Here is a 139,328-nt window from a genome sequence, read left to right as displayed (position 1 = left end):
GCCCACCGCACCATGTGACAGAAGGCCCCAGGGTGAAGGTGGTCTAGGGGCCAGGCGCCAAAGCAGACCAGCCCAGGATTTGTGTAAGACGCGGCTGGGCCAGGCCCTGCGTCCTAATTGTGACCTCTCCGCGGCCCTGGCGAGTGAGGAGGGCTTGGAGCAGATTCGGTGAGATTTCTCAAAGGAAGACAGATGTTTCCTCCTGCCAAGAGCCGGGGCCGATGCAGGGCTAAGGCCCCCGTGACCTCGAGGACAAACCCCTCAATGTGGTGGCGTGTGGTGAGACTGCAGGCCACCGTGGAGGGGCCACCTCCCGAAGGCTGTGAGCAGGGACGGTCCGGAGCAGGGACTCGGAAGCAGAGGAACAGAACAAGCTCTGAGAAGAAAGGAGAGAAGAGGTATCACTGGTGATTACAGCCCAATTTCTGAGCCGTTTCTGTTTAGTAAGGAGACAGGGGAAAGTACAGTAATTTTCTTCAATGAAAACAGGCAACAGAATTCCCTTTGCCTCCTTCCCCTTGCAATTAAGCCCTTCTCTGCAAATGAAATGATTTGGTTTTCATGGGGACTAATTTAAGCACACTTGGAAGGGCCGCTGAACTTTTTGATTGCAAACACCAGCACATGCAAAACAGAACCCCCAGCATCGATGCCAGGCTGGTGAGGGGGGCCCTGCCACGGAGCCCGGGGCTTCGAAGGGGCGAGGCGGGCTGAGCCCCGGGGTGGGAGTCCAGCTCTGGCCCTAAATCTGTGACGCTCTCCCTTCTCCAGCCTCCATCCCTACATCACAGGTGAGGGAGCAGAACTGGAGCCCGGGGGGGGGGGGGGGGGGGGGGGGGGGGGCAAATGGTCTGACACACCTGGGGATGACAATGAGCTGAGGATGTCACACGCTCTCTGCCACCCCTCCCATCAAGCCCTTTGAATCTGGGCTGGCTCTGTGACTGCTTTGACCAGAGAAAGATGGTCAGAGGGACACTGGCCAGCTGCAGCCCGAGGCCACCCCTGCGGCCCAGAGCCACCACGTAAAGTGGCCCAGCTGCCCTGCCGGAGAGACCTTGTGGGGAACAGATGCCCACCTGCCCCCAGCTGGCACACCAGATGCCTCAGTGAAGCTGCTTTTACCAGTTCCCACCCAGCCTGCCCAAATGGCAGGGTCATGAGTAAGTGCACGGTTGTTGTCCGTATTATTATTATTACCACCTTTTAATTTGAAACAGTTTGAGATCCACAAGAAGATGCAAAAGTAGTACAGAGATTTCTCATGTACCCTTCACCCAGCTCCCCCCAGTGACAATATCCCACAAAACTGTGGCACATTGTCAAAACCAGGAAATTGACCTCGATACAATACTAACTCAGGCATGACTTTATTTAGATTTTACCAGCTCTTTTTTTCAACTTTATTTATTTTGAGAGAGAGAACATGAGCAGGGGAGGGGCATGAGGGGGTGGTGCAGAGAATCCCAAGCAGGCTCTACACTGCCAGGGTGGAGTCCAATGCATGGCTCGAACTCATGAACTGAACTGTGAGATCGTGACCTGAGCTGAAACCAAGGGTTGGATGCCACCCAGGCGCCCCAAGATTTTACCAGCTTTACATGCACTTCTTCTGTGTGTGTGTGTGTGTGTGTGTGTGTATATGTAGTTCTATGGAATTTTGTCACATGAAACCACTAAGTTTTGGGATGGTCTATGACTCATAATGAACAGCTGATCCAGGTATGGACAAAATCCCCCAGAAGTGTGTATCATCACACAGACCCTTGCGTGGAAGTAGAAGAACATTCTACACTAGACTCAGAGAATGAGCGTCCGAGTGGTCTGACGGGAACCCAGGACGGCCCTGAGGGACAGGAGCAGCTAGTCTGCAGAGTAGTCACTAAGACCACTTGCCAGAATTCCTGGCACTAGGAAAGATGAGGCTGCCTTACTCCCTTTGAAATTAGGCACAGCCACGTGACTGGCCTCAACCAATGAAATGCTGAATGGAAGTGACAAGGGGCAAGCGGAGGCAGAAACGTTAAGACCAGCACGCGATCTGTGATCTCTTTTCTTCTGCCCCGGTGTGATGCTGCAGCTGGGGCTGCCGCCTCAGCCTGGGTCCCGGAGCAAGGGTGGCTGGAACCAGAATCCCCAGCTGACCCCCAGTGCAGTAGCGTGAGCAAGACCTCAGTGTAGGTGGGTAGAAGCCGCTGCCAAGAATCGGGGGTGGTTTGTTACTCACATCAGCTACCTGATGCAAGTAACTAGCTTCTGCCACCTTCCCTGAGGGAAGAACAAACAGTTGCATGAGGGGAGCTATAGGAATAGCCTCTGTGTTCCAACATCCAGTGCCTGGAGGCTGGGGAATGGACTAGAAGATTCTGGAAGGTCTGTCTGGGCCCTGGGATCTTGTTCATTCCATTGAGGCAATGTCTGGCAGGCTCTGTAGTGAAGATCTGGATCTTTCCGAGCTGGCTAGCCCTGCTATGCAATTACCGCAAAGAGAAGGCCTGGGGTCCCCTGAAGAGAAGGATCAGAGGAATATCACTCAGTGGGCACACGGGCAAGAAGGAGATCTCACCCCATGCAGTGGTGCTGACTCCACCATCGGCAGCCACAGCCAAGAGGAGAAAGAGCTGCGCCTTCAGGCAACACGCCTTGTGTGTTTAGCAGCAGAGGGAGGGCCACACAGCTGTCCAGGAGAGCCACGGCCCATGCTGGCTGGACCAGCCTGGCCCCAAGCTCGGTGGAAGAGGCCAGTGGGCATGGCCAGGTCAGAGGCTCTTTAAACAGAGGCCAACGGGAGTGAGGACACGTGGGTGTAGCCAGAGCGTCCCATCCCCCACAGGGACACGTGCACAGCAAGCGGCTGCTGAGTGCTAAACCCCCTGTGGGACACAGGTGCCCAGGATCCCCACCAGGATCCAAGTGACTGAGAAGGGCTGACAAATCTCAGCCGGAGGAAAGTGTGTGTGTGCGTGTGTGTGTGTGTGTGTGTGTGTGTGCGTGTGTGTGTGTGCGTACACACACATGCCTGTGCACGCTTGTGCTCCAGCCACCCAACGAGGGGAGGGGGCTTCCTCTGAGATAAACACGCTCCATGTACTTTATCAAATTTGCAGATGCCACACAGCTGGGGGGGATGATGGCAAATACACCAGATGACAGAGCTGGGATCTAAAGAGAAGTTGACAGGCCGGAGCGATGGGGTGGATCTAACGAGATGAAACTTAACAGGGACGAACGTGTTTATTTCGTTTTATTTATCTATTTGTGCCCTGCCTCCATGCGCAGAGGAACGGGGAAGGAACAGTGGCTCACAGGCAGAGGTGAAATTACACTGCACGCAGGACCTCAGACCTGACTGCACAGACCCGGGGTTGGGGAGGGGGTCGGGGGCTGAGCTCCAGGGTGGGCTTGGGGGTCTAGGGATGATGGTCGGTTCTACAGGCAGCAATGTGGGGTTGGTCTGAGGCTGCATCAGTAAAGGTATAGCATCGAGGTTGAGGAGGGTAGCGGGGACTGGGGAGCCAGGGCACCTGAATCTGAAGTCCGGGGTGGTCAGGCTGTCCTGTTGGGCAGCAAAGGCCGGCCTCCCTCCATGCCACCCACCTGTAATCCATCTCTCCTTTCCTCCTCGGGCCAGGGAACCGTTAGGGCAGCCTCACCTTTCAGACATGTGCCACCAAGAGTCAGGCCTGGGCCTCTGAGACATTTGCAGGGGACACATGTGGGTTCTGCCCAGAACCCTCTTCACTCTCCACTCAAAGCTGGCAGGACTGGGCTGGGAGTGTCAGCAGCTTGGCTGAGGCTTGGGAATGAGATGCCTCTCCCCTTGATAGGTACCTCCCAGTTTCTCAGAGGGGTCTCTTACTGGCCTATTCTCTTGACTTTGGCTGGGGACAAGATTCAGCAATAAGATGGTCACTTGCTGCAAACATCATAAGGGTGTGGGGGGTTCTGAGGCCTTGTGAGTATAAGCCTCAGGGAGACAAACCGTAGCTCTGTAGGAGAAAGAAGGTCCTCACTATTTTGAGTCTTGGGCTGCCTCGAAAGGTAATGAGTCCCATGTCCCTGGAGGTATGTAAGCAGAAAAACTGAATAGGCACTCAGCAGAGATGCTGGCGCGTAATGGATGGATGGGACTAGATGAGTTTGAAAGTCTTGCCCTACACTGAGATGCTTTTCGTTAAAGCTTGACCGAGTTTTTCATCCATGGGAATCCTTCTAAATGCTGCTCCGTGGGGTTTCAATAGTAAGACTGAAAAATAGAAGGAGCTTAAGGTGGCAGCCAGGGATGAGGGTGTCTGAGTACGAATGAGGGCACTGTGGCCACAGAAGGTGGCCAGAGGTCATCAAAGGAAGGGAAAGACTCCAAACCCCAGGTAATCAGAGTGTCCTGTGTCCCCACCATGCAACTTCTCACCGTGCAGGGCTGGCCAGAACCCAGGAAGCCTCTCCGTGCCCCCTCTCTGCTCCTTGTCCTTTGAGGGGTAATGAAGTCTGCACCCCCACTCCTGCCCTCAAGCACCGCTGACACCCCACCAGAACCTGGTGGGCCAAGCAGGGCGGGGCCACGGGCCTGCAGAAGGATGCCACCCCCACTGCCACAGGCCCTGCCATCCTGCCAAGGGTCAGTAAGAGACCAGGCCTGGACTGGCCTCCCAAGTGCTGACTACTGGGGTCCTGCCAGCCACCAAGGAGGAGCATCAGGTCCTTGAGCAAAATCTGGTCTGGAGGGAAGAGGAGCAGTAGGAATAGACCCTCCCCTCCACTGTGTCACCACAGACTCACCCATATTGCAGACACGGGCCCCCTATCTCCTCCCCTCCTCTCCTCTCTTTGTGAGAAGATACCTGGGGGATAAGGCTCTTTCCTTACCCCTTAGCTGTCCAGGAGGACTTCCTGGAGGAGGAGTGAATCCACTGCAGGTTCTGGGGAGAAGGTGTAAGCTTATGTGGGGCAGCAGGGCTTCAGGGAAAGGGAAGAACAAGCTGGAGGGGGGAGCCAAGCAGAACGCAGGGATGAGATGGGGATATCCCTAGCTGGCAAGGGCATGGACTCTGGCTTTGAAACCCAGGTTCTGTGAGTACTTAGGCGACACACTTCCTTGGAGCCCGGGCTTCCCATCTATATAACGGGGATGACCCAGGTACCAACCTCACAGGCGTTGAAAGGATTAAATGTCATGTTATACGGCACCTGGTACATAGACAGTACATGGTGATGATAATGATGAAACTGTGTGACTCTAGGGGCCCCTGGTGGCTCCGTCGGTTAAGCATTCAACTCTTGATTTGGGCTCAGGTCATGATCTCCGAGTTCATGGACTTGAGCCCCATGTCGTGCTCCTCGCTGACAGTGCAGAGCCTGCTTGGGATTCTCTCTCTCTCTCTCTCTCTCTCTCTCTCTCCCCCTCTCTCTCTCTGCCCCTCCCCTGCTTGTATATGTGCTCGCTCTCTCCCTCAAAAATAAATAAATGGGCATTTTTTTTTTAAATGTGTGACTCTAGGGGCGCCTGGGTGGCTCAGTTGGTTAGGCGACCGACCTTGGCTCAGGTCATGATCTCACAGTTCGTGAGTTCAAGCGCCACGTCGGGCTCTGTGTTGACAGCTCAGAGCCTGGAGCCTGCTTCGGATTCTGTGTCTCCCCTCTCACTACCCCTCCCCTGCTCATGCTCTGTGTCTGTCTCTCAATAATAAATAAACGTTAAAAAAATTTTTTTAATAAAATGTGTGACTCTAGAGGGTGTGACTATAAACAGTCACCAGTATTCAGACTTCAGCTACTACAAAGAACTTTCCTAAGAAGCAGAGCATCTCTGCCTAGAACAGGCTACTGCATGAGGTGGTGAGCCCCCCGTCCCTGGAAGTATTCAAGCACTGGTGTTCTGGGGAGGGATGCCTGTGCAGGGATGGGTGTGTGTGAAGATGGCCGGCAGGGGTCAGCAATACAGCAGGATGGAAGGGAGGGGTGGTCAGAGCCAACCCCTGCCCCCCCCCCTCCCTGGGCCCAGCTCTGGGGACAGCAGTGACAACTGGATCAGGCTGCCTTGCTTCCAGGCAGACAGGATCCACAGGATCTCGCCCAGGCTGTGGCGTGTCCTGCAAAGTCAGGTCAGAGTCCTGACACCCAGCAGGCTGGGCAGGGGTGATGGGAAAGGAGAACTCTGAGGCTTCCAATGAGGATCCCTGAGGCCAAAAGGCACAGTGCACCTGAGGGGACTCTGGGCAGACTGGAGAGGCCAGAACAGGGTGCTGGCAGCCCAGGATCTGAAGCTCGAGGTACAGGCCTTCAGAAGGGTCATTCGGGTGACCAGAGCTGGGGCCTGCTCGCCAAGCCATCTGTACCCAAGCCTCCTTAGTACTCTGTCTGAGGGCTGAGGCCTTCTTCCCTTCTCTTTTCCACAGTGGGGCTGACAGTGCCTATCACACCCCACCCCCAGTGCTGAGCCCTCCCTCAGCTCCACCGGGGGCCTCCCAGGGCTAGGAGACTGAGGATGAGTAGACAGGGCTGGGGAGGGCCAGGGACTCAGCCATGTCCCCAGACCCTGTCCCAGCTGGTACAACCAGAGATCCCTAAAGACGGTGCTTCTCCCTCTTCCCCCTCCAGGACCAAAGAGTGGGGCCTGTGATTGGGCTGCTTTGGGAGAAAGGCAGTGGAGTGGGGCAAGGAGTGGGCAGGAAGGGGAGAGCCTAATATGTCCCCTGTCCTGGTGCGTAAAGCCCCCAGTTGGCTGTTGGGGGCACCCACCTGGGGCTGAGGGAGGGTGAGGGGTTCATTCCTTCACCTGCCCACTGAGGCCTCCCACTCAGGGAAAGCGGCTGCAGCCTCCACTGAGGCAAGGGGAGCTAGGTCCAGGTAAGAGCTGACATTGCATAACAGTGGTCAACAACACTCGGATGTGGCTGATGTCCTCTGCCCAGCCCCAGATCCACGGAGGAGGTGCAGGTCCCTCCTGGCTCCCAGAGTGCCCCCCACCTCCCTCTGGGGAGGGTGTACCAGGACAGAGCAGGACAGGAGGGAGCCTGGGGCTTCAGGGTGGCTCCAGGGACACAGGGAAGCTTCCCTGACAAAACCAAACCAAAGCCAAAATAAATAAAACCTCTCCTAAGAGAAAAAGGCCTGAAATTCCACCATTAAAGATTCATTCCTTTAGCTTAACACTTTGTCCTTTTTAAAAATGCAAACCTATCAGAGCCTCACCTACAAGTAGGTTTGTCAAAGGAAAGAGAGAATGCCTAGCATCCGTGAGGAGGCCAACGGAGAGCAGCAGTGGGGGTGGGTTTCCCAGGATTTACTTTACTACAAAGCTACAGAGCTTTGGCCCAGGGCCAGCTCTAAAGACACCTACAGGGGAAGGAAGCTGAGTGTCCCGGTGCTGTTCCTGTGTCCAGGGAGTGAGACTGGACAGAAGAGACTCATACCCCTCCAACCAAAGACACCTTTCACACAGGCACACACCCCCACAAGTGTGTAAACATGTGTACCTGCGCACATGGGCAATCATGCCCCCCACCCCCCATCACCACACCTACCCTCCAGGTCCAGGAAAACTCTGGGCCCAGAACACCTGTTGGGGAGGGTAGGGTGGGGTCTCTGCTATCCCTCCCAACACCTCTCCAGGGCGGTCGCCTTGAGCTACATCCCGCCAAGCAGTTGCTTTCTGGTTTAGGGTCAAAGCTTGCAGCCAGTGAGTATTTATGGAGGTTTTGCAAGAAGGTGCTGACATCTGAGAGGCGGAGAGATTAACCCATTAGATTAACCCATTATCAAGGGTGAATTTTTCACATTAACAGGTGCCTCAGAGCTCCTAGGGCATCCCTCCCGCCCTCCCTGAGTGTTCAGCCCGTTCCACCTGGACGAACCCTCCTGCACCAGTTATTTCTTTATAGGCTTCAGCAGGGCAAGGGGAGGGGGGCCACTTTGGCACATTGGGCCAATATACCTGATGCCTCTTCCTTCCCTTCTTTTTTCTTTTTTTTTTTAATGTTTATTTATTTTTGAGACAGAGAGAGACAGAGCATGAATGGGGAGGGTCAGAGAGAGGGAGACACAGAATCTGAAACAGGCTCCAGGCTCTGAGCTGTCAGCACAGAGCCCGACACGGGGCTCGAACTCACGGACCGCGAGATCATGACCTGAGCTGAAGTCGGCCGCTTAACCGACTGAGCCACCCAGGCGCCCCTTCTTTTTTCTTTTTTAATTGTGGGAAAATATCCTCTCCTTTGAAAGTAAGTTTAATTCTTTTTTAAAATTTATTTATTTTGAGAGAGAGAGAGCTAGTGCACACGTGCGTGCGTAAGTGGGGGAGGGGCAGAGAGAGAGAGAGAGAGAGAGAGAGATCATGACCTGAGCCGAAATTAAGTCGGACCCTTAACTGACTGAGGCACCCAGGTGCCCCTAAGTAAGTTTAATTTTTATAAAAATAACACATGGGCATCATTTTTAAAATCAAATGGTGTTTCATGGTTGATACATAGCAGGTGTCCCATGAATGAATGAATGAATGAATGAATGAACGAACGAATGAACAAACAAAAGAGGAACCCCTCTTGATGTTTCTCCAGTTCTTCACAACAGGGGCACCTAGTGAGAGAGGCAAGGAGCATTCACATCTTGCCTAATAGGTAAGGAAACTGAGGCCCAGAGCCGTGGTTAGGGGTGTTAGACAAAATACAGGCAGCCCAGGGACTTGACTGAGGTCACCTGCAGTTTGGGTCTAGACCCAAGCCCACCCCTGCTCTGGACTCTCCAGTCAGCTTGGGGCTGCCCTTCCCGGCAGAGCCCTAGGGCCACCGTGTTACCCCAGCCTGGGAAGGTGAACTGGCTTCTCACATAGCAGGCCTAATTTTATCTGCTTCTTCAGAAGGGCTGGAAAGGGTGCCAGAGGAGGCAAGGTCAGAGGGCCAGAGCTTTGGGGGCAAAGCTGGTCCAGGGCTGCAAGGGACTCCTCCAGCCCCAGAACCTAGGGTCTGGGCCTCCAACCTGGTCTTTCCTAGAAGGGCAGGCACCAGGTAGCCAGCTGGGCCAAAGTAAGACCAGAGGTGAGAGGGGAAGTTTGCAGGGCCTTGTGGGATCCATATGGCCAGGTCCTCACTGCATCTCACCTGGATCACTGCTGTACCCCCAGAATCTCAGTGCCTCCCAGGGGCTTCTCAAGGAGAAGTACACTGAGTTGGGAGCCAGTGCCTCAGTCCTCCCATCCATGAAATGGAAATAATAATGGCACTTCCGTTACTCCATTACTCTGGGTGACTGGAGGGTTAACTAAATTGAGAGAATTAGGGTCTGTCTACAACAGTGCCTGGCACATAACAAGGGCTTCATTTGTATCTGCTGATGTTGCTATTCCAAATATGATTTGAGCCCCTACTCTCACCCCCAGGCCACACAAGCCTCCCCCCTCCCCGCACCCCCTGGGGCTCCCAGGTCCTCCCAGCCCCTCCCCTCGCTGTCTGCAGCCTTCTCCTGGGGCAGGGGAGGGGGAAGGGGGAAGCAGCCTGCAGAGAACAAACTCCCTGACCACCAACACCCCCAGGCCCTGCCTGCGTAGGGATGGCTGCCAGGGGACAGGGTGGGGGCAGACCAAGGATGGATGGCCACTCCAGCCCTGCTTGCCCGACTCAGCAGAAACCAGGGCCGGCAGTAATGGGCTGGCGGCCCCCAGCTGCAACCAACTTCATTTTCTGTCACAATTAAATGATCGCTCGAGTTTGCTCACGCTCACTTATTCAATTACCTTCTTGGCCCTGAAGGACTCACAGAGAAACAGCCATAAATAACCCATATCAGCCAACCCCCCAGGCTATCATCCCTGCACATCACTCACTGGCCCAGGCCGGACTTGTCTGCGAGCCCAGGACCATCGCCATGGGCGTCCCTGTCCCCCAAGTCAATCCTCCCCGGCTCCCATGGCCCACATCCGAAAGTCAATCCCTAGCCCGAGAGCTGGCAGATCTGGGCCCCTCCTGGCAATGCATGCCCACCCGTGTATCTCTGGGGGGCCGCTTCCTCCTGCAGGCCTCTCGTTCTAGGCCTCCGTCATCCATGAAATGACAGAAAATTCTATGTGAGTTGTGAAGTATTACCCTTGTAGGAAGCTGTGGTCCTGGCTTCACAGTCAAAATGTGGGCACGATCAAAGGTGAGACAAGGTGTCCTCTCTACCTGCCTGCACCCCCACCTCCTCTCCAGGCCCCTCCACTCCAGGCTTCCACACATGCCCTGCTCTTCTAGCCGCCATGCCTTTGTGGGTGCTTTTCCCCTTGCTGTTCCCTGCATTCACTTCTCTTCCCTGCGTTCGCTTCTCCACCCTTTACGGTCCAGCTTGGATTCCATCGCCCCTGGGAGGCCTGAAGTCTGCCCCCACGGCAAGCATATTGACCTCTCTCTCCTTATGCTCCCACAACATCCTTTTTTTTTTTTTTTTTAATGTTTTCTTATTTTTGAAAGAGAGAGCGTGAGCAGGGAAGGGGCAGAGAAAGAGGGAGACACAGAATCTGAAACAGGCTCCAGGCTCTGAGCTGTCAGCACAGAGCCCGATGTGGGGCTCGAACCCACGAACTGTGTGATCGTGACCCGAGCCGAAGTCGGACACTTAACACTGAGCCACCCAGGCACCCCACTCCCACAGTATCCTAGGCACTTGTGTGGTACCTACAGGTTCTGCACAGGGGAGACTATCCCAGGATCAAATATTCTGGGCCGCTGTGCCCATAACCATGTCAGGGTACGAATCTCACTTCAGGGTTGGGAAGTGTAGTCACTGTGGTTCCCCTCCCTGAGTCCCATCTGCACAAGGTCTAACCATTTATAATCATAACAGTAGCCAATATCTTGGAGGCCTTGTGTCACACACAGTGCTAATCGGTTTTTACTTGCATTATCTCATTTAAACACTACAATAACCCTAAGAAAATTATCCCGGCTTTGCAGATGGGGAAACGGAGGTTCAGTAAGGTTGAGATGCTTGTCCAAGGTCCCATCACCAGGAAAAGGCTGGGCTGGGACTCAAACCCAGGTGTGTCCACACCCACAGTCCACGGTCTTTGCCTGCCCTCTGCCCGTTCGGCAAGAAGAACTAGCCGTCTCCGGACTTGGGTTCAAGTGTGGCGTGCGACTCTGGGCACCTCTCTGCTGTAGCCTCTCTTTGTCTCTCACCTTCTGTAAAATGAGAAGATTGTAACAGGTGGCCTCTGGGGGACCCTCCAGCACAGATGCTCTGGGATTCCACTTCTTTCTGTGAAGCACGGCTCTGACCAGCCCAGTGGAACCAACAAAGCCGGAATGGGCTGGGGGTTGGGGGGGGGTGAGGCAAGCTCATCCTCCAGGAATGTTCTGGGGAGGGGCCCGGGCACGTTCCCGGAAGCAGGTGGCAGGCCGCTTGTTGTCTGGAGGAGGGCAGTTCTTGAGCCTAGCAATGGTGGCAAAGTTCTGTGGGCACTCACACGCCGGTCAGGGTCCTTCCTCTTATGGCCTTTGATGCCCACCCCCAGGGAGGGCTGCTCAGCTCAACTGCGACTACAGTCGTTTAGGAGCAGAGGAGACACGCACCGCAGTACTGACAGCACTGGGTTCTCCGTGCCACACGTCAGCTCCTTCTCCCGAGAGCTGTCTTGGGAAGGCGTCCTCTCTGAGCCTTGGCCAGATGTGAGCTGGGGAACGCGGCCAGTAACGCCGCGCTGTGGGGAGAGCCAGCCCCAAGCCGGGTTCCCAGCAACACCTCCTCCTTGTCACCTCCCCAGCCCATACCTGGCCCGTGGGCTTGACGGGGAAAGTGGAGGGATCACCCTGTGCTTTCCCCCCTTGGCGTGGGGATGCAGCCTCGCATCGGTGTGTGTCTGTGGGGCTGTCTGGTGAGTCAAAGAGTCGTTAGGAATGGGGGCCCTGAGTTCAAATCCCAGCTCTGCCACTTAATAGCTGTGTGACATGAGGCCTTTCTGAGCCTCTGTTTCTCAGCTGTGAAACAAGAGTAATAGAGGCCCCTCTCTCACAGGGCTGCTGTGAGAATCAAATGAGGTAGAGAGAAAGAGAGAGAGAGAGAGAGAGAGAGAGAGAGAGAGTGTGTGTGTGTGTGTGTGTGTGTAGAACAGGGAGCCACCATATACCTGAATGTTTGCTGTCCCTGCGGGTGGTTCTGGTGGCTCCCTCAGCACCCCCCACTGCCCTGAGCCAGCGCCCTGACCCCCCGCCCCAGCACCTGGCTGGCATCTTGGGTGTTCCTGATGCCACTCCCAGTCCTGGTTGATGACACCCCGCAGCTTCCTAGCCCAGGAGTCCATCTGACTTACAGAGGGTGTCATGCCTGCCCCACCGTGTCCATCTCCTCAGATTCCAGGCTTCCAGGAGGCAGGTGGAGGTCAGTAAGGGGGAAGTGCTGCCATGGCCTGGTCCCTCCTCTCTGAGGGGTCTTAGCTCATCAGCCTTTTGGGAGCCCAACACGAGCCCAGGCAGGCTCTGGGACGGGATCCCAATGCCCAGGCTAGAAGCTGCCAGGTGGGGCCAGGAGCTGAGCGCCGGGTCGGGCCGGGTCGCACTCGATCCTCTGCGAGCGGCCGGCCACTAGCCGTGAGCCCTCCTCCAACTGCAAGGGGCTGGACAGGGGTCTTACTGTGTGTGCTCCATCCTGGGCTTTCCAGGGAATGGGGTGGCAGCTGATGCAGGAGGCAGCTGACCCCCAGAGGGCCCAGGTCGGTGCCATCCAGGGAGGCTCTGGACGACTGGGGGCAGGGGAGAGCAATGTGTCCATCGTGAAGGAAGCCAAGGCGCTCCATCCCTGAGACCTTGTTCCGGGATTCCCTTCGAGGCACCTGTGGCAGGTCCCTCAGTGCCCAAGTCTCTGGGCAGAATCCCGTGCCCCTGTCCGCCCCAGAGCACCCATTGCCAAAGGCCCACTAATGAGGACATACTTGTGCAGCCCAATGCGCTCTGCCATATCAAGGCACTCACACACCCACACATGGCCTGAACACAGCACAGTGAGAACAAGAAGTACCAGTAGAAACAGAAAAGGTGATGAGAGAATGTGAGAGAAAAAAGAAAAACCAGAGACAGAAAAAGCCAGGACAGCGTAGGAAATAACCAACAGGCAGGAAAAGGAGGAGGAAGAAAAGAGTTTGTTGAGAGAATCACAAAACTGAGATGCCTTCCCTCTCTGAGCCTCAACATCCGGTCCTGGAAAATGGGTCTCCTCACAGAGCGGAAGTGGGGGAGGGTTGGGGAGGGGCCAGGGAGCGGAAGAGGAGAAGGAAGGAGAGGGCGGTATGCCAACCTGGGGTGTGGCAAGATGGGCCCAGCACAGGGGAGTAGGGGCTCTTGCTGGAACCCGGGCGGGTCAGCAACAACCGCAGCAGCCACGATGTTGATGCCATGAGAAGGGGGTGATGATATGTCCTGGAAGATGTTGGCTCTAGAGCGGGAAAACTGGGTCATGGGGGCAGTAGAGGGAGAGGGGGAGGGTGACTGGGCCAGGGAGAGCAGGCAGGGCCTCCATGCCCAAGGCCAGGAAGAGGAAAGGCACCCCTGATACCAGCTGTGGTGGCTCATGAGCCCACACACCCCCAGTTGTGAAAGCCAGGGCATCAGGAGGCTTGAGAGGGAAGTCATAGACCCAGAATGAGTTCATTCCTTCATTCATTCATTCACCAAATGGGTACTAGGAAGCTGGCACTGTGCTGCATGCTGGGGACACAGTGTGAAGCAACACGATTCCTGTCACTGCCCTCGTGGGAGGGAAACATGCGGGGAGCAAATAATCACATAAGTAAGAGTGCAACTGTATCTGGGACGAGTGCTTCGAAAGGAAGGTCTTGGGTAGCAGACCATGTCAGAGGGGTCAGGGAGGGCTGCTTGGAGGAGGTGACACTTGAGCTGGCATTTGAAGGGGGAAGAGGAGTTAACCAGGCAGAGAGGTGAAGAAAGGGCATCCTAGGCAGAAGGGACAGCAGGTACAAAGGCCCCGCACAAGGTGTGGCTAGACCACAGAAGGCGAGGGGGCACCCCGCGAGATGGGGCTGGGGAGGTGGACAGGGCTGTGTCCCCCAGGGGTAGGGGCAGGGCTTTGGGCTTTATTCTAAGGACAGGGAGTCACTGAAGTGACAGGACCTGAACTGCCTCAAAGCATCACTCTGGGGAGAATGGATTGTAGGAGCAGGGGTGCAACGAGAAAGGAGGGTACCGTGAGGAACCACCAAAGTCACCATGGGAGATGGCAGGGCAGCGGGCCAGGGTGGTGGCTGTGGAGACACACAAAAGGAGTCCAGTTTGGGACTTGAAATTTTACAGGATGTGGTGATGGATAAACTGCCAGGGAATCCAGCAATGAAGGAGGAGGTCCTAAAAGGTCAGTCGGGTATGGGGGGTGAAGGGAGAGCACCCTGTGGCCTAGAGCCAGCAGGGTGCCTGTGTGCTTATGAGCCCCGGGCATTTCCTGCCTCCAAATGGTGGCATCCAAGAGCTGACCTGGAGTGCTGTGTCCACAGAGGGGCCCCGTGGGTCAGGGCTGATTTCCTAAAGGAGAGGCAGGATCAGGCCCAGAGGGTGGGTGGGGAGTTGTCGTGGGGGCAGAGGTGGTCCCAGACATGGCTGTAGAAGGAGGCTTAGCTGCAAGCATCTTGCAGGCGAAGCTGAGCTTCAGAAAAATGAGCATGAAGAGAATTTGGCCGTAGTCATAAACGGAAATAGAGTGGCTCATTTGATTGCATAACAGAAAGCCCCAAATCACCGGCTCTGTGACCATAGGGCCCTGTGCATTTTGTTTACTGCCATGTGTCTCAGATCACATAGTAGGGGCTCAAGAATGATGTGAAAGAAACGCATGGAAAGGAAGTTGATATGGAACTTTGCTCTTAACAACAACAACAACAACAACAACAACAACAACAACAACAACAGGACAAAACAAGAAAGCAAGTACCGGGACGCAGTCAGACCCTCCCAAGGCCCTGGGTTTGGCCACTCACTGGCCCAATGGCTCAGGTGGGAGGTCCCTTCTCCTCTACCCCCAGGGGCCTACGGGCTCAGCCTTGTGTTGATTCTAGGGTTCCCAGAACAGGGATTTGAGTCCAGTAGGTGGGAATGGGGAGGTGCGGGAGAGCTGGGGGGAAAGGAGGTCATACCCTCTTTCCCAGGGCCAGGTAACCGGAGCCCAGCACATAACTGGGCAGCGTGAGGGACTGAGCGTACAGGAGGCTCGCAGGGCAGCCTGACCATCTGCCTTCCCTGGTGAAATGTGATCTGCTGCCCTGGGGAGCAAGGAGGGGCATGGGATCCACACCCCATTAAACCCAGCCTCAGGGTGCCCAGGAATCCCTGTCATGCCTCCAGGGCGCTGCCCTGTCTGGGTATGGGGGAGGACTCAGGATGGGGATAGGAAAGGAGGTTGGCCGCAGGAAGGGCAGCAGAGGGCAGCCCCCAAGCTTGCTATGGCCTTCCCCTGACACTCTGTCCTGTGCTGCTAACCCATCTGTCCAGCAGCTCCTGCACGCCAGGCCCCAGGATGGGCGCACAGCACACCGCTGGAATTGTGACAGAGGGTCCTCTGGGACAGGGGCCAGGAGACCAGCGTTCTAGTCCCGCCTCCTCTCCCATTTTGGCACCTTATCAAAGCCTGTGGCTCACCCGCTCCGTGCGTGAGCAGAGATTGAGGAGATTGAAAAGTCATCGTGGCTCAGCGCTGCAGCAACAAATCTGGGAGAACCCTGTTAGAACCAGGAGACAGGTGAGGGTGCCCGGAGGGAGGCAAGGACCTGGGGGATGTTGCCTGGAGTCAGAGAGAGGCTGGACCAGACCAAGGGGCAAGCTGGGCCTGAGGGGTCTGAGCAGAGCCCCCGGCTGGAGAGGAGGCCAAGCCCATGGCTGTGGCTGAGCCTCGGGGGCTGAGTGCCCACACTTGGAGAAGCCCGGGCAGGGCCAGCCTAAGGTCCTGGGCCAGTGGGGCACCCAGTGCCCCAGACAACGGCAGCCAGAAATCTGGGGTATGAGTCGCCTGAAGGGCAGACTTCAGATCTTCCTAATACTTGGTCCAGAGTCACTCAGACATGAGGCCTGACGCTTAACGAGCCCCTGTCCTTTACCCACACCCCATCTCTCCCCATCCACATGTCACCAGACCTTGTCAAACCTGCCTCAACATCTCACGAACTTACCATTCCCTTCCACTCCACTGCCTCTTCTCCCCACCACGCTGGACTCACCCGGAAGGCAGTATCTGGCAGCCTCATAACCTGTCTGCCCATCTTTGATCCACTCCTCCTCAAATAAGAATGGATGTGCTCAAAACACAAACCTGAGCCTGGCCCTTTCTGATACAAAGCCCTTCTGTTTCTCCTGAGAAGCTCAGATTAGAAGCCTGTGAGACCCACCTCCCTCACTGCAGACTCACCTGTCATCACTCCCCACCTCTCTCATGCTCCAGTGCTCTGAGTGCCTCCACCTCCCTGACTACCCTCTTCCCTGATGCCTCTGGGCCTTTGCACATGCTCTCCCTTAGCTAGAGTGCTCTTCCCACCACCCTCTCCCCACCCCAACCTGGATGACCCCATTTGTCCTTCGGGTCTCTGATGGCTACTTCCTCCAGGATGCCTTCCTTGCTCCCCCCAAGGCTGGGTGAGGGGCCCCCCTAAGCTCCATGTTCTCCCACCAAATGCATTGGGATTGCCCTTCACCCTGCTGAACACCCCTTCCTCCACCCCCACTGTAATCCCCTGTCAAGAGTCATGGTCTGGCAGGTTCCTGGGTCAGCCTAGCGGAGCATCCGGAACAGAAGGGCCTCCAAAGCTACTCGACTGACTGTCTTCAAGTTGATTGAGTGTTGATGAGCTGACTGTCTTCCTACATGACTTTCCCTCTCACTGGAGGCCACAGCATGGGACAAACTGGCAGTGGGGAACAGGGTGGAGGAACGGAGAAGAAAGGAAGGGAGAACACGATCCCCTAGCCTAGCCTTACCTCCAGGAGTGAAAAAACAGCCAGGGTCCTTACGCAATTGGCCCTTGATGCACAGGGCCTGCCATCCAGGCAGCGGAGCAAAACACTTCTCTCTCAGACTTCTCCTCTTCTTCCTCCTCTTCATCCCCCCTCCCTCCTAGGCCCTCAGGCCCTGCTCAGAGCAGCCATACACCAGCTGACAGCTGGGCATGCCAGCCCCCGCCAGCCCTTCCCGAGGGTCAGGTGACCTCCCTTCCCCAGGGCCACTGGGCAGACCTGAGTCTAGGCAGACCTCTCCACCAGCGCTAGAGTGGACAGTGAGTTCTCTGTGCTGGACACTGGGAAGGGCCTTTTCTTTGCCCAGGGCCTGCAGTCAGGCAGGCACTGAAAAAAGAGACTATTTTCCACTGGATCTTCCCTTCCAGACACTCCCTGCTGCCCTTCCAGGAAGGAGGCCCTGGTGAGTGCTGCCTCAGGGGTAGGGCAGGGAGGGCCTGGTTGATGGGGCCTCAGGGTCCATGCAGGACAGGGCAGCCCCCTACATCCCGACAAGGCTCTACCCAGTGGAGGTGCCAGTCTGTCTGTGTGTGTCTGTACATCTGTGCGTACCTGTGTATATGGAGGGGGTGCTGGGTCGGTTCAGGGACATGGAAATTCTGTCGTTTGCTCTTCTCCCATCTCTGTGCCCTTCCCCTAGAGTAATTCCAACCCTTCCTAGGGTGTCCAGAAGTCTCTAACCTTGGCTCCTGCATGAAGGCTGGGAGGGTTCTGGTGCGCTGGGACTGTAGAGGAAGCTGTGTGGCAGGTACAGGGGTTGGAGCCAATGATTCCCACCGTTTAACCCTTAACAGCGGCAGCTGTCCCAGGAGAAGTTGGCAATGCCCCCTGGGCTCCCAGAACGGTGTGTCCTGTCCCAGCAGCCCCACCCTTCCGCAGGGTGGGGGCGGTGCTCGAGGCTGGGATGATGTCAGGGCCTGTGGGCAGTAGCCCGTGGCCTGGGTACGGGGTGCCCCCGTGGAGTGTCGGTAGACCACCGGCACCACCAGGGGCCCCCCTGCCCTGGGTCCTCGTGGCCCTCCAGTAAACCTGAGACCTGAACCTGTCTGGGCCTGTCACAGTCCTCAGGATCTCTGGGGACCTAAAAACATCCACGCTAGGTTCCTTCTCCAAAGATTCTGATCCCATGGGGCAGGACCCAGGCTTCTCCAGTTTTTAAAAGCTACCAACTTATGTCTAAACCTTTTTTACTATGAAAAACTTTAAGCCTACAGGAAAAAGTTGAGGACATGATATCATGAATGCTTGCATATCCTACACCAGGTTTTTCACGGTTGTTTGACCTTGGCCGTAATTGCTTCATCGACTACTCTAAGGCCAAGGTATTTGAAGTCGTTTATGGACATCACCACAATCCCCTCAAAGTACTTCAGTAAGTTCTTACACAACCCCAATGCCATTATCCCATTAACAAAATTAACAACTCGCAAAGAACGTCCACATCTAGTTCATATTCAAATTTCCCCAATGCCCCCCTAGATGTTTCATATTGCTTTGTTTACACCAGGATCTAATCAAGGTATACGGGGTCACTATGTCTTCTAAGTCCTTTTCAATCTGAAAGCGGCTCCGCCAACCACCTCCCGCCACTCTCCACCCCACCCCCACCCCCAACCCACCTTGCTGACTTGAAGGGCCGGTTGTCCCACAGGAGGGTGAGAATATGGCTGGGTCAGAGAGCTCTCAGTGCAGAAAGGGAAACTGAGGCCCAGAGAGAAAGGGACAGGGAATCTGAGGCAGAACCAGGTCTCCTGGTCCCCTCCTGTGCTGTGCTCCCCCAGAACTCCCTCAGATCTCCTTATCAGAGATCTGAAAAACTCCTCCTCTGCAAAGGGCCTGTGGCCCCTTGGGAGCCTCCCAGTGCTCTGTCCCAGGGCATCCTGGGGACGGCAGGCCAGGCTGAGCTATCCCATGGCTCCCCACCCCCCCCACCCCACCCCCCACCCCCCCCACCCCCGCTTTCTCCTGCTGGGAGGAGGGCACCTGAATAAATCCTTGCCGTATGGTTGCTATCTTGTTCACCAGCAGCCACAGGGAACCGCAATCAACTTTACGAGCATTGGGTTGTTCAGGGGAGTAAGATGAGAGGCCGGGAGGAGCTCCAGGAATGGGAGACGCGGGGGCTCACTGAGTGCTGGTTACTCTTCCTCATCGAGCAGGACCGGCGCACCTGTAGCTGCAGGGGGAGTGGGGTCCAGCTGCCCCAGGGAGGGACTGGTTGAGCGGAGAGGCCGAGGACCACATTCCCCTCAACTCAAAGGTGCCCTCCAGCTCCTGTGCCCTGTCCCTCTTTGGCAAGCCCTGTGCCTGGCCTCACCCTGTGAATGGAGCCAGGCACGCCACTCCTCAGAACATGCCTCACCAAGGGCGGGAAGCTCCCCCCACTCCTCCGGCCAGATACCCCTTAGAAAAAGTGGGGTGCAGTGAGAGGAGGAGGGAATGTGGAGGGGCATTGGCCTTGGTGCCAACTTCTGAATTCTTGAGAAACCGGCCCTGGGTAAGGCAGGCCCTTCAGCCACCGTTCTGGGCTCTGTGAGGACAGGCCTAGCAAACCCAGGTCCGGGATGTGTCCCCCCCTCGGGGGCCGGGGCTGGCTGGCTGTGGAGTGTGGGCTGCAGTGACTCCCTCGCTGGGCGATTCTGGCATGCCTGCTGCTGCCCTCTGCTGGGGAGATGCCAGCTTGCGTTCTCCCTCAACAGGCTCGCTCACCAGAGTTGGCCAGTCCCACTCTGTGGGGACCACACACTCACACACGCGCACTCACATATTCGGCCGCACGCTCACACGTTTGCTCCACCCATTATCGCATTTTGACCTTAAAAGGCCGTTTCTTCTTGCAGCCACAAAGTTGCCATGCTAACCACTGACAAAACCTTCTATCTCTGGCTCAAAGGCCTCTTATGTAAGGCAGGTGGCTGCTGATCGTAGTACTTAAGAGAAAGGTGGGGAGAGGCGGCAAAGGGGGCCAGAGGTTGGGAAATGTGCAGGTCTGGGTGGTGAGCAGTATCCAAGATCCTGGACGCAGCTTCAAGGGGGTGAGGTCCTGAGGGGGTGCAGGGAGTTGGAAGATGCTGTGCAGCCATTACCAGCCAGGCGCAAGGTGGCCGAGGCCCTGTGGTGCTGTCACGAGGTCAAGATGTGTCAGGAGTTGGGGAGGGAGAAGCCTCCCAGCCTCTGCCTCTCCCAGAGCAGGCCTTCCAGGGGCACTTGGATTCTTGAGTCATCTTTGGCCCATGCGTCTCCCGCCCTGACAGCAAGCTCGGAACATTGCTGCTGCTGCTGCTGCTAAGGACATTTGTCAGTGGCTGAAGGGCTTCTAAACTAATAATCGCTGTATTAAAATCGCATTTGGTCCTCAAACTGGAGGAACATTGGGAGATTTTAAATGTTAAGAGAAAAGGAAAGAGAGAGAAAAAAAATCTTCTCTCAAAGGATGAAATCAGCCCCGAAATAAGTCTGTGTGACTGGGGAATATGAAGCATTGCTCTGTGGTTCTGGGTGTCAAGCCTTCCCTGGGGAACAGAGGCTCTGCAAAGCCACATACTTCAGCCACGGCTGGGAAGGTGACGTGTGAAGTCCCCCAGTGTTCGGTATTGATCCCATCGGGTGGGGGACCACGCAGACGGGGGGCACACACCATCCTACAGCCCTTGAGTCATTTTTAGAATGGATTTTAAAACACGACTTTTTTTTCCCCAGAAAATAATCTTGTGCTTTCCCGGCTTGGATGGCCCCGGATGATACACAACCCTCTGCCACATGAGAAACTCCAAAATCCTCCTGCCCATTACGACCTAAGCAGTTTTAAACGGTTTTCGGGTCCTCTCATCTCTAATAGATTAAAAAAATGCTCCCTTGGGCATCGCAAAGACATTGAATGGTACTTGTACCAAACCTCTGGCTCCGAGAGACCCGTGAAATGTACGGCAGAGCTTCAGAGGCGAGAGGGCACCCATAAACCATGCTGGTTTTGAGTCCGCAGCCTGACACATCTCATGTCTGCTTTTGACACAAGCTGTTTCGTAATTATCTCCTACCCTGAATGCTTCCCCCATCAGACTTATGGGGATGCGGTCTGGAAGGCTTCCACACCTCACGGTCTCAAGCAGCCCCCTCCTCCCTGGCCTGAGCAGGAGCCAGATGGGCACCTCCGGTGCGTGTGGCCAGGCCCTCTCTGTGCCCCCTCTAGGCCAGTGACTAGAGCAGTTCGGAGGGCATTGAGCAGGCCAGGCTTACCGCCACTCAGAGCCCTTCCTCTGTCTCCTGGCTGGTCCTGGCTCTTCCCTATTGCTCCCTGCACATCCCCTCCCTGAGACTTACCACCACTCAGAGCCCCTCCTCAACCTCCCCCACCGCCCAGCCGGCATCTCTCCCCGTCTCAGACCCCATCCTGGACCCGTGACGCCACCCCTCCTCAGCCGACAGCAGTATCCCTCCTAACCTTTTCAACCAGGGCTCCATCTCAACATAATTTGTTCCCTACGAGTCCCCCTGCGATACTCATTATACTTTTAGTATCCGTTGATTGAGAAAATGGATGCTGATAAAAACTACTAGGAACTCAGTAATGCCTTTAAATGAATTTGTATTTTGGTAATCACCAAAGTGTTTATATACATTTGAGAAGTTATCGTGCTCCAAGGGTATTACTGTTCCAGCCGGAAGACGATGCTGGATGGTGGTGTGGCTTGGGGAAGGTCTAGACTGGCCCACAGGAGGCCCACAGGAGGGGGCCTTCACCCTCAGCACTGCGAATCCACACCGCTGAGCGCCCCGTCGGACCCCGTCCACCAGCAGCACACTGCCCAGCCGGGTGCAAGCTCCTGGAAGGCCCCCATTTCTGGCCACTAAGGCACACAGTGTGGAGAGGGCCTCGGACAGGACCCTGACCCTCAGGCCTTTAGAACTGACAGGCCCCCTATGGCTGAATCCCACCTAGAGTACTCACTAGCTCTGGGCTGTGAGGAAGCTCTTTAACGTCTCAGACCCTCAGTTTCTCCACCTGAAAATGACTCTCTTCAGAAACAGAGATGGGGATGATAAAGCCAGTGATTCGCAGGAGTAGCTACCATCATGTAGGATATATTTGTGCAGTGAAGTATCTGAGGGCCCAATTCAAGTGAGGTCGCTTTCCATTTCCAGGCTCCATGCTGGGGACTGGACCGTGAGTTGGTCCATTAGTCAGGATGCACCAGGCTGTGTTGTATAACAAACTACCCCCAAATCTCAGGGGCCTACTAGAGCACAGATGTATTTCTCTATTAGGCTGCGTATCCAACATGCAGAGTCACTCAGAGTGACCGTGCTTCCGAGATGACCGGGGCCACCGTGGAACTGCTTACCGCTCCCACCAGAAATGACGTATGTCACTCCCGATCCCGTTGTGTTGGTGGAGGCAAATCACGTGGCTGTACTTACCTCCAAAGGGCAAGGGAAGTGCAATCATCCCACATTCCCACAGGAAAGACCGGACTCTTTGTGAACAGCGTTGACAATGACCGCAGTCAGCCAGCTTGTTTCCAGGTATAAGGAACTGACAGGCTTTCATGAGATATAGTTCAGGACTAATTTAGTCCAAGTTTGCACTGGTACAAGTTTGATTTGTGGTTTCGCCTGCCATCTTCCTCTAAAATGGCAGTGGTAAGCTTGAAAAGAGGCCTATCTTCTGTAATTTTTAACGAACTTGGGTTTCGCATGTAGGTAGAGATTACACACACAGACTCTCAGGAAATAAAACGTGCCAACTGGTAGTGATGAGCCATGAGGCACTCATCCACCTCAGCTTGATGGTGGCCTCTGTCACTGTCCCTGGCATCACTTGTATTGTCATCTGTCTCCATTCTGGAAGCCAAATACAACTGCAGGCCCTGCTGTCCATGACCCTCCCCCCCCCCCCCCCCCCCCCCGCCAGCCCAGGGAGTGTCCTGCAACCCTACAGCAGGCTGACTCAGGACCCTTGGGGCTGCACTCACACAGGCATTTAACAACCAGCTGGATGGGGGGCCCATCAGAGAATTTAGCCCTTGAGTCTCCTGGAGTGAGCCCAGAGCTATTTCATTCAGGACATAACCCAGCGACAGGGGAGGAGGACACAGGGACCTGGGGCCATTTGTCCACCACTCCAGGGGGAGGGGGCTTTAAGCTGAGCTCTTCTGGCTGGGGGCATCTGACCCTCTTCCCTCCCTCGGTCTCTCCTCCTCCTCCCTCCCCAAGGAACACGAGGGCAGGATGCTGGGTGAGGCGGGCAGCTGTGGGCCTCTGGGGGCAGGCGTGGGCTGGAGAGAGCGACACTTGTCTCCCTTTGACGCACTAGAGAGAGCCCAGCGTTCTCAGCAAGTGTGTCAGAGGGCTGTAAGGTCCTGTCTCAGGCGGCGCCTCACCTGCCTTCCCAGCACCCAAGCTGAGTCAGTCCCGAGAACAACCCACGCAGTGACAAGCCTCGAGTGGTGGAGACGCTTGGGGAGAGGACTCCACAAAGGAATGCTGTGCATTTTGTCATCTGAGCATCGTGACAAGGCTATGGCAGTGGGCGGGAAACCAAGACTCAGACGAATGTTACCGGTTCGTCCTAGGGGCCTCAGCAAGCTAGTGGGAATGCCTGGTACAGATGTGGGCTCTGGACTCCTTGCCCAGTGCTCTGAGGAAACAGAACAGGGCCCAGAGGCACTGATCGAAGGCCAAGGCCCACGCCAATGACAGACATGCCTGCATGTGGCAAAAGGAAGGTCTGGGTTGAGAAAGATCTGTCAGCTTGAATTACTTATCCGGGACTTTTGAGGGAGGATGGGGAAGAACGGAGGTCTTCCCTCGCTCATTCCCACAGAGCAGGAGGCTGCACGCAAAGACAGTGACACCCTGAGTTTCCTTGGGAATGGAAGGTCAGCATCAGTGTCAAGGGGAAGCCACGGTGTGCCTCCCTGAGCAGCACAAAGCCCACCTGCCCAGCTCAGGCAGGTGCTTTGGTGTGAATGCCACTGCCCTACAGCCTCCCTCTGCCCCTTCGCACCAACCTGTGTCAGAACCCCAGATCATACTGTACTATGCTATCACCTCCTCTATACCCTAAGGAGACCCTCGAGAGGAAGGATCTCCATCGCCCTGTTGAGTCTAGATTTTTTTTAACTTTTTTTTTTTTTTAAGTAATCTCTATGCCTTACATGGGGCTCAAACTCATGACCCCAAGATCAAGAGTCACATGCTCTACCAACTGAGCCAGCCGGGTGCCCCAAGTCTAGATTTTTTTTTTTAAGTACAAGCTGACTACCCATCAGACTCCCCATCACTATGACCCACCCTAAGTTTGCACTGCTGTGCCATGGGTTGCCTCGGAGACCCAGGGTCTTCCTGGCTCGCTCTGCGCTCTCTGAGAAAGTTCAGCCAGGGCTCCTGAGAACATCTGGGAATGCCAGTGCTTCTCGGGTCTTGTTGACATCCTTAGCCAGAAAGTACCTCAAGCCCCAGCTCTATAGGTAGACCTCCCCGGACCCCTCATGATGGTTTTTGCAGAGGTACGGAGCCCACCCACCACTAGGACAAGCACTTACTTCATCAGGTTGGAGGAGGAAGGCTAGGGGTGGTCAGGAAAGGAGAGACCAGGCCTGGGGGACAAGAAAACCTGGGTTCCGTCCTAGCACAGCCAGTGACTTGCGGGCGACTTTGGCCAAGTCCCAGCCTCCTTGGGGCTCAGTTTCCTGACTGTCAAAGTGGATCCACAGCAGCCCTCAGCATCCCCACAGCATGGCGGGTAAATGCGCTATGGGGCTAAGGTGTCTGGGTTCAAATCCCTGCCCCGTCCTTAACGGCATCGTGCGCATAGGCAAGTTACTTAACCTCTCTGTGCCCCATTTTCCCCATCCGTGAAACAGACTGCTAACACTACCTCATAGGGTAGTTGTGAAGCTTAACTGGGTTGATCTATATAACAGAGACCTGGCACACAGAAAGCACTCTGGGTTTATCACCATTTATTATTTCCTCCCCACACCACCACAGCAAGGTGACACTGATGTCCTTAGAGCTCCTTAGGGAGACAGGAGCGTGGGGAAGAAGGGCGGTGGGCCGCCCAGCGCGGCTGCATGAGGGCTTGCCTGGGATACCAGATGGACCTGTCGGCGCTTGCTCAGCAAGGCCAGGCCTGGTTGGTGGTCCTGGGCCACTTTGGTTTTTCTCTTCTTTCTTCCTTCTTGCCTTCGCCAAATTTGCAAGCAGAATTGGGTTTGCCAAACAATTGTGCTATCTTGTCATATACCAACTGATCCCCAAGCCAATTTCTGATCTGCCTCTGCATCTAGATGCCTCCTACCACCTTCCCAGCTTGTGGACCAGGCTCCAAATGGGGCTCTGTCTGTGCCGTCTTAGAGCAGACGGGATTAAGGCCTAGGCTGTTGTGTCAGCTCGGCCCCTTGCCATCGGGCCTCAGCTCCCACCCCCACAACACACACACCTGTCGCCTGGCCCCACAGCCCTAACCTCCCCAGTCACGCTCCAGCCACGCAGGCAGCTCTCAGAAGCTTCACCCTGCATCCAGCAAAGCAAAGGCACATACCAGACAAAACGCCTCACCCTTCCTAAAGGGGCACTCACTCTGTGGCCTGAAAGACAGTAGCCAACGTGAAAGAGGCCCTTGTAGGGCTGTGGGGCATATAAATGGGCTGGGCTGAGGCTTTCACTGCCACCTGGTGCCAGAGGTCTAGGTGGGTGGCGGGGGTGTCTCTGGGCTGGGGTCCTGAACAAATCGATAGGTACTCTGTGCATGCAGCCAGCTGGCCGTGCCCGTGGTCTGGACTGAAGGTCATTTAGAATGTTAATCATGTCCAGTCCTGCCTAGCTTGGTGGCATCCGTGGCCAGGAGTCCAGCGGAGAAGAGAATTAATAACTCGGCGGTGATGGGCACCCCTGTGAGAATGTCCTCTCACACAGGACAGGACGTATGTGGCCAGAAGAGCCTCCCCTCACAGTGTCTCCTTGGCACTCTCCTGAGACAAAGTCAGGAAGTCTTTCGGGGCTGCATTTCCAGCCCAGAGTTCCAGCAAGCCCACCCTTCAGGAGGGAAAGGGAACAGCAGGGAACAGAGGACAAGGCCCAGAGACAGGCGGCCCCCACTTTGCTCCTGCCTCGCTCCTGGTCCGCACCAGAGCCCAGGTAGGGCATTTCACGCCTCGCTTCCCTCACGTGCAAAGCGGCAGTGAGAAAGGCTCCCTTTCTTACAACCCAGAGCTGTTGGGAAAATACGACCGCCACAGCAATAATGCTAGAAATAATAATGATAAATCACATTTATTGAGTAGTTAACTCTGGGCCTTCAGCTAACCTTTTCATGGGCTTTATCTCAATTTTGTCCTAAGTCCATGAGGTAGGTATCCTTACTATTTCTTTCTATAGATGGGGAAAGTGGGGCCCAGAGAGGTTTGGTAACTTCTCAAGGTCACACAGCAATTATGTTGTGGAGCCATGATGCAGACGGATGTGCACAGCTGTGCCGTACAAAACTGAAGCTTTCCTGTACCCCCTAAGCCCATCCAGGCAAGAGGCCGAGTGCCCCAACAGCGGGGACTCTGCTCTATTCTGGACCTGGAACGGACGTTCCCAAAGGCAGGCAGGAACCATGACAGGAGTTAAGACAATCTCTGCATTCTGGAAGGCTGCAGTTGTGTGTATTGTTTGATTTTTTTTTTTTAATTGTTTCGGTATTTAAATTCAAAAGGCACAGAACAGTATTTACAGAAGTCTACCTCTCATCCTGGCTCCCTGGAGGCAATCACTGTTACCAGTTTCTTGCAACAGATTATTCTGGAAGTGATTGATGTCTCTTTACAGTCTTGTTCAACTACCAGTGGGTCGTGGCTGGGAACCGTGGGTCCTTCTGCTTCCCCCAGCACCCCGTCTCCCTCACGTCATTTCTACCTTCCTCCTCTGCTCTCAGGGGTCCCCTCCCAGGCTCACAGAGAGACAGCTGTGCCCTGACAGTGGCGAAGGCCAAGAAGGAGAAAGCTGGGGAACACTGACAGCCCGCCTCCTGTCCAGGAGCCGCTACCCCTACCCCAGGCCTTCCTCCTGTGGATACATGGTTGTGCAGGACAGCACGGATGCCGGGGATGCCAGAGTGGGCGTGCAGCTAGAGCCCTTCCTGCACCAGGTGGGGGGGCACCTGAGCGTGATGAAGTATGACGAGCACACTGTGTGCAAGCCCCTCGTCTCCCGGGAGCAGAGGTTCTACGAATCCCTGCCTCTGGCCATGAAGCGGTTCACTCCTCAGTACAAAGGTGAGTGTCCAGACACGGCTCTGTGCCTGCCACACTGGGTGAGGCCTAGCCGCGTGCGCCCGCCGTTTCCTCGTGCCGGGTGGTGTGTGTAAGAGTTGCCATGGAGACACGCCCCCCTCCCACAGCCCGGTTGGCCTTCACTGTCCTAGTTTCTCTGAACCCTTCAGGCCTCTGGGCCTGGAGTCTAATGCCGTTTGGCAACCCTACAAATTAGCGCAAGCCACCAGACTTCGAGGAATTGAGAACGGAATAAAATGATACCCCAGCCCCACCCTGCTCTGCTAGGGTATCCGGTCTGTGCTTCAGGAGTGCCATGGCTGGGTCCCGTGACCAGGGCTGGGAAAGACAGGACGGGCTGAGGCCTCCTTCACCTCTGGAGGCCCAGGCGGGTGAGAGGAGCCTCAGGCCTGGGTCAGGGCATGAAGGAGCTGGGACCTGACAGGTTTAGAAAACCAGAATTCCTGCCCTCAACTTGTGGCAAAGCCAGGGCCATGGGTTGCCTTTGAGGTTTAGCTGGGGAAACTGGGCACAGAGCAGTGTATGTTCTAGATCCGAGCACAAGGTGGGTTCTGGGGAGTGAAGGCGGGGTGGGGAGGGCTGCCGTCTGTGGGACTCCAGGCAGGGGCACTCTTGGCAGCCGGCCAGCATCCATGGGGCAGGCTTTTTGTGCACACCCAGCCTTCAGTAAATGCAGTTCACAGGGCTCTGCCAGCCTCCAGCCCCTCAATGGGATGAGTGCCCAAAAATCTCTTTTAAAGGTGTTTAGATGTTGTGACTACAAGCTTCTGCCCTCATTATCTAAGCATTTGTAGTAAAAGTGATGATAATCTCCAAATAAGTCAGTCAAAAACTCACTTGCATTTCAATGATGAAGATACTTGGGAAGGATGGAGCCTATCTATATGGGTGTTTCTCAGAGTGTGACCTGGGATTGACCAACTTCACCAGAATTGCTGGTGTGTGGGTTACAATGCAGATTCCCACGCTCCGTTCCAGACCCGTGAACCAGAACCCCTGGGGTCAGGGTCCAGGAATGTGTATTTAGCGTGTTCCAGACTGAGACTGACTGATAGGGGGTCAATGAGCCCTAGGCATTGCTTCAGCCCCAGCCTGTCAAGACCTTCTGAGAGTCTGAGACAAGACCCACGAGCATCATACACTGAGAGACAGGCGGACGGGTGGTGTGCAGCCTGTGTGGGCCTCCCCTGGGGCCTCTGGGGCCATAGGCCGGTGTTGCCCATCAGTTGTGGGTCACTGCCCATCTTGTCAGAGCACCCACTGGAATGAATGTCTGTCCTTTTGCAACTAAACTCAACCTAGCAAAGCGGTGGCAGGATCTTGCGTGGGGTGGCCTCCTGCCCACAGCATTTCACGCTTGTTGGACACAGCCCTGAAGCTGAGACAGACTGCCAGGACGGCCACGGGCAAAGCAGGAAAGTGAAAGAGGCTGGTTGGTCTGCAGGACCCCATCCTGATGCTCTCCCTGTGTCCCATCTACACGTGCCCATTCCTCTGGGCAGGAGAACAATGGCACCACTCTCAGGCACCCTCAGGCACTGGTCTACTGTCCAGACCCCTACTCCACCCTGCCTCCCAGTTCTAGCTGGGCCCATCCCCAGTACTGCCTGCCTTAGGGCCCTGATAACTTGATAGATTAATTTCAGCCAAGGCATCACAGCTACGTGTATCAATGGCCATAGAGCATGCTTCAGTCTCTGCCTTCCCCTAGGAGATGCCGTTTCCACACAAGTCGGGAGGGGACTGGGTCAGGGAAACACATGACACCCTCCGGCGAGACCACACAGCCCTGCTGAAGGTGAGGCAGAGCTTCCACACTGGGGCGACACCCAAACATGAGGTTTCAATGATGCAGAAACACGGATTCACTCAACAGCCAGAACACAATCCACGAGGTGCCACAGGCCAGGCACCACCTAAGGAAACACCCATCTAGGGAGACACTAGAGAAAGGCGCCGAACCAGGACCCTCACACTCTCAGATGCCTGGAACAGGTTGCTGAGGTCAGGTTTTAGATGGGAAACAGTCCCTACAAGGGCCCTCGGGCTGCGCGGGCTTCTTGTTTCACCGGAGAAGAAAAGTGGTGTCAGCTTAATGTTCACTCAGTAGTTTCCACGTGTTAACTCAATCCTCATGACAACCTTCTGACGGAGCTACTACTATTATCCCCGTTTCACAGGTGAGGAAACTGAGGTACAGAGAGGTGACATGACTTGCCTCAGGCCACACAGCCAGTGAGAGGCAGAGCCAGGATTCAAAGCTCCGAGGTCTGGCTCCCAAGCGTGGGCTCTCGGGCACCCAGACCCGCTCCACCAGCACGGTCACCCAAGAGATGGGCTCCTCACATGCCAGTGCTCAGGGGGTCATCTAGCCCAACAAAGGAGGGGATGTGACTTGCCCTGATCCGCTCAGCTAGTGACCTTAGATCAGGGAGGCTCGAAGGCCCACAAGGCTGCCACAGGGGGGTTTCCCTTTTTGTCCCCCATGGGAATGGCCCCAGAGAGAGGGGTTGTTTCTCTAGTGGCCACTGCAATGCCATGGAGCACACCCTCTCCCTTCTCACTGCCCCGTGCTGTGGTGGCATCAGGGAGTGTTAGGCAGGGATATCACTCCCAAGGGTAGCCTCCCCATGCCAGGAGCTTGCCTCGACCTCCTGCTGGGCTCCTTGGCCATGACATCTTAGGGGCTGCATCCCTCTGCCTCCCAGTGTACCTGTCAGCTTTGAGTGAGTAAGGACATACTTCTAGGTCCAGCTGGTTGACGGATGAGCCAGATTCATATTACAGACACCGGCAAATAAATGCTCTCACGAGCTTAAAAATAAATGCATGACAGTATATTCATGGAGGCTGGGGAAGCTGCTTGGCCAAACCGAAATTGCTGAGATGCTCCGGGCATGGCGGTTGGGCCATAAGCACTCTTGTCTGCCCAGCTGGCAGGGCTGCAGGTTGAGGTGCTTGGGGAGGGCTGGTGAGCAGGCAGGCAGGGCTCCCCTGGCCAGGCAGAGGCGGCAGAGTGCCGGGAGCCCATGGCCCTCTGAGGCCTAGTTCCCACGGACACACAAGGCAAGCTGGAAAGCCAGGCCGGGCACCACAATGATTCTTGACTACAAACCAATCCAGGGCCCGAGGAGTCTGGATTCCATTGACACGCTGCTTCGGTAAAGAGCTGGCATGTTGAGACGGCCAGGCGGCTATCTGCTATGGGTCTCAGGCTTCAGAAGGAAGGTCTGGGCTGAGCTGCAGAGTGATGTGGGAGACGGAGGGAAGGCAGATAGATGGAGACACAGAGCCAGAGGCGTGCAGGAAGCCGGAGCAAGAAGGCACAGACCTGGAGTCTGGCTGTGTAGCTCTGACAACATGAGAAATAGAAATGCCTTTTGGATTTTATTGGTTTTGGGTTCTCTGCACCTCTGCTCGCCTCCATTTATTTAGACACTCAGATCTGATGAGACCAGACAAGAGCTGGAGCCTACGGAAGCGGATGAAGGTCACATTTCTTGTCCTTCCAGGGAAGCCTCCCGGGGTTGAGGCTCCCCGAGACAGCGGTTTCTTGCAGGCTTGGCACCACAGTCCCACAGATGGGAGAGGCCAGACGGTGAGCTGAACTTTACAAGTCCCCAAAGGGTGCTGCCCTTGGCTGGCACACCATCCAGGGCTCCCCCAGGCAGCCAGGAGACTCCAAGCTCCTCAAGGACAAGCACCAAGGCCGGTGCTCTCCTTTCTCCACTGTGGAGTGGTGGCTCTGGGGCCTGGTGCTGGCTTCTAGGTCAGTCCTCCTCCCCAGATCATGCACAGAGACCCTCCTGCCTGAGAAAACAGGAATGGAAATGTAAACACCATGTCCTCAGGCTTCTCGGCACTCCCAACCCTCTGTACTGATGACCCTCTCACACATTGGTGGCCTCATGGCTTCTCTGTCTGTTCCCACGGAACAGAATGGCCAAAACAAATGTGACAGGGACACAGCAGGAGTGTCCCTCCTCTACACACAAGTAAACACAGCATGATGACACCGGAGTCTCCCGATGAAGTCCCTGGCTCCGTGGTACAGCTTGTTCCTTCTTCCGTATCCGCACCTGGTGTGGCCTTCTCAGAGCTCCACTCCTCACAAACTGTGTGACCTCGGGCGAGTTATTCCAGCTCTCTGAGTCTCAGTGACCACAGGCAGCACCTTACAGGCTAACTGTCACTCAGTGGAAACAAAGCAAAAGCACGCAATGCTGGCACCTGGCAGAGATTATCACTACGGTAGCTCTTGCCCTGACCTGCATCAGCCCTTGTTCTCACGAGCGGCACAGCTCAGGCGGGCCCCACCGAGAGATGCGTGCCAGTGTGCAGGTAAACTACACTACAAAATGCCAGGTTCAGGTACAGTATTACTAGCAGTATCATCACTAGTTCACAGGACTCAGGGGCCTGAGAGATGCTGAGGCAGAGCGGAATTTTTTTAAAGGAACTGGAAAAAAACTGCATGTCACTGTCAGGCTGCAAAATTAGGGCACTGGGAATCTGAGATGACAGGACTGGCCCAGAGAGACCGCTGAGCCAGACGCAGATGGCCCTGAAGAGCGACTTGCTGAATTATAGAGCAGCCCTGAAAATGAGCGTCCGCCCTGACCAGCCCGGGCAGGGACGCGAGCAGGGAAATCAGCTGCCTTGAGTGCTGGTTCAGCAGAAATTACCACTTATGCTGAGAAAGTGACCAAGTGGTCGGGGGAGGAAATGAATACCTGAGAGGACATGATCACATGCAACCCACCTTCTCTCAGTCAGAGTCCCAGCAGAAAATGAGCGGTGTGTTTAAAGGGGTTTAAATGAAGAGAATTTTTAGAGGGACTGCTCGTAGAAGGGCATGCAGGATTAAGGGAACAACTGGGGGTGACGAGGCACCCAGGGACCAGCACCACTGCAAGGCTGTAACCATCCCTAGACCTGAAGGGCCGAAGTCAGGGAGTGGTGTCACTGACCCAGCAAGAGGAAGGCCACAGAGGGACAGGATGACGCTGCAGCAGGGAGGGCGCCGCTGGGATAAGTACCTCGACCTCTCTCCCGCCCCGCCCCATCTCCTGCCAGTGCCAATGTCCTCCAATGGCCAAACCCATGGGAAACTGGGCGGGGGGGGGGGGGGGGGCAAGGAAGCCACTGGTGCACCCCACAGGGTCAGCCTCTGAGGCACAAGGCAGGTTGGAGACAGGCGGAGAGAAGCTTGGTGGGAGGAGGAGCAAACTGAATACTCATGGCATCAGCTACAGAAGAACAGGGAACTAAGAACTCCAGAGATCCAGTCCTCACAAAACCATTCACATGGCTGTCTCCTGCCACCACCGAGAATAGGGTTCCACCTCCACCAGAACTCTGGCGAGGCTGAGCACCCACTGATACTGAGCCCCACGGAGGAAGACCTGGGCTGTGCCCTCTAAGAAATCCAAAAGGGGGTGCCCACAGAAGCATTGACATACACGCCAGAGCTAACTACCTGACCTGGCCAACGTCGTGGAAGGGAAGCCCAATTAGCACATTTGTTCACTGGGTCTCCTTACCCTCTTCACTCTCACAAGCAGCGACTGGAGCAGGCTGTCGTGCCTTGATTACAAACACCCATGGTCAGGAGGTACCATAGCTGGAGAAATCCCACCAGTCCTCTGTTTTATATCAAAGAACCATGTTCTGTCAATAATATTCATGTGCTATGTGTCTAACTGAAGGAAATGGTGAGCATCAGTGTTAAAGCCAGAGATGGGGCGGGGACAGGGTATAAATGAAGGCAACAGAGAAGCAGAGCCCCCAGAAGGCTGAGGCGAGCTTCCTGGCAGGAGCTGGTCAGACATAGATTAAAGGAAGGGAGAGCAAGGATGATGAAGGAGGCAAAGGGGAGGCATGGGATGGGCCCCAACTTCCCACAAAGCCACCCTGGGAGAGGGGGCCCTCTTTGCAGAGGACCGACTCTGATGACCCAAAGTTGGGCCCCTCTGGAAGAGCGGTGTTGTCACTGGGAAGGTGCCACTGTGCCCAGAGGAACCAGAAGGCGAGAACAAAATGTACAGGACCAGCTTTGCGAGCATGAAAGGGCAGAGAGATGCAATAAAGCAGAGGCTGTGCCCAGATCAGCCCAAGGCTATTTTTTTGCAGGCTCCATGGCCCTGGGCTCATTCTGGAACAGTCCCCATAGCTCTTCCTTGAGAGGAGAGTTAGGGAAGCGGAGAGGTCGATCAGTGCCATTAAAAACTACAATTCAAAAGGATGTCACCCCTTGTCACGCGTCCACCAGGTAAATTCCATCTGGTCTTCCCCTCCTCTCCCTCCCCCCGTGTGCTCTGCAGGCACCATCACGGTGCATCTCCGAAAAGACAGCCGAGGCCATCTCAGCCTGGTAGCGAACCCACTGAAGGAGAACCGGGGGCCCTTCAAGGTCTCCACGGAGTCGGCGGCAGTGGCAATATGGCAGACTCTCCAGCAGACCACCAGCGGCAGCGGTGGCGCCCACACCCTCGCCCAGTGGCAGCACACTCAGCTGGCACACTCATTCAAGGAGAGGTGAGGGCCACTTGGCAGGATGACAGAAACCCACTGGGGATCAGCACCGCTCCCACCTGGGCCAAGCCTAGCAGCTCCCCAATGGGGCCAAGAAAGTGAGAAATTCAGATGAAGGCTCCATCTAGAAACACCAATGTGACCAAAGAAACGAAAGGACTTCCGTTCGTGCCATTTTAGAGGGAGGACTCCGATGCCTTTCTCTCAGAAGCTGCCGCACATGCAGAGTCCTGCACAGAGCAGGCATTTAGTACACGCTTGTTTAATTACATACCTGTTTCACTGAGACCATGAAGTGTCTCTGGTAGGGGGAGGGGGTGGAATGCAAAGACCCAGAACAGTTGACACGAAGGAAAAGTGGCTAATGGCAGTCAGAAATCACCTTTCCTTAAGGGCCAGGAAGGGACGAGGAGAGAGATCAACACAGCCACCCTGTGGGACCTAGGAGACGCAGGCAGCTCGGGGCACCCGAGGTCCTGGAGAGGTCTCCAAAACCTCTGATACTGTTAGCTGACCTTTCTCAGATGGAAAGCACCCCTGGGGACTTATAAACCATTTACGGGGAAACAAAAGGGAGCTAATACAATGAAAATACCTCCCTTCCCCAAGGAGCACAGCGGATGTAATTAAGCCTCTTGGCTCAGCATCAGGAAGCGGGTACACATTATCTCCGTTTCACAGATGGGGAAGCCAAGGTGCACAGGACAGGAGAGAGGGTGGACCAAGGATCCCTGATTCCCACCCCTGTTGGCATTTTGAGGTCTCGAGGAAATAACAACACGGCACACAAACAGCCTAAACCCCGAGACTTCTGATTCCAGGCAGGGTCGCCGCCCCCGTGCTATGTTGCCTCAATAGTGCGAGAGTAATCCAGATCACTTACAAGTGAACTGAAACCACCACAGCCCTCTGATGAGGTGACACGCTCTAATGAATTATGGGGTTTAGAGAGACCCCCTGCCAGGGCGGCAGTGTGGCCTGATCTGGTGCCCAGGGCCTGAATGCGGCAGGAGGGACTCTCCGAGGCCCCGCAGGCTTCCTGGAGAGTAGCCAGGACAGTGCACTTCAGCGTCCAGCCCAGGAGAGCCCAGTCACAGGGACAGGCACCGGTGCCCTGACTGTCGTGCGCTTCCCTCGCCCACAGCTCAGCCACGTCACTCCTGAGGTCAGAGTTCCACCTCAACGCCCACGTGTCCTCGCTGGTGGAAGATGCTAACGGAAACCAGGCCGAGAGGAGGAGCTTTAACCCGTGGGGTCTGCAGTGCCACCTGGCCCACCTGACCCGCCTGTGCACTGAGTACCCGGAGAACCAGCTGCATCGTATCCTTGCCCGCACTCCCTGCCCCCTAGTGGGGTGGGGGTGGGGATTAAGAACAGCCATGCCGACGGAGGTGGGAGGGGGCCAGGGCCAGGGCCAGGGCCAGGGCCAGGGGAGGGGTGGGTGGCGAGACAGAGACTGACACGTGAGGGAGACTTTGAGGCACAAGCCCTCAAGCCTAGGACCTAGAAGAAATCTCATCTCTCCAAAAAAAAAAATCAGAGCGGATGGGGAAGTCAGACTGGGATCTGGTCAGGCTGCTGGCTCTGCCACCCAGGGAAGCAAGGACGGGCTGGGCCAGGGGTCTCTGGGGGCAGACAGGAATGATGACTGCCACGCCGGGTGGGGGCGGCACACCCCATCCCCTCTTCTATCCCTCCAAATCCTCCCTGCAGATGTCTTCCTGTGGAGCTGATGGCGTGAGGGGGTGTGGCTCCCCCCTTAGGGAAGTGCCCCTAAGTGGACTCTTAGAGGAGTCACTCCCCCCTCATCCTCAGGCTGCCATGTTCTCAGCGAGCACATTTAGGCTTGCAATGCCCCTTTGTCAGCACCGGGCTCCTTCCTGCAAACGAGTGACTGGTTTCACAGTGTTTACTAAGACACATCTGCAACCCTAATCCCTAAGAAGCTTTTGCAGGATAATTACTCCGCTGAAATTAATATTCCTGCAACTCATCTCCAAAGCTAACATCAACCCACTTCTCCCAAAAGGTATTGGCCCATTCAGTGACTTGAGGTTTTAGCCTTATGATTTTCTGCCATAAAATGTAAATTGGGCATGGCCTGCCAGGGATTTCACGCCCGCATTTAAATTTCAACCTCAGAGCAAAAAGGAAAAGGAAAAGCAGCTCACAGGCTCATAAACTCCCCCTAAGTAAATGGACTTATTAAAGCAGCCTGCAAAGCTAATACCTGAATTCTTAAGAGGGATGCCGGACTTGTCTGTAAGGAGAGAAGGGAGAGAAGGACTGGCACTCAGGGTGGGGGCCTTCACGTCCTCGGAGCCTTCCTGAACTTGGCGTGACCAGGGTTTCTGTTGCTGGAAAACGTCGTGTCACAGTACAAGTACCCCTGTATCCTTGACCTGAAGATGGGGACCCGGCAGCACGGGGACGATGTGTCCGAGGAGAAGAAGGCCCGTCACATGAGGAAGTGTGCTCAGAGCACATCGGCCTGCCTGGGCGTCCGCATCTGCGGCATGCAGGTAGGTGGCAGAGGGCCCGCTGGAGGACGGGGCGTCCTGGCACGTCCACTGTGGGGCAAGGGTGTCTCCCAACTGCCACCACTGCCCACGGAGCCCTTCGCTTGGGAAGCAACACAGGAGGCAGTCGGGCACAGCCCTTCCGCCCCGGAAATGCATATCCTGGTCTGTGACACGCTGGGATTTTTTTTTAAGAGACCCTTTCAGGATAGTGGTGTCAAAAATCCACCATTTTTTAAACTCCATCTCAGGGTCTCTGGCAGCTGAACTTCCCGGCAGCCACGTGGGTCCTGCCCACAGTGAGAGCAGACCTTTGACCGCAGCGTGTGAGCAGGGGCTGAGGAAAGAGCTGAAAAGGAGTCTCTCCACTCACTCACTCACTTGGCGCACTCCGCTTCCTCAATTACTTGAATGATAAAGTCGAACCTCTCCTTCTCAGGGGCTGTTGAGGCACTCTGCTCTTTGAATTCTTATTAGCCATTCCTTCTTCCTCCTCCACCTTTTCTGCTTTTCGCTGCCTGTTCTGGTTAGTGAAGTGGGAAGGTGGTAACCTGTTCAGCGGAGGCAAAGGAACGGTTAATTTTTTTATTGCCCAGACTCTACCCTGTTTTTTGCAGCTCTGATGTGGCTTGTGGCAGAGGGGCTGCAGAACGGGAAGAAATAAACTTTCCCCACGCGTTCACTCTTACAGTCTATCTCCTCAAAGCAAAACCAGACACCGATTTGACGGTACACGTTCAAGCTTTCCTTAATTGAAACTGCCACCCCTTGAAGCTGGAAGTTGAGTCTATAAATTTGTTGCACAGATGTCCCTTGGGAGGCTTGGAACGCAGTCCTCAGGAGAATGCAGTGTGATGATTTGGGGTGTAAATGGAATCTCTCTCTGGACCTCAAATCTGAAATTGATCTGATTTATTTAGACAGTGACACCCGTCGTGTATTTATGACGGCTAATTTAGCAGCCGATCTCCAGCCCTCCAAAGCAAGTCTATCATATCTTTCTGATTTTTTTCCACACTGGTAGAAACATATCACATAATCTGAAGGCAGGAAAGACCTGAGAAACTGTCTTGGCCAGGTATGGGCTGCCCTTCCCAGGTGAGCCAGGGAAAGGTGTGCCAAGTCATGGCCATGCCAGCCACTGGCCTTGGTACAGCCTCTGCCATCTGAATGAAATGGGAGAGGTTGCCACTGTCCCCCCAGTCAGCATCTCCTCCATCTGCTCCTTTCCTGTGGCCAAGACATGACAGGGGAGGGGAGAGGAGCTGGTGCCAAGGAGGACCCACCAGCCCCACAGACCTGCTGTGAACCACCCCCCACCCACCCAATCCAGGCTCCCCTCAGCTGCACTGGCTGATCCATACCTGATCGAGCCCATCTTTTTATCTTTTTCTCTTCAGTCACCCTGCTCTACCCCAAGAGCTCTGACTGTTTCCTTAGAATCTGCAGAGAAAGGACTTTATAAACTTCATTGGGGAAAATTGAATCTAGTTGGCTTTCCAAGGCCATTGGCTGTGATTTCAGATTCCTGCTAAAGCTTACTAGCTTGGGTTTGCTAATATTTGAATTGAAGAGGGCCAGAAGCCAGGGCTTAAATCATGATTTGGAGGATGACATTGGAAATTCACAAGAAAGGCAATCCAAAGCTTTTCCTCATGGGTGGAGGGTCACCTCTGTGGGGTGAAGGATCTTTACACCTTGGATTCCTATTAAAGGCTTGCACAGAAAGCATTTTAAAATGTGAAAGTTCCACTGGTGCTTGATGAAAGATCATCCTTCCATTCATTTCAGCCACTCTTGCCCTGCATCTCCCGGAAATCTGTTTATATATCACGTTAGCTTGTAACACTGCAACCATAGCAGGGACAATATTTTTTTTAAGTTGGCAATTCTTCACATTTTCTTTCTCTTTTTATTGGAAGGTTTATCAAATTGATAAGAAGCACTTTCTCTGCAAAGACAAGTATTATGGAAGAAAACTCTCTGTTGAGGGGTTCAGACAAGCCCTCCATCAGTTCCTGCATGATGGAACCCGCCTCCGGACAGAGCTCCTGGAACCCATCCAGCGCCAGCTTCGGGCCCTCCTCTTGGTCATTCGGAACCAGAGCTCGTACCGGTTCTACTCCAGCTCTCTCCTCATCATCTATGATGGGCAGGAGCTGCCAGAAAGGACCTCAGAGGGCCTGCATCCTCCGGAGGCTCTGCAGCCGGACCACGGCAGCTCTTCTGGAAGCCTCTCCAAAGTTGACATCCGGATGATCGACTTTGCTCACACAACATACAAAGGCTCCTGGAATGAGCATACCACTTATGATGGACCAGATCCAGGCTATATTTTTGGCCTGGAAAACCTCATCCAGATCCTGCAGGATATTCAAGAGGGAGAATGAGGCTTGTTGGGCCTATCCAGATTTTTCTGGAGCGCAGATATCAAAAGGGACCTATTGGCAGCCGGGGTACTCTAGACACTGTTAGAGGTCTTTGTAATCATTATATCCATGTTCGAAAGCCATACGTGGCATATTAATGGCTGCTAAAGAAACCAGCTCTGGAGATAATTCCATGTACTCTGGCATCTTATGCTAATGCTGGTCGTCAGAGGCTGGACACGCAGTGTGAAATGGCACCATTTTAGAGTATACTGGAAGGCTGCAGCTTGAGTGAGAAGCCAGCATTACAGTGAGATTCTGGAGAATTCGCATTTAAAAATGCTTTTTGTTGTCATGCTGAAGTCTTGGCAAGCTGTGAGGCAAAAAACTCTACTTGAAGAAGACTCGAAGAGGGCGTTCATGAGTGTATGGCTTGTCTGCTCGCATGGGCTGCCCACTCCAAGGGCAGATACAACATTATAATGAATGACTGTCTCTTACCTTCTTAAGAGGCATTCTCTGTGGGGCAGGAAGAAGTGGAACAGATCTGCCCATCTCACCACCTTCCTGCCCAGGGTCTGAATGGACAAGGTCAATCCAGATACAGCCCAGGCAAATCAAGACCCCAGGTTCTCCATTGTTTCCCGTGGAGGTAAGGGTCTCTTTCTAGACTTCCGGGTACCTATTGGAAGTGATGACTCTGCCAGAATCTGGCCACAAAATGGCTCTAACCATGAAATGCAGCTTCCAGGTGGGGGTGGATTGCACAAAAGAATGAGCCACTGATGTTACATTACACTCCCCGCTTTCTATTTATTTATTTTGGGGGTGGGGTGGGGGAGTCAGAAGAGAGAAGCCTGGAGGGCCAAAGAAACCAGGAGCAATGTTTACAAGACTGGTGGACAAGTGTAAATACGGAACAAAGAGCAAACAGTTCTAATTAATTCCTTCTTCTGCAGTGTGGAAACCTATTACAATGCCCTTGAGTCGAGCACTAAGATACGTTACCCAATTAGGGAAATAAATTTGTTAATAAAATTGCTGAGGTCACCAGTGATTATTTGGTGCGCCTTATTACCCTTTCTGTTTGTTTATTCTGATCATCACAGTGCACGAAAGTTCCAATTTATGGCTGACTAGAGTATACAGCAAGAACAGTTCACCGATTTCCTGCAATCCTTTGGGGATCCGTGGTTGGGAAATGGTGGCTAATACAATATTTCCATGCATCTACAAGGCAGGTAGCAGGCCTGGGAAGTAGGTGGTCCTTTTATCTGAACTTTAGACAATACAGAGTTAAATAATTTCTGTATTCTCGTGGCTAATTACCATCAACTTTCCAAAATCCACATTTAGAGAAGGAAAGAGTGGCCTGGATAAAAAAACAAAAAACATTGTTTAATTTTAGGATACATTACATAGATTTCAAAGCAAGTTAACTTCCCTAATTAGGTTTGGCTGAGGTAACGATGTGTTAACTTGCATGCTTTGCACCCATGGTGGGAGAAGTGAGTCCAAGTATGTTGGGTAGCAAAAGGAAGTCAGCCGAAAACTAAATATTTGCTAATGACAAAATGGAGCCCTAAATGCTGCTTTTTCTAGGCCACTTCCTTGCTTGAAAATCTGGTTCACCAAGTCCAAAGCTCCCTGCCTTCGCTTCTGATTCCTACCCCCGTTCTCAGCCCTGGGTGCTGTGGGACCTGCCTGAGGATGAGGGGGATGATCAGCTAGAATACAAGTCTTTTAGGGCTGGCCACCCATGTCACTAACTGTGCTGCCATCGCTGTGCTCGCTCCTGCCCACATGACCCTTCTTCCCTTTAGTCACTCCTTTATCTGACAGTACCCTTCATATGAGGACTTCTTCCTCCTCCACCAATCACTCAAGCCCCAGCCCAAATCCCCACCTGCCCCTGAAGATGTCACCAACAAAAGCACAGTTTGTCGAAAGGGGCAAAGTTGGCTAGTGGTTTTAGACTGTGCGTCCCAGACCACTGGGCTCACAGGGGTCGCTGCTGTCTGAAATGTATATGAGGCTTTGCTGACCCAGCTGAATGAGTCAACCCAAGCACCGTAAACCCGGACAGAAGGAGAAGAACAGAGAGGCACGGAAAGTAGAGAAGATGGCGGCCATGTATGTATTTGATCTCTAATGGGAGTTTACTTTAAAATGGCAAGAGGGGTGAGGGAGCCCTGAATATCTAGTAACCAGCAAGGGTACACCGACCTGAGAAGCTCTCCCCTGTCCATCTTTTTTGCTAAGCACTGGGGAAGATCCAGCTCTTGGGAGCATAGATTCCAGTTGAGGGGGCAAGAGTAAGACACATGAACTGACGACAAACCGCATAAGACAGTACCCAATGATACAGAGGATTCATCTGTGTGGTGCAGATGATCAATCCTAAGAGTTGAAGAGGTCGGCTGACAGACAACACACATCATAGAAACTGTCGGAGGAGGTGAGACTTCATCTGGGCGCTGAAGGGTGACAAGAACAGGGAAGGGGTTGGCTGAGTGGAGGCAAGGAAAAGTCCAGCATGCTCACGAGTCTGCCAAACCATCCAGAATGAGGATTCTGTGGTTGGGAGTAGTACAATGAAGAGTAGAGAAGTGGAGTGAGCCCAGATGGTAGAGACACTTGAAAATCTGGCTGAGTAGCTCATTCGTTTGTGATTTCATTAATCTGTCCTTCCTTCCTTCCATTCATCCATCCAACAAATACTTTCTGAGTGCCTGGTACATACAGCACAGTGCCAGGGCCGATGTAGAAAACAAGGAAGAGTGAGGATCGTGTCGTTATCCTTAAGAACCTTATGACTTCATAAGAAAGTGAAGCCTCTCATATGAAAATACCATGGCGGCTTCGACAAGGCATGGGAGCCGTTTGCTCAGCCATACAGAGTGCTACCCAGGAGAGGAGAGGCAGTTAGGGCTCACTGCCATGTGGGGTGATCATGGAGGTGCTGTGCCTTGAAAGGGAGGCAAGTCTGAGAGGTGATTAAGAAGGCAGGTATTATCGATGAGCGTGGGAATAGGAATCAAGGGTTTTGCTCAGGGAACAGCAGCGGAGGGTGTGGGCCACAGGGGCTGATGTGAAGAGGTACCAAGAGAGATAAAGATAGACCTGGAGAAAGCCCAGCACTTGAGGACTGAGAAGGACCTCCCAACCTTCCACCTCTATTGCTCCCTCTTGCAGGAAGCCCAGAAGGGCCTCCTGGCTGGCTTCCCTTTCCCGGTGCTGGGGAGCACTCTTCTCCCTTGAACTGAGAAACATACGGGGATTAGTCAGGGTGGGTTAACCGTTATAACAAACGCTCCCCAATAACAGGAGCTTCATGTTACAATCAGGTTTGGTCAGCAGAGAGCCTCCGCTCCACACAGTCATCCAGGGACCTTTCATCTTGTGACACCACCACCTTCAATCAGCCTCAAGGACTAAGAGTGAGACAGCACAGAGAAGGCACGCACACATTCCATAGGCAAGAACCAGCCATGCATGGGCCCTGCCCAGATGCCAGCAGGCTGAGATGTAGTTTGTGTGCCTGGAAACGGGTTTGATGAGACCCCGGTCAGTCTCTATTATAACCTCCAGGATCCTCGTGTCAAATTGATACCTGATTTAAGGAGGGAGAAAGAAAGACACAAAGAGCACATAAGGGGGCACAGGGGGCAACAGGGGCCTGGCAGTGCCAGAGCTGCGGGCCCTGAGCAGATCCTTCCCCTGGCCATGTCCTCATACAGTGAGGGTGAGCCCAGAGCGCTGGTGGACCTGGTTCACGTCTCCCTACCTCAGCTGCCTCATCTGCCCCCAGGAGCTCTCACTGGGTCCTCGAGACAGGTGATGCAGAGGAATAACCTTCTCCTGACCTCCCCACCAAGGGGGGCCAAGGGCAGCCTGGGAGCCAGTCACCCAGCCCTGCCTCCTCCCTCTGTCGTCGCGGTGTGATTGAAGAGGAAGCGACAGTGTTATTACAGCTTTTCCATGACGCAATGTCATCAGGAAGCCCTGGGCCTCTGGACAGCACCCTGGCAGTCCCATCACTCTTCCCAGCTGCCTGGAGTCTTGTAGCCCATGCTGGAAAGCGCAGGAAGCGGTCTAATAAAACAAATGGCCAAGCAAGGCCACTCATCAGCAGCTCTTCAAAATGATCTAAACTTCTGACTTTTGATTTAAATCTGCATCCACTGTGGCCAAAAACAGAAAACAGAAGATGAGGGAAGGAGCTGAAATGAAGGCGTGGGTGCCAAGAACTAGAGGGGAGGGAGGGAGGGAGGGGGAAGCAGCTCTGGGACAATACCAAGTTGAGCACCAGCCAGGCCGGGCTGACTTGTGGCCAGGTTGGGTCCTTTTCATTAGGCATCGCTCAGAACTTCCCTCTTCTGTTCCTAGGCTGCCCTGGAAAGGGACAGGAAGTTTGAGGGCTAATCTGAATCCAGAAATCGATCTGCTCCTGATTTGCCCTTCACCCTTCTCCCTCAGACCTCTCAAGAGAAGAATCTTACAGGGGCGTCAGGTGGGGCCTGGCAGGCCAGGGGACCCGGGTCTGTACTCTAATGCCATCTGTTCTCTTCAGATCGTTTACTGAGAGATGACTGTACCGCCAGGGCCTGCTGTCGAATAGTGACTAGTGTTTTGCGGGGGCCAAGAGTGGCAGGGCCACTCCTTGAACTGGGGGCCAGGGAGGACCTCTCTGAGGTGACATCCACTAGAGCAGAGTGAAGGGAGGGAGGCAGGGCCCAGGGCAGAGGACAGACGTCTCCACAGAGCGGAGGGGCTCTAGGTATGCTGGGCTGTGATTTAGGACCCCACCGAGGCCTACCCCAGCACACCTCAAACACCCGCCGATCTTGGTAAACAGCTCACCTCCGGAAAAGGGCCGCAATCTACTGCCAGCCCGACCCTCCCCGGGCTCACCTCTATGCAGGGGCATTAAGTGACTAACTTCTCCCAAGCAAATCCAGACCCACTTTTGGTGGTAACATATCTGCATATTGCAGCCAATCATTTTCTCTGGTTGAATAAGTTGAAGGAAGAAAAATCAGGCGATTGTGCCCCACAATACAGCTAAGTATTTAATTCGTTTTTAATGTTTACATTATTAACACCGGCATTACAAAACGATATTTTTACTTTCAAGCGATTTAAATCTGCAATTCGGTGTCTCAATTACTGGGATCATTATAACCTGAAAAACTGAAGCAACGCTCGCTCCCTCCTCTCCTCCCCCTGTGGTGCCGGTTTCTATAAGGAGCAACCGGGACTCCATGGAGCCCAAATACCCATTCCAAATGGATCAGGAGGCACAGCCCTGGTAGAGGTTTTCAAGAAGCCAGGGGAGGTCGCATTCGGTGTGGAGTGAGTGACAGCCGGCAGGTGGGTGTTAAAATGGTCATCAACTCTCCGAGGACTGGCACTAACCAAGTGACCTTCCAGGCGGTTGCCTATTAATGTGTCCAGAATGGCGCTGGGTGACTGACAAGCCAATGAGCTCAGACTCTGGCTCCAGCCACCCACAGGCATGAGAAGGTGGAGGGCACAGGTAAAACAAGACTGGAGAGGACCCAAGCCCCTCGGGAAACTACAGTGTGTCCTGAACCACACCACACATGCAGTTCACGGTAACACTGCAGAGAGGCCGGAAGGGGCATCCTGATGGAGGGGGTAAGAGCGGGGGCTCTGGAAGCCACTCAGCTGGGGTGCAAGTCCAGGTTTTGCCACTTACCAGCTAGTGACCTTGGCAAGTCCTCATCCTCTCTGTACCTCAGTCTCCACCTCTGTAAAATGGGGACAATGGTGGTACTTCTGAGCACCATTATGAGGACGAAATAGCCAATATTGTGTAAGGTGTTTGCTGTGTGCCTGACACACAGCAAATACTCAGTGAGTGTTACTTTATCACTTTAATTCCCATTTTTTAAAGAACTGAAGCTCCGAGAGATTAAATAACCCACCCAAGGTTGGCTGCTCCAAAGACCTCTGCTGCTCCTGTGCCTGGAAGCCACTCCTGCCCCTCGTGTGACTCCGGTCTCTCTCAAATACAGGCTCCTCCAGACCACCCAGACCCCACCCCTGCCCCAATCGCTGTGGACCCAGCACCCGGCCTCGAATCTCTCCCTAGCACTTACTGTATATGAAATTATCTTGTTCCTTTATTAAATGACTTAACACATTTAAAAGCACTATTTTCATCGTTATAGGACATGTGTTCGGTTTGTTGCCCATCTCGTCTGACTTAAATGTAAAACCCACAGATCCGGAGGGGAGAATGGAGGGAGGCGGAAGCAGCTTTGGGACGATACCAAGCTGAGCGTCAGCCAGGCCGCGCCCTCGCCCGTCTTGTGCACCATGGGGAAGGAACTCAGGACTGGCTTCATGGCTGTGTGAGCTGTGCAGTTACACAGGGCCCTGCGCTCCGAAGAGCCCCACACTTGGTTTAATGCTCTGCTGTTATGGTCTTACAATTCTTAATAATATTTTAACAAGGAACTTTACATTTTCATTTGGTAACGGTCCCCCACAAATCGTGTAGACAGTCCTGAATGAATGAATGAATGAATGAACAAGCCCACATTCCAACCCAGGTCTATAAGACTCCGAGGCCTCACTACTGAACCACCAAGCCCAACAAGATTCCAGTGGGGGTAAGAGAGGTGGGCAGAGCAGTCTGAACCAGGGGCAACCACAGCCTGCCTAGAAGACATTGTGATGGGGAAGGGAGAGCCTTAGAAGCAGACATTGGTTTGAGTTTCCTAGATGTCTAGTTGTTCTCAATCTCTCATTCCACTTGCGCCTCAAGTGGGGTGAAAACCATTTAATGCCACCTAATGCTACTCTTCCTCTCACTGAACAAAACAGGGACCTCAGACCCTGCCTCCTAGGACACTGTCAGCCAGCCATGTGCTCTTCGAAGCCACAGCTGTGGTCAGGCCTCAGGCAGAAGGACAAGGCCTCTGGGCACCCAGCACAGCCCTAGGCGCCTGGAACTTGACAGTAAACAGATACAATCCTTGACCTTTTAGGCCTGGGGTTGGCCATCAAAACTATGTGGCTATAAATACAGCTGATGATGAGAGCAGGGAGGTACTGTTGGACCGGGAACGAGGTGAGGGTGCCCCTGAAAGCCTCATTTTTCCACTCCTCCTGAGCTCTTCTAACCTCAGGTAGGCACCCCCTGAACTCACTTACCTCAAGTGAGCATTGCACACCCCAGGTCCCCAGTGGTTCTCGTTCAATAGGTCTTTACTCTTAAGGCCTTCAGAACAGTTCAAAGCTGATCCTTGCTAAAATCATTCATTGATCTTTCCTCAAATTACACCCCTCCCTCCTCTTCTCTCTCCCATTTCTGCCCCAGGCCTGGCTCTTACTGCTCACATCCCTCCATTCCCACTTATCCAAATTCTAACCAGCCTTCAAGGTCCAGCCCAAATGCCATCTCCTTCAGAAGCCATCTCCGATCTTTCTCCCCTCACTCCCCCGAACAGCTAGAAGTAGTATTTCTTTCTCCAAACTCCCCAGCATCCTCTAACATTTCAAGTAAGGCCCTCGTGACTTTGAACTTTGGGTTGCGTATTCACTACTCCACATTCTACTCCTTGAAGGCAAGAGTCTCCTGGGTTCACCTTCACAAAGTGGGCAGGTAAGAAGAAAGAGGTTCAGAGAAGCTGAGTGTTGTAAGCAGAGGATGGTCTTGGCTAAATGCCAGGACAGTGAAGCTACAGAGCAGGGCTGAGGATTTCTTAAGGAAACTGGTGGGGTTATCTTGGGAAGAAAAATGATGGGTGCACCTGGGTTGCTCAGTCGGTTGAGTGACCGACTGATTCTTGATTTCAGCTCATGTCATGATCCCAGGGTCCATGGACAGAGCCCCTTGTCGGGCTCGGCGCTGAGCATAAAGCCTGCTTGGGATTCACTTTCTCTCTCCCTCTCTCCCTCTCCCCTGCTCACGCTCTCTCTTAAAAAAAAGAAAAAAGAGAAGAAAAGGAAAAAATGATGACATTCCACATGATGTTGCAGCTGGAGATGTAAAAGAGAAGACTTGGTAAAACAAGTTTCCGAGGCTGAATCAACCCAGCTGACTTCACTCAAGCTGGGAAATCTGTGCCTCCCATGGAAAAGTGCCTGGTGTGGGCAGGGGGGCGCTATGAAGGGATACTAATATGGCTGGGAGAGAGGAACAAAAGCTAAGGAGCAGTACCAAGTGGTAGTGACAGGTACAGGGGCTGTGAGAAGAGAGAAGGGGAGGCGAACAACTTGTGCCTGCTACATGATTAAATTCAAACACATCTTCATCGAATAACAACCCGTATTTACATGCAAATGTATTCGTTTATGCAAATTAGCAGAGGTCTCAGAGGAAGTTTTTTAGTCTGGCTCTTGTGCAGTCATTGAAAAAGAGAAGCAAACCTGTCCCTGGGGTACTCCGCGTCTGACTTGCCCCTGGGAGCTGGGCCGGCTCCAAGAGGAGGAAGGCTGAATTAGCTCCGCGAGCAGAGACAGGAGAGCAGCGCCCCCATCCGGAGAGCGCCAGGGCGCCCGCGAAGTCGCGCATGCTCGTTCCTCCCACCCATCCCATCTCCTCGGGAAGCCGGAGAGCCTAAGTGCGCAAGCGCCACCGGCCGCTCCGACTCCTCCCATGAGGGCGGGGACAAGCGGGGCCCAAAATGGCGGCCAGCCGCTACCGGCGCTTCCTTAAGCTCTGTGAGGAATGGCCAGTGGACGAGACCAAACGGGGCCGGGACTTGGGCGCTTACCTGCGGCAGCGGGTGGCACAGGCCTTTCGGGAGGGAGAGAACACCCAGGTGACCGGACTGTGGGGTCCTCCTGCAGCGGGGAGGCGGTTGGGGCGATGGGAGGAAAGGACGAGGCAGGGACGGGGCCAACGAGCGGCTTGCCGAGGTGTTCACGCATGCGCGCGCCTTCCCACCCCGGTCGCACGTGCGCGCGGACCCTCCTGTACCCCCCGGGAACTGCAGAGAGCGACGACCCAGCCTTTTATTCAATGCTCTCATCTGGCTGCATTTTGGAGTGACTGAAGAAAGCTTTTTAAAAGTCTAGATGCCCGGGACCATCCTGAATCAGAACCACTGGGGGTGGGGCCTTGGCCTCAGTATTTTTTAAAGTTCTCCAGATGATTCAAGGTGCAGCCAGGGTTGAGACACACAGCAGCAGTCGTAGACAGTGACAGTCGCAGGCTTATAGCTCCCCCGACACGGTGCTGGTACCTCGCAGTGTTGTGCACTGACGTTGAGCTGAACCTCCGGGACCTCTGTAGGGCCTGAGCTAAGCCTTTGTGTGCTACCTGGGCCCCTGTTAGCCCGTGCAGCAGGTTTGGGACCTCAACCCATGCCCCTGTGTGTAAGTAGTAGACCTGATTCTTGCTATCCTCCAGGTTGGTGTGACGCAGCTCTGGGACTCATTCATAAAGCACATCTTCGTTGAGCATCCACCATGTGCTAGGTGCTGGGGAGACGGATGAGGTCCTCTCTGCATCTCAGCGTGAAATTTAAGCTTAAATTCTAGTTCGGGACACAATAAGGAAGTAGACCTATGTAAAGTAGTCCAGATCAGTACTATGCTGGGTGTAAAACAGTAGCATGATAAAGGGGTACTATTAGTTATGGTAGAGGAGGACTTGCTCGGGAGGTGACACATAGATGAGACATAAGGGAAGATGAGCTGAACTGATACTAGGTGGGAAGGGGCATGCTAGGCAAAGGTCCTAGGCGGGAAACAGATTGATGTGTTAGGGAGCCGAAAGAAAGCCAGAGTGGCCGAAGAGGAGTGAGTGGGAAGGAGTTTGCTAAGAGTTGAGGTCAGAGGAGGACAGGAGCCAGGCACAGTAGGGTCTTAATGGCACTGGCTAGGAGTTGGATTTTCTCATAAGGCCAGTGAGAAGCCATTGGCGAAGTTTGTGGAGACTTGAGTGTCCTAATTTAGTTGTTTTAAAAGATCATTCTGGTTGTGTGTGGTGAATGAATTATAGGGGGCAAGGATAGAAACAAGGAGGCCAGGGGTGCCTGGGTGGCTCAGCCGGTTAAGCGTCCAACTTCGGCTCAGGTTCATGATCTCACGGTTGGTGAGTTCGGGCCCCGCGTCGGGCTCTGTGCTGACAGCTCAGAGCCTGGAACCTGTTTCAGATTCTGTGTCCCTCTCTTGATCTGCCCCTCCCCCATTCGCATTCTATGTCTTTCTGTCTCAAAAATAAATAAACGTTTAAAAAAAAAAAACAAGGAGGCTAGAGAAAAGGCAAGAAACAGTGGTGGTTTGGATGAAGTTAGCAGCACAGGAGATGGAGTGGCCAGATTCGGCTTGCAGAGTGAAGGTTGCTTCAACAGGACTTGCTAATATAGTGGATGTGACGTAAAGGAAAAAAGAGAAACCAATGATAACACCTAGATTTTTTTGGCGTGAGCAACTGGGTGGGAGGAGGTGCCGTTTATCAAGATGGGAAAGACTAGATGAGGAACAGGTGGGGTGTGGGAAGAACATCTTGAGTTCGGTGTTAGACATGTTAAATTTGAGATGCCAAGTGGACTTACCTCCAAGTGGAAATGTCAAGTAGTCAGTGAGATATTTGAGCCTGGGGCTCAGGCAAGAGGTCAGAGGGAGGAAATGTGATGCATAAACACACAACCTGAACTTTTGCCAAACTTGGCCAAGACCTATCAAAGCAAGGACATGTTTTTTTTTTGCAACTTAGCCCAACACAGAGCCAAGCCAGCCCACCTAACGGAGCAGGAACATGGCCAGTGGCATCGTTGAAATCAGATTCCAGATTGGGTAGAGAGCATGGATGGAGTGTCTGGTTCAGGGCTTGTGAGGAGTGGGGCACTACACTGACACGCCTTTTACAGCGGTCTTCACTGGTCTGACGTATAAAGATCTTGAAAGCAAGAACTATCTCGCCCCAACTCTGCAAACTCCATAGACTTTCTAGGATTCTGCTCCCTACGTCATTTTAGTGTGAGCTTCCTGAGAAAAGAGATGGTGCCATTTTTATCTTTCTCCCCTGTCTAGCATAGTTCTTGACACATAAAAGACAATCAGTAAGTGTCTGGATAAACAAATAAATGACTGATTGGTTATGGCTCATGAGGTAAAAATCATTTGAATATGGTTCCAGATGTGGCAGAACTAGATGGACAGAAGTAGTGAAGAGAGAGAAGGAATAATTCTGTGTCCTGAGTGGTGAGAATTAATTTGAGAGCTTGCTGTGCGAGAGGGGGGCGGGGGGTACTGTGGGAACTCCAGAAGAGGGACACAGCCTGGTCCTTACCGCCAAGACAGAGCCGGGCAGATATGCAATTTACGCTACTGAAATCCAAGTGGTAAAACCAGCCAGCAGTGAGGCTGACAGAGGCTGGAGCCTTGGGGAGGAAGTGTGATGTTCGCCTACTTGACTTAGTGTAAGAGGAGCCAGAGGAAGAGGGTAGAGCTTTCTCTTTTGGAGTTGTCATCCTTTGTCATCACTTGGGGAGATAGTTCTAATCAGTCGAAGGCGCACACAAATTTGAGTCACGGTTTTAGATGCAAGTCATGGCTCTGTTGATGGTTCTGGAGCAGCTGATGAATGCATCCCTAGTAGAGCAACCCAGTATATCATGATGGCAGCGAGCACATTACTCAGGACCACTGTCATGGTACCTCATCCTGATGTCACCTGAGGATGCTCCTGGGCTTCGTAAATCTTGGTGATAATTTTTAGAGGGAGCAGCCCCTTGCCAGAATTGAGAACAGCACTGTGAGTCGCTCCCGCTGACGCCCGCGGGTCATCTATAAACCTTGAGAAAGAGAGGTGGTTCTGGTAGACTTTTCATTAAGCTGGCAGCCGGCAGCAGGCATTAGACCCGGTTGGCTGATTGGTGTGGAGTTTCTCCTTGGTTATGCCAGTTGCCAGAAACACAGGGACTGGAGGGGGAGGGGGAGGCGGCTCTAGTCCACAGCCTCCTTGTTCCTGTAGAGGAGAGAGGCAGGCAGTCCTCTTGGCCTCTTGGCTATCTGCGTCTTAACAATAACACTGAATACATGCCTGGCACATTGTGCATGCATCATCTCATTTAATTTAATCCTTAGTGCAGCTGACTGAGGCAGCCATCGCTTATTCCCATTTTATGGATGAGAAAACAAAACCAGAAAAATAAAACAGCCTCCTCAGGGTCCCATGGGAGTTAGGTGGCAAGACAAGTAAGCAGCAGACCCAGCTGTTCTGGCCCTGATCTTTCCTCAGCTGCCATTTCTCGCAAGTTCTTTCTTGTTAGAAAGTCCCCTTGGTCCACAAACATCAAGCCACTCCTTTTCCCTCGTGCCCTGCTCGAGCCTTTTTGGACCATGGACAGTTTCGCCAAAGAATTAAATACCTCCCTGTGTTTACCCACCTGCTTTTCTTTGCCCCGGCCATGACCTCCCTACTGTGGATGGGAGGAAAGATGACCCTCGGGTGGGACAGCAGTGCAGGAGAGCCAGACTCGCTGGAAGGCAAAAAAAAAAAGCCCTTCAGACTTGAAAGCAGAGTACAGAAAGCACCGCCTCCATTTATTCCACCTCAGGATGCCCTTTGGGGAGTCTCACAGTCCACCCAAAACCCACCAAGAGGGAGGTGTGGTGGGAAGCAGGAACACACTCAACGCCTCTTACACCCTCTGTCCTTTTGTACAGTTTTTTCAAAGTAATGGTTATGGGCTTTGCCCCCTTTGAATACAGTTTCTTCAAGAAACACGTACCCTGCCGCACCAAGAGCTTAATAAAAGAACCTCAATGTGGGGGAAGGTGGCAAAACAACCGTAATTGTTCACTTAAGTACAGGGAAAGGAGCAAATCCTTCTACTGAGTTCATTAGGTACCCAAGCAGCTTCCTTTAAGCTCCCCAACTGCACACCAGCACCCACTAATCCAGTGTGGGGCACAGCTGTGAGGAACAGCCCGGAGATGCAGCCATCCGGGAAGGGGCTTACCCACCAGTGAGTTCTTGTATTATGTCCAGGTTGATACCATACCCGCCTCGTTTGGAAAAAAGTTGAACTGTGTTCTCAGGCTTGCAGTAATGGGAATGCTAGTTCCAGTTCTCAGAGGAGAATGTGAAAGTGTGTATAGAATTCTGTTTTCTCGGTCATCCAGCGGAGCCCGGGTCTTCGGCATTCCTGTGTGGCCAGGAGCTGGCTCCCAGCTTCCTGGCATGTGCTGGCAGGGGTGACGCTGCCTCAGCGCTGCCTGGCCCATATGTGGGCCCCCCGAAGGCAGGTTTTTGAGGAATGGGCTGAGGACAGATCATGCTGTTTTTAGTTGCAATATTGAACCCATTGCAAAACAGGAGTTACGAGGAGAATCATCTCTGAGGCGGAATGCAGACGTCTCCATCTTTCCTCCTCTCCCAGGTCCAGGTGGAGCTAGAGTGGGATGAGGTAGTGTTTAGACCTGGGGATGGCAGTCTTCTGTGCTTGGTTAAGGATGCAGGTGCTTCTCGGTGGGGGACAAACTACTGACCACTTTCAGTGGGTCTCCGCTTTACTCAGAGCTCTTTGGGTCTGCCTGTTGCCCTCTGGACAAGTGGCAGGCAGGTTTGTGAGGCCTTCACCATCCTCTGATCCTTGGCGCCAGCCTGAGTTTTGCCTCGCACCACACCCCAGCACCGTACCCTGGTGTAGGGTGTCTTCTCTTGCCTCCCAAATTGGCTACGACCCAATTGGCTACGAACCAATAAGTGGTTCTTAACCCTTGAGGATCTCATGCACTGTGGACACCGCCCCCCAAACACACAAGGCTTGCCAAGGTTTGCTGCCTTCCCAGGCCCTCCTGTGGTGGCTCAGCTTAAGACCCTGCTTGTCTTTGACCCATGCATCCTTGTCCCCTGCCTTTTCACGCGTCCTGCCAGCCACTCCTCTGATCCGTATACCACCCCAGGCTCAGTCCTAGCCTTGCCAGGACGCTCCTCAGTGCGGGACTCTGGCTCCCCCTCGCTCTGTGAACTGTCACCCGCGGTGAAACTTGAGACCCCTGCCACACCTGCCCTGTTAGCCAAGCCTGGTGACCCGCTCCCACCTCTGATTTCCCGTTAACTCTGGCTCTCAGTTACACGCTACCCCGGAGCCATGTTTGATTTTTAATGAGCGCATGTCTTGTCTCCTCAGCATGATTGCCAACTTCTCCAAGGCCGAGGCTGGGTCTTTATGTCCCCTCACAGCCCCTAGCAGAGCATTCTGCATAGTAGGTGCTCAAGAAATAGATTTGCAACTGAAGGGAATAGGTTCCCATAACGGAATGAACTCATTTCAGAAGTTCATTACCAAGCCATGAAAACCTTTCTTCATAGATCCTCCTGGACTGAATCCAGCTCTACCTTAATTAGCAAAGCAATTTGCGACACCCTTTCCCAAAAGTGCTTATGCGTCCCTTTGTGTGACTAGAATCAGGGCCGCCGTGTGTACCAGTTGCAGTCACCACCCAAAATTCAATTTTGAAAATCGAAATCAGTGCCTGCGGCACTGATGTAGATTTGTATGTATAAAAGTTTAATATGGTAAAGAGAAATACACTGACGACTGAGCAGGGGAAATGCAAAAGGAGCAAAAATAGAGCCATAAAGGACACTGTGTCAGTTGCACATCTATTTTATTCACATTTAGGGAGCAGAGCTGAATTTTTCATAATGTCCCACTGCTGCCTTTCTCAAACCCAGAGCTGCTATTAGTCCTAAAATGTCTGTAATCTCATTAGGTGTGAATGCAAAATCAGGTAATTTAAAGCTTGTCTATAAGAATATTTCTAAAAGTGCACAGTACATTTCATCAGGAAAACTGTATATTTCAAAATTCAGAAATGTTTGTGCTGACATCTGTGAATAAAAGTGTACGATATACAAGTGTGGCCAGGCTTCTGGAATTAGAAAGATATTTCTCGATAATCTTTTGAGCAGTAACTGAGACTTTTTTAATTGCTGAGCTTGGGTTGGCTGTGCCTGGGACCCAGAGTTGGCCATGGCCACTTCTCTCCTTAAGCAGTAACATCTGGCCAGAAGTTGGCATACCTAGTTCTCATCGCCTCCGTCAAGCCACTTTTACAGCCTGATAGAGACATCTGACTTCAAATCAGAAGTTGGGTGACAAGTTCATTTTTTGGTGGTTATTGTCAGGTGTTTGGTTCCTTCTTGTATCGTTAATGGAGCACTAGGCATTATGTAAAATATCTAGGAGACTGTGTCTTTACTACTGAAGGAATTTTAAGAGATGGAAAAAACTCAGAGGATCCCTTTGTTGTTTGCACTCAGTCCCTGTGTTCTTTGCCCTCCCAGGAGCAGTGCTCTGCAAGGGTGACCTCAGCCTCCTCCTGTGCCCTTCCTCTGCCCTTTCAAAGAAGGGAAAGGACAGGAAGGGAGAGGACACCTGTCACCCACTTGAGGGTGTATGTGGTAGGAGGTAGCTGAGTAGCCCTGTAGCAAATTCTCATGGTTAGAGAAGTTGGAGGAGCAGCAGGAGGGGAGCTTGCGTGGGCAAGATTTTGGAGGGTGAGGATCTGGTCAGAATGGGGGTTTGATCAGGAAGCGCTGTGTTGGTGGCCGAGGAGGGCAAGTCCAAGGTGGGAACCCCTTTCCTCCACTTGGGTGGGAAGGTGGTCGGATGGCGGTAAGAGGGGAAGGTCCAGATGGGCGGCCACCAGGTGAAGAATAAGTGTGACAGATGACTGCTCACTTGGCAGAAACCGAGGGTTGGTGTTTCATCCCCGGCGAGCTGACCGCGGAATGCTTGGTGACCGCCAAGAGCCACAGGTCAGAGCCGGTGGTTCGGTCAGGTGCGGCGATTTTCCCTGCCTATGTTACTCCGTCTCTAGCCACGCCCCAGCCATCACACTGGCATCACTGATCCACCAAGAATGCCATCACTGCCTTTTCCCTGGACATGTGCTTAAGCCTGCCCTGGGCCTGGAAAACCCCCACTCCCTTCTGTAGCCATGACCCTCCGGCCAGTCTTCCCCGGCAGTGTCCACGGCACCCTTCATGCCACTGTCACCAGGATTATCTATCTCCAGGCTTGTCCCGAACTGTTCTGCTCTTTCCTCTTGTAGTTTGCAAGCTAGAGGCCTGTGCTTCCTTCTACAACTATTCACTACCAGTAATATTAACAAAAGCTAATCGCTCACATTTATCAGTGTTCCAGGCCCCGAATTCAGAGCAACCCAGGCATTACCTCATTTTTCCTCACACCGCCCTCAGAAATAGGGGCTATTATTATCTTTTCTTTCAAAAGAAAGGTTAAGTTGGCGGGTATGCTTCAAAAATGTCAGTGCTTGAAAGACAAAAGAAAGGCCGAGGCACGAGGCACCATCCCAGCTGAAAGGAGAAAGATACACGACAGATAAATGCAGTAGGAGATCCTGGACCAAAAAGATTTTTTTTTCCTGTAAAGAGTATTACTGAGACAATTGACAGAATTGGAATATGGATGATGAACTAGATAAAAGTGTCATATCAATGTCAGATGTCCCGTATTTGATCACTGAACTGTGGTTATGTAAAAGAACGTCCTTGTTCTTAGGAAACATACTGAAATATTATGGAGTAAAGGAGCATCGTGCTCCAACTTACTATCAAATGGATCAGAAGGAAAATGCATAGAGATGGAGAGACTGATAAAGCAAATGTGGCAAAGGTTTTCTTTATAATTTTTTAAATTTATTTTCAAGAGAGAAAATCTCTCTCGAAGCATGCGTGCACACGTGTGTGAGCAGGGGAGGGGCAGAGAGGGAGACACAGAATCCGAAGCAGGCTCCAGGCTCTGAGCTGTCAGCACAGAGCCCGATGTGGGGCTTGAACCCATTTATTTATTTATTTGTTTGTTTGTTTATTTATTCATTCATTCATTCATACATATTTATTTACTTACGGACTTAGTGGCAAATGTTTTCTAAAGTGTGGGAGGCAGGGGGAATTGCACGATTCGCCCAACATCCTGTAGCTAGCTGATAAGTGAAGGAGCCAAGATTCAAAGCTAGGCAGTGTGACCCTACTGCTCTCCACAGCCACGGAGACCTGCTCATACACAGGGCTGAGCACACCGCGGGTTCTCGGTGTGCGATCTTTACATGTGTAAGTGAACTCATCCTCCCAAGAACGAAGACAGCAAGCAAAAGATGAAATGCGTGATTTTCTTTTGATAATTGACAGAATATTCTTCAAAACTTTGTGCTGGCATTGTTCTCATTCCTTTTGTGTCATGTACCTTCTGTTCCCCTACCTTCCGTGTTAGCTCTTGGTCGCACGTGCTCTGCTGAAGCCAGGATGTTCCATGTGCTTTCCTCCAAAGTGCATCCTGCAGAATTCTGCTCCAGCTGGACTTTTCCCTGGAAGCGCTGCCCTGCAGGGGTCAGAACGCGATCTCTGGTAGCACATTTCCCCATCCATTCTTTCTGTCCTTCCCTCAGCGCCAATCCACTCAAAGAAAGACTTTGATCATTATTCAGCGAACACTGGCTACCTCCCCAGCCCAGAATCCTCTCTCTTCTGATGTGGCTACCTGGGCATTCTCGTGATGAGTGGCCTGAACCCGGGGTTGGATCAAATTAAACTAAGTGATGGATTGTCTTTTTTGTTGGCAATAAAGTGGAGACCTCATTTGACACGCGCACAGAGGCAGAAGCAGAGCTGCCTTATTAAAACGCTTAACTACTGATTTATTTGTGCTTTGCCTTCTTCGAGAAAGGATTTAAGTTGGAAAAATCCATCATTTGAATTCTGGGGAAAAAACATAAAAGTGAAAGTTTTGTTTTTGTTTTGTTTTTCTGGGGAGGTTTCAGAATTCTTGGCAGAGTAATATAAGGAACTGTAGATAAATAATAGCAAGAGCAGAAGGAAGGGAAAACTAAAAAGAGGTATGAAAGGGGAAAAACCACTTCACATCTGCACGGGCCCGTCTTTCCTGGAATTTCCAGCAGGGGCACCAAGGGTATTTCTTGTTTTTTTCCCCTCTCTATTCACAAGGCCTCAGTGTTCGGGCCCTATCCTTTCCAGCGGCACTTAATTGGACTCTCCCTCTTGGTTCTCTTCAATTCAACTGTCTCATCTTAAAATACTGCCTTCTTCATGTTTCTTTCCTTATAAAATTGCAGCGGCTCACCACAGATGAGCGCTCAGACGATTTTCTTTTTTCTTTTTTGCCTTTCCTAAAAGAATATTTAATACATTTCATATTGAAGGTTTAACTCAAAAAGCTCCTTCTCCCACCCAGGTTCTTACTGCATATTCGGGCCCTCAGCCAGATTGGTCTGGTCTGAAGCATAGATAGCATTCCTGCCTCCTCTTGCTCACACCATCCCCCCACCCGGAAGGCCTCTCAGCTCTCCCTTCTGCTCCCCAATTCCTTTGCATCCTCCAGAACCCAGCTTAGTGTCACTTCCACCATACACTGAGCACGGGAACTCCCCCTCCTCTGGTTCCTTGGAGCCCACGCTCTCCACCACCACTCCCTGTCATGAGATCCACCCTTCTGATCATCTATTTTGATTGTGGTGCATCCCACTGCAGCCGGTGTGGGGGTACACAGGTCCCAGATGCCAGTTGATGGATGGAGTTTTTCTGCAGGTTGGGGAGTTGGTGAGGTGGAGCCATTACAAAAAGGTGGTTTCTAATAGCTTTCTAATAGCTGGAGCTGTAGGCCAGGTTTGCCTCCCATGGAGTGAAGAAGCCAGTGCGGAAAGCCTTCTGTAAGCGGGGTCCTACCCAGAGGTGCAGACACGGCGTGAGAGGCGGGGCTTATTTGCCTACTTCCTTGGGGGGTTCTTTGTTTTTCAGATCGCTGAGCCTGAGGCCTGTGATCAGATGTATGAGAGCTTAGCACGACTCCATTCAAACTATTACAAACACAAGGTGAGTGGGCCAGTCTTTTATATCCCCAGCCCTCGGACTGGAAATGACCAATGAGAGTGAGTGAAAATCTGATTATACAATCCTTTGTAAAGGATCGTGGTTTTGCTACTTTCAGATGTAACCAGTAATTTCAAGCAAGCCAACAAAGGCGCCTGGTAGAGGCTTTTAGGTCACCTAAATAAAAGCTATTTATAATTTCGAATAAAGGCCATGTGTTTTATATGCCAGTGCGTGCCCAGGGTGTATCTGACAACCGTTGGGTCTTACACGTATTTTCGCATCTACTCTGATGGAACTGGTACTTCCCCACACTCCGGTGATAAAGTTGGGTGCTTTGGGAAAGTCCTGTCAGACAAAGCTGGGCTTTTCCTCAGCCCTGACATGATTACTGTCAAATTCCACTTAGTGTGGTTTTTCCCAAGCCTGAAAAATGTGTTCAAGTGACTCCAGAAATATACACAGCCAAATGCCTAGCCTACAGGGAAAAGGGATTTCTTCTAAATCCTCATAACTGAGAGTGTGGCCCGTGAGCAGCAGCACCGGCGCCACCTGGGAGCAGGTTAAAAATGCAGGATCTTATATGCCAAGTAATTTGGATGTAAATTAAAAAAAAATAAAATTAAAACAAAAAAAGAAGAAGAAATGCAGAATCATGGGCCACACCCAGACCTCCTGAATCACAGGCTACATTTCAAGAGGATTCTTGCGTACGCTCAAGCGAGGCCAAGTCTTTGACCTCTAGGTGGCGCTGCTCTTCTCCCAGCCCGGTCTCTGGCTTCCCAAGGCCCAGGCTGGTGAACTTTGCCGGGAGAGCAAGGCTTCCCCCCCAGGATCATCAGGTCTCAGGTTGTGCTGCAAAACTAATCTCTCCCCCACCGTCTCTCTCCTCTCTGGCCCGTATGACCAGTACCCTCGCCCCAGAGACACGAGCTTCAGTGGCCTGTCCGTGGAAGAGTACAAGCTGATCCTGTCCACAGGTATTGACAGCACAGCTGCCCTTTCTGGTTGGTTTGCAAATGATTCTTTGAGTTTGAGCAGCCAAGGGGAATTGTCTACTAAGACCGCTCTGCTTGATGGAAATTCTTGTGGAATAGCCCAGAGGAAATTCTGAAGCTTCGGGGCTCATGCTTTTTGGCCGTAAAATATGGAGAAGGTCAAAGGTATTATTTAAAAAAGAAAATCCATCTTCAGAGCTTTTAAATTCAAAGCGTGCAGCAGGGAACCGGGGAATACGTATTTGCCAAATGGAAGTAGTTGAAATCAAGATGGAAGGAAAATAATTTTATTTTTATGGTCCTAAGGGGGCTTTATAAACAATGAGGGTTTTAATTAAAACAAAAAGCCATTCAATACACTTGTATGGGGATATCCGTCTGAGAGTTATCTGACCCAGGGGACATGGTTTGTGGGTTAGATATGGGTTTAACTAGGTGTGTTTGGGAGTTGTTGACAGACCTCGATTAACAGAAAGGAAATACCCTACCTAGCCCATCCCCTCCTTACTTCCCCACCTCCATTGTCACTGGACAGGGAGATGGGGGGAGTGGCAGAGGGAGCCTGGGTTGATGTAGGCAGGTTCTGGAAAATTACTATTTTTATTGCCAAGGATACCCTATACAAAAATAGGCTAACCTTTTCTGCAAGGGCATGGCCCTGAAACATTTGCCTTTGGGTACTCTAGAAATTTCTCTCTCCTAATCCTCTGGCAGCCTTTCAGCAACCAAGTTTTGGGGATCTGGCCTTCCAGAGAACTCTTACCTTCTGAACAGATAAAACCTGGTGGTATCACCTGCTATTGTGTGTCAACTCTGATCCTATTTTTTGTTACAGTACTCTGGAAAACCGGGGTAAGGATGGTTTGGCCAGGCGGAATTCCTTTATCGACAGTTTTTTCAAATGTACCCATAAAATTATTCCCATGTTTCTGGGCCCATGCAGTTACCAGTATTGGTGCACAGGGTCACTCTGAGGGCTCTAGAGGGTTTGAGCAAACTTTGGACTTGAAACTAGAATGGAAATAAGTTCCAGAGGCCCAGCCTCCACCTTCTTGTTGGCCCCCGGACACCTGTGTGAGTTGGGGGAGAGCAGGCTGCAGCAGACGAGGGGGGCACGGAAGACTCCCCACCACTGGCCTGTGCTGCGGCTTGTTCTGGCCAGAAGTTCAGCTCCAGCAAACCTGCTGATGGTTCGTTTTCACAGTAAGCCTCCTATTTTTGTTGCGACCGTGTGGCACGGGCTTACTGATTGTTTCCTCTGACAGGGCAAGAATACACCTTGCAGTGTTTGAGGGCCTAGCGAGTCTGAAATGTGACCGAGGTCTGGGTCCCAAGCATGTTCACCTGGGCTTGGGGCCATGGGAGACTCTAAAAGAGGCCTCGTGGCTTGTGAGTGGACAGGGACCGCCCAGCATCCCACTTCACGCCCACGAGAAAACCTGGAAAGATTTCAGGGTGGGATGTTGGGCTCGTGGCTGAGGTATAGCATATGTCCTGACTTAGTCAAGAGCACACTGACAATAAACGTAAGCTGCCTTTTTGTTCAGAAGAGCTGTTCTTTTTTCTCTAGAAGTTTTGCTAACTGATGAAAATCTAGGCTATGAAATTTAAACAAGATTATGTGAAAATCTAAATTTAAAATACAGGTAAAATTAGGTGTCATAGAACTTTAGCCCTGGAGAGACTTTAGACCAGTTGTTGGTTCTCCACTGGGGGCAAAACTGCCACAGTCCCGCGTGGACGATGTCTGGAGACATTTTCAGACGTCACAGCTAGGGGCCGGGTATGGGGGCTGCTACTGACATCTAGTGGGTAGAGGCCAGGTTGCTGCTAAACATCCTACAACGCGCAGGTCAGCCCCACAGCAAAGGACTGTCTGGCCCAAAATGTCAATAGTGCCAGGACTGAGAAAGCTGGTTTTGATTCCTTTGGGGCGTGAGCGTGAGTGTGAGCGTGTGTGTGTTTGTGTTCTTACACAAGGGCCTCACCAGCTCTCACTGGCTCCCTGCTGCCTTCATAGCTATGAAGACTGCCGCCTCTTCTTGAGTGTGGGCCAGCTGCCAGGGAAATTCCTCTATTATTTCCTTTAGTCTGGAACTTTTGAGGCAGGCGTTTTTATCTCCACCTTACAGATGAGGAGCCTGAGGCTAAGAGGGTTAAATCACTTGTTTCCCAGAGAGGAAGTGATCGGTGGGGACCCCAGTCCATCTCCTTCCCCAGTGCCTCTTCAGCTCCGCTGGATGTGATGCAGAGCTTCAAATCCCACCTCCACCACTTCCTGGCTGTGCGACCTGAGCAACTTACCTAACCTCCTTCCGCCTTCATTTCTACATCTGAGAAGTGGAGACAGTATGGTCTGTGTGTTACAGGCCAAGTTTTGAGAGAAAGTCTAAGGGCCATGGGTCATGTCACTGACAAGGGCAATACCGTTTCTTTGCTGTTCTCTGGCACCGGGTGGAGACCACTGGAAGGGGCAGGATGTTCATGTGGTGCCTGCTGCACAAGTGCTGCATCCACACGAGTTATTTTTCTGTCACCCTGTCTTGATTTGCTTATCAGAAGTTGGGGGCCATGCTTCCCTCTTTCAGGAACATACTGTGTAAAAATCAGGGTGTGCTCGGATGGGGCCAATTTACATATTCATATTGTAGACTTCAGTCTCTTTATTTATTTTTTGTCTTCCCCTTTTGCAGACACCCTAGAAGAATTTAAGGAAATGAATAAAGGCATGTGGAAGAAGCTGCAGGAGAAGTTTGCCCCCAGGAATCCCGAGGAGAAGCAGAAGGCCTGGGCCCGGTCCTTATCTCGCCCGCGCACCTAAGCGTGGAGTCTTGTACATCGCCATCATAAATAAAACTGCCCTGATTTCCCCATCCTCACGGTTCAGGAATCTCACCCAGCTTTCACAGAAAGAAAGCCATTGCTGCTCTAAAGAAAGCTTCTGCCTGAGAAGGGATGCCATGGAGTGTCCACCCCCACCCGCCGGTCAGGGTAGGGAAGTCTCCAGAGGAGAGGAAATGCGGGTCTCCGTCTGGGCCTGAGAAGGGAAGGTGACGGGGCCTCTGGGCAAGGTGCTTCCTGTGCAGCCCCAGGAGCCCCACCTGCCAGGGGGGATCTGCTGGCTCCTGGCAGGATTCTCAGGCTCCCTTTTGTTGGAGTTCCTGGGGGATAGCCAAAAATAGCGGTAAACATTGAAGAAGGCATCCTGTTGCAAACAGAAAGCAGGAGGTGGTGTGGCTGAGAGATGAGAAGAGGCTGCTTGGCCGTCATTCGCACTGACTCAGAAGGATGGATCCGGTCCTCTGCCCCTGACCTTGCAGAAAACCCATGTTCCAAGTTGGTTTGAGGGACAGAGTAGAGACACAGACGGTCTTCGGCCAAGTGGGGCTGCAGACTGCAGGTGGCTTTAGCACCCTAGGCAGGTTCCGTGGGAGGCCACAGGACACCAGCCCCCTGGCCAGGGACACACACACACGGTCACCTCATCCCATGGAACCTTAGCTGTCATAAATGCTCGTGGTCCCCACTTGAGCATTTCCTCTGTCAACAACGGAGCTGAGAGAAGGTAGGGCAGGGGCTGACAGGCACCCCTCACCAGGAAGAAGTGGAAGTGAGCTCTTAACCTCCTTTGTCCTTGGACTCCTCAGTATGTTTTGAAATACATACAATAAAATACAGACCAGTTCTACTGCGATACAGTTCTGTCCAGGAATCACTGCGAGACAGGATGTCGCTCAGGGCATCTACCGAGAGCCCAAGGTGAGGCCGGGCCAGTGGGCACAGGAGCCCCCACCGCCCCTGGGGAGTGTAGGAAATAGCATCCCTTTCTCATGGACTAGCATTCTATTAATTTATTTAAGGCAGTTAACATATTAGTTCTCAGGCCAGAGGGTTTGTAAAACGTTACACCAAAAGGAGATAAAACTAACAGTCGAAACCCAGCCGCTCCGACATGCCCCAGCCCTGCCCTCTGGGCCAGCGACTCTTCTCAGGAGGCCTAGAAGAGGCAGGTCCCAGGAGCAAGGCTCTTTTCCTCGGGTCACCAGTCCACCTGGGGCCGAGCTGGAGGGGTGGCCTGGATGATGAGGTCTACGCGCGGTCTACAGCAGATCTGCGGCCCGGAGGGAGCCGTGGAGCCGTGGCCTGGGCTGAACACGGCACCCGTGAATAAGTTAAATAAAAAGCCCTAAAATCACTAGCGACAACAGCATTACTGCACCTCCCTCAGGAGCAGGCAGAGACCAAAATGTAGTGCTTAGAATAAAGACGCGACCCCACTCCTAATCCCACGGAGGAACACAAGAGAATGTCAGTTACTGCTTTAAGGAACAAAGCAATTGTCCTTCCGGAAGACTTCTCTCCTCTAAGGCATTAAGGTAAGCTGAGTCCCCGTAAGTTTCTGAGTCGTTTCTAAGGGCTCTAGGCAGGACTGTCAGCTCTGTGGCTCCCCACTCCATGCTGGCCAGAGCCTGGCACGGCTTGGGGGGTGTCTGGCAGAATGGGAGCTGGAAGCCGAGTGGGCACCTGGCCTTGAGAGGCTGGCAGGCTGGCCGGGCCCCCTGACCCACAGGAAGGGGCAGTGTTCCCGGTCACCACTCTCTGCGATGACCATCCCCTGCTGGGGCCTCCGGTGGCTCTCAGCGGCTCATGCAGTTCTGGACGTCCACAAAGCCCAGGCGTTGCCTGCGTTTCCGCTGCTCTGTCATCTGGGATTAAACGGGTGCCCACAGGTCGGGTCAGGCAGCCCAGAGCCCTCTCTCCATGGGCACTGGGGAGGGGCTGGTGCCCACCCCTCACCCCCCCCCCCCCGCCCCCGCCCTGCCCCTCAGACCCAGCTGCTGCTCAGCCCTGGCAGCAGGCCACAGCCCCCCCACCCAGGATGCCTTGAGGATGTCAGCCCCAAACGCTTGTCCTCAATTAGTGCATCACAAACCCCTGATTTGGTGCAGCTGGGAAACACCCCACCTAAAAGAGGGGCGCCTGAGCTCATTTAGTCACTCCGGACAGAGAGGAGGGTGCTCTGGGCAAGAGGGGATCTTGAGAAGTGGAAGGGTGCCCTGACATCCCCTATCAGCGGTGAGCCCCTCAGAGCCCCCGAGCAGCTGCTGGGAGTAGGGGTGAACGAGGGGGAGGACCCCTCACATCTGTAGCAAAGGTCCACTTGGCCATGTCTTTCGGTGGACTCAGGGGCTGCCAACCTCAGTCTAACTTCCCATGGGGGAGAGAGCGTATTTGGAACCTGTCTTCCACCCCAGACCCACAAAGGAAAGGAAGGAGCGTGAAGGCCCCAGTCCCCTCCCCCTCTCCCCCATGGCAGGCTGGGCTGTGACCTCCCATGGATGGTCTGGTCTGGAGCTGCTCGGCGTGGGACCCCAAGGGTGGGGCCAGGATAGGCCTGGGTGCACACCTGCTCCTTGAGCTCGTTGAGCTGGGCGGTGAGGTGGGACACCAGCTTCATGGTGGAGTTGAGCTTATCCTGAAGAATCCGGATCTCATTCTGCTCCCCTTCCCCCTCGTTGCTCACTAGGGACATGGCCCTCATCCGGGGGAACCAGTCCAGGTTCTTGTTCTGAAAAAAATCACTGGTGGGATGAGCAAGCTCCGGCCCAGGCTAGGAAGGCCTCATTTAGAAGAGCAGTCATGGAGGGGGAACCCGCCGTCACACCCTGGACACATTCCTCCCCAGGGCTGTGTCATGGGAAAATCTGAACTGACTGGGGTCCTCCCCGGAGCCAGAATGAGCTGGCAGTGAACCCTCGGCGGGCGCGGAGGCCACCACGCTGTGACAGGCTAACTTCCTTCAGCCGGCCTCAAGTCTCGCCAGTATCAGCACCATCTGTTTACACTCAGAACACCCTGCGAGGTGGAGGAGGGCTCTGCAGCAGACCCTGAAGCTCCTTCCTTCCTTCCGCCCCACCCCGCCACGCACGCCCCACGCCCCAGGAAGATGCGAGTCGGACAGATGGCACACTGAGGGAGGGGAGGCGCCGCCGAGGATGGCTGGCATCCGACACGTGTCTCAGAGGCAAGGCCACGTTTCCCACGACCGAGGAGGAGCGGGAGGGGGCCACCAGTTTTCTGGCTCCTCGTCACAAGCTGGGAGTTCTCAGACCAACAGATAAACCTGCACTCCAAGATCAGTTCCAATTATACACTCAAGAAACAAATAGAACTCCCCCCCCCCCCCCATAGGTCTTTCCTTTTAGCCTGCAATTTATCTGATGTGCAGTAATCTGAAGATGCACTACATTGAATGGAACTGACGGGGTTTCCTTTACCCGAAAAGCTACGAGACCTTTTTGTTTTTTTGGTTCACTGCCTTCACTCCCTTTTAGTCACTACAGAAATTGGACGGAGTAACTTTGATTTCCTCCGAAGTCTGATAGTTGAAAGTTTTTCCAGGCTCCCTCTCGGCCTGGACCATCCAAGCTCCGGGAAGCTGCCCTTCCCCTTGCCGAGCTGGAAAAGGCTCCCTCAGAATGGTCCCCCAAGCAGCAGTCCCGGGACAGGGTCTGCCTGCTCCCCCACCTCCTCGGTATCGGGCAGCCACGGGCCCGGGGACACCACGCACGTCCTTTGGGGCTGACAGGTTTGTTGTGGGCTTTTCCCTGACAACAGAGGCCATGCAGAAGAGCTCGAGGACCCTCGGTAGGTAGCACGGGCAGCCGGCGGGGCCCCAGTGAGGGCTGCCCCCAGCTGCTCCTCAGCTGGCCCTCCCACAAGGGTTCGCGACTGTCCCCCCCGCCCCCACCCCCGGCGGCCGCTGCTCCCGGGCGGGGTCCACACCTTGATCATCTGGGCCACGTAGCTCTCAGGCCCCGTGTAGTCCGTCTTGTTTTTGACGCGGACCAGCACGATGAAGTACAGGTAGTTCCACATGTTGTGCTCGAACTTGATGTGTTCCTCAAAGGACACCGTCTTGTTATCAAACTTGTCTCTCTCCAGACCTGACGATGCAGAGGGTGAGGACGAAACCATCAGGCTCCCAAGAGCCACCGTGGGGCCACCTGGCAGAGTAAACACCCGCCTCTTGGGGCAGTGGGGGCATTTGTTCCCCGGGCTAAAAGGACTGGTGAATGCATGTGACAGCCCACCCTGGGCTATTTAGGTCACTTCTATTTAAAGCACCAGCCACTTAGCCGTGGCGATCCCGCCCTGCCACAGCTGTAGCCTCCCACCAGGGCAGCTCAGCACCACGGTGGCCAGAATCCCAAGAGCCCGGCAAGCAGGAGTAGTTGATAAGGGATTTGTCCTGCAGGTGCCACCCGCTCCTTAGCCTGCAGTGGGTGGGGAGGGGACTTCACACCGGGAGTGGGAAAAGCCCTGGACAGAGACCGGGGGGCTTCAGTTTCCTCTGGAAACTGAGAAGGTGTAAGGGGGCCTCACCGCAGATGAAGCATGTGGTCTTAAGAATCTCCTCCTTCTTTTGCTTCTCGCTGCGCAGGTCAGCAAAGGTGTCAATGATCACCCCAAAGATGAGGTTCAGCACGATGATGATGACAATGAAGAAGAACAGGAGGTCGTAGACCACACGGGCTGGGAAGAGGGACTCCTGCAGGGGGGAGGCAGGGAGGCTAGGCCCCGTCACCTAGGCAAGCCAGACTCAGGCAGGGGTCAGGGCTGTGACAGAGGAGGCTCGGCCCTCAGCAGAGGGGGGACGAAGGCCCCCGGCTCCCGGGGCCCTGAGGGAGGCAGAGCAGACCCAGCCTCACTGTGGGCAGTGAGAAGTACAATCACAAGCCCTGAGTGTGACTTAGGAGACAGCGGACTCAGAAAAGATACCGGCGAGGCCGGCGCCCTGTGATAGGAGTTTGGCGTGGGGCACTGAGGCTGTAGGTCGAGGCCTGTCTCTGCCCCTAACCTTGGGCTGGGGACAGAGCCAGCTCTGAACGCCTCTGCCCCACCCTCAGGATGCCTGGCCTCACACATTCTAGAAACACTGTCTGACCTTGGAAGCGGCTTTCCCATGTGGCCGAGGACAGACTGAGTACCGGTAACGCCTGGCTGCCTGAGTCAAATCCTGAGGCGTCCTCACGGAGCAGACTCAGCTTCCCCACCCTGCCCTCCCCTGCTGTGGGCCGGGGCTCTGCCTCGCAGATGAAGCCAGCGCAGCCGGGGATCCGCCCCGTGTCTGACTCACGCCTTCCCCAGCCTGGGCAAAGCTCGGCTGCCAAGGTCTTTCCTGAGAGCAACTACAGGGAGCCGGTGGGGAGGCGTGAGCAGACGGGGGTGGGGAAGCTCAACAACCATGTAACCGCGCATTGGACCCGGTGGCCAAGCAGGGAGAGGGGATGCGAAGTGGGGGCTTGCAACATCGGAGAGGGAGGGGGGCCGAGCTGCTCCCCCAGGCCGTGACCGTGACCCGAGAGCAGGACCTCGCAGTGGCTGACGTGGCCAGGGCTCGGGCCACGTGGATTTGGGAGCGGGGCAGGGGATGCTCACGTCTTTGGAGGGCTTGCGGAGAATGTCGCCCACGCCACCACCATTGCGCAGCCCGTGGTTCATGACAGTGACGATGCACATGAGCAGCGTGTCGCAGGCCCGCTCCGTGCTCTCCAGCTCTTCGTTCCCTACAAGCGGAGTATGTGCTCACACCCAGGCCAAGCCACCCGCCTCTGCGCCCCTGCCCCAGGCGCCCAAGACACACTGCCCTCACCTTCCAGGACCTCAGGCACTGAGACCCCTGAGACACAGTCCAGCTTGTCCCCACTGCACGTGCCCACAAATGTGGCAGCTCCATGTGGCATCCCCAGGGGGCTGGCTAGAGAGGACGTGGGTGAGGTCACCAGGAAGTCCAATGGCCATCATTCCCCTCGCTGTGCCCCCCGCCCCACATCCTCCACGAAGCCTTCCCTGATCCTGCGAGCTCTCCCCTCTGTCAGGCTACACGTGAAGGGTCCTCATGCCCCTGCTATGCACAAAGGACAGGAAGGGGGGGGGTCCACACCCCTGAGCCTGGCACACAGGCAGCCCCTGCAAACACTGAGTTTCAGATGGATGCCAGGTCTGCAAGCAGGTGGCTCCTCAGGGAGCAGAAGACCAAGGCTCTCCCACCCATTCGGTGTGTCCCGGGGCAAAGGGAGTTCACAGATTGCTGTGAACTAGAAACCCCCACCCCAGGACCCGAGAGGAGGAACTGAGGCAGGGCGCCTGGTCCTGACACGGGTCGTCTGTGCAGCCCCTCTCAGCCCCCACACCCTCCCAGGAGAGGAGCCGCCAGACCTCCAGAGTGATTGCCGGGCAGCCGGTCAACCTCAAGGATGAAGTCATCCTTGAGGAAGAGGAAGCCAACGATGGAGAAGAGGTAGACCAGGATGAGGGCCAGCAGGGCGGTCAGCAGGATGGAACGGCCATTTCGAGTCACACTCTTGATGACGTTGAACAGCGTCTCCTCCCGGTAGATGAGGTCAAAGAGCTGCAGGGCAGGGACAGGGCCTTGAGGGGCTGCAGACGCCGCTGGATCCAAGGGCTGCCCGGCTCCCAGTGGTTTCCCACAGGCTCCTCCAGGAGGGTCTGTGCTTGGGCAGGTGGAACCAGCCTAGTGGGCCTGGCGGGGAAGGCTGCTCAGAGGCACCTGGAGTTCTAAGGCCAAGGGAAGGGAGTGGCCCGGGAGAAGGTGTGAGGGCTGAATGGGCAGGCAAATACCACACCCGGGGGAAGAATTTTTTGTGTGATTTGTGTGCGTTGGTTCACTTCAGCCTCACAATCACTCTAGGAGGTGGGTGCTATTAATCCTCCTCGTTTTATAGATACAGAAGTGAAGGCACGGGGCAGTTAAGAAACTTGCCCCAAATCACAGAGCTTGTAGGGGCCACGCTGGGATGCCAACCCAGGTAGTCTGGTTCGAGTCCAAGCTTAAAACCACTACCAGACAGGGGAGATGAGCCAGATGGGGGCCGGGAGTGGCCATCAGGGCCCCGAAGGCTGGGCTGGGGCCAGGTAGAGGAGGACTCTGCAAATCCAGCCCTCCCAGCCCAGCAGCAAGAGGACTGGACAGAGAGACTGGCACTGGGGAACCACTAGCAACTTGAGGGAAGCCCCGACCGCCCCCACCCCCCCACCCCTGCCAGCCCCAGCCCCCAGAGGGCTCACCAGGATGCTGTAGAAGAGCTCATGGACAAAGAGGCCCAGGACACTCGTCAGGATGTAGCCCACATGGTAGAGGAACTCCATGTCCATAACCATGGCCTTATAGCCCCGGATGAAGGTTCCGCGGTTGCCCACAAAGCTCACCACAAATACAATCTTGTTGGTCAGCTGGGGGCAGGTAGAAGGCATGGGGATCAGTGCCCCATGGCCCACCCTGAATCTCCACTCCCTGCCGCCCTGCCCCCCCAGTGACCAGCTCGGAGGCCAGCCCTTGCCTAGAGTGGATCTGAGCTGGTCCTGCTCAACCTGGCAGGCTCAGCATTAATGAAAATGCCTCCAGAAATGTACCTGGACTCTTGGATAGAACAGGGGAGGAGCCCCGTGGGCCCCTGGCTCCAGGAAGAAAGTGAGATACAGATAGAGTCAGACCAAGCAGACCAACCTTGGCCTCTACAGTGACTTGGTAAGTTCGGAAAAGGGGTCTCCCCCCACCTTGCTCTGGGTACTTTATTTCCAGCTGTCAGGAACTGTCATAACATACAAATCTTTAATGTCTACAGTACACACAGTGCCTCTGGGCAGTGCCCGACTAACACCGTCTACACAGCAGCCCTGAAGCCGGTGCCCCAAAGTGACTCCTGGCTGGCTATCTCTGAGTGCCGGTTGCCCCAGGCTGTCCCGGGAGACAGTGGAGGCACAGACCGGTCCTAACCGTGGAGCTTTAACAAGCTTGATCCCGACACAGGCACAAGGGGTTAGAGCAGAGCAGTGGCTGCCGGGAGGCAGCAGGCCAGCCCGAGGTCCAATGGCGCCATGAGCCCCAAGGGTGGTCTGGGGTGAGGGCTCCCTCTGGCACTCACGTTGAGGGCGCCCAGGATGTTGAGTGTGGGCCCAATGCCCAGGTAGTAGATGGAGCGCAGGATGAGCGCCACAATGAGGGGGCGGATGCTGTAGCGCTTGGTGAACAGGGCCGCGATGGAGAAACAGATGAGGATCCAGAACAGCAGTGAGATGAGTGGGGAGCCCAGCACGCCTGGGGGCCAGGGTGCAGGGTGAGCACTGGTCTCTGAAGCCCACCACAGCCCCAACAGACCCCGAGAAGCCACCTCCTCCCGGAAACCTTCCCTATTAAGTTCTTGGTCACCTGGTATTAGGGCCTCTCCTGCACCACCACACCTGCATGTCTAGGCTTAAGGCAGGAGAGGCCCTATCCAGCTGCTGCTATCATAGCTGAGCTCTGGCTCATGCACGTGTGCCCGTGTGTATGAGAGAGACGTGTACTGTCTCCGGAGGTCAAGGACCCTGTCGTCGCACTGGACCCCATCTGTCTCTCCCCCCATGATGGGGTGCAAAGCCCAGAAAGTAGTGCAGGGGTGCCTTTCCCCCACTCTGCATCTGGTCCCCTCAGAGCCTGGCTGGCCACAAGGCTCTGCCCAAACCCAGGGAGGAGGCACGGTGGTCTCCAGGGCCACAGTCTGCCAGCCTTGTGTCCCCACCTGTGGACGCGCCCTCCATGTAGGGGTAGAAGAAGGCAATGATGATGTTGATAAAAACTGCCAGATTGAAGGAAATACTGCCCCACAGGGTCATTCGGCGGGAGAACCAGTAGATCAGTGGCATGCCTGGGGGAGATGTGGGTGGGTCTCTGGTTAACATTGTCCCCTCATCCCACATGGCCTCCCCCTCCGGGGCCCCCAGCACCTGCTCAAGCTCCAGGCCCCGCTTCAGGGGGAAAACGTGACTGGAGCCCTCCTGGAGTGGGGTGGGGTGAGGCAGCCCCCCCTGACAGGTAAGGGGGTCACCAGGGGGCCTTGCCCTCCCGCCCCGCGGGGGTCCTCACTGCGGAGCTTGCGCTGCCACTCCATTTCGTTGTGCAGGAAGGAGGACTGGTCGAAGAAGTCGCTCACTTTGCTGCCCTGCTCATCCTGCTCCGTGGTGGTGAAGAGCCGGTGCTTGGTCTCCTCCGTCAGGAACTGGCAGATGCCAGGCACCGGGAACACGATCTGCTCCATGCTGCGGTCCTGTCGCACGATCTGGGTGCACACAGGCACATGGTCACACCCAGGCCACAGCCCTCAAGGGCCAAGTTCACAGGCCCTCACTCACAGCGCCCCTACTGCCCTCGGGCCCCACCTCTATCTGGGATGTGTGGTTCTCGTAGTAGGCCAGAGGGTCCTCCTCCTCCTCTTGTGCGGGCGCGGAGGACTTGAGCATCTGGGACAGCTGCTTGTTGTTGAGGCTGAGCTGGGGGTAGAGGGGCCGCCGAGGTCAGGCCCCGCAACTTTCCACCGCTAGACCTCACACCAGAGCCCTACCTGCTCCAGGTGCCCCCCTGCCAGACGAGACCCAGCCTACTCCAACTAGGATGCAGCCCAGAAGAAAGAGGGGATAAGCGGGGAGAGCCTGTCGAAACAATTCTATGGGCCCCTCAGCACCCACGGCTCCAGCTCCAGGCTTCCAGACCTCTCCCACAACCCGGCTCCCACCTCTACCCTTAGGTTTCACCCCGGACCGCCCACCCTCCCGGCTCCTCCCACCCTGAGCCCCGCCTCCCCATTCCAGCCCTTTACTCAGGTTCAGGCCACACCCCCGAGTCGTGCTCCGCCCAGAGTTCCTGGACCTGCCCCCGGGCTCATCCCGTATTCCAACCGGCCCTCCGATCTCGCAGTACCCTCATCCCCTCCCTCAGTTCCTAGCCTCGCCCCCAGATACCAGCCCATCCAATCTCTCGCCTAGCCACGCCCCTAGACCTAAGCCCCGCCCCACACCCAGCCTTGTCCTCGCGCCCCCACCATAGAAGAGATGCCCTCGGCCTCCTCCTCTTGGATGCGCTTCACTGGCTTGAGCAGGTGCTGCAGCTGCTTGTTGTGCCTGGAAAGCTGAGTGAGAGGGCGGCGCAGAGTCACGGGGCGTGGTCGCTGGGGTTGGGGGGGGCGGGCAGGACCGCCGGGGGCGGAGCCAGGGGTGGGGCTGGTACCTGCAGCGCCAGGATGTAGATGTTGTGGCCCACTTCCCGTGGGCTCACCTCCGAGTTTTCCCGCTCCTCCTCCTGCAGGTAGGCTTTCTTGATGACGTCCACCTGGCAGGGCAGGGCCTGTTTGCCGCCTTCCTGGCGCGTAGGGAATGCCCCGATCCCCGTTCCCCTACACCCCAGCCAGGCACGTCTTCCCACCTGACCCCTGGCCCCAGCCTCACCAGCTCCTGGGGCCGCAGGCTGATGAGGATTCGCTCAGCGTTTTCACTGTCGTGCCGGCTCTCCATCAGAGCCAGGAGCAGCTTGGAGGCATTGTCCTGTGGAGAGGTGGGGAGAGGTGGGGAGAGGGGGACAGGCCACAGTCTGAGAGCCCCTACGATGCCCCCCAACAACCTCTTCCACTGTCTACTCCATAATAGCCTCTCCTGGCCTGCAAGATGCGCCGTAACCTTCCCATCCCCGCTGGCCCCCAGGACTTGCTGAGCAGTGTCCTGCAAATCCAGCCCACCCACTAGCTGTCTTCACCGCCACCCCATGGCAAGCAGACGCAATCCCCAGAAAGCAGACATGTACGTGGGAGACCCTCAGATAAACCCAGAACACGTCCGCTCATAGAGTGTACGTCCAACACGCTTGCTCACACATTCATTTACGTATGCATATTGACACGTACATATTAAACATGCCAACACACCCCGGTACGCACACTCAACACAGGTCGCGTCACGTGCATTTGTGCACACACATCCCATGCACACTCACTTGGAGTGCCACGGGCCCCACCTTAAGCTGCAGCACCAGATCCATACGGTATTTGCACAGGGGACTGATGTCATTAAGAATCAGGGCCGTGATGATGTCTATGCCGTTGGACTCATGAGTCACGATGCAGGTCTGGCAGGAGGCAGTGGGAGACACGGGGCCCAGGCCCCTCAGAACTGTGGCGCTCCGGAGGCTCAGTGTCTCCCCTGCCCAGCCTGCTCCACCCACCCACACCTCCACACTCCCCCTCGGCTGCTCCTGGTTCTCATGGCGACTTACCTGGTTCTCGTGGCAGGGGCCCTGACAGTACTCAGTGAGGGTCTCCAGGGTCTGGATGACAAGGCCCACGTTGTCCTCATTGATGTAAAGCCCCAGCAGCCCCAGGCCACCGGTGGTGCTGCCGCACATGATGTCCAGGAACTGCAGGGTCTCACACACCAGGTTGTAGTTGGTCTTGTTGTTCTGGGAGCGCAGGAAGTTCTGCAGAGCACAGAAGGGTGGACATGGCACCGCTCCCGCAGGGAGGCAGAGGCCTGCACGGGACCACGACGGTGAGCGCCGCAGGGCGTGACCGCCAGCCACAGAGCAGCCAAGGCACCGGCAGACAGGGAGGGCGGGGGCCCACGTGCTGGCTGGGGGAGGGGCGGGGCAGGCGCTCACCTGCAGGTCTCGGTTGTGGTTCTCACACAGCAGCTGCAGAAAGCGCAGGATGGGCTGCATGATGAGCACGGACGTGCCCATCTCGTTGCTCTGCACGCGCTCGCCCACCTCGTGCCCCCGGCGCAGGCTGGGGCCCAGCGAATAGCGGGATGGGGAGCCTGGCATCGAGAAGGAAGCCACGCGGCCTGCAGGGCGAAGCCCGGTAAGGCTGGGGCTGCTGGAAGTAACCGGACCCTGCGTTCCCACCCCCAGGCCCCTGCCTGCAGATCTCGCCCCGTGACCCCCCTCACCCTGAAGCCTCTGACCCTGGCCCAGCACCCAGTACAGCATCCTGTACTGCTGTGACCTCTGACCTTTGGTGGTGGGGTCTGCCGACTCCCGGTCCTCACGCGGCTGGCTGCCCAGGTCATTCATGTTGACGGCCACCGTGGACTTGGTCTCCTGCTGGGCCCGCTTCATGCGGTCATGCAGCACCTTGAAGAAGCGCTCTGACTTCTTGTCACTTGTCATCAGGTTGTAGAAGGATTTCTGGGGGCAGATGGTGAGATGAGGGACAGCCTCAGCACTGGGCCTGGCTCTGAGCAGCCCTTGCTGGGTCCCTGGAGGGCTCTATCCTGTGCTGCAGGGAAAAGCACCTGCAGGACCACAGACAAGCCCCTAGACGTGCCCCAGGACTAAGGCTGGGGCAGGGTCGGTCAGGACTGTGGAGGCGGAGGGGAAGGGTCCGTATCTGCTGTCCATGTGATGCTGGAGGCCCACCCCAGGCTCCTCACCCCCATCTGCATCTGCCCTTGGCCCTCTGTCTGCTCCCCACACAGCAGCAGAGACGTCCCTCAGAAGTCTAAGTCTCGTATTTCCTCTGCCTGAAACCCTGCAGCCGCCCCATCTCACTCACAGGAAAAGCCACGCCTCACAGCTCGCATGAGGCCACACGATGGCCTGCCACCTCTCTGACCCCAGGGCCCACCACTCTCCACTCCTCTGCCCTCTCCAGCCACATCAGCCACTTCCTCCTCATGGCCTTTGCACCTGCTGCCTGCTCTCCCAGGACAGCGCCCGCCTGTTCACATGCTCACCTCTGGGTCCAACGTTCCCCTTTCCAGGACACGACCCTGATCCCTGCCCCAGCACTCCCTAGGCCCCTCACCTCCATCATCACTGTCCAGCATGCTCTCCATGTTATGTGGGGATTACGGTTATTGGCTGTTGTCCTCATTAGGATACAGGACCAAGAGAACACGGATTTTGTCTTTTTTGTTCACTACTGAATCCTCAGTGCCTAGAACACTGACAGGCCGTGGAAGGCACTCGGTGCGGACTTACTGAAACAATGCACGAATGAATGAATGAATGAATGAGGATAAAGCAATCAGAGGGGGCTTTTCAGAGGAGGCAAAGGTGTCCTTTAGTTGGGCACCAAAGGCTGAGGAGGATGTGGAAGAGGAGGGAAGCAAGCCTGAGCAGAGGCCAAGAGGCAGGAATGATGGATGTGATGTGGGCAGCATGGTGGGGAGACAGGCTCAGGCCTGGCTTGAACAGGGTGGTCTGCGTGGATAGAAAAGAGGCCACATGACAGGGGGGCAGTTATGGGAGGTGGGACTGCCCACGGGTAGCCAGACTCGTGCCGGCCACCAGCACCTAGCCCTGCGGCCCCAGCTACGGGGCACACTGTACCTCCTCGTAGAAGGCACCACCCAGGACCCCCACCCAGTCCACACCTGGATCTCCGTGTTGCCACCGTCCAGCAGGCGGATGGCCAGGCCAATGCTCTCCTGGAAAATCTTCTCATTCTTGGTGCTGGTGATCAGGTCGCATACCAGCTTGGTGGCCCCCTCCTTGTCCAGCCGGCACTGGGTGGCCGCAATTGCGGACCAGTCTTGGTCCAGGCCTGAAGTTGGGGAATCCGCTTGAGGGGAGCCGGTGGGGCAGGGGAACGGAAGGGGCGCCCAGGGACTAGGCAAAGGGTCACCCAGAGGCACAGCCAGGGGGCAGGTGGTACTGACCAGGGCTCATGGGGTCCGGAAGGTCCCCCCTCGAGCTGGACTTCCGGTTCTGGAGGTAGTTTTGTAGCAGCATCTTGCGCAGCTGATTGCCCTGGAGGACAGGGAGCGAGAGCCCACAGTGGCACTTTTCACCATTTAACTCCTGGCCGGACAGTCCTGGCCCTGAGCCCCTGGCACTTGCGGCCGGGCCTGCATGGTGTCCAGCCCGCCTGGCCACTCACCCGGTCCCCGTACTTGGCCTTCTTGAGCAGCATTTGCTGCAGGGTCCGCAGCACCTTGACACACAGCTTCTCCTCCGACTCCATGAGGTCCTTGGTGTGCTGGATCAGCCTGGCCAGTGAGGAAGGAGGGCACACATGGGGCAGCCCCTGATGCCTCCCTCCAGCCACTTCCCCTGCCCTGTGCCGGGCGGGAACACACCCGGCCCTCTGATCCCGCAGGCTGTCCAGTCCCCGCAGGGCCCTTCCCTGTCCCAAGCTGCCTCGCACCTGCCACCCCCACCCCCACCCCCGCCCCGGCCGGGCTGGCATCGCACTCACTTGGACAGGAAGCCCCCGCTCTCACAGCGCTGGTAGGCCTCACTGCCCTCCAGGAAGAGCAGCTCGGGCCAGTGCAGGACGTCCACCAGCACGGACAGTTCGGCCTGTACCAGGGGCCTCAGCCGCTCCTCCAGGGCCGTGATGATGTCCTGGAGCGGGCACGGCACAGTCACTACCGGGCAGGTGCAGGCCATCCAGGCCCAAGAGATGAGTGAGGCTTGACCGCCATTCCTCACACCCCAACACCAAAGGGCCCCACGGATTTCTCTGAGCCTGTCTGAGGGGCCCTGGACCCACGGAACCACCCTGAACAATGCAGGATGTCTGTCTGCCCGGAGCTCCTGGCTGGGAGCCACAAGCCCTGCCCTTTCACCCAGCCCCTCGTCTAGCTGTGTGACCCGGGCAAACCCCTCACCCTCACCCTCTCTGAGCCTCGGTCTCCCGCCACGTGGGGATAGCAAGCCACCACACCCCCCAGAAGTGTGTGTGTCAATAATGTGTTGCAAAAACAGGAAGGGGCTATAAGGACTGAGAGTTGTCCTGACCCCCTCTGTGAGCACCAACCCCACTAGCAGGTGCCTGGGTTCTCCTGGCTTCCCCTGGAAGGATGCCCCTCAGTGCCCGGCCCCTGGCCTGCCCGTAGCAGAGGACTCCTTCCTGGGGAGCGGGGGCAACACAGGAAGGGATGCTTCCCCGGAACATGCCCTTCCAAAGCAGCTCTCGTGGCAGATGCCAGGCAGCCCCACACCCACCTGCAGCTTCTCGATGATGTTCTTGTAGTCCCACTGGTTGGCGGTGGGCGTGACACGGGGGAAGGCCCGCGTGGTCGCCTTGTAGTTGGAGGCGTTGCGCTGGGCTGCAGCTGCACAGCTGGTGCTGCTGCTGAGCAGCGAGCTGATGTGTGCATCCAGGTCCATGGGCAGTGAGATGGCCCGGCCTTTGGCTGGGGGGAGAGAGGAGGGGTGCTGGAGGGCGGGGGGCGGGGGGGCAGGTGGAGGCCTCAGCCAGCCAGAGGGGCCAGGCTCAGGGCTGCTCGACCAGGGCACAGGGTGAACTAACCAAGGTTCTGGGGTACACGCCGGCCCCCTCTTGGGCTGAGGTGCCCTCTTCCCCCTTTTTGGGTAAAAAGAGGGAGTTTCTGCCTCTTTGACTCTACCCTGGCTCCACTCTGACCCCTCCCCTTCCCCAATGCTCCCTAACAATCTTACAGGCTGCCCTTCTGCCTGAAACCATTTGCAAGCACAGGCAACTTCGGTTGGGGAATGTCCCCCAGCATTCTCCTCTGGCGAACCGGCTCAAAGCAGAGAACAGCTTCTCTCAATTGCTAAGATGCTAGTCGGACACCAAGAAGGACCTACTGAGAACTACCTGGAAGCAGATGACGAGCGAGCTTAGGAATAACGTGTTTATTTTGAGGGCGGGCGTCCCTGTGGCGAAGGGAGGGGAGGGGTGGTTGGAGCTAGCCAGTGCCCCTGGCGCACTCACCCACCATGGCGAGGGTCCGGATACAGGCCTCCACGGAGCCCTTGTGCTGCTGCTGCAGCCACGGACACTCGAGCAGCCGTGTGGTGGACTGCAGCAGCTGCACCACGATTGTCTGGTGTGTCTGCAAGAGGCAACACGCCTACTGCTACAGCCCGACCCACCCTCCAACCTGGAAAGCCCCAGGCCCAGTGACCAGGGCCCACTGAGAATGGGCACGATAGAGGAAGAAGGCCTCCAACAGATACCATGTGTCTTTGTGCCAATCGGAAAAAGGTACTCCCTTTCCTCTCGGCAGTGCACAACCTGCCCGACTGTACATGGCAGCCCTGTGAGAACTCCCCAAAGTCCAGACCTGGGGCTTCTAGTCCTATTGCTGGCCTTTTCCTTCCTCTAAAAAAAGTTTTTAACAAATTAATATTGTGGAAAGTTGATATATTTACATGGTTCAAAACCCAAACTATGCTATGAAAAGGCACACTTCGAGAAGTGTCAGCCAACCTTGACCCCATCAGCTCCATTCTCCCACACTCTGCCCTGGGGCTCATGAGAGGTGGGGAAAATTGATACAATTACCCATAGTCCCAAAGAGGCCCCAGGGCACAAACATATTTGTGTCAAAACAAACCCACCCATGCTGAGACCAGGACCTGCTCCACCCTCAGTCCATCTATAGGTAGCCCCTTTCTTGGTCACTTGTGTGTCCATCCAGTGTTTCTTTAGGATTTAGGTATTGTCATAGGCTCCCTCCTAAAGGGAACCTGCCTCTCTTTCCTTCAAGAGGCTCTGGGCTATGACATCTGAGAATCTGGGAATCGATTAAGGGGCCATGACTCTTCCAGTGATTTAAGACAAACTCCTGTTGGCTAGCCTAGAACTTTTTTTGCTGATACAGGTAAGTAAGACTTCAAAAGGCTGTCTATTTCAGTCCTAGGGGCACCTGATCAATTAAGCCAAACACCAAAGATCTCTGTACATCGGACCCTCTGGATTACTGCTCTGACTCTGCTGTCCACTGAGGTAGGCATGACCATCTTGTCTTTGGGGAGTAAGTGCTGCCAGCTGCCCCCCGCCACCCTGGGATCCGTCATACCTAGTGAATTTACGAATTCCTGTTCTAGGGTACTGCCCCCACTGCAATTCCTGACCCGCAGAAATTACAGAAGAATAAATGTTTGTTGTTTTAAACTGCTAAGGTCTAGGGTGATTTGTTACACAGCATATGCAATTAACACACTTGTATATGTCCTTCTGCTACGTCTTTATGTGCCAAGAGCAAACAGGAATATATATCCTCTTTTCCCTCTTCGCTACCCAAAAGCTGTGCGGGCAAGAGCGGCTCACCTGCAGGGAGGTGCTGTTCTCCGAGAACGGAGAGCTGAAGAAGGCGTTGATGGTGTCCAGCACGACAGTCAGCACATATTTCTCCAGGGTGGGGTCAGCCAGGCGCTTCTCACGCTTACTGCAGACCTGGGGTGGGAGAGAGAGATGCCTGGGGGCCCCACCGCTCCTGCCTCCCGCCCCGAAGGCTGCCGGGGGCCCCCACCCACGCCCCTGCCCAGCACAGCGCACCCACAAGTCCACGCCCCACCCCCCGGGGACAGACCCGAGCCATGTCCAGGGTGAAGTTCTCAAAGAGTGTCCAGATGTGGTTGCTGGTGTAGATCTCCTTCATCTCCACCTCTGTGTCCACGTAGCAGTGATTCACGAAGTTCACGTAGGCCATTTTCACCTGCACAGCCCGGAGCAAGGTCAGGGGCGCTAGCAAGGCCGCCAGCCCAGGCTCTCCCTCTCTGCACTCGGATTCCCCCCGACCTCTCCGTTGCTCCTCTCCCCACACCCCTCCTACCAGCCCCCATGTCTGCCACTCCCCCACTTCCCTCACCAACCTCTTCCTGCCCTGCCATGGCAAGACTGAAAGGCTGCCTAGGCCTGGCTCTACCCTTCCCCCACCCCAGCCACCTCTCCCAGTCCCCAGAGGACCTCGGTGATGCAGTCCTCGTGTGTCACCACAGACACCACGTCTTCCAGGGGCAGCAGGGAGGTGCACTTGATCTCAGTGTAGACGTTCTTGCCCTCGGCGCAGGCAGCCAGCAGGTCCACCAGGGAGATGTGATACATGAGGGGGCTGTGGTCCTCCACACCATCCCGGGCAGCCTTCATCATGTCCAGCAGGTGGGCCAGTGAGGCCTTGTCATTGTAGAACACGACCACGTCGTCACCTGCATTGGTCAGCTGAAGGCAGGAGGGGTGCCCCATCAGACCCCCTGAGTCCAGCAGGCCCTAGGTTTACCCGAGAGAGATGGGGACTCTGACCTCAGCCCTCACCTGACATTCAGGAAACCCCCCCCTGCCTGGCCCTCGAGGCCGTAGGCTAATGTTTCGGGCCCTCTGCCATCAGGGCCGAACCCTGGACCCAGAAAGTGCCCCCCTCCTCCCCTAAGGAAAGAAGTCCCACCCAGGCATGTTTCAGAGGTGCCTCCTCCAGGAAGCCCTTGCGAATCCCACCCCTGCCTGGCTCACCCCCCCTACCCCCACCAGTGCTCCCACACTGTGTAATTTAAAGGCTCACAGAGCACATGCTGCATCCTCTCGTGTCAGCAATTATGTTATTCACAGTAATATAATAACAGCAACTCATAATTCGCATCGCACAGCACTTCCAGCACAGGGCGTCTCGTTTATTAGGTCCCTCATCTCACTTCACGGGCTCCTTTCTCCCCTGCCCCCACACCATGCGGTAAGAGGCTCCAGGGCAGAGTCCACGTCTGTTCCAGATGTAGACTCAGCCCTCGACCCTTCATACCTTCAGGTAACGGGCCTACTGTGTACCCACGATGTGCCCGATGCTGGGGCCCGTGTACGAAGGATGTGGTCCCCCGCCCTGAGCTCACACCCCAGTGCCTTCCCCCATGTGCACAGAACAGGTGCTTCATGATTTTTAAGTACATGATAATAGAAGGATAAACAAAGGAATGCGTGTTTGAGCTCTTTCAGGCCTGTTGTCTGAGTTCTACTAGACCGGCCTCTTTGACCTTAGTTTTCCCTCCTCCTTCCAGCACCCTCAGCGTTCCTCTCGTGACCCCACTGCCTGACTCCTCCAACTCCGGGCCCTGCCTCCTGAGCGCTCCCTCTCTGTGGCCACCACCCATGAGTTCCCATGCGCCCCGCGGCCTCGTCCTCACCTCCGTCATGATCATGTCCTGGCACTTCTTGACGTACTTGCCCTCGGCCTTGATGACGGTGTGCAGGAAGTCCAGATACTGAACGTGCCGCCCGTGCGTGGCCAGCAGGTGCACGAAGTGCTGCAACACGGGCTCGCTGATTTCAGAGCACAGCTGGTAGTTGTTCAGGAAGATGTGCTGCATGGTCTCTGCCTCCAGGAGCTAGCGGGGAGGGCATCCGTCAGAAAGGGGGATCTGGGCCCCGCTCCACCCAGCCGCCTCCACCTGGCGTCCTTACCCCTGGTGTGAGGAAGAGGTGCAGGTGCTTATGCAGCAGGGCCTGGTTGCCGGGGTTCCCCGCACAGAACTTCTGCAGGAACTGGTGCGTGTACCGCAGGATCTCCATCATCTTGGCATCACCCTGGGCACGGAGAGGGGAGGAACGAGGTGAGGCCGGGCCTGGTGCCTGAGCTCAACGGGTGTGGGGGCAGATCGGGGCTCGGGATTGGGACCACAAGGAGGCCAGGTTCAAGGTGAAAGCTGGGCCTCCAGGTCAGGACAAGGAAATGTGTGAGGGGCTGAGGGTCAGCGGCTGAGGCGAGGCTGGAGCGGGGAAGCAAGGCTGAGGGGTCAGGGTCAGGTGAACGCTGGGATGGTGTCAGGCTCAAGAGTCAGTGTGAGGCTTGAGACGTATCAAGATCAAGGTCGGTCAAGGGGAGGTATGGGCGTCAAAGGTTGAAATGAGGCTCAATTTGGAGTCAGGGACCAGGTCGGGGTAGGAGGGCAGAGCGAGGCCAGGGTGTGGAATCCAAGTCAGGGGTCAGTATGAGGGGTCATGGGTCAGGGGTCAGCCTGTGCTGACATCATGGGTCAAGGGGAGGCCAGGGTCACATGGACCAAGGGGAGGCTGGCCAAAGGTTACAGTGAAGCTGAGATTATCAGGACGAAGCCAGAGAGGGAAACAGAAGCTGGGGTCGGGGTCAAGAGTCAGGGTTAGGTTAGCATCAGGGATTAGGGTGCGGTTTGGGTTAGACTGGGGTTCAGGGTGAAGCTGCCCGGGGGATGAGAGGTCACCTTGTCATAGGGGATCTGCAGCAGGTCCAGCATGACCTTGTGGGCGTCCATGTTCTTGAGCAGCCTCTGCTGCTTCTTCCTCATCTGCTCCCCAACACCGCACATCTTGTTCAGCCGCTCCAGGATCTGGGGAGGGTGGGGGGTGAGCCCAGAGCCCCTCCCCTCCTCCTCAAGCTCCCCCTCCACCCAGGGCCCCGCTCAGGCTGGTCGGAGTCCCCGGCCAACCCCAGCCAAGTCCCAGCTCACGCTGGGGACAGGAAGGGGGAAGGAGGCCGTGGTCACGGAGTCAGATCACTGCAACGAGGCAGGGAAGCACTAAAAACTCAATCCCACCCATAAAAGTAAATAGAACAATATGACTGTGAAATGGAATTTCATTAAATTCCTTCAGCTTTAAAATAATGCCATCTGGACTTCGGCAGGGCTGTTTTTAATGCACAGGAAAAGCCAGAGGATGTCAATTTTGAGGACCGGTGGCCGGCAGAGTGGGGAGGCGGGAGAGGCCAGGCCCCAGAGCCTCCAGGGGGTCCTCGGGGCCCCCAGCCACTCACGCCCTTGACGATCTGGTAGTTCTCACTGCTCTTCTCCCCAGGTGGGTGCAGAAAGCCCTCCTCGTCTGTGGGCCGCTGCGGACACAGGGAATGGGGGTCAGCCAGGCCCCGCCCTCGCTGGAAGCCCTGTCTCCCCAGCTCCCCACGACCTCGCTCACCTCCTTCTTGTCTTTGGTAGCACCTGCCTCCACCTCCTCGCCCTTGCTGCTGCCCTTCTTGTCGACCCATAGCTCCGACTTCTCGACCATGGTCCGCAGCCGGTCCAGCTCTGACTTGATCACCTTGTAGTTCTCCACATCCTGAGCTGAGATCAGCAGCTGCACCTGCAGGTTGAAGGCAGGCTTGCCTGGTGAGATGGGTGCCCCCAGGTCCACCGCCTTGCAAAGAACCCCGGTGCCTGATGCCTCGGCCTCTGGTCCTGGCATCTCCATTGTGCCTCTGCTCCCACTCAATGTGTATGGCTCTGCCATAGTCCACCACCTCCAGGAAGCCTTCCCTGATGGCCGAAGGCCTCCCTGCACTCCTTGGCATGAGCTGCCCCATCACCTGGCTTCAGCGACTCATTGACTTGTGCTGAGAAGGCCTGTCACTTGGTCACTCGGACCCCAAATGCAGGACAAAGCATCCTGGCATCACTGAATGCTGGCTGAAAGAGGGATCTGAACCTCGGCTCCCACTTCACTCGCTCTGGTCAGTGGGTAAGGAGGGAAAGCTTCCTGGGCCTCAATGTCCCTCTAAAAAAACAGGAGAGTAGTAACCACGTTGCCAGGGCTGCCCCGAGAATTCCATTAACATGAGGCCAAGGCTCAGTGTCTGGCACACCCTCGCTAAATGCCAGTCCCGTTTCCCAGGGAGCTGTCAAGACCACACGACATGGCGAGCACACAACCAGTCACCTTAGTGAGGGCTGACTGCACGCCGGGCGTGATTTGAAGCACTTAGCAAACGTGCACGTGGTGTAGCTTGTTAAACTATAAAGCGCCATCCACATCATAAAAAGTGACAGGACTTGAGTCAGGCTGAGAGGGAATAAAGATGGCCCAAAACTTGGCCTTCACCTTTAAGGAGCTCAGCAAGGCCAAGAACCCCAGAGAAGCATCTTGAACTTCCCCTGAGCTGTGAGCATCTACGTCACGGTCAACCCCCCGGTGCCCAGCACAGGCCAGCACCCGGCCAGCGCACCTGCCTGCTTGGTGCCGGGGCCAGGTGGTCCTCTGGCCACCCCCCCGGGGAAGCCCCCTTGGGCCTCCTTCCCCCTCCCCAAGGGCAAGGGGGCTCAGACAGGAGCAGCACCTGCTTGAAGGTGTGCATGGCCTCCTGGCGCTGGCTGAAATGCTTGAAGAGCAACTGAAGGGCCCCTGAGACCAGCGGTGCGTAGTCGTGCATGCTGAGGTGGATAAGCACCCGTAGGAACATGCGGCCGCCCTCGTCGTCCACCTCCAGCATGCTGCTTGTCTTCCTGCAGCACAGGCGAGGGGAACGGGCGGCCCGTGAGCTCCCTGCCGGCCGAAGGGAAAAGCGTGCTCCCCGCCCACCCTCGGCAGAGGCAGCGCCCAGTGCAATACTTGCTGAAAGCAGTGATGGTTTCTCACCAGTTTGTAAACAGCCAACGCCCTGAGCTCCCTGAGTGATCCCCGGGTTCCCTTGGATTAAGCAGCCGAAGCGGCGACTCTTCACACGGGACCCACAGACACCCCCCAGGGACTCGCAGAGATCGGCCGGGGCCGTGGACAGAGGGCGGGCAAAATCCACGGCTTTGGTTTTACCAACCTCTAACTAAAAATGCAGCATTTCCTTCAGTGAGAAAAAAATCAGCACTACCTGTGATTCGGTCACCACTACAAATCACAGATGTTTTCACATCACCTTATGGGTGTTACAGAAATCGCGAAATGCCAGGTACGTTCATTGCCACTTGGAAATCGTGGTACTAATTATAGCCCTGGCCCAGTTTGTTACCTAATGTGTTAATAAAAAGGCCCATATCTAACTGGCGTGTCTAATTTGTTTTCTTCAATATTTTGATAGCTGTATCTCAAAGCACTTGCTTTCCTTTGTAATTCATGTGCTTTATTTTATGAATTTAAAAATGCCATGCTGAGCAGGGGTCCAAAGGCTTCGCTAGATCCCAAGAGTGTGGCGTGGAAATGGTTAGGAGCCCCAACCCCCAGAAGGAGCCCTCCCCCTCCAGCCCTCTGTACAGCGGGCTATCCCCCCACCTCCCCCTGCTCCCCTCCAGCTACCTGGTCCAAATCCCAATGCACAAACAGGAGCACAACAGCCCTGGGTGAGGGCAGGGGAATGACCAAGATGACACTAAGGTCCAAGCGGCCCCTATATCACTGGGGCCGGGGAGGCCTGACAGGGCAAACGCACAAAGCCAAGGAGACCCCTGCCGCAGAGCCCGGCAAGGGGCTGCGGGGAGTATGACCCAGGAGGAGGGGCCAGCCCCAGACCTGGGAAACCCAGCCTTGGAGACCCCAAGAGGGGGGTTCTCACACCGGTGTCAGCATCACCCACCCAACCCCACACACAACCCCCCACCTCAACTCTGGCCTCACCCTACTCCAAACATGGCCTCTGCCTGCTCCCCGATGCGATCCAGGTTCATGTTGGCAGCTGTGGGGAGCAAGAGTGGGCAGATGGGGGCAGGTGGCCGGTCCGTGCCAAGGAAAGATAAGGATCACAGGGGGAGGGAGCAAGCAGGTCCCCAAACCACCTTGTTCCCTGCACTTGTTGGGTAGCAGCCCCACCTGCGTGCTCCTTCTCAGAGCAGCCCCACCGCCCTGCAGGGGTGAGCAGGGTTCTGAGCTGGGCATCCGGAGACCTGGGTCCTGGTCTGGTTCAGCCTCTGACTGGCTGTGACCTGAGGCAAGTCCCCGCCCCTCTATACGGGCCTCAGTTTCTCCATTTGGGAAATAGAGACGATGATCTCTGCCTTTGCCTCTTACCGTGGCAAATAAATGAGAAACTAGGGAGGAAAGGCCTTTGCAGGTTGGGAAACAGAGGCAGGGCTGGGGATCCAGCCCCAAGGTCTCCCTCAGCCTCCACCCCACTGATGTGTACCCCTGGGCGAGTCACATAGCCTCAGCCTGAAAGCGGGGGAAGGCAGGGGTGGGGAAGGCAGCGGTGGGGGCTCACTGGTGGAGTCGAAGGCCGGGGCTGTGCCGTCGGCCCCGCTGTCCTGCATGGGAAACACCTCCACAAACTCCTTCTTGAAGACGGACAGCAGGTAGGAGATGCGGTAATCCAGGCGGACATTGAGGATGAACTGGAGAAGTGGGGAGGGACGGGGTGGCGATTGGACTGAGGTCGGAGGGCCAATTGTGCCCCGGGGGTGGGGGAAGGTGGTACCCTGAATGAGCTCTAGCACTTGGGTATCTCAGCATAGACGTTCCAGATGCTCCAGCATTATCACAACCTAAAAAATCGAGACTCCTCTCCCCAGGGAGGTCCAGGGCGCCCTCTCCTCCACTCTTGACCCAGTGATGAGGGATGACACCTCCTCTCCAAATTAGGCAGAGACACCCCCTGCCCCGTCCCAGCCCACTCAGCCCCTCCTTCCCAGGCAAGATACTGACAGGAAAGAGAAGGAAGCTCCCCAGGCCCAGAGGCCGACTCTCATCCTCCAACCTTGCTCTGCCTGGGGCTGGGGGGGCAGGCGGGTGGAGAATTGAAGACTGAAGGGGAGCAGGAGAGGCCACTGTGGGCCAGGGGGTGAGGACACAAGGTTTGAGGACACCCTTGACTGGCCTCTATCCTTATGGGGCACAGAGAGCTTCTGGCCATACCCCAGAACACAGATCTGGAAGCCCTTAGCCCCTAGATGAATCAGAATCCCCCTCCTCTGACTCCCCTCCTCTGAATCCCCTGACCAGGCCTTGCCCAGACTGGGTCCCCATGCAGGTCATTGTATTACCCTTCCCGTCCTCTGCTGACAATAAGGCAAAAGCAAGCAACCACTCCTTGGGATCCTACCAGCCCCTTCTCCAAGTGTTACTAGGGGGTCTCAGACAAGACTCAGAGCAGGAAAGACTATATCTGCCTCACCAGGAAATGGCTCTTAAGACTCTAGCTCTGCTTCAGAATCTCTGTGTGATGGCGGGAAAGTTCCCTCCCCCTTTTCCTTTCCTCATCTGTACAATGGAGGGACGGAGCTAGGCCTTGGTGCACCCCAGAATCACCCGGGGGGCTTGTCACAGCACAGACCGTGGGCCTGCCTCAGAGGCTTCTGGTCCGTAGGTCTGGGGCGGGGCCCGAGAACATGCATTTCTGAGTTCCCTGGTGAGGCTGAGGTTGCTGGTCCAAGGACCACACTTTGAGAACCACTGGGCTACACAGCCGATCACTATGGAGCCCTCCAGTACTGGATCTTATAATCTGAGTGGGAGTTCACCCCACCAACCTTCCTGTCCCAGGCTCCCCTCTCCTGCCCTATTCCCAACACCTCCCACCACTGTTCTGGCCCAGCCACCTGCAAGATTTCCAGGATCTTCAGCTTGGTCTCCATCACCACAATGTCTTCATTGTCCTCAAACTTGCTTCGGTCCAGTGGCTCAGTGGCACCAGAGCCAGCAGGCAGGCTGGGGGCGCCAAAGACAGACTGCTTTCGGCTTAGCACCATGGTGGACATCATGTGGCCCACACCCTGGATGGACCGCCGCACGTTCTTGCCTGCGGAGTGGGAAGCACATGGGGATCACAGGGGGCGCACAGCAGGACCCCTCGGTCTGACTCTGTCTCTGTCAGCTGCAGGGCTAACCCAGAAAGCCTTCCTGGGGGAGGTGAGCTTTAAGCCAAATCTGGGCAAAGAAGGGATGGCCAGGGCAAAGGCGGCCATCTGATAATAGATGGCAGGGCTGTTCTCCCCCACCTTCCCCATCTGACAGGGGGCCCCTCAGGCAGGGCCTGTGTGTCTCCCCTCCTCCCTCATCATCTCCCCTCAAGACCAAGATGCCTTGGAAGGCAACGCCCCCAGGCCCCGGGGTCTCCACAGAGCCTGGGCAGGACCCCCTCTGGTCCAGCAGAGGCCAGGAGGCAGGCTGCACAGGGTGTTGATCAGAGGACTTCTGGCACTAGGAGGAGATGGAGAACGCCAGGGGTGGGGGTCTGGCCACAAAGCCTCACCGCCTGAGTCATCGTAGGCCTGTAGCATGGCCGGGGGCCCCTGCACGCAGTCGATGATGCCCAACAGAGTGCGAGTGAGCCGCAGCAGCTCACTGAAGCTGTAGAAGCCGAAGTAGATGAGATTGTGCGCCAGGCTGACCACCTGCGGGAGGAGGAGGCGGGGCCGAGGTGAGTGGGGCGGGGCCGAGGTGGGTGGGGCGGGGCCTCGTGAAGGGCGGGGCCAGGGCGGGAAGGTAGGGCTGAGCAGGTGTAATGAGGGTGTGACTAAGTTCTTGGGTAAAGGCAGGATCTCTGGGAGCCTGGACACAGCCACCCTTGTGCCCTAGTGGGCTGATAAGGAAGTGAGGCCTACAAGGAAGAATACTGTGGTGGGGGGGGGGGGGGCGGCGGGGATAGAGCGGAAATGCAGGAAGGTGGCGGGGAGCTCCTCACAGGCACCTATGAGCCAGGTGGGACTGAAGGGGTGCGTGGACGAGGGGGAGCCAGCCCTCTCCCAGGTAGCAGGGGGAGAAGCCTCCCACTTGGGGAATCCCACTGGTCCACACAGTCTCCCTGAACTGGCTGGGGCACTGAGGAAAGGTGGGGGTCATGGAGCCCCCAACGCACCCCAGGGGGCAACTGAGGCCTAGTGAGGACCCCCCCGCCAGAGCCCCCCGCCAAGCACCAGCCCCCTCACCCCCCTGCCCAGCCAACCTCAAAGGTGAGCTTGTTCTTCTCCTCATTGGCAAAGGGCACCGCCTCGCTGACCACATTGTTGAGGTAGTCCTCCACGAAGTCCATGGTGCTGGCAAACTTGTTCTTCTTGTCGTCTCGAGAGGCGTTTAGGTTGGAATCATAGCTGGGGGGCGGAGGCAGTGAGGCATGAGGGTCTGAGAGATCCTCCCACCCCAGCCTCGCTCGCCTGGCCCACCCTCCCCTACCCATCTCACTCCTTGATGGTGATGGCTGTGGGGATCTCAGTCCAGAGGCGGGCGAACTTGACAGGCGTGACCAGCTCCTGGGGGTCCCTGTCCACGTGCACGTGCAGCATCAGGTGGCAGAAGGAGGCGCGTAGGTCAAAGGGCAGCATTTCGTCTGCCATACACAGGAAGATCAGGTCAACACCCAGCTGCTGGGAGATCTCGTCGATGGCCAGGTACTGGCGGTCCAGGCACATGCGGGCAAAGAGCTTCAGCTGGTACCTGCAGGGAGAGCAGGGCGGAGGGTGAGGAAACGGCAGGCGGGGGCCAGCGAGGGCTACTAGCAGTTGGACCTGAGCAAGTTGAGAATTTGGGAAAGTGGCAATGGGACGTAGGTCAAACCAGGCATCTGCCCACATAATAGGAAGGACACAATTCTGAGTGAGCACGGTGAAAGGGAAAACAGCCTGGAGTTTTGCGTATTTGCAGCTCTCCCCGCTCCTTGCTGAGGAGGAAAGGAGGAAAGCACTTCCTGGCTCAGCCAGCCCAGGTCTTCACAGGGAAGAGGGCTGGCTGAGTGACGGGCCGGGAGAGGAAGGGGAGGGGAGTGCGGTAGGGGGACCAGCCTGGGCAGAGCGGGGGGTGCAGGGTGTGAGCCTGGGATGTGAGAGCTACAGAAATGGCGGCTGCAGGCGACACTGCTCTGCCCCAGGGTGGCGGCACGCCCTCGGCTTCCTGCTCAGAGCCCTGCGTTACCTGCCGTGGGCCCTGGCGACAGATGGCCCACCACTAAGGATGTGTGAGCTTGGGCAAGTTCTTTTACCTCTCTGTGCTGTCGCTCCAACTTCGAGGGTGACAATAGTCACAGGGTTACGGTGGGGCATCAGTGAGTGGCCAGGTCACTTTGAACAGTGCCTGGTACATGGCCCGCATTTGATACGTGTTACCCAGTATCTCATTTTCTAAATCAATACGTTTGGAGACAGGTTTCGGTTTCTTTCAGGCCCAGTCACTGTGCTGAGCTCTTTAGCTACACAGTTGCCCTCACTCAGCCTCCCTGAAGAAGGCTGCAAGGCTGCTGGGGCTCATCCCCCAGCAGGGACTGGCTGAAGGCCTTCTGAGAAGGCCCAAGGGCACAGGTAGCACGGCACGAAGCAGGGGAAGGAGCTGGCCCCGGACGCACCTGTAGTAGCTGAGCACGTTCTCGTCGTGGGCATTGCCGGCCCGCGCCTCCTGGGCCAGCTGCCTCACGCTCTTCTCGTGGTGATCGTTATTCTTGTCGGTCCAAGTGAGCCACACCTCCTCCTCTGAGTACTCGATGCTCAGATACTCGTGGGACTGGGCCATCTCCTTCACCGGCCGCAGCCTGCAAACCAGGGCCACCCATCACAGGGAGCAGGGGGCTGGGGCCGGACTCCGTGCCCACAGCCCTCCCCGAGCATGCCCAGCCACACGGACCCCTCCTGGAGCTTGGCTGAGTGCCAGCTCAGACAAGTTCCTCAGGCCACGCCCTTCTCGAGGACAAAGGATCCGGCTCATTCCCCTAGGCCTCCCTCCTCACGTAGCGCCAGCACAGGGCTGGGCACCCAGCAGGCAAGGGCACATGTCTGCAGACCACGAGGGTGTCAGTTCTAGCGGACGGGGCCCAGGCTCCAAGGCGGCTGAGGAGCAGGGCGAGGCGGAGCCCTGGATGTGGGCAGGAGGCAGCGCAATGGCTCACTCAGTCTGGATGAGAATGTCACTGTTCTTGGGGTCCAGCACACATTTGCAGATGAGCTCTTGGGTGACAGGGATGGCGATGTGGTTGGACACACACAGGTCAGAGAGGTAGTCCAGGAACCTGGGGTGGTGACAGCAAGGAGGGCCAGGGGGCTCAGAGGCTGGTCCCTGGTGGGGATAAAGCCCAACGTCCTCCTTCCCCAGCGGACGGCACCGGCTCCCTAAAACCGGTTTACTGCTTCTGCTCCTACCCCAAAGCTTGGGGTATGGGCACGATGGACTCCCAGCTGCCCAAGGAGAGACAGTCATGGGCATCACCCTGATCACCCTGGGCAGGGGGCGGAGAGTAGCTGGGGGTCCAAGGGGTCAGGGTAAAGGAGGCACAAGGACAGGAGTGATATTCAAAATATTTAACAACTGGTTCAATACGGGCACCGACTTTGTCACCAGAGAAGGGTCTTGGGCCTTCTGCTATACCAGGCATTGACCCTCTTGTTGTTAGATTGGGCCAAATTTCGGAGGGGTCCCAGAGAGGGGCTGCAGAGGCCAGGGCCTCAGAGAGGTGGCAATTTACCAATGGAGGCAATAGTTTTTCACTATTCATAATGAGCAGCTGCAGCGGACTCTGTGCCCCCAGAGGACTGGGAAGGAGAAGGGCATAGGTGCAGTGAGAGGGTGGAGGGTGGGTGGGGGGGGGGTGGGCGGGCTCACCTGGGCTCCCTGTTCTTCCGTACGAGGCTGACGAAGGTCTCCACCTCGGTCTTGGTGATGTGCTTCTCCAGGAGCTTGCGGTTGTTGTGCAGGAGGGCAGTGATGGTGTCTTCTGCCAGGATGTCATAGCCGATCTGGGACTGCATCATCCCGAACTGCTTGGCGATGTGCTCCTGGGGAACAGACGGGCTGAGTCGTGGGGAGCCCAGCTCTGCTCCAGCACCCCGCCCTAGCCCTGGAGACAGGGGTCCCTCCCACAGGCGGGGGACCCCGACCCTGGCAAGGTGGCAGTCTGGGAGAGGAAACTGGCACCGGGCAAAAGAGTAGGTTTATGTAATCTAGTTCTTAAGCTCCCAGCCTGTCTCCCTACCAGAGTGAAGCCTCCACAGGGGAGGAAATTATCAGGCAGGACCGGCTACATAATTTGTGGGGCCCTGTGCAAAAACGAAATAGCAGGACCCTTCTTCAAAATTTGAGAATTTCAAGATGGCAACCGCAGAGCATTAAAGCCAGCTCGAGGTCCTTCTCTGCACACCCATGAAGCTGGCCGGGTCGCCTGGTTCCCTACGGTATCCCCAGGCCTAAAACGGTGCCTGACATGCAGCGTGTGCGTGCCTCAGAAAATATTTGCTGAACGAACAAAAGCAGGAGTGAGCAAGAGAGCAAGCCAGTGAGCAGGTGCGTGGGGAGACCCCCGGGGCCAGGAAGGCTCAGGCCAGGGCGAGCAGCACACCTGGTTCTTACGGTAATCCTCCTGGGAATGCCGCAGCACCCGGTAGCAGAGGCGGAACATGTGCTGGTAGGGGGCATTCTTCTGGTCTGACAGCTCCTCCAGCCGCACCAGGGGGCCCTCACCCCCCTTGTCACGGAAAGGGGCCTTCAGAATGCCAAAGATCTGGAAGGGCAGAGAGAATGAGGAGGGATCCCCCTATACCTGCCTGCAACCCTCATTATCCCAGAAACCCTCAGCCCCAAACTCACTGTGCCCCAAAGCCACACCACCATGAACCCCAAAGCTGGTTTTAAGCTGGACTGAGACCTCCAAGCCCCCATCAAGGGCCCCTCTTCCAGCTCTCACCCCCTTCTCCTGGCCAGGATTCCAATGCTGGCCTAAGCCCACCCATCCTCACATGACTAGTCCCAGCTCAGATCCTGGACTAGGCTCAGCGTCTGGGGGAAGAGTTCAGGGCTGCCACAGCTCAGGGGTCTCAGGTTAAGAGAAAAGGCAGGTCAGGCCGGTGTGGCCAGAGGTCTCCACCTCTGGTCTCAGTAATGTGCTTCTCCAGGAGCTTGTGGTTATTGTGGAGGGCGGACACAGCCTGCCTCATCAAAACAATGTTAATGTAATTTAAAAATTTTTAAAGGCAGGGATTGGGTGAGGGTTCTGTTCTAGAACAGAAACCAAAGAAATGCAACCATATGGAATGAGAAAACCTTCATTGGATCCTGCTTCAAAAGAAACAACAACAACAAAAAACCTTTAAAAGAACATTTTGGGTGAAAAGTAGGGAAACTTGATATGGATTGGGCACTATTACCAATTTTCTTAGGTGTGATGACAGTATTGTGTTTATCCCAGGAGATGCACACTGGAAAACTTAGGGGTGAGGTGCGCCCTGTTTGGAAACGCATGGGCGGAGGGACAGATGTATAGATGCATGGTTACGTAAAGCCAAACCGGCAAAATGGTAACAAGTGCATTCAGGCAGTGGTTGTAGTGTGTTCACTGCGCTATTCTTTCAGTACTTTCTCATATTTGAACGTTTTCACAATAAAAATTTAGAAAGAATATTTAAAGTAATCTCCACACCCAATACGGGGCTCAAACCCACAACCTCGAGATCAAGAGTCGTGTGCTCCACTGGGTAAGTCAGGTGCCCCAGAGAAAAAAATATTTTTAAAGCACAAGTTCTGGGGGCACCTGGCTGGCTCAATCAGTACAGCATGGGACTCTTGATCTCAGGGTCATGAGTTAAAGCCCCATGTTGGGCATGGAGCCTACTTAAAAAAAAAAAAAAAAAAAAAAAGCACAAGTTCTAGACCCAACATCCTGAGTTCAAATCCTGGCCCTGCTGCTTCCTAGCTGCAAACTCTCAGTCAAGTTACTCCACCCTCTATGCCTCAGTCTCCTCACGGGTAACATGGGGATAATAATACTACCTCCCCCAGGTGGAGAAGATCAACTGAGCCAAGGGCACTGGTACGCGGTCAGTGCTCAACAAATACTCATTTTGGAAAAGGGGGTGACGAGAAGCTGCAGACACAGAAGGTCCACTGCAGATGGGAATGGCTCCTGTCCTGGACACCCGGCCCAGTCCCCAAGGCCACTGCAGGTCCCAGACGGGGTCCGCCCCATTCCCCACGCCTGTGCACAGGCACCTGTTTGAGGATGTTCTGTTCACGCATCAGCTTCTGCCGTTCCCGGTTGGGCTTGGTGACCATGATGTCCAGCACATTCTGCCCATTGTTGGGCACATCGCTGACGAAGAACACCAGGTCCTCCAGCAGCTGGATGACAAACCTTCACAAAGGGACGCCAGGGATGACAAGCGTGAGGCACCGACCCTGGGAAACACCCCTGGGACACACCCGTCACATGCCCCTCATGGGCAACCAGCCCTGCCTGAAATACGCTCTCATCGAGTCATCCGCCCACCCTGCTGGCCAAAGCACAGAGCCCATGATCAGCCTTCAACTTCTCTCCCCAGCTTCACGGCTCTCAAAATGGCTCTCAAAACACACTCCTCGCCCCACCCGCCCTGGATTCCAAAGTGCCCCCAAAACAAAGAATCTCGTTACACTTCAGTCTGGAAAGGAACAACTGGGCACAAGGCAGGGTGTTTGATGTGAAGGGCTCCACATTTCTGTCCTGGCCCCACCACTGATTAGCTGTGTGACCATGGACAAGTCTCTTAACCTCTCTGAGCCTCAACCCATCATCAGGGTTAGTTCTGGCAGTACACGAGCAGTGAGGCAAGGGCCCAGGTCCACCAGGGCCTGCAGAAACCAGTCCCCACCTCTGTCTCCCCCACCCCAGCCACACCTGCCCGGTTTCTGCTTTGTGACTCCTTCGTCCATGAAAAGCAGACCCTTGGAGGACAAGGCCTCTCAGGAGACCTCGATGACCCCGCCCTGCAGCCCACCTGCGGTCATTCTGGCTGATGAAACCCTCACTGAGTTTCTCCACGGCACTGGCCAGCATGGAGCTGGCATCGTTGGCAAAGTCCAGGTCCCGGATCTCAGACACCGGAACTGACACGATGGCAAAGGCTTCCTTGTCCTCCTTGGTGGGGCAGGTGCCCAGCTGCAGGGACAGGGGTCAGCAGGGCACCCAGGGACAAGCTAAGGCCCCAGCCCCAGCCCCCCAGCCCCGGGCGCCTCGCACCATGAGCCGAATGGGCCGCTCTTCCTCAATGTCGATGGGTACGTTGGTGCTCTGGATCCACGTGTTGGTGCAGAGGTGCCGCAGCCGGACATAGGAGTTCCTACAGGCGGGGCCAGGGTCAGGGCTCGGGGATGGGGCCTCGGATCGCGTCCCGGCTGTCTGCTCTACCCCCGATGCTCCACATCTCCACCTGACTCCACCCACGGGACAGGGAAACTGCTCCCCTCCAGGTGAGGAGCCCAAGCCAGAGAAGAGTGACCAGCAGACAGCCCCCAGGCCCCCTGCTGCCCTTACCGAGGCCCACGTGCCTCACCCGCACTCCCCAAAACCGGCTTGTTTGTAAACTTGGAACCAAGACTCATTTGGACAAATGGAACCACTTAGACTATTTATCCCACTTAGTGTCAAGACGTATGTGTTTCATAGCGGAAACACTCTTGTCTCTGATTATGAAATATCATTACCTTTCTGAAATGAAAAACAATCTGAATCTCAAAATGCACCTGGCCCCAAGAGTTTCAGCTAAGTGATCGTGGAGGCCTGTAGCGACTCAATTACTTCTCCCATGAGTCCTGTTGATGGGTAGACTTGATATTCCCACTTCACAGATCAAGAAATCAGGGCAAAGTGATGGAGTAAGCTGCCTGAGGTCAGACAGCTAATAAACACTAAAGCCTGATGGACACCTGGGAAGTTGCTTGATGTTATGGCCCAGAATCTCAGGGTTGGGGGAAGAACTTAAAGATTGGGGAGCCCCGGCCCCACCCAGTGTGCCCTGGACAAACTCGTGCAGCCTGAGCTTGAGTAGGCAGACCAACGGGGGCAGGTGGCTGATAAAGATCCCTGGAGAGAAGGCATTTTGATAAAGCAACTTGCATGAGGCAGCACCCACATGCACAGAGCCCAGGGCCAGGCACACAGCAAGCGTTCAGTGGTGGTTAGCGGCCTACAGCTCTCAAAGCTCCATCCCCAGAGGGACGGGACATGCAGGTCCTGAGCCAAAGGACCTCAGGAGGACAGAGGAGTGTGGGATTCAGGGAGCTCAGAGACAGGATGGCCCAGCCTGGAGACTCCCATCAGCCCCCAGGCACATGGCACCTACTCACCTGGGCACAAAGGAGTCAGTTTTCTGCAAGGTGGTGGGGTCCAGCTCAAAGAGGGAGGCAATGTCGTTGCCATGGGGCACAGCCACCAAGCGGTACTTGATCTTCTCCCCAGCGTTCCGGCGACCTGCACGACCCTGAACACCCTGGGGTGAGGACCCCCACTCAGGCAGAGGCCCCTCCCTCCTCTCAGGCACCCTGAAACCACCTGGGGTTCCACCTGAGAGGCCTTCTCCCTCCAGCTCACCTCCCAGGGTTTCACGGCCACCCTCCCGTGGTCCCTCTTCCCCAGGCCCCAGAGCCCTACTTTGGTCCTCACCATTCCTGCCGCCTTGGACTCACAGGTATCGCCTTTGTAACTGGGGTTCTCCTGGACAGAGACATGAGATGGGGAAGGCTATCGGACACTGAGCTATGCTCACATGACCCCAAAACAAGGTCCACCCCAAAATAGCCCCCACCCTCCCAGGGGCACCCACCCCAGCACTTAAACCCAAGTCACTCGTGAAGAAGCCACCAATGAGAGCCCCAGGCCTTGCCCTTCATTCCCCTCTCCGTGGACACCCACAGATGAACACACACACACACACACACACACACACACACACACACACACAAATGCTCCAATATAACCAGCCTGCATATTCTGGACAGACATGAATGTGGAATGTAAGTTATACAAGGGCTGGGGATGGGGATTTGGCTCACCGTTGTATCCCCAGGGCCTAGACTAGCTCCTGGCACATAGCAGAGGCACAGTAATACTCATTAGTATTACTAATATAATTACTAATAGTAATAATAATTACTAATATAATACGTATATACTCATATAATACTCAATTATATACATTCATGCACTTACTTGATAGTATTTGTTAAATGCAAGAGTGCAGATAAACCAGTGTCCACAGTCACGTGTGTCTGTGTGTGCAGACGTGCAACAGGCACACACGCTCACACATGCCCACATGCACACACACCCTGAGCCCCCAGGATGCCCCCCTCTCCCTCCCCACTCACCTCGGCAGCCAGGTAGTTGCCCGTGGCCAGGTGCTTGAAGCGATACAGGCCATTCCAGTGACCGGCTCCTCCACGGCAGGGGTCATGGTGGACCACCTGAGGGGTGCAGGGGTGAGGCAGGAAGGAGGACTGGCTAGGGAGGGGTGACCCTGGGGCGGCCTGGAGGAGTTTACTCTGGACGCCTGGAGAGCTCTGGGTGAGTGGCACCTGGACACCCCACCCCAGCTCTACCCTCCAGGGGGATGGGGGAAGAAGGGGGGAGCCCAGGGCTGGGTCCTGGGTAAGACACAAGCTCTGACCTCCACTTCCCAGAGGGCATTGGAGCTGGTGGCCGAGGTGGCGGACTGGCGCAGCGTGGTACGCAGGAACACCTGCAGCTTGCCCTTGTACTCGTCACACGTCAGGAACTTCTCCTGCTCCGCATGGAACAGCCGCACCACGTCTCCCTGTAGGTGTGGGTCACGGGCTCAGGACGGCCGGCCCCACCTGCGTCAGATGCAGGAGCGGCTGGCCGGGCCCCCGTGGCTCCTCCCAGAGCCAGCAAGCAGAGGGTGAGATGTGTACTGGGCCCCACCGGCGGGTGGCCGGGGCCAGGGGCTGGCCCCTCAGCCGGGCGCTCTGCCCAGATCCCAAATCCAGGATGTCCAGATGACTGGGGCGGGCCAGGCTCTTATCCAGAGCCTTCCCCAGCTTCCTATGTCAAACCCAGCCTTGACTGTCTCCTTCCCAGATTTATCTCTCTAGAAACCCCACCTGACCTCTAAAGGCCAATCTCAAGTCACCCCCTCAATGAAGGCAGGAGGGATGTCACCTTCTGGGGCCCTTCTAGGCCCATGGCTGTACCTCCCTAGGGCCCTTTCTGCCCGAACATGGGTAGTTCTTGCCCATTTCTTCCGCTCCCACAGGACTAGAACAGCTGGCTTATTCATCTCCGAAGCTTTGGACACAGACACCAACTTTGGGTCCTGGCTCTGCTTCACAAGCTGTGCGACCTTGGATAAGTTCCCTAACATCTCCAAGCCTCAGTTTCCTCTCGTGTACAACGGGACTACTATGACCTCCTTGCAGAGATTACGAGGATTATAATTTGTATAATGGAGTCACGCTGCGCGCTTAGCACGTGCCAGCCTCTGCGTGCCCACCTCACGTGGACTTTCTCACCTCCTCCTCACACTGACTCCCCGGGTACATACATCGCTATCCCCACCCTACAGGTGGAGGGGCTCAGGCACGGAGAAGGTAAGTGTCCTGCCGAGGGTCACAGAGCTAGTGACAAATGGGACATGAATCCGTGCTGCAGCTCCAGAGCCCTTATCTTTCCACCTCACTTCCTCCGGCAGCGAACCTACAATCAGCGGGTCGTCTATTACCGTCTAGTAATATTATATCTATTACTCCAACCACCAGTTGCGACCACTAACAGCATTATCTGGCTTCCCTACCACTGCGCTGGACACAAAGTTCTCAGCTAACACCTGTGGAGTGAACACACGAGTGAGTAACTAGACACAGATTATGCGAGTTGCTTTGGCGGGACCTTGTGACCCTTGTATCCACGAGGCGCAGGGTTGAAAACAAAACAAAGGGGTGGACTTTGCACACTCAGATCTCACTTCCAGGTTGCCTGGCACTAACATCAAAGCCATGACAGATTCACCGAAACCAGTCCAGGCAGCACCACGGGGTTCGACCTGATGATGGTGCTTCATTTTCTCAGTGTCACACAGATTGGGGGCTGGAATGTATAATCGGAGAAGGCTTCTGGGAGGAGGTGGCACACAGGCTGAGACTGATATGTGGATGACGCGCAGGCTTCAGGGAGAGACAGAAAGGCATTTGAACAGAGCGTGGGTGAACTGGAAAGAGCCTGGGAGACGGGAGAGGGAGAGTGATAGGCTGAGGCAGCCTGAGGGGGGCAGGAAAGTCTGATGGAGCAGCCTGGCTGGGAACGGAGGGTCAAGGGAGCCACTGCAGGCTTCTATGCAGGGGAAGATGCAGGGAACACAGGGCAGCCTCCTTAGGGGGCTGCTCTCGGGCCTATCCCCTGTCCCTTTAACAGATATCATGGTCAGATGCCTGCCAACTCCCCTAGCTGAGGAGCCCCACCCTCTTTGCTACCCCCATATCTGCCCCTCCCAACTGCCCCTCCACATACAACCCACACTCCAGTAGGCTGGTTCCATCCCCTGAAGCCCCACTTGAACCTCTGGATGCCTGGTTTTCAGGGCTTGTCTAATGGTGTCTCCAGCCCTCTTTCCCCCTTGCTCTGGTCCCTCCCTAAGTCGTTGCCGCAGTGTTTCCCAGCAGTACTGTGTGCCCTCCAAGCCTGTCTGGAATCGGGGCACAGGCCCTGACTCAGCAGCCTCAGGCCCTTGCCCAAGAGGGCATAGGGCAAAGTGCAGGGCGCCTGGCTTGGATTCATGGAGCAGGCGTGGGGGAGGAAACAGAGTGCTCAAAGGATCTGGCTCTCCAAGGTGAGGGAATGGGGACCCCTATCCACTGACACACTCTTAGCAAGAGGAAAAATCGAGGCTTGCCAGGATCCAGAAAAGATGGAGACTGAGGCTGGGAGGCTAGAAACAAAAGATGGGGTGGTCCGGTTCGTGGCGGTGGGGGGAGGTGGGGGACGGAGGGGAGGGCCTGACAGAGAGCAGGGCTGGGTAAGGGTAGGTGAGGGAAAGCAGAAAGGGGGACCTTCAGGGCCGGTCTGGGCAGCCGGCAGGCAGGTGGCAGTGGGCAGTGGGCTCCCAGTCCTTACCCCTTTCAACACCTCCTCCAGGTGGTCTCGGAACTGCATGAACAGGTTGATCTTCCAGCTGGTGTTGCAGTTCACAGAGTTGACCTGGGGAAAGGCAGAGAGAACCCTGATGCCAGGCGGACCGCCAGCAGTTGGAGAGTGGGGCATGAAAGGCCCAGTGAGGGGGTGGGGGGAGGACCAGCCCAGCTCCCATCAGAGCACAGAGAGAAGGTGTCTTCTCGAAGCCAGGGCCCCCAGGCCCCAGCCAGGTGCCCTGGGGCTGCCAGCCTGTGGGGCGAAGAATGGGACAGACGTAGAGAGACCCAGCTCGCCCAGCTGGCCGGATGGGACTGGAGGAAGAGACCATGGTGGGGAGGGGCCCTTCTGTGCCCTCAAGGATGTTCAGACGCCCTTCCACTGCGGGCTGGCCCCACCACCTCACTCACCTCCTTGCAGCCAGCGTTGTCACTAAGCTCATAATTGCTGGCATGCAGAGGCTGCCCGGCGTTGACAGGATTCAGGATCACCTTGTCCCCCACCACCACCTATGGGGACAGGCGGAACAGGGTGAAGGTGGGAAGGGCCAGGCCTCCAGGCCTCTCCCTGGTCTCAGACTGCCCCTGTGAGAAACGGGCACGACCTCATCCAGTCCCCACATCAAAGACCCTGTCGAAGCCCCTCTGGTGCTGCGGCCCGCACCTCCCACCAGGCCCCTCCAGCAGAGCCCTGTCCTTACATTGTCCCCGTTGCTCCGCAGCTTCCAGAAGGGCTGGATGAAGAGCCAGGAGCCCTCGTTGCCTGTTGCATCCAGTGTCACCCGCATGGCATTCTTCTCCAGCAGGGCCGGCAGCCGCTTGTTCACTGTCAAGTACTTGTTGCTCTTCATGTGCAGGAGCTGGGGGGCAGGCAGGGTGCAAGTGAGGTCACCGGGCCCCAGGGGGCCAGCCCATCGAGGACGGGGACTCTGGGCGGCCCACTGGACCTTGGTCACAGCTGGACACACATACAGTGTCAGATACACAGACATAAACACACGAATTGAGACACGTGCAGTCACGCGCGTGTGCGCACGCGCACACACGCACACACACACACACACACACACACACACACACACTGTCAGGAGCCTAGGTGAACACAAAAACAGCTAGCATTTCTGAATCCTTCCCATGTATTCATTCCCGTAACCTTACAACTACCAAAAGGGAAGTAATATCATTGGCCTGATTTTGCAGATGGGGAAACAAATGCACCGGGAAGTTAAGTAACTTGCCTGCGGTCACAGAGCCAAGATTTGAACTCAGACCATAAGGCTCCAGTGGCCGGTGACCACTGTGCTGGAAACACACCCACGGACACAGCTACTCAGGCCACACAGAAACAGGCACACCCAGAAGCAGATATGCAGTCACAGGGACACGCCCCAGAGGGCATGTCAGCTGGCACCCCTCTCCCCAACGCCAGCCCAGCCTCTTCAGGGGGGGATGCAGGTGGGTCTCACCTGGATGACACTGCCATACTTCACGACGTCCCCGTGCACCTTCTTGTTCTCCGTGTCATTCTGCTTCTGCTCCATCTGGGCTGCGTGCTGCACAGACACACGCAGAGGTGGAACGCAGGCTCGGAAGCCGGCTCCTGGAGGGCCACATCCCCCCCCCCACGCACAGGTGTGCACACACACACACAGCTTCTGGCACTGTACCCAGTGACCCCCCCCACCCAGAGGCCATCTAGCCCATTCCCTCCGCAGGTGATGAGGGACTGAGACTCAGAATGCAGACGGGCAGCCTGCAGCCGAGGGACCCGAACCCCGATCCCCTGCCCCCTCCCCCCATCTGGAGGAGGCATGCCAGCAGGCCCTTGAACTCCCTGTGCCGTCTGACACTGCCAGCAGACAACCTAAGCTGTGCCTCACTACCCCCAACTCAGCCGATTCCTGATGCCCCCATCACGGGACCCCTCCCCCAGCCCAAAAACCTGACAGACGCGCCTGGCGCTACTTCCTCCGCCTCCTTCCCATCCCCCTCCACCCCACTCCTCTATGATCCTCCCTCCCAAAACTGTGTGTGCTCCTAGCCACTGTCTTCACTGGTGGCCCACATCCAACTCTGACAGATCCAACGCCAAGGGCCTTGAGGCTTTGGCTGGCTTCCCATTAAGGACACGTTTTTAGGCACTTCTGTCACATTAGACTGGAGGCTGCTTAAGGATAGGCACTGTCTCCTCCATCAGATTGGGGGGTCCTGACAGGGCTAGACAGGGTCCTAGACAGGGCTCTGTCTCCTCCATCAGACTGGCACTCCCTGAAAGCACTGGCCCTTCTACCCGGTTCTCCTCCTCAGTCCCTTCAGCCAGGCCTCACAACGGAGGCTGGGGCAAGGGTGGCTGTTAGGGAAACTGGCCGTGTACCACATGATTTCCCATAAACCCACAGTGTGACTACACGTGTGTGTGTGTGTGTCTGTGTACATGTAAATGCCCGACACCCAGGCCAGATCCCCGGTTCAGCCTCTGCGTGTGTCGCAGCAGCAAGGAAGCCTGTGACAGCCCCCAGCCCAGGAAGAAAGATGGGTTATCCGTAACAGACCTCAGGCAGCCCACCCTCAGCCCCCTCTTTCCAGCCCAGTTCATAGCTATGGGGTGAAGCCCACTCTTCCCCCATTTTACACCCACCTCCTCAAGGAAGGGGACACAGGGAAGCAAGGTCTACGGGACAGGGGCTGGGACACCAGACCTGAGGGAGGGTCTCAGAAACAGAGTGCCAAGCTGCTGACCACAGCCAAAGCCTCATACTCTCTTTTTCATGGGGACTGGGCCCTGAGGTCTGTCCGGAGGGGACTGCTAGGATGTCAACTGAGCCACTGCCCCCAAGAGGTCCATGAGCAACCACCAGGCCTCTGCACTGTGCACTGTCCCTGTGTCCAACAAACCCAAGGTGAGTCAGAGACCTGAGGGCCGTTCAGGCCCTACTACAAACTCACAGGATGAAAGCACGACTGCCCAGCCCCCTCTAATGGTCCCAGGACCCAGCTCTATAAAATGAGGAAGGAGGTTAAGACTGGTTTTCAAATCAGGTTCCCTGGAGCCACTGTCGCCAGGGGCTACTGGTAACTCCAGGTACAGTTGTACAGGTTGTTCACTGCACTATGGCATCCAGCTGAAGGGCTGGGTGGAAGCTGAAATCCAGTCCACCTTTCACTCACTGAGCCATGTGCCCAGGGCATCAGGGCTATGCCAGCCTGGAGGAAGGAGCACCTTCTTCTAACTGACACAAAGGGTCATATAGACAAGTGGATCACTGGGAAGGCACTCTACTTCCTCTCTCTTACCTCATTCACACCCACACATACCAATCTCTTGCATCCTGGGGTTTCCCACTCAGCCACAGGGCCCCTCTTGGCTCTGATGGGCAGCGGCCCCCGTGTGTGCACCCGGATTCCTGAGGCACATACACAGGTGCATGCCTGTGCGCATACACACCTGTAACTTTTGGAGCAGCACCACGTCAGCGATCTTCTCCTTGTCCTGCTTCGTCTGTTTGGCCTTCCAGTACTGCTTCTGGGCCGAGTAGCGGTTCATGGGACACACCTTGAAGAGGCAGTCTGTGGTGGGGCAGGCCAAGGGAGGGAGATCAGTTCATGGAGGGCTCAGCCTACAGCCCCACCCCCCAAATTCCACCTCCACTCTCCCCACCCTCCTGCCCCACTGGGATGGAGAGGTAGTGGTAAGAAGGACCCAGAAGAAGTTGGGGCAGGTGTGAAAGCAGGATCCCAGCTGGGAGGCAGACGCAGGCCCTCTTCCCCACGGGAGATTTAACAGAGGCTCTCAGGCCCGCACCCCATGCCCTGTCTGTGCCAGCTTTTGTGGACATTGGTGGCTGACAGTTCATACCTGCATCCTCCTCTGGCCCACTGCCATCTTGCCCACAGATGCCTGGGAAGTTGCATCCCTCTCCCTCCCCACCCCCAGGAGCAGCTGGCACAGGCACAGGATAGTCTGGCCTCTGGAGATGACTGTCCGCAGTGCTGGTCACTCCCCAGCTCCCTGTACGATCCGGCTGACGCTTCTATTTGGCCTGAAACCACATCCTTGCTTGGCTCTTCCCTTGCCCTGAGTCAGTGAGGTCTCCCCTGAGACCCCTCTTCAATAATTCTTCCTGTCATAGGCTCTGCTTCCAGGGAACTTGACCTAAGACCTGCCCAATCAAAATTGCAGAAACAGGTTCATTTTTACTCTTTTTCTTTTGGAAAGCAGACGAAACACTTATGATTTTCATAAGCCCCCACTCCAGAGAGGGCGTCAGATTTTTCTATTTATCAAAAGGAAGCATGAGTTGAAAAATCCTATTCTAAAGTGTGGTGGGAGGGGATCGGGGATTCTGGGTCATGGTGACGTGCTGGCCCAGGCGGACGGACCCACCTGACAACAGCACAGCCTGTCCTGTGAGGCAGTGGGTGTCCCGTCACAGGAGGGAACCACACCCTGGACAAGGCGCTGGGCTTATGGTCTCTAAGACCCCTCTCACGCTGCAGTACTGGGCCTCTCCAGCCGCTTGGAGCCCAGGACAGGGATGGCTGTGCTGGAGAGCCCCTCAAGCCCTCTCATCTACCCTCCAAAGGAAGGCTAGGTGCCTGCTCTGGTCAAAGCTGGTCATCCAGCCCCCGGCAACTAAAAGCAAAACTGGATTTTCTATCTAGCCCACGAGCAGGCAGAGGCCCCCTGGTGCCATCAGGAAGAGAGACCGAGTGAGTCAAAGACAGAGGGAAGGAAAAAATGGCAATTCTCTTCGTAGATGGAGCCGCCAAGGCCTGCTCTGCCTAGCCCACCTTGGCACCACCAGCATGAGGGGGCATCACTTCTAGAAATAAGCGCTCAGTTTGTCGGAGAGAGTATGTCTTTACAAGGATCTGCTTAGCCCTCCAGAAGAAGCTCATGTGTCACCGCCTCCCAGAAGTCCTCCTGCTTCATCAGGCTGGGTTGGAGCTCCCAGGGCTCCCCAGGTCCCCCGGTTACCACATCGATCGCACTGCCTTGTTAGAGGCCACTGGTGCCCAAGAGAAGTCAGAGAAGTGGAGCATACCAGGAATTGTTTTGGAAAATGGGAGGGTGGTTGTCCTGATAGAGGTAACAGCTGGCATTTAGTGGGCAGGACAGGGACGCTGGACACCTGCACCATAAAGACTGTCCGGCATGACTCCTGCCGAGAGTGTCCTGCCACACGTGTGCAGGTGGACAGCTGAGGACAGCACTCAGCCCAGAGTGGCCCACAGAAACACAAAGTACTTGTTGCACAGTTTTTAGCAAACACTGAATTTTTCAGGAATGCGACTCGTTTCGAAACTGAGGGAATTTGTGTTGTTCTTTGTGTTGCTCAAACTTGACCAGGAGTTTTTTGCTGTTTCAGAGAATGCATCACGCTCATGGCCGTGCCAGATGCCTGCGTTTGTGGCTGCCGTCTTCATGATTCACAGGCAAGCTCTGACTGCTTCCTTGGGTCTTCTAGTTGTGCCCAACATCGACTTCTAAAACATGTATTACTATATTATAAATTGTTTTCCTTTTATGTCTCTTTTTTATCACACTTAGGGCATTAGGCTGGCCTCGCTCCCTCCCCCCAGCTCCAAGCTCAGTCAGATCCGGGCCCTGGACCCCCCATTTTATGTTACATAAATATAGACATGCATAGATTGTATTATTTTTGAATTCCACTTAATAATATTAAAGGGGGTTCTGGGTCTGACAGGCTCATCTGCAGGCTGGCAGGGCCACGTGTCCCTCCCCGTGTCTCCAGCACCAGGTCAGGTCTCAGAGAATATCTGCCAGATGAACACAGGAATCTAGAAATGAGTCCCTCACGTGGATGAGGTGGGGCCTGAATCTATAGCCTAGAAGGGAGGAAAGGGATGGGGCGCTCAAGTGGAGGGAATGAAAAGAGAGTGCCGGAGGAGGCGGTGAAGTGACAGCCGCCAGTCACACTTGGGGTCGGGCAAACTGAGACAGGAGGGGGCCGGCCAGGGCCCGGAGTCTGAGTGAGCCTGGAGCCCACGGGTCTTGGCGGTCATGAGCTCCCTGGTCTCCCCACCACCCCCTCCCACTCCCAATCCAGAACAGAGAACAGAAGGAAAGACAGATGCTGCCCCAGGTCGCCCTACAGCAGAGGGGCTCAAGCCTTTCTGAACTGACTCGCCTACGAAATACATTCTCGGATCACCACTTTGTGAAACCACATGGGGACTTCTGTCCCTGGTAATAGGGGCAGGCTGTGACAGGGCAGGGCTGAGAACCGTCGTTATCATGTTTTTTGGACCAACCCAACCAGAAAACAACTAAAGCAACCAGGTTTTTCAAATGGATATTATTTTAAGACTTCTTAAAGAACTGACAAAACAGTGAAGAATTATTGGGCCCGATCAAAGGGAAGTTCGAACAGAAGATCAAAGGGAAGTTCGAGAGATACAGAAACACCCAAGCTACTTTCGCCCTGAGGATATTTGTTGATTCCAGAAAACACGGGCTTTTATTTGGATGACTCCATCAGGTGACCTGGACAGAAATCCAAGCCCGGGCCCATGGAAGATGGGAGTCTAACAGGCGACCCTCCACTCAGGAAGCTAAGACCCCAAAGGGCTACACCCCAGGTGAAAAGAGCTCCTTCCAGCAATGAGAGCCCTGTTGGAATCCCCTGGATGGTGCAAGAAACCCGAAATTCGTGCCTGGCTTTAGGCGGTCTTGGATGGGTGGAGCCCCAGGAGTCCAGTAACAGGATATGCACACCCTCTCTGGAGGAAGGTAACTTCCTCCTGGTCCACAACGACTCATACCAAATCTTTCAATTTTTTTAAGCGTTTATTTATTTTCAAGAGAGAGAGAAACAGAGCGCACATATGGGGGAGGGGCAGAGAGAGAGAGGGACACACAGAATCCAAAGCAAGCTCCAGGCTCTGAGCTGCCAGCACAGAGCCCGACATGGGGCTCAAACCTGAGCCGAAGTTGGATGCTCAACCGACTGAGCCACCGAGGCACTCCGTACCAAATTTTTCAAATGCAATATCCAGTGTACAGTGAAAAACAACCAGGAACTCTTGGGAACTAGATGTCATGAGAGAGAACCAACCCACAAAACAGACAGTAGAAACAGACGTTGAAGAGACTTCAAACGCAGGCATCCGTAGAACAGATACACCTACCCTGCCTAAATCCACAAAAGCCTAAGGGATCCTTAGAAGGGGAAACTGTACAAAGTAACATCACAGGCTGAGAAAGAACCAGACAGAATCTCTAGAAATAAAAAAGCTTCAACAACCACACTTAAAACTCACTTAAGTATTTAACAGGGGAACAGGAGCTTAGGCAGGGCTGAAGGAAGAATTAATGAGACATTAACAACTCTTACTACCACGCATTCTATCCAATTCTTTAAAGGATGGTTGAGTCCCATTGAAGGGACTTCACAGCCCACTAACGGGTCAGAGCCCATGGCTGAATGAAGCACACTGCCCCGGAGCATCCCAGGAGTGGGAGGAAGCCAGCACTGATCCCTCCCTGCTCCCAACTCTTTCATCTCTGTCTTGGAAACTGACTACCTAGAACTTGTCAAATGTGCCTTTTTCTCTCACACAGATGGTCCCTTAGAGCCTTGCCTGTAATACACGTCAGAAGATGCTTGTTGAATGAATAAATGACTTGAGTCCTCTAAAATATTTGTGGCTCACCTCTCTGCGCACCTCCATGCTTTTACAATGTTGTGCTTTCTTGCCCAGAGGCAGCCCTGTCAGAACCCCAGAAGAGGCCAGAACCCTTCTTCTCACCAAACCACAGGGCAGAAGGGCAGTGAGGAGGAAGAGTGGGATGGGAGCGGGGAGACCGGGCTCACACGGGAGCTGCAGCCTCAAAGGCCAACAGATAAGTCTGGGTCCGGGCAGGTTTCCAACAGTAAGGGCTGCATGTGCTGGGGGACACATGCTCGCAGCGGAGGGGGCACCACTGCCTGTGAGGCTGCAGACAAGAGGATGTTCACCTAGTAAACAAAGTCAAGTGACCTTCCCTGAAACTAAGGTATGTAACACTCCAAAAGCCACTGCCACTGGGGGAGCTTTAAAAAATACAAACTCCTTTGGGGCGCCTGGGTGGCTCAGTCAGTTAGGCATCTGACTCCGGGTTTGGGCTCAGGTCATGATCTCGCGGTCTGTGAGTTCGAGCCCTGCGTCAGACTCTGCGCTGACAGTGTGGAGCCTGCTTGGGATTCTCTCTCTCCCTCTCTCTGCCCCTCCCCTGCCCATACTCTCTCTCTCTCTCTCAAAATAGTAAACATTAAAACAAAATTTTTTAAATACAAACTCCCAGGTCCCCTGTAGATTCAGCAGGTTGGGGCGAGGCCTGGGGATATGCATTTGTAAAGGCACCCCAACCCCAAATAGTCCTCCTGTTCCCACCAGGTTGAAAAGCACCAGTGCAGACGACTCGAGATGCGAACACAGCACAGGGAATAAAGTTCTACAGTCACGATAACATCTAAGCCTTGTGTAAATCACGTAAACATCTGCTTTTAATTCTTGTGAACGTTTAGACTCAACCTGTCGAACAAAACACGGAAGACTCCATGGGTGTGTACAGAAGAGAAGGCAAGGTCGTTCAGCCTTGATGTAAAACTGAAAGTGAGCCTGGCAGAGGAGGGAGGGGGCGGGGGGCAGCGCTGGGGTTGCTGGTGGCCGAGAAATGAAGGCGGACCCATGATCATCAGGTTTATGAAGGTGACAGTGGAGAATCACAACAGGCTACCCTCAGGAGGATAGGGCAGAGGAAGTGGACGAGTGGCCCAGGGGAGCTAAATTCTCCTAGAATAAGCAAAACATTGAAAGACCTGGGAGCAACAGGGGAAACATCGAAGAGTTCAAAGGGACTGCCTTCCGAAGTGGCTGAGGAGGCATAACATGGTACAACCCAGTGGGGGGCAGCTGGCAGACTCGCAGCCCAGATGCCCCTGCCCCTGACTCAGCAGCCTCGCCACTGGTCCAGCCTTCAAAGAGCACACCTGCGTTTGCACAAAATGACAAGAGACAGGGGTCTTCGCTGCAGCACTGGCGGGAAAGCTGGAGATTAGGGATAGCCCAAGTGTCCATCGGAGGGGACTGGTTAAATACTTCCCAACAGAGCCGCATAATGGAATGCTCTGCAGGTGTAAGAGACAGAGGTCAGAACTTCGGACACACGCTACACGCCACACGTGCGTAAACCGTGAGGCCATTATGCTAAGTGAAAGAAGCCAGTCATAAAAGGACAAATACTGGGTAATTCCGCTCATGTGGGTACTTTGAACAGTCAAATTTACAGAGTTGGAAAGCAGCACTGTGGCGGGGTGGGGGGGGGGGGTGGCAGTGGCGGTGGAGAACGGCTGGTGGTGGTGATTATTTAACAGGTTAGACTTTCAGTGTTCTGGGAAGAAAAGAGTTCTGAGGCCGGAAGGTGGTGATGGCTGTATAACAGTGAGAATGTGCTTAATGACACTTAACTGTACACTTAAAAATGGCTAAAGATGGGGAACTTTATGCTATGGATCTTTACCACGATGTAAAAATAAATACTTTTTTTAACGTTTAAAACTATGTAAGTAGGGGCGCCTGGGTGGCTCAGTCGGTTAAGCGGCCGACTTCGACTCAGGTCATGATCTCGCAGTCCGTGAGTTCGAGCCCCGCGTCGGGCTCTGTGCTGACAGCTCAGAGCCTGGAGCTGGTTTCAGATTCTGTGTCTCCCTCTCTCTGACCCTCCCCCATTCATGCTCTGTCTCTCTGTCTCAAAAATAAATAAATAAACGTTAAAAAAGATTTTTTTTTAAATATGTAAGTAGTAGAAACACTATTTTCACACAGTTGTGGAGGATACAGAACAAAAATGAGTTGGTTTTTGTTTTGTTTGTTTCTTTTGAGAGTGTGTGTGGGGGCACGTGTGCACGCGCGCGCGCGCACTCACAAGCACAAGTGGGGGAGGGGCAGAGAGAGCATGAGAAAGAATCTTCAGCAGGCTCTACGCCTAGCTCGGAGCCCGACACAGGGCTCGATCTCACAGCCCTGGGATCAGGAACGATCTGAGCCGAAATCAAAATTCAGACACTCAACCGAGTCACCCAGGCACCCAAAAATGAGTTTCTAAGTGGAAGAAAAAAACAGAGACATTTCAAGGTTTCTACATACTAATATGAAAAGGTCCCCAGTAGGATCCATAGTAAGATTTATAAAGTAAAAACAAAAAAACAGAATAGTGTATACAGAATGCTACCTTTATGTAAGAAAAGGGGGGAAATCCGAAGAGTGTATATGTTTGTATTTGACAAAGGAACCCTGGAGGACGCATAAGGAGCTCAGGAAAGTGGTCCCCTGAAGGGACCACAGTAGAAGAGCGAAGCAGGGGGAGAAGGCGGGTGGGAGCAGACTCTCTATGCCTATTTGTACAATGTTTTGATGTTTTCATATATGAATAAATTTCCTAGTCTGTTTTTCTATACCGTTGCCCCCAGAAAAGGGGGCAGAAGGTGAGTGAGGGTGAGGTGGGGGGGCAATGTTGCTTTCATCTTGAACCTGGAGCCTGTATTCGCATTACTTTTATAAAATGGGGGGGGAGGGAATAAGAACAAAATTTTAAGTGGCCAATAAACATATGAAAAGATGCTCCATCTCATTGGTAGTCAGAGGAACGCAAATTAAAACCGCAGTGAGATGCCATTTCACACCCAGCAGGCTGGAAGAAATTTAGTGGGACAGAACCAAGTGCAGCGAGAGGGGGGGTGGAAGCAGGGGGGGACGCACCCATAGTCTGGGGGGAGGGGTGTGAGCATGCACAGCCCTGCAGGAAGGCTCAGAAGAGCTCCCTTGCACCAGGTGTCCCCCACCTCGGGACACACCCAAGACACTGCTGCACATGAGCCCCAGGAGACGGGTATGGCAGTGCCCGCCGCAGCATGGCCGGCAGCTGCCAAAAGCCGGAAATGAGCTAAATGTCCATCAACAGGAGAACCGATAAGTGGATTGCAGTTTATTCACCCGATGGAATATTACATAGCAATTAACCAGATGAACTAAAGCCAAATGTGTCAACATGGAGAAACCTCAAAAACCATGCTGAATTAAAAATGTGCGGAAAGATTTTAATACACGGGGTTATAAAGATGGGAAATCGTACCCTGTATCGTTCATGAATACAGCCCTACATATTAATAGCAAAAGTATAAAAACAGGCTCCTGAATGGTACACACCAATTTCTGATGAGTGTTTGCCTCTGGAGAGAGAGGGAGGAGAAAGGGATCAGGGGAAAAACCCAAAGGGCTTCAGCTACAGGCATAAGATGCTTTAAAAATGACAAAGTCTGAAATAAACGTGGCAAGAAGGATCTGACAGAGCTCTCTTGACTTTTGTGTAGAGTTGAAATATGTCTTAATAATAACAAAAATAACAATAAACTGGGCTTGGAAGGTGGGACAGGGAGAGCAGAGGCATAGCCTTGGGGGAGGTGGGGGGCCCCCAGCCATATAAGCACGGGGAGGTCACTTCGTCAGCCTCTCCCCGGCATGGGCTCCCCCCAGTCTGGGTGGGTAAGTGGGTAAGTGGCCACTACATACATTCCTGGGGTTGCCATAGCTAGGTATGTGGGCTCTGAGCTTCCCTAAGGTAGACTGGGAGACAAGAGCTCCCCAAGCCCTGTACCGGGTCTCCCCGTGCCCCCAAGTGGAAATGGAGATAGAAAAAGGGCTCACAGGAGAGAATTGCTCAGACCCCAGGCCCAGTCAGCAGTGTGAGACTCAGAGCAGCCATAACCTGAAGACCCCTATGGCAAAGCAAAGGTCAGGGAGGGTGGGCTGGCATGGGGTGCCCTACACATTGGGGCACCAGCAACCCGGGCCTCCCAGGGCCCTGCAGAGTCTGGAAAGAATTCCCAGAACGTGTTAGGGCTTGGAATGGCCTCAGAAGATGGCTAGAGCTGAAACCACAAACAAGAAGCCTATCAGGGACTGGTGGAGGCTGGTCGGGAGCTTCACTGGGCTTTGCCAGCCCGGCCTGGGGGCCTCCAGGGTCAGCATGTGAGGATAACCAAGCTTTTGGGGGAGAGAGGGAGAAACCAGAGTTCCCAGCAACGGTTGGGCCCTCCCAGGATGCTGTGACTGCACTTGTGGGGCCTCAGGAAACGGCCATCTCTGATGACATCTAGCCAACTTCTAACATGCCTGCCATGGCCCCCACACCCTTGCTGGGGACCTCCTTCCAGTGCCTTACAGGGTGTTTACAGGAGGGATGTGGAACCATGAGAACTAGGACTCCCAGGTTTGAGGCCAAGCTATGCTTTCCTCTTCTCTGGGCGTTAGTCTCAAAACCGAAGTAGTGGGAGGGGCCATGTCTCTTGTCCAAGTTCTCACACTCCCAACTACCTGCCAGCTATGGGGTGCACAGAGACCTGGTTCTGTCCCAAAGGTCGGCTCTTCTCAGGTTCAAATGGGGCCACAGGGAGTTCAGAGGGGCCTCTGCCTGCCTCATCAAGATACCCCGGGCCAGGACCTGGGGCAGAGAGGGCACGGAAGAAGCTGGAGGCTGAGTCCCCCCTTCCCCCTCTCTGAGCTGGCTGGGCGCAGTGAGGCCACAGGGACCACAGGGCAACCCCCAGATCTTGGGGAGGGCCCCACTCACAGGCTTTGGGAAAACGGAGAGGAAAAGAAAGGAGGGAGTAGTAGTAGAGGAAAAGAAAGTAGGGAGTTTTTTTGTTGCCAAAAATTGGCCCCAGACTCTGTCCACTGGAACTCTAGAGCAAATCTTCCTCGGCCACACCCACCTGCCTGCCACCACCTGTCACACCACAAAGCTGACTGCGCACACCTTCCCTTTTTGTTTCAGTGCCCTCCCTGCCCTGGCACAGCCCACCCTGGGGACCCTCACCCTTACTAACTTCCTCCCAAGAATTTACCTAAATCCCCCAGCTAGAGTAGAAATCTGCCCCTCCATGAGCCGCTCCAAAGCTCTCCTACTTCTGGCTCCAGGAAAGGCCCAGGCTCCATCACTACCCACTCTCAACCTTCAGGACCCAGGGGCAGGCATGGTCAGAGCTGGGCCTCCAAGCAGGGGGCCCGCACCAGCACCCTGAAACCCCCAAAGCCCAGGCTCAATGCTTTCGAGGTTGGGTTCAACCTAAGGACTTTGGACGGGTCACAGCAACGGGAGCAGCCAGGCCTGAGAGAGGCAGCAGGAGCGGAAGGAAGCCTGAGGAGGGGCTGATGCCTGCATTTATTCCTCAGATGTGTACCAGGCACGCACTATGTGGCAGACGCTGCAGCCAGAACAGAGAACAAAACAACCAGAGATCCCTGCCCTGGCGGAGCTGACATTCTAGCTCCACAGACGATAAACACATAACTAGAATGAATGGGGCATGTCAGATTCACGCTGTAGAGAAAAGGAAAGCAGGGAAGGGAGATGAGGGGTGCAATTTGATACTGGGTGGTCAACGAATGCCCCACCAAGGATATGAGACCTGAAGCACAAGCCAGGTGAATATGCGGAGTAAGAACCTTCCAGGCAGAGGAAGAGCAAGTACAAAGGTACGGGGCGGGGGGGGGGGGGGGGGGGGGGGGGTTGCTTGGTTGATAAATATGAGGAATAGCAGGGAGGCGGTGTGGCTGGAGGGAATGAGAGGGGGGCAAGGGGTGGGGGATGAGGTGAGAGAGGCAGCGGGCAGAGTCTACGGTGGTGAGGAATGTCCAGTGCCAGAGGCAGTTCCCACATACTAGGGCACGTCCTGGCCTAAGACCCCCAGACTCAGCCCCCACTCAGAGGCCCCCAGTACAAGCAGAAGCAGAACAACAGGTGTGGGGCCCTTCTTCCAGCTGGGAGGGCCCCCCTCTATCTCCTCCACCTTTCAATGGATGGGCAAGGCCCGGGCAGACAGACGGTCAAGGATGCCGCAGGATTATCTTAAACCCCGCTCGCCTCCCAGCATCCCCCTCAAGCACAATCCCAGCTAATCTCTCCCCAGAGGAGCAGCCACGTGGGCAGACCAGGCGGCAGCAGCCCGGCGTGTTCCTACCTGCTCCCACCCTGCCCACCACACCCAGGATCTGTCTGATTGTCGGTCTCAGCCTCACAGGTAATCACAACAATAACACTTTACCCTGGCTGGGCACGGTGACAGCAGGGTGTCATTTCATTCTCTCAGCGCCCTTGGGCCTGTGGAGCGGGCCTGAGGAGCCCACTGACCACGGAGGACACAGAGGTCCCGAGAGTAAAGGCCCTTGCCAAGGTCACTCAGCAGAGCGAGGTCTGGGCTCCACAAGCTCCCCTCGGGCGGGAGTCCTCCACAAGGCCCGGGCCTGGGGACACCGCCAGGGTCAGGAGCGGGGACCCAGAGATCACTGACTCCAATCCCCTCACCACGCGGATAAGGAGACTGCGTGCGGCACCCGGAAGGGCTCTCACCCTGGGCCTCCTAAAGCCGGGGGAAATTCTCTTCCCCTCCCCTGCTCCCTCAGAAAATGCCCAGTCATGCAAACAAAGAAGGCCTTGTGGCCGGTGGGGAGTTCGGGGGAGAACGGCTCCCAGCCAGATGTGGGTGTGCCCCTGAGAAGCGGGGTGTGGCCCCCCGGAAATGAAGGCAGAGGCTGTCTGCGCCGAGGTAGCAGCAGCACAGCCTGATGGGGGTTCCGCAGAGAGTAGTAGGAGGGCTGCAGGGCAGCTCCTGGACTAACCCGGCCCGTTGGGGCTGGATGGAGTTGAGTGAGTTCTGTCCCAGGGCCAAGACTCAGCAGCCTGGGAGGGAGGCTGGCGGCAAGAGCGGAGGTCTTACCTCGGAACTTCTTAGGGGGGTTGTCCAGGTCCCCTGCCGCGGGCTCCACCACACAGCGGTCATCCACCAACCTGAGGGACAAGGCAGCTCCATCAGCGGGACAGAAGAGACCATCTCCCCAGGCGTGCCTCCCTCAGGGCAGGGGATTCCAGGGCACTGGGGAGACCTCCAAAAAAACCTCTCCATCGCTGTCAACCGCCCCCCCCCCACCATCAAGTCTTTCCCTTTCCTGGCACCGCTGTTAAAAGGCAAGGTCTTTTGGGGTGGGGATGGGGGGACCCCAGAAGAAGCACAGAGACACATCCAGCTCCCCGACCCTCCCACCCCCCACCCCTCACTTCACGGGGCTAGAGCTGTCTTGTAGGGGGTCTGTCTCCAGTCTGGGCTGTTGCACACTGCAGATATAAATCCTATGAAAGCCCTGAGTGAGACACTGCTGCCCAGACCTAAGGGACACTGGGCGTTGTAGGAAGGCAAGGGAAAAGGACCAACAGAGACACAAAGTCAGAGAAACTCAGAGAGGGAGGAAGGGAGAGACAGAGAGAGCAGAGCAGAAAAGATAGAGTCAGAAAAATAAGCAGGATACAAACAGAGACAGAGAGAGACTAGAGACAGATGGACAAATGGGAAAAGCTTATGAGACACCAAACTAGGAGGACCATCCTTTGGTCTCAAAGACAGGACAATGAACCTTGCACCTTCTCAACCTCAGTCAGGCCCCATTCCATACCCTCCCTTTTGGCCTATCCTGGGGCCTAAAATCTCTTAAGCCACAGCTGTGATTAATCCGGAATCTCTGGAGGACATCCATCCACCCACTTACTCATCCATCCATCTACCCACCCACTCATCTATCCATCTACCCATCCATCCAACTACCCACTCATCCATCCATCCATCTATCCATCCATCCATCCATCCATCTACCCACCCACTCATCTATCCATCTACCCATCCATCCAACTACCCACTCATCCATCCATCCATCTATCCATCCATCCATCCATCTACCCACCCACTCATCTATCCATCTACCCATCCATCCAACTACCCACTCATCCACCCATCCATCTATCCATCCATCCATCTACCCACCCACTCATCTATCCATCTACCCATCCATCCAACTACCCACTCATCCATCCATCCATCCGTCCATCCACCCATCCATCCACCCACCCACTCATCTATCCATCTACCCATCCATCCAACTACCCACTCATCCATCCATCCATCCATCCATCCATCCATCCATCCATCCACCCACCCTCTCATCCATCCAACTGCCCACTCATCCATCCATCCACCCATCCATCCATCCATCCATCCATCTACCCACCCACTCATCTATCCATCTACCCATCCATCCAACTACCCACTTATCCATCCATCCATCCATCCATCCATCCATCCATCCATCCACCCACCTGTTCCTACATTTAAAATTATTCAATGCCATCCTAGCCTCTAGGATAAAGTGATGATGATGATCCATCATTTCAGAAGCCAGATCTTATCTCAGCATTTCACAACTGTTACCTCTGAATTCTCACCAACTTCCCCACAAGGGGCTATTCATTAACTCCATTTTACAGAGGAGGAAACTGAGTTTGAATGCAAAATAATTTGCCTGAAGTCACAGAGTTGATTCCAAAACCTCCTTCTCCTCCCCTCCTTAGGTTGGCTAACAAGGCCTTTTGTGGACTGACTCCACCCACTCCCTATCTGGCCTCACAACTTCTGCTCCAACCATGCTAAACCTCCAGTTGATCCCAAGGTCCCTGGAGCTCTCATCTCTACATAGGTGGTCCTGGAAGCCTGCAATGCCCTTCATGCCCAGCCCTCCCTGGCTCCCCACCAAGACCCAGGCCTAGCAGACCTCATTTATTCTTCCACCCTCGGCCCCTCTCTCTACTCTGTGAAACCTTCCTTGGCCAGTGCCCTCCCTCCCCCTGGGCCTCCTTCCCCCGTGTTCCCACAGCACCTGGTCCCGGTCTCTCCTGCTACCATGCCTCTTCCTACTGCAACTGGTTGCCGTGTCTACACTATGGGTTCCTTGAGGACAGGACCCCAGTTTTTCCTTTGGCATCACCAGCACTTTGCACAGTGTGATCCATAAGAATAATAAAAGCAAGCAGGATTTTGTTTCTAATGTTTTCATATGTTATTTAATTTTCTAAATCTGCTTTATTATTATTTCCATTTGGTGGGCCGAGAAGCCAGAGCACAGAGAGGTAAACAATCTGGCCAGGAACATAGCAGCCAGCAAGCAGAAGGGCCGAGCTTTGAAGCCAGGCCGCTCAGTGTCAGAGTGGATGCTGTGCAGGACCTCACCATGATGGGGAGGGGAGAAGGCAGCTTGCTCTGTGAGGACCCCTTGGTCTTCTTCCCTCTCCCTAGCTCCCAGACTGGCTCAGGGCTTGGCCCTCTTTCCTCTTCCATCTGCACGCACACCCTTGGGCATCTCGGCCACATTCGTGGGCTCCAAAGACCACTTAGACACTCACCAATGACTCCCATATCCACCTCGCCCCCAAACTCCAGATCGCGGCTCTAACTGCCCACCCAACACCTCCACTTGGATGCCCATAGCACCTCACACTCAGCATGTTCAAAACTGAGCTCCTGGTCTGCCACCTGAACGTGCTCCTCTTAAAGTCCTCCCCATCTCAGTTGATGGCAACTCCGTCCTTCTGATTGGTTGGGCCAAAAACCTTGGACCAATCTCTGGCTCCTCTTCCACCCACGCTCACACCCAATCTGTGAGGAAACCTTGTGGGCTCTATCTTTAAGATACGTGCAGACTATGACCTCTTCTCATCACTGCCACCACCACCTGACCCAAACCACCACCCGCAGTCATCTGGATGTGGAACTGCGTCCTCACTGATCTCCTGATGTCCCCCCTTAACCCCCTAATTCCTGTTCCCCACACAGCACACACACCTTTACTTGAGAAGGTGAGTCAAATCAGGGCAGTCCTCTGCTCAGAATCCTCCGGAACTACCCATCTCGGAGTAAAAGCCGAGAATTCACACGGGCCTAAACCCACATGACCCAGCCCTCACCTCTCTGACCTCATCTCCTCCCCCTGCCCCTTGCCCACTCTGCTCCAGCCCACGGCCCTCCTCCAGGCTCCTCAAACTTTCCAGGAGATTTGGCACTGGCTCTTTTGTCTGCCCCCAGATGACACCCTCCTGGCTCCCTCCCTCACCTCCTTCAGATGGCGGCTCAAATGACCCATTCCCCTGAACACCCTTCCTCCCTCCCTCCCTATTCTTTTTAAAACTGGAAATTGCTGTTTCTCACACCCATTATGCACCTCCCTGCCTCACTGTTCCCATAGTACTTCTCACCACCTGGCCTGCTCTATATTTTACTTATTTATTTTGGTCACAACCCCCCCTCACTTGGAATGGAAGATCCATGAAGACAGGGATGTGTCTGTTTTGCTTCCTGCTGTATCCCCAGAATCTAGACCACTGCCGGGCACAGGGCAGGCACACATGGACTATATAGTGAGCGAATTAATTCGTTTCACTAGCTGTAAGGGAAAGTATACAAGAAGCAAAAGATAAGGTCCCTGCCTCAGGGAGTTTAAACTCTCATTGGGAAGACAAATCACATACTCAGAGGAGTTAATGATATAAAGAATATGTATGAGTGCCAACTGGTGGTACCAACTGTGGATTTTGTCCAAATTCAGGGAAGGAACAGGTCAGAGCTTGGCCAATCAGAGGTGTGAAAGAAGAGGCAGGAACTGTACAGAGCCTTGAATAATTCATAGAATTTCCTGTAAGACATTAGTGAATCAGATTAGCTGGTTGCCTCTTAGCAAAGCCCTGAAGGAAGGGGACACAGGATGGATATGTTTTGATGGGGGAGGGGAGGAAGCACTGGCCAGGACTGGGGGCCTGGCACTACCAGGGGGTGCCGGACAGCCATAGGGCGTCGTAGAAGTCAGTGTGGCTGAGGAGAGACTGGGGTAGCCCCCAACAGCCCCGATCTTGTCCAGCGCTCAAGGCATTGGGGTGGTCCCCTCCTCAGAGATTCTGTCTAAGGAAAGTCCACCCTCACCCTGACCCCACCATGACTCCCCTGGGGACTCCTTGTCTGGGCCACACGTGCAGGAAAAACACATGTAAATTCGGATGCCTGGCGTGCTTTTCCTAATCCCCCTGGCACAAATCTGCCCTGTCATTACGCGGATGTCCTTCTGTCCCCACCCACTCTGGCACAGCTTCTGAAGCCCTGATATCTCCAACTCAGCCCCTCCCCAGTGCCCCATGGAGTGCGGGAGTGCAGGCTAAAAACACATAGGGAAAGGGAGGGATTGATCAGGAGGGGAGCATGGCCTCCAGGAGGAGAACTTCAACAAGGTTGGGAAGGAAAACATCCTCCACCTGCAGCTGAGAGAGGGCAGGAACGGTCTGTAGGAGGGACCAGAGCAGAGAGGCAAGCCATGTGGGAGGATTAAAGAGGCAGGGGTGTTCCCGGGAGGTATCAAGAAAACAAGGTCAGTAGATGGGACTTTCAGAGGTTCCTCCTGGCTCTCACATTCCACCCCCTCCGTCCTCAAAGTGTGGGTCCGGAGTAGCAAAATCAACATCGCCTGGGAACGCTGGGCTACATTCCGACCCCTCCCCAGGAACAACTAAGGGATGGCACCCTGCCCTACTCAGCATTTTATTTCCCATCTGATGCATAGGGGAGCTCCCCGCCTAGCCTGTAAGCAAAGCAGCTGTCAGCAGAATGTTTAGCGTCTCCAATGTCCCCAAGCGCCCCCGCGAAAGCCTCCTTCCATTCCTCTGCGTGTACTCATTAAGACTGAGGCAACCCCTGAACAGGCTATCAGTCGGGAGGGGCGGGAGGGGTGCCTCGAGAAACCATTAACAGATTAAGCAGGAAAGTCCTTATCAGATGGGCTGCAGGTAGACCTGAGGCCAGAAGGAGGCCCGAGGGCCGAGACCCACGACAGGTAAGTTCTGATGGAAGGGGCGCCTCAGGGGGCAGATCGGGCGGGGGCGCCGGCCAGACGGTGGTCGCGAGCGCCCCTCCAGCCCCTCCCCCGGAACCCGCCTACCCGGCGTCTGCAGTGCGCTCCCGGCGCCCCGCCCCCGCCGCCAGGCCCCGCCCCTTCCCCACAGCCCGGCGAAACTCACCGCCCCACGTGCGGCCGTCACCCGGCCGCGCCGCCTCGCCCGGGCCTGCCTCCGACTGCAGGCGCGCGCGGGGGCGGGAGGGTGACGTGCGCTGCGTCCGCGCTTTCCTCCCTTGCGCTGCCCGGCTGCCCCCGCGGCGGCCCCGGACCCCTCCCCAGCCGGTGGCACCCACGTCCGGGGGCCGTACCCCCGCACTCTCCTCATGCGGGGAATCTGCGTTGATTAAAGGAGCCGGACACCGATCACAGGTGCGCGGCTTCGCGTGCGCACCTGGCGCTGTAAGGAGAGCCCAGCTCTCCAGAGGGAGGTGGCGGCGGCGTCGCTTCACCCCACCCCTGACCTCTCCCGAGCGCGTCTCCGTCTCCGTCTCCGCCTGAGGTCCCGGGAAGGGTTGACTCCCACCCTCCGCCAGCCCGCTGATCTCATCGTCCCACCTCCAGGCGTTTGCACACCAGAATCCCTGTCCCTGTCAGAGTCCTGCCAAGCCCTGCCATTTTCAAGGCTGTGCTTAGACTCCTGCAGAGTTCCCTGCCCATTCCCACCACATCGCTCCTCATCTAAAAGCAGGTGACACCCCAGCCACGACCACGTTAGAAAAACTAGTTTTCCAGTGTGCGGAACACGTTGTAAATTGTTGTATATTTTATATCCAATACCTAATTCTGTTCTTACCACAGTCCAGTGTGTGGTTCGAGGAGTGAAATTAAACACCACCATCACCCTACCCCCTCCGGTCACACACACACACAGCTGGTCAGTTGGTGGCACATGTACAACCGAGGTCTCCATGGGTTCAACAAAACCTTACAGAGAAGCCATTAGGTGCTGGGTGTCATCTCTACCATCAGGAAGCTCATACCCAACATGCTGAGTGACCTGAAGACAGGAGTCATGTCCTAGACCCCTGCATCTCCCCACCTCAGGGCCAGCCCAGAGGACACTCAGCAGCCCTGAGGACAGTCCCTACTGTGAGCCTTCCATCCGCTGGGAGGCACAAAGCCAGTTTGAGCCTGCACCATGCAGGGCCCAACAGGGCATCCACGAAGTGGGCACAGAGAGATGAGCGCAAGTGGGGAGGGGTCTGGCCGGAGGCCTGTATTCAGGGCTGCCCTGGACCCCCTGAAGAAGAGATGGTTGAAAACTCTGCTCTACACAGTTGTGGCGGAGGTTGCTGTCCCTGAAATGTCCATGGGGTCTGCACCCCCAGACCTCAGTCTAAGGGAAGAGAGGAAGGCAAATGCATCCGGGGACCAGAGTGGCCCCATTCTGCCCTGGCTGGACTTTGAGATCCAGGTGGGAGTCATAGAAAAGGCAGTGGGGCGGGTCAATGCTGTCTGGAAAGATTAGATAAGGAGGAGGAAGAAAGGACCTAGAAGTGGGTCAGGTGACGATCAGAAGAGCCTGAATCAAAACCTGCACCTACCAACATGGCCACTATCACAGAAGCCACAGGAGGGGGAAATCATAGACTGGGAAATGCCTGAGGGACTCTAGTCAGCCCCTCCCAATCTGGCCTGGAAACTGAGGCATGGAGGGGAAACTGAGCAGCAGGTCACACGACAAGTTAAAGGAACAGCCAGTTCCAGACCCCAGATCTCTGACTCCCAGACCAGGACACTGGCCACCACCCCAAAATCTAGGCCAGATCCATGGAAGGCCTCTCCCAATGCAGGCCCTGTTGGAATACTGGGATTGGCTGGTGGTGGATGAGGGCCTTAGAATCCCTTTTTCCAAATACCCAAAGTCCCACCCACTAGGTGGGGGTGGGGAGGAATGTTGGAAGAGGAAACCAGGTTCACTGGCTGGGATGGATCTCTGGCTCGGATCTCTGGCTCATCGGAGAAAAGAAATTCATTTCTGCATCCCTACAAAAACATCCATTTACTTCACCTCGACATATCTTTCTTTATGAAGGATCCACCATGTATCACCAGAGAGCCCAGTATATGGAACTTAAAACAAGCATGAATCAGTAAATGTTTGTTGAATGACTTAATGCAGTCTGATGAAGGCTAAGAGATAGACTCCCTGGACCTAAGGGCAGGCAAGGTAGGCTTCCTCTTCAGAGAGCGTAAGTCTAAAAAGGACAGTAAGCCACACACTCAGTGAACTCCAAGAATATTTCCAGAGATAATGGAGGTGGTAAAAATGACTAAATTTGGTCCAATAGAAATAAAGAGCAGGGCACTTGGGTGGCTCATTCAGTTGTGTCCAACTTTGGCTCAGGTCATGATCTTACAGTCTGTGAGTTCCAGCCCCGCATCGGGCTCTCCGCTATCATCGCGGAGTCTGCTTTGGGGCCTCTTTCCCCCTCTCTCTCTGCCCCTCCCCTGCTCGCTCTCTCTCTCTCTCTCTCTCTCTCTCTCTCAAAAATAAATAAACACTTTAAAAACAAAAGAAAGAAAGAAAGAAAGAACGATCCCGGGCTAATGTGCAAGCCTTCAGGGCGCTGCCTCTGCCCACAGGCCTGGGTTTTTGGCTTTCAGGATTGGTAGACTCTGGTAAGTCCCAGGGTCTCAACAATGCTGCTCGGTACACAGGGGGATGTATCTGTTAGGCTAAGAAGAGGGACGGAGAGCTGGAGAGACAAGAGGGAAAGCTGAGACGAGACAGAAAAGTTTAAACAGGGGCTGCCCCGCTGGTCGGACTTCACCTCACCCACTGGCCTTGACGGCCCAAGCCTTTCTCCTGCTCTGCATAACCCGGAACTGGACTTGTCCTGTCCTGCTTGACATAGTAACTGAGGCCTTAGGATTCAGGCCCTGAGGCCTGGCCTGCCTGGCTCCAGACTGCCGCAGAGCTCTCTGGGAAACAGAGCCGCAAAATCCAGAAAGTGAGACAGTCTATAGCATAACCCACCCTGTCTTGTCAGGAACTCGGTGTCATCGTGGGAAAGAAAGAGGTGGGGGCATAAGAATCAGATGTAACATGTGGACCTTGATTGGATCCTGAATTAAAGAAACCAGTGGTCAAAGACAGACTGAGGACAATGGGGCACATCTGACTACCTACTGGGCATTGGATGCTATTAGGAAATTATTGAAGGGTGTGGTAACAGTACTATGGTTACACAGGAACATACCCTTATTTCTTAGAGATGTGTAATGAAGTATTTAGAGGCGAAAACATGCAATTATGTAATTTACCATAAAATACTTCAGCAAAAAATAGATGCAGCATATATGGCAAAATGTGGGCAATTATCGTCTAAGTAACGGGCATATGGGTATTCTAAATGGTTCTTTTTACTTTTTTTGAATTATATGTATGCCTCTGGCTGGAGGTGAAGGACCAAAGTGACAGCCTAAGTGAAGGCCAGGGCCACCCACTGTAAAAGCTCTGTAAAGTCTCCCCGTTGCCAGCAGCAGCAGCATCTCTGAGACACAGACTGAATTCTGCCTTCCATGACCTAGATCATTCCCGTCACCGGTTTCTAGACTCCCAGCCTGGAGAGGACAGCTCTCCTACAGGCTGGGGGAAGCGGGTGACGGCTGGCTGGCTGAGTAATGGGAGGGATTTGCGAACCAAATATACTGCCCCAGCACCTGCAGCTGCCCCCAGGGCTGAGGTTCATGTTCACTGCCTCTTCTGGCTCTGCCCACCTGATAGCCAAAAAAATACCTACGTTTACACACCACTGTGATCACTGTGTTCCTCTGCTCTGTCCCCTGAGGAGTCCTTCCTGCCTGTCTCCCCAGGTGGAAACCCCTCTGCAGTGTGTCCCCACCCAGCCCCAGCCCCATCCCCCACCCACACCCTGGGCTCACTGTGTAGTCAAGGCCTAGCCTCGTCTCTGTGCCCACAGTCTCCAGTGTGAAAGGCCCCTGCTACGTGAACCAGGGCAAGTCCTTTAGCCTTGCTAAACCAGGGGCCTTCGTGCAGGGAACTGTGACTGCAGGGGCTCTGTGCTGGGTACCACTGCCAGCATGACCAGCATGACACATTCAGGGGGACTCGGAACTCACACTCAGAGGCCTGAGGTGAACTTCCTGGAGGTCTGGGTTCTGCCCACCTCCCCTCTCCCAGACCTCCTTCCCTCCTCTCTCACAGCCCCCACTTCCAGGGAGGAGCCCCCCAGCTCCACATGGGGTGTTAGCATGGACAACAGGCCCGGGGTGGACTGCAGGGGCTCCATATGCAGGCCCAGGGGCAGTCGAAACCCAGAAACTTCCCCCTGAGCTGAGAGCAGAGCGCTGGTGTGGCCTCACCCTAAAATCCAGCACATCACCCCATCCCCAACCCAAGCCACTGCCCCACCCACCCCATAGCCCCACTGGGCCAAGTCGGGAGGGGATGCAGGGTCAGGAATGTAGGGCAGGGCAGAGTGTGAGCAAGTGTCTACAGCAGGATTCTTTAAGGCCGAGAGTTGGATGCAGCCTGGGTCCCTGGCGTCCCCGCCCCCACCTCCACGTGGAACCCTGGATTCTGCCCTCAGGCAACCCCCACACAGCCCCTCTCTCCAGTTCACCCCTCCTCTCTCCATCACGGTCACCACGCCCAACTCTGAGGGTGGAAGCTGGTCTTTCTCCCCACACCCCCTAGTACAGCACCCCCAAACTTAGGACATGAAGGGGGGATAGAGCCCCTGAGGCACAGGGTCACCTTCTCAGTACCTCTACCACCAGAGAAACAGGCAGAGTTTTGAGAGAGCCTGTGATGTAAAGATGTGCTTTTTCTTTGATCTCAGAATTCCACTTCTGGGAATTTAGCCTGAGAGGAAAACCGGACAAGTGTTAGGGCATGTATGGACTAGGATGTTCAGTGCGGATTGTTTATAAGGGCAAAACTTTAGAAACAACCTGAATGCCCGATACTAGAGTTGCTTGAATAAATGAGGATACATCTTACCGAGGGACACTATGCAGCTATAACAATGGCGTGTGGGCATAAGAAAATACAGCTTGGGGCGCCTGGGTGGCTCAGGCGGTTAGGCGGCCGACTTCAGCTCAGGTCATGATCTTGCGGTCCGTGAGTTCTAGCCCCGCGTCGGGCTCTGTGCTGACAGCTCAGAGCCTGGAGCCTGCTTCATATTCTGTGTCTCCCTCTCTCTGACCCTCCCCTGTTCATGCTCTGTCTCTCCCTGTCTCAAAAATAAATAAACGTTAAAAAAAATAAATAAATAAATAAAAAATACAGCTTAACATACCCACCCCCCTGTATGACAGGATACAAAGCCATATGTGCAGTTTGACATCATTTTGTAACTGTTTATTTGTGTAAATAAAAGGCTTGAAGATTCACATGCAGAATGTTAACATAAGTCACAGTGGTATCACAGATCATTTTTTTGAGTTTTTCCAGTTTTCTCTGTGGAACATATATATATTTTTTTTAATTTAAATGTATTTATTTATTTTTGAGAGACAGAGGGAGACAGAGCACAAGCAGGGGAGGGGCAGAGAGAGGAGACACAGAATCTGAAGCAGACTCCAGGCTCTGGGTTATCAGCACAGAGCCTGACGTGGGGCTCGAATTCACAAACTGTGAGATCATGACCTGAGCTGAAGTCAGACGCTTAACCGACTGAGCCACCCAGGCGCCCCATATATTATTTTTTTAACAAAAAAATATGTATTTTCAAAAAACGAGTTGCATGAATTAGCCTAGCTGAGGCCCAGACCCTGCCCTGTGCCCCAGGGCATCTCCAGGTGAAAGGAGTCCGGCATCTCCAGTGAAATCACAATTAAATGAAAGCCAAACGCAGGTCTGAAATCTGCTCCAGGAATGTAGTCTGCACGGGAGGGGCAGTGCCCTCCCCCCTGGAATTACATGTGTCTCAGAGACTTAAGGCTCAAAGGGCCCTTATAGACCATTTCACCCAGCTCCCCATTGTATAGACTGGAACAGGCTGGAACTCTATCGTGGTTACTACTGACTCCCCAGTGACTAGAACAGTGCCTGGCACATAGTAGGTGCTCAATAAAGGTTTGTTAAATGGCTTAAAGAAGTCTGATGAAGGCGAAGAGATGGGTCCTCTGGACCAGGTAGGCTTCCCTACAGCCTGTCAGTCTAGGAGGGCCCTTAGATCAGGGATCCCCACCCCAGATAAAATCACTGGGGAGTTTTTAAAAAATCCAACCCTTAGACCCCAGTTGGTCTGACATGGGACTTGGAAGCTGGAAAAAAAATGTTTTCTTAAAGCTCCCAGGGGAGAGGCGCCTGAGTGGCTCAGTCAGTTAAGCAACTGACTTCGGCTCAGGTCATGATCTCACAGTTCATGGGTTTGAGCCCCACATCGGGCTCTGTGCTGACAGCTCGGAGTCTGGAGCCTGCTTCAGATTCTGTGTCTCCCTCTCTCTCTCTGCCCATCCCCCATTTGTGCTCTCTCGCTCTCTCTCTCTCTGTCTCAAAAATAAATAAGATGTAAAGAAAAAAAAAATTAAAGATACCAGGGGATTCTCAGGTGCAGAGCACCTTAGAGAACATCAGGCTGAAGGAAACACACTCTGAGAAGGCAGAGTCTTGCCAAAATCAACCAGAGAGTTGGTGACAAAGCAGGAGAACCCTGCCCCTGGGACTACTGATGTAAGGGTCCTGACCCTGGGGACCTGGGGCTTCCTCCATATTTACCTCCATGTTTTCTGGGTGCTGACCTCCAGTGCCCACCCTTCTGGGGAAGTGAATCAGGCTGGAAGGTAGACAGAGAACCCCAAGGGGGGCGTCTTTTGACCCTATTCCCTGTGATCACCCAGCCCTGGGCAACACAGGTTCGGAGTCCCTGAAAGCCCCCAAATGGAACTCCAAGCAAGGAAGGCACTTTGACAAACGTTGGAAGCTCAGTTTCAAGACCCAGTTCACCTGCACTCCCCAACTTACTCCTTATGGGCCAAGGCCCACCCCTCTGGCCACTCAGAGAGACCTGCAAGGAACTGGATGTCAGACTCTGAGGGGCCCACCCTGCACACTCAGGGCCAGTTCCCCACAGCCACCGGCCAGGAGTCGCATTAAATCCTCCACCTTTCACTGGCCCTGATCAGTCGCTCCAGCCCTGGCCTCTGCTGCCTTCCACTCAGAGTGAGGTGCAAGGCAGTGGTCCTGGCTGCACTCTCTTGCCAAGAACAGGCATGGGCCTGCTTTCCCTTCCCTGCCAAGGTCCCAACCTGCTCCAGGATCTGCTGCCCAGACCCCTCCCATCCTCTCAACCCGGAGTTAATGTACAATCTTCACCAGGAGCTCTAATTATTCAGGCAGCTCTAATTAGCTTTCTCCACTTTGCCCTGTAGTGCCTGGCCAGAAACTGAAGGCTGCCCCGGACTCCCTCCTCCACCCATGCCCGCCCCCCCCAAATCTCCCAGCTGACCAGCTCCTCTGCCCACCAAGGGGGCCCCTGTCTTCAACAAATTCATTTCATCCAGCCCTTACTGGGCACCTCCTGGATATCAAACATTGGACTAGCCTGGGAACTCACTCAAATCACAGACATGGGCACCCACAGCCAGGGTGAAGGCCAAGGGGCCCCTTTCTGGGGCTACCAGGAAGATTCTGGCGAGGATGGAGCAGAGAGAGAATGACTTAAAGCAGTGCAGCTCACACTTTAAGGCACCAAATCCCATGGGGATCAGCAGGCATATTCCGAGGGACAGGCAGAGGTCAGAGATTCTGTACTTGTAGCAAGCTTCTAGGCGACGCTCCTGCTGCTGTACCAAGGACTATACTTTGAGTAGGGAGGACTTAGCAGTGCTTAGAAATCATTCTCTCATTGACTGAGTTCCAAGAAGGTGAGACACAAGGCTCCCTCCTTCCCCACAGAGGCCCCCGTGCCCAGTACTGTGCCTGCGGACAGCCTGAGCGGATGAATGGTGTAATGAATTAGTTAATCCTGGCAAATTGCCCAGCATTAGATGGCCCTACAGAAAAATCCCCAACTAATCGTGAAGCAACACAATCCCAGAGAGGAGTGTGTGCTAAGCAGTGCAAAGCACAGAGAAAGAAGGGTTAATTCTGCCAGGCTGGGGGAGGAGGAGCTGGATCTCTCAAAAAAGGTCACTTCCCACGAGGTCTTAGAGGGTGGGTCAGATTTACCCAGGTGGAGACTGGCTGAAGGGCGGGGGCAACCCAGGAGCAAAGGTAAAGAGACCTAGAGCGTGGGGTAGGTTCCAGGAATCAGGGTAGTATCGTGCACCTAGAACTTCAGAGGGTGTGAATGGGGGAAAAAAAATAGGAAATTAAGTGAGGGTGCCAGAATGCCAAGCTGGGAGGGGGGCATCCATCGGTGGAAAGTCAGGAGCTGTTGGAGGTGTTTGCATAGGGAACAGGCACCCTGGAGTGGAAGTGCTATTGCAGGTCACCAGGTCCTGCCCCAGGGTCAAAATGGACTGGAGGAAGCGCTCCTGGGGGCAGGAAGGGCCAAGGCAGGAGGGAGCTGTGTTGGGAGGTGACAGATCTGTTTTGAGGGGATGAGGGCTGTGTGGAGGGCAGAAGATCCTTCCCCTGATTCTGACAGATCTCATAGATACTTAAAAACCACCCACTTCGGGGGTGCCTGGGTGGCCCAGTCGGTTAAGCATCCGACTCCTGATTTCAGCTCAGGTCAGGATCTCACAGTTTGTGGGATCAAAGCCCTGGGTCAGGCTCTGTGCTGACAGCTTGGAGCCTGCTTGGGATCCTCTCCCTCTCTCCCCCTCTCTCTGCCTTTGCACTCTCTCTCTCAAAATAAATAAACATTTATTAAAAAAAAAAAAAAAAGGGGGGGGTTCCTTGGTGGCACAGTTGGTTAGGTGGCTGACTTCAGCTCAGGTCATGATATCGCAGTCCGTGAGTTCGAGCCCCACATCCGGCTCTGTGCTGACAGCTCAGAGCCTGGAGCCTGCTTTGGATTCTGTGTCTCTCTCTCTCTGTCTGCTCCTCCCCTGCTTGTGCTCTATCTCTCTCTGTCTCTCAAAAATAAATAAATGTTAAAAAAAATTTTTTTAAACCCCACTCACTTTGTGCCCTGAACCAGGCACTAAGCAACAGTGGAGATGATCATTTGCCAAAAGCTCCCAGTGCTGTTCAGACACAAGGTGGGGGGCTTCCATCTGCCCCCGATTCCCCCACATTCTCTCCTCCTTCCCTCAGCATTATGGGAGGTGTTTACTGTGTGCACACTATGTGCAGGCTAGTAGTTTCAAACAGCAGCCCTGGCCAGAGCAGCAGCAAGGGGTCCCCCCGGCCGGTGCTCTCTGGGGGAGGCCTGCACAGATGCTGGCCCAGATGTGGTTCCACCCCCATCCTCTGGGGAAAGGAGCAAGAGAAGTCAAATCTAGTGAGGGCGAGGACATGTGGATGGGGATTCCACATCTGAACGGGGAGGGGAACGAGAGAGGCACCAAGAAGGATAAGGAGAGCAGGTATGCTGGAGTCAGAATCCTCTGCTGGCAGAGCCAGCCCTCCAAGCCCCAGTCCTGTTGGATTCCCCTTCCTACAGGACTAAAGCCAAACTCCCAAATACCCTGGGAGACATCAAGAGAACCCGGTGACTCCCACTTCCCAGCCTCAGGGGTGAGCCAGGCCAGGTCCAGAGCCAGACCTGGGTTGCGGGCCCCAGGGCTGTCCTCCAAAACCCCTAGAGAGGAGGAACCTTGTGGCTGGCGGGTGTCCTGATGAGTAGGGAGAGCAGAGGAGGGTGCGTTTATCCTAAAGGCAGCGGGGGGTGGGGGGGGGGGGGGGAAGATGAGCCAACTTAACACAAGTCCCCAGACTGAACATAGGACAAGGGCAGCAGGACCTGCCCTGGAGCCTGGCTGGAGAGGTGGAGAAACCACTCTACCTCTTCACTCCCCCCCCCCCCCACCCCTGCGACTCACCCAACTACTCCTTTGAAGATAAACCTATGGCTCTGCCTAATTCCTTTCCTGCCCTATGCCTGCTTCAGGCCTAGGCCTCTCCAGGGACTTGAATAGATTCCCTGCTTATCCAGACCCTGGGGGGTGATGGCCAGAATTAATTAATGTTTGTAAAGAGCTCGGGAGATCCTGGGACCGGGGACCCAGGGGCGCCAGATGAGCCGCGCAGGAAATTGACCGGGAGAGGCGGAGAGAAGGGGCCAGGACCTAGGATTCTTGGTAGGGGAGGGCTGAGATGGCACTCCTACTTAAGGGGGGCAGGGGAGGACAGAGCTAGAAGGAAAAGATGCGACCCTTCAAAGGTGCGACTGGACCCTAACAAGAGGATTTCGGGCTCCAAGCTGCCCCTGCCTTCCCCCACAGCTCCGCCCCTTCCCCCCCCCTCCCCCCCCAGCCAGTCACGTCCAGGCCCGGATGCCTTCCCCAACTCAGGCCCCAGCCACCCACCTGCCCCGCCCCGGGACCACCTGCAGAGGAAGTCTCAACCTCTCCTCCGGCTCCGAAGAAAGTCGAGCGCGCGAGGGTGGAGGCTTCGCCTAAGGGGCGCCTCCTACCAACTCCCGCAGCGTGCCCGACTTCTACCTGGGCAAACATTTCACTTCCTTTCTCTAAAAGAAGGAGGCGAGCCGTTACCCTGCTCCTTGAAGCTGGGGACTTCCAGGTCCTCTGTCGGGGGGCGGCGGCAGGACGCACGCAACTGGTACCAGGGCCTACGGCGCCCCCTCCCTGCCCGCGCCCCCCTCGTACTCGGCTCACTCACCCCAAAGTGCTGATGAAGCCATTGACGGAGCCCTCGGCGTACAGGGAGACGATGTCCCCGATGTGGAGAAAGCTGGACATCTCGCTCATGGCTGCGGCCCTCCGGGGACCCGGGGCGGTGGGAGCGCCAAGGGGCGCGAGGCCAGGCTCGGTGCAGAGGACGGAGGTGACCGTGGAGGCCGGAGGGGCGCGCCCCCACCCGCGAGCAGGGCGCTCGACGCGGCCAGGGCGGGCTAGCGGCCACCGGAGCGGAAGGCGGCGCGGCGCGGCCCGGGAGCCGCTGGTGGTGTCCGGGTGAGGAGGTGCCCGCGTCTCGGCGCGCCCGCCGCCCGCCCGCCCGGCCCGGCCCGCGCGTACCTGCAGTGTAGAAGGAGCAGGAAGTCTGGGGCCGCCACACACACATGCAAATCCCGCCCGGGAGGCGGGGAAGCCACACCCCGGCCCCCCCCCCCGCACCCCACCGCCGCCGGCCCGCCTGCACCCATGTGCGCCTGCCCGCCTCCCCGCGCCCTGCGCCCCTCGCGCGTCCGGGGCCAGGCCTCCCGGGCGCCGAACCAGCCGCCTGCCCTGCGCTACTCCGAGGAGTCCTGGAGCTCCCGCGGGCTCCCGGGTTCGGAGTTCCAGCTCCAGCGACTCCCTTAGACAGACTCGCGGAACCGCCATCCCTGGGAGGCCCAGCCGTATGGGGGCTCTCTCCCCTTGGGGTTCCCCGGGCTCTCTATTCCTCTGCCCTCGGGTCGGTGAGAGCCAGTGCGGGCGCCGGCGGAAGGGGGTCCAGCGCCCCTGCGGGCGCTACCTTGAACCGCGCGCAGAGGACCCGGGAGCGTCCCAGCTGAGAGCCGTCTCGCACCGAGAGGCGCGCTCATTCCTTTGCAGCGCAAATCGGGATTCATTTTTCTCAACGTGAAAAGCCTTTTCATTGCACAATAGAAAGTGCTTGGGCTTGGAGGGGAAATGAAGCAATGGGGTGGGTTTTGTTTTTTTCTCTCCACATTCCTGTGTACAAAGAGATCCAACTTCCGAATCAGTTCGGCCGCTCCCTCTCCAGGAGTTGGCTCCCAAACTCTTGGCTCCTTCTGTCTTTCTTTTTAAAGGGGGGTGGGGAAGTGGCGAAAGAGAAAGCTACCTTCTCTCGCTAATAGCGCACCGAGTGCCAACAATGACAAGGCCGGTGCTGGCCCTCTGGGAGTGACCCGCTGCGGTGTCGCCGCCGAGCTCTTGCTCACGAAGTCCTGCCCTCAAACCCACGTCCCCAGCTCGCCTACTTTCTGTTCTGTTCCTGGGTGCTTGGGTGTTTGCTTCTTAGTCCTTTTATCTTAACTCCTGGCACAGAGTGCCCACAGCCACCCCCATTGGATCACATTTATTCTTCTGAAATCCCCACCCGGACTTCCTGGGAAGGGGGGCGAAGGGGGGCTTGTCCCTGGGAGAAAGGGAGGAGGGGACTGGATTGAAGCAGGAAGAAGAGAGACCCAGGGAGGGGTGGAGGCAGCTAAGAGCAAAGAGACCAGCTGCTGACCCAGGGGAATGAAGAGAAGAGTCCTGGGTGTGTGGCTTTTTCACAAAGACCCCTAGAATTGGGGGGGTGGGGGGGAATACCTCCAGGATTGCTGAGTTCAGTGTTTTAGTTTCTTATCAGGACCCATAGTAATAAATACATTTTACATCAGAGCAGTCCACCCCCTTACCCCCTATATGTAAGTGAAACAATAGTTTCACAAAACAATACTTACCCTTGTGACCTGTGATGCACTCTGATATTTTCTGTTCTATTTCTGTATTTTGTTTTGTTTTTCAATACTGATTGTGACCCATTTAATTGCTTTTTTTGATGTAACCAAACATTTAACTGCAGTTTGGAAAAACCTCATCCAGACTTCTCTGCCAAAAAGAGATGACAAAAGCCCAGAGGAGGAGCACCAAACCTCAAGGTCACACACGCATATTCATGGCAGCTGGAGCCAGAAGCCCAGACCCTGACTGGCAGCCCAGTGGTCTCTCCAGTACCCCCACACAGCACTGGAGCTGGAGATGTCCATCCCTGGAGCGAGCCCTGCTGGAACAGCTCTTCTTGCTTCCAGAAGTCAGGCCCCCACTGATAGAGCCCACAGATGCTGGGAGCCCAATGCGGGCCTTGATCCTGAGACCCTGGGATCGTGACCTGAGCAGAAATCAAGAGTCCCACCCTTAACCGACTGAGCTGCCCAGGCATCCCCCCAAAAGGTTTTTTTTTTTTAAGAACAGATGCTACAGCTGCAGTGAGTTCACTCCGCTGCTCCCCTGCTTGAAATCCTCCTGAATCTCCTCATTCCTGACGGAATAATGCCTACCCATCTTAGCTCAGCACACCAGACCCTGTCTGTCTCCACCCCTCCCCACCCCTGCCCCCGGGCAGACACAAAGATGGCTCCTCAAGGAGGAACCATGGTGCAGACTGCTCAAGACCGCAGGCTCTGATTCACAGGCCTGAGTTCGAATCCCAGCTTCTGTTTCCATCTGTTCAATAGGAAGGCCTCTGTTTCCTCATCTGTTAAATGGGAAGAGTGTGGTGCCGACACGTGAGGGAAGTGGGATAAAGCCATCCATCAGCACAGGATCCCCTGTTAGGAAGGACTGGGTGTTCGTTCTCATTACCCAGGACCTCATCCACTCCTACCCCTGCGCCTGGGCTCATGCGCTTCCCTCTACACTCCCTCTCTCTATTCCCACAGTCAGAATAAAACTCCTTTCCTGATGTCCTATAAGTATTATCACGGAATATTTTAAGAAATAATAATATTAAATAAAATATTAAAAACAGAGTGAGGGCCAGTACCTTTCCTTCAGCTTTATCAAATGTTAATATTTGGCAAATTTTGGTTCCAATATATTTTTTAAAGAACTGAACCTGAAAAATTGAAGTTCCTTATGCTGCCCCCCACCCCAACTCCATTTCCCCTCCCTCTCCCACCAGAGATAACCACTATCCTGATGTGGGTATCATTTTGTGCAGTTCTTATGCTACATAGGGATGTATTCGTAAATAATGTGGGTATATCATAATCATAAAATAATATGCCATCACTCTGTAGGGTTTTATATTTTATATAGATGGTTTCACCCTGTGTCTATCTTTTGATACATGTAGCTGTGGTGTGACAGTGTGATACTTTCTGACCATGTCACAATTTGTTTATCCATTCGCTCATGGATCATGAAAGCCCCACTTGAGTTTTTGTTATGACAACAATGTTGCACTAAGCCTTCTTCTGTGCATACACGTGAGAGCATTGTTCAGACTAGGGCTTGAGACCTACTAACGGGTCAAATCAATTTCGTGGCTGAAGGTCAGCATTTTAAAACTCAAAATTGGGGTTGGCTGGCTGGCTCAGTCGGTAGAGCACACAACCCTTAATCTCAGGGTCGTGAGTTCGAGCCCCACGTTGGACGTGGAGCCTACTTAAAATAATTAGTAATAAAATAAACAAATAAATAAAACTCAAAATTGATTAGAAAACAACGTGCATTAAACTGCAACTATATGTTTATAGCAGGAAAAAGAAAATAGTGTGCATCACACATCAGGTAACTATCAGAGAGTTGAGCATGTGGTCTCTGTGTTCTGGCTCAGTGTATGCTTACTGAGAATAATGTCAAAATTTTCAAAAACTCTACTTTAGAGTGAGAACTTGAAAAGTGGAATTGCTGGGTCACAGGGTACGTCCTTCCTAGAATTGCCAAATTCTTTTTTTTAAATATTTTTTAATGTTTATTTTTGAGAGAGAGAGAGAGAGAGAGAGAGAGAGAGAGAGACTGTGAGCGGGGGAGGGGCAGAGATTGAGGGAGACACAGAATCCAAAGCAGGCTCCAGGCTCCGAGCTGTCAGCACAGAGCCCGACGCGAGGCTCGAACTCACAAACTGTGAGATCATGACCTGAGCCGAAGTCGGACGCTCAACCGTCTGAGCCACCCACGCGCCCCACCAATGTGGCTGTTCTAACTCACCCTCTCACCAGCCACTGGGAGTGTGCCCGCTGAACCACACCCTCACCAGCACTATGTATTGTCAGACTCTTTAATGTGGAATTTTTAACTTCCCCCACCACTACCATGGAACATATCACGGGCTACCTTGAATTGTAATGATCTCTGTCCTTTCTGGCCTCCCACAGCCGACTATGAGCTCTTCACTTTGTGTCTCCAGGCCAGGGCAGGCACATAGTAGGTGGCTGACAAGTCCGTGTGGATTTTTTTTTAAGTAGGCTTTACGCCCAAGGTGGGACTCGAACTCACAACCCCCAGATCAAGAGTCACATGCTCTGCCAACTGAGCCAGCCAGGCACCCCAAGTCTGTGTAGATTTGAACTGTCAAGGAGGAGGAAGGTGAGGAAAGTATCTAAGTTACACCAGGAGATAAAAGGAGACTGTGGGAGCCCCAGCTCAGGGTGTCAGGTGCCTGGGTCCCATGGGTGGAGGGTACAGAGCTTCTGGGGATGCTTTAAGCAGTTGAAAAGGAGAAGCAACAGGCCCCACCCTTCCTGAGTGGCTTGAGCAGGATTCTATTAAGCTGGGGCCAAATTCATGCCCAGGAGGGAGACCACCACGTCCCCAAGGCAAATGGTCTGCCTAGTCCAGGCCCCAACCTCAGTGGAGGTGGGGACCTGCACCCACCTCCTATGGGAGCCTCTCCTAGAGGGAAAACAGGGTGGATGAGAAAGTCTAGTCAGAAATCCCAAACTCAGGCTGCACAGGGAGCCAGTGATTGCAGGGACCTCCCAAGGGGACCTGGGGGGCGGGGCTACGTTGGGGGAAATTACCTTTTGCCATCTCTTTTCTTAACTTTGGAATTTCGGACAACATGGATATATAGCCTATAAGCCAACATAAATAATAATAAAGATGTTTGGGATGTCTGGGTGGCTCAGTCGGTTAAGCATCTGACACTTGATTTTGGCGAACTCACGGTTCGTGAGTTCAAGCCCAGAGTCTGAGCTGACAGTGCAGAGCCTGCTTGGGATTCTCTCTCTCTCTCCTTCTCTCTCTGCCCCTCCCCTGCTCATGCATACATGGGTGTTCTCTCTCTCTCTCTGTCTCAAAACAAATAAAACATTTTCTAATATAAGAATAAAGATGCTATTTATTAAAATAAAGCATATTATAATGATAAAATGTAAAGTTATAAAATAAGGCATCACCCCCAAGAGCCAGCAGGAAGACTTCCAGGAGCCTTACCTCCACTGTCTGTCCAACCTGGGCCTGAAGAGGTGAGGGAAGAAAGGATGGTGATGCTCAGATCCTTTCCCTGGACTCAGATGGAACACTGGAGAGGTGGGCAGGAAGACAATTGGCTACCAGCTGCGAACCCTAGTCCTCCTTCACCCGTATGCCCCCACCTCAACGGCCTCCTGGAGACTCCTTCCCAGCTCTGCTGTGTGACCTTGCATAGGGTACAGACCTCTCTGGGCCTCAGGCTACTTCTTGTAAACAGAGTTTGCAACGCCTTCCCAGATTTCACCCTTGGCTCTGATTGTTCTTTAACTTTGTTCTTGCCCTCCAGGACCGCAGTTGGTGCGGGGGCGGGGTAGGAATGCCACCCCCCATGTTAGTTGTGCCATCTTGTGGTTTGGAGCAAATAACAGGTAGTTCTTAAGGGGTTCCTCTGCCTCTCACTCCTGTTATGGAGGCAGGGCCAGGAGAGGAGGGGCCAGAAGGACTGACTCAGTGCAGCAACCACCCAGCCCGGTCACCCGCCGTGGGTGGGGTGCCAGCCCAAGCCCTCTGGGGTTCCCAGAGAATTCCTTCCCCATGCCATAAGCTGCCCTGGGCGGGCACCCCGGCCCACAGTAACCGCTCAGCCACCACCGGGGGCCTTCACAGGAGCCTTCACTCACACACTCTCCCTCCCTCGCCTCACAGTCACCCACTCTTCCTCACACACTCACACTCTCCCTCATATACTCACGTACTCTCCCCCACACATGCTTACACACTCACACGCTCACACCCTCACTCCTACACCCTCATCCACACGCTCACACACACTCATGCACTCGCCCTCTCAGGAAGCCTGAAAGGAAACAATACTTGCTCTGTCTGCCTTCACCCCACCCCCACGCCCCAGTCATCGAGGCCATATCTATTTGTCTCAGACCACCTACGACATGCAAGCGACCAGAGAGGAAACCGGCTGTAAGAATGCGGCCAGTTAACCCTAACACGTGGTCCTGGGCTGCTGAAGGGAGAGATAAAAGAATCTGCTCTGGGATTCCTGCGGGTCACAGAAGGAAGCGTGATTCCTTCTAATTTTGACCTCTTGCAAGAGAAGCACCCTGGTTCTGCAGCCCTGAAACTGAGGGGCCCCTACGCCAGGTCTTCCCTCCTCCTCTGCCCCGAGGTGTGCTGGCAGGTAAGGTGTGAGGCGTCCCCGGGCACCTTCACAAACAGCGAAGAGCACAAGTTCCGGAGCAAGGCCGCTGGAACCACTTGCCAGCTGTACAGAGAAGCCGTCGGCCTCTCTGGCCCTCCGTGTTCTTGTGTGTAAAGTAAGAATACAGCACCGTATCAGTAAGATCCTGGCAGGAAACCGCCACCGCATCCCCAACATCCCCAACGAGGGGCTAAAAAGAAGTTAATGAATGGATGTGGGACTAGGGTTAAGGGCCCCAAGAAGGGACGCTAACAAAGGCAGAGAGCTGTTACCACTCCACGCCCAAACAGTAGCCGACGGAACAGACGCCCAGACCTCTCTCTCCCCTCCTGTCCTCCAGTTTTGCTAGTGCCCCTCGTTGCTCCGAGGGAAAGGGAGCCTAAGTAGTTCAGGCCACAGAGGTCAGCCTCCCAGGGCACAGAGCAAGCACCAAAGAGTGGTCAGTGCCCCTGGGGGGAGGGCGTGAATGGAGAATACCTAGCATAAAGAACTACTTTGTAAAGCCCTTAGCGCGGTCAGCAAATATCCTATGTAACTGTCTTTATTTGCATCGTCCTGAGGGCCTTAATAAAGAGAAGTGCTTGTGGATCCAGAGAAATGACCGTCTAATGGTGGATTTTGTTTTACAGGATTACCAAGGAGGGAACATTGATAAGGCAGAAGATTTCATCAAGCTCTCCACAAATCATGCCTGAGTCCCCTCCCCAACTGAATAATCAGTTAATGAGTACCCATTACACCCACTGGCCCGGAGGAGGAAGTACAGGAGGCTGGACTGAGCTCAAAACCTCCTGAAGTCAGAGTCGGGAGTGGTGGACGTTACAGTGGAGGCTGACTGCAATCCCCAGTCATTCTGCCAGGTCACCCCATCCGTATGACCAAGTCAGCATGCTGGAGCCCCCAAGAAGAAGGCAGGCCTCTGGCATTTCTGCTTCTTTCCAGATTTGGGAAAAGGGCCCCACACCGTTGCGGGGAAGCTGCACAGGCCTCTGTGAGTATGCCCGGGCCTCCGCACTTCACCTGCCAACAAGGGAGGCCGGTTGGAAGGAGAGGGGGGACATCATCCCAGTGATCCTATTGGGAAAGGGGGCCGGCATGGAAAATCTCCCGGGGGCCAGGACCAGGCAGGAGTGGCCTTTGTCTGGCAGGAGATGAACAAGATGACGTCAAGTCCACCTGGGCTGGGTCTTGGCCTCCAGCCATGCCCCACACCCACCTTGGCAGGACCCAGGCCCTGCGAGCTGGCCCTTGCCTGGGCTGCCTGGCCAAAACTGGGAATGACTGAAATATAGGGGTTCACCCCCCAAACAGGACCTGCTCCTATGCCAGCTTTGCCGGCCTCTGTTTCTGGATCATTCAGAAGGAAGAGGTCCTGCAGCAAGGGGTGTGCCATGCCCTCCCAAGGGGGCAGGGAAGGGTCAAGGCTGAGGCGCTCTGAAGAGGGGAGGGACAGAAAGGTCTGCTGTTTGCCCAGGAGCTGAGCAGACACTAGGGCCCTTGTCCTGGGGCAGCGGGGGAGGCTTCTGGCCAGATGGAGAGCAGCCGGGGGAGAGGAGGGACTCCTGGGCCGAGCAATCAGCCTCTTCCTCCCACACCCCCACTGAACTCCCGGGACTCTCTTCCTCTCCAGCCCAAGAGGAAGAGAGGAGCCTTACTGAGGCCTGTTGAAGCCCAGCCCCCACTCCCACCCAGACATCAGAACATCTGGAGGCAGTCCCAGGGTGCTCAGAAGCACCCCAAGTTGTTGAACAAGGTGCTGCCTTCCTGAGGCGCCGATGCTGTAAAACCCTTTGGGTCTGGGTGGTCAAAGCTGGACAGGCTTTTCTCTGGAAGGGGCCCTCCTGGTCTGCAGGGAGCAAACCCAGTCTCAGACCTTCAGGGCAGGCTGGTGAGGAGGGCTGCGTTCAGCCATTTGACAGATACTTGTTGAGTCTGTGCCCTGTGCTAGCCATTCTACAGGGGCAGCAGGTTGACAGCTCCCTGGGGGCCTAAGCACCCTGGTCGCCATGGCACCCAGCTCCTGCCCAGCCCCTGACCCAGAGCAGACCTTGGACAAACATGGGCTGGGCAAGCTAAACCTCAGCAGCTCCTTCTTTGGTCGGCATTGCTGAGATTCTATACCCTCTTTCTAAATGTAGCCACACCCAGGAGCGGCCCCCAGCACATCAGTCAGCCCTCAGTATTTGTCCAGGGTTGGCTGGGGTATCTAAGAGGAAGGCTTTCCCAACACTTGGAGCAGGAGCCAGGAAGGGGAAACTATTGACAGACCGCTGCCAACACCTGTTGCCCACCCCTAGGTGGTGCTATGGCTGCATGAGTGCACTTACTCCGGCCTCCTCCCTGCCCCATTTTACAGATGAGAAAACTGAGGCTCGCACAGCCAAGGGGACTTCAAGGCAATCAAACAGCTAATGGATCATTCCCATTCAACAGATGGGGGGGAAACTCGACTATCTAAGTGGCTGGTGAAGGTTGTACAGCTGGTAAGGTGTCCCCGTGTTGCAGATAAGGAAAGCTCAGGGCGGTGAAGGGATTTTCTCAGTGCCACACAGCTAGTAAGTGACAGAGTTGGGACCCAAGCTCAGGCCTGCCTGACCCCCAGAGCATCCCGGCTTAATTTTCCTTTTGCATGGGGCGCCTGGGTGGCGCAGTCGGTTAAGCGTCCGACTTCAGCCAGGTCACGATCTCGCGGTCCGTGAGTTCGAGCCCCGCGTCAGGCTCTGGGCTGATGGCTCGGAGCCTGGAGCCTGTTTCCAATTCTGTGTCTCCCTCTCTCTCTGCCCCTCCCCCGTTCATGCTCTGTCTCTCTCTGTCCCAAAAATAAATAAAAAAAAAACGTTGAAAAAAAAAAAAAAAATTAAAAAAAAAAAAAAAATTTTCCTTTTGCAGAAGGAATCTGGGAGGGGAATCTGCTCACTCATGAGTGTTGCTCAGCAGAGGGTGGTTCCTACGCCCTCACAGACCCTGCCTGGAACTCCTTTCAGTGGTGGCTGGGAGGAGCCTCTCGCCATTGGGACAGGGACCCTACCAAGGCCTGTCCCTCCATTTAGATCTTTCCTCTGACTTCACCGTCCAGCGGGCCTGGTCTGGCTCCCTCCATCCTGAGCCAGGTGGGCCTCCATGCCCCAGGATGGGCCCTCTCTGAGCACCACCGTCTGTGGGCCACATGCAGGCGGCACCTGCCCTGATTCCTGCAAACTCCAGCACCAACCACCATGATGCATTAGCTCTCCCGTTGTCCCAACAGACAAAATGCACAGCAGGAGGGAAAGAAGTTAGACATCAGGGAGGACTTCCAGGTTGTCACAGATGGAAGATGCAGGGACCCCAGATGACAGAGGTTGTGGAGTTCTTTAAAAGAGGAATATGCCGGGGCGCCTGGGTGGCTCAGTCGGTTAAGCATCCGACTTCGGCTCAGGTCATGATCTCGCGGTCCGTGAGTTCGAGCCCCGTGTCGGGCTCTGTGCTGACAGCTCAGAGCCTGGAGCCTGTTTCAGATTCTGTGTCTCCCTCTCTCTCTCTGACCCTCCCCCATTCATGCTCTGTCTCTCTCTGTCTCAAAAATAAATAAACGTGAAAAAAAAAATTTTTTTTTTAAATAAAAAAAATAATAAAAGAGGAATATGCCAGGCTGCCCGAGTAAAAACCCAAATTCAGGGGTTCCAAATTAATTAGCTTCCTTTGGCTTCTCCAGCTCCCTCCCCTTAGGGCCTGAATGATGGGATGGGAACTGGAAGGCTGCCTCCAGAACCTGTTCAGACCTCTGACCAGGGCACACCCAGCAGCTCACACTGTTCACATTCAGAGCCAATAAGAATGAGCATTTCCTGAACCTTACGACGG

The 139,328-nt window shown here is 54.9% G+C and overlaps 3 protein-coding genes and 2 long non-coding RNA genes across 7 annotated transcripts; 2 read left to right on the top strand and 3 right to left on the bottom strand.

The window, feature by feature from the left end:
- Positions 1–27,033: 27,033 nt before the first annotated feature.
- On the top strand, positions 27,034–38,838 carry IP6K3 (inositol hexakisphosphate kinase 3). The gene is made up of 5 exons (XM_042938478.1): positions 27,034–27,232; positions 33,574–33,787; positions 34,929–35,104; positions 36,131–36,306; positions 38,226–38,838. The coding sequence occupies exons 1-5, from the start codon at positions 27,034–27,036 to the stop codon at positions 38,691–38,693; spliced, it is 1,233 nt and encodes a 410-aa protein (XP_042794412.1). The 3' UTR covers positions 38,694–38,838.
- A 617-nt stretch (positions 38,839–39,455) lies between these two features.
- LOC122219790 lies at positions 39,456–42,903 on the bottom strand. The gene is made up of 2 exons (XR_006202543.1): positions 42,460–42,903; positions 39,456–40,044 (listed from the first exon to the last, which is right to left on the bottom strand). It is a non-coding gene; the product is annotated as an uncharacterized LOC122219790 (long non-coding RNA).
- An 834-nt stretch (positions 42,904–43,737) lies between these two features.
- Positions 43,738–47,872, bottom strand: LOC122219789. Its single transcript, XR_006202542.1, has 3 exons — positions 47,423–47,872; positions 44,395–44,446; positions 43,738–44,113 (listed from the first exon to the last, which is right to left on the bottom strand). It is a non-coding gene; the product is annotated as an uncharacterized LOC122219789 (long non-coding RNA).
- On the top strand, positions 47,286–61,390 carry LOC122219787 (ubiquinol-cytochrome-c reductase complex assembly factor 2). Its single transcript, XM_042938477.1, has 4 exons — positions 47,286–47,470; positions 57,448–57,522; positions 58,430–58,499; positions 61,211–61,390. The coding sequence occupies exons 1-4, from the start codon at positions 47,333–47,335 to the stop codon at positions 61,336–61,338; spliced, it is 411 nt and encodes a 136-aa protein (XP_042794411.1). The 5' UTR covers positions 47,286–47,332; the 3' UTR covers positions 61,339–61,390.
- A 955-nt stretch (positions 61,391–62,345) lies between these two features.
- ITPR3 (inositol 1,4,5-trisphosphate receptor type 3) lies at positions 62,346–129,387 on the bottom strand. Of its 3 annotated transcripts, none has more exons than XM_042938474.1 (58): positions 129,081–129,387; positions 113,335–113,405; positions 102,000–102,121; positions 100,021–100,107; positions 99,256–99,414; positions 98,966–99,064; positions 98,541–98,624; positions 96,082–96,228; positions 95,783–95,878; positions 95,079–95,129; positions 94,763–94,905; positions 93,657–93,756; positions 93,415–93,575; positions 92,651–92,792; positions 91,005–91,166; positions 90,272–90,444; positions 89,562–89,681; positions 89,025–89,207; positions 87,872–88,123; positions 87,636–87,780; positions 86,943–87,084; positions 86,290–86,489; positions 84,957–85,086; positions 84,377–84,434; positions 83,109–83,274; positions 81,974–82,138; positions 81,816–81,890; positions 81,265–81,390; positions 80,489–80,611; positions 80,212–80,412; positions 79,010–79,261; positions 78,633–78,758; positions 78,371–78,496; positions 77,030–77,150; positions 76,297–76,487; positions 75,545–75,693; positions 75,227–75,335; positions 75,006–75,096; positions 74,721–74,890; positions 73,356–73,530; positions 73,003–73,187; positions 72,622–72,822; positions 72,364–72,474; positions 71,802–71,897; positions 71,584–71,685; positions 71,399–71,485; positions 70,740–70,850; positions 70,447–70,639; positions 70,103–70,228; positions 69,467–69,639; positions 68,610–68,774; positions 67,740–67,932; positions 67,174–67,278; positions 66,960–67,087; positions 65,904–66,069; positions 65,304–65,464; positions 63,925–64,086; positions 62,346–63,223 (listed from the first exon to the last, which is right to left on the bottom strand). In XM_042938474.1, the coding sequence occupies exons 1-58, from the start codon at positions 129,167–129,169 to the stop codon at positions 63,155–63,157; spliced, it is 8,016 nt and encodes a 2,671-aa protein (XP_042794408.1). In that variant the 5' UTR covers positions 129,170–129,387; the 3' UTR covers positions 62,346–63,154. The 3 variants fall into 3 exon arrangements, with proteins under 3 accessions (XP_042794408.1, XP_042794409.1, XP_042794410.1); XM_042938475.1 differs by having other exon boundaries at positions 94,763–94,896; positions 129,081–129,386; XM_042938476.1 differs by lacking the exons at positions 83,109–83,274; positions 84,377–84,434; positions 84,957–85,086 and having other exon boundaries at positions 129,081–129,386.
- Positions 129,388–139,328: the final 9,941 nt, after the last annotated feature.

The sequence above is a fragment of the Panthera leo genome, chromosome B2 (genome assembly GCF_018350215.1).
Source record: "Panthera leo isolate Ple1 chromosome B2, P.leo_Ple1_pat1.1, whole genome shotgun sequence".
NCBI classification, from domain to species: domain Eukaryota; kingdom Metazoa; phylum Chordata; class Mammalia; order Carnivora; family Felidae; genus Panthera; species Panthera leo.
The sequence above is the reverse complement of the archived record's forward strand: the minus strand, read 5'-3'. Positions and strand labels throughout refer to the sequence as shown.

Bases quoted from the DNA above. Each gene is read 5' to 3' on its own strand.
- IP6K3 (XM_042938478.1), top strand. From the start codon at position 27,034: ATGGTTGTGCAGGACAGCACGGATGCCGGGGATGCCAGAGTGGGCGTG. The intron at 27,233-33,573 runs GTGAGTGTCCAG...TGTGCTCTGCAG, and splicing joins GTTCACTCCTCAGTACAAAG to GCACCATCACGGTGCATCTC. The intron at 36,307-38,225 runs GTAGGTGGCAGA...TTTTATTGGAAG, and splicing joins TCCGCATCTGCGGCATGCAG to GTTTATCAAATTGATAAGAA.
- LOC122219787 (XM_042938477.1), top strand. From the start codon at position 47,333: ATGGCGGCCAGCCGCTACCGGCGCTTCCTTAAGCTCTGTGAGGAATGG. The intron at 57,523-58,429 runs GTGAGTGGGCCA...CCGTATGACCAG, and splicing joins CAAACTATTACAAACACAAG to TACCCTCGCCCCAGAGACAC. The intron at 58,500-61,210 runs GTATTGACAGCA...CCCCTTTTGCAG, and splicing joins CAAGCTGATCCTGTCCACAG to ACACCCTAGAAGAATTTAAG.
- ITPR3 (XM_042938474.1), bottom strand. From the start codon at position 129,169: ATGAGCGAGATGTCCAGCTTTCTCCACATCGGGGACATCGTCTCCCTG. The intron at 98,625-98,965 runs GTGAGTGAGGTG...GCCTTTCCCCAG, and splicing joins ACAACGCTGGCTGCAAGGAG to GTCAACTCTGTGAACTGCAA. The intron at 80,413-80,488 runs GTAAGGACGCCA...CCTCCCCGCTAG, and splicing joins ACCTCTTCCTCACACCAGGG to CTCCTGGAGGCAGAGACCAT.